At 39.3% G+C, this 144179-nt stretch overlaps 1 protein-coding gene and 1 non-coding gene across 2 annotated transcripts; one reads left to right on the top strand and one right to left on the bottom strand.

Annotated features, from left to right (window-relative positions):
* Positions 1-27680: 27680 nt before the first annotated feature.
* Positions 27681-80578, bottom strand: FGF9 (fibroblast growth factor 9). Its single transcript, XM_049778322.1, has 3 exons — positions 79665-80578; positions 70803-70906; positions 27681-28857 (listed from the first exon to the last, which is right to left on the bottom strand). The coding sequence occupies exons 1-3, from the start codon at positions 79939-79941 to the stop codon at positions 28612-28614; spliced, it is 627 nt and encodes a 208-aa protein (XP_049634279.1). The 5' UTR covers positions 79942-80578; the 3' UTR covers positions 27681-28611.
* Positions 80579-124041: 43463 nt separating this feature from the next.
* Positions 124042-124148, top strand: LOC126017085 (U6 spliceosomal RNA). Its single transcript, XR_007498759.1, has one exon. It is a non-coding gene; the product is annotated as a U6 spliceosomal RNA (small nuclear RNA).
* The last annotated feature ends 20031 nt before the right edge of the window (positions 124149-144179 follow it).

Below are 144179 nucleotides of genomic sequence, written 5' to 3'. Positions count from 1 at the left end.
TATCAAACAAAAAAATCCAATGAGCACTGTGGCAATAAAGAAAAGCCCTACATGATAACCACGGTCTTGAAATAAAAACAAAACAGAGCACAAAAACAAAACAAAAAAGGGAAGCTACAACTACAATATCAATACCAAAAATAAATAAATAAATATTAATAATAAAAACAAATAGATAAATAAAATATTATTTTGTGTAGTTTCTTTTTTCCTACATAGGCACAGTAAATATTGGGGACATTAGAAAGGGAATTCCCTTGGCCTAAGAGATACAGGGTTTTTCTACCCTTGAAGTATACTCTCATGGGAATCACTACAGACAACTTGCCTTTTCGTTTACTCTACATGGGGAGTTTCTTAATTACTGTTTCAATTTCCTCAGATATGATTGGCCTATGTAGGCTTTCTATGTCCTCCTTATATAGTCTCAGAAGATGATATTTAAAAAAAAATCTGTCAATTTCCTCTGGGTTCACTAACATGAGTATAGTTGTTCATAATAAGTTCTTATGATGTCTTGAATTTTGGGGGGTTCTGATGTAATCTTTCCCCTTTCATTTGTAATTCTACTTTTTTGGGTGTTTTTTTCTTTTTTTCTTTAATCTGGTGAGTCTTCCCAGTGGTTTTTCTATCTTGTTATTCTTTCGAAAAACCAATTCCTAGTCTCACTGACTTTTTGTATTGTTTTCTTAGTTTCTCTGTTATTCGTTTATGCTCTGCTTTTTATTATTTCTTGTCTTCTGGTTGTGTTTAGGTTACGTTGTTGCTGTTTTTCTAGATCCTTAAGGTGTCCCTTTAAACTGTTGATTTTGTCATTTTTTCTCTTTCCTGACATACACCTGTATTGGTATGAGTTATCCCCCTCATTACTGCTTTTGCTATGTCCCACATATTTTGACAGTTTGTCTCCTCATTATCATTCATCTCAAGGAATCTTTTTATTTTTTCCTTGATTTCCTCTTTGATACAGTGGTTGTTGACTAGAATGTTGTTTAATCTCCATGTGTTGGATTTTCTCCACAGCTTCTTTTTTTATTAATTTTTTATTTTTAATTATGAGAACAAAGATGCAAAGAAAGAGGACAAGGTAAAGTTACAGTGGAAGGACAATCACCCATAAACAGAATCCTCAGTCGTCCCCTTGCTGATATCTGAACTTTGAACTTTCAGCCAAAAAACATTAAGAAGAATAAAACAGAACCCATGTACAATTACTTTGTCCCTCAAGTACCCAGATTGTAGTGCATAGTATTTCTTAGAAGCACACAAAGCAATCTAAAGACATAAAACTTATGTAACTCCTTAAACATTGAAGGCAAAGTACTTTTTTACATTTCTATGCACATGCATATTAGTTTAAGTTAACCTCAAAAGTTTAAGTGGGTTGATTTTCTTAAGGATTAGAGTCAAAGGAGCACAGTAAAAAAAGGTGTTAGAGTGGCAATTATTGTTTGCACAGGCCTACCAAAATATGAGGGACATGGAAAGGAAAAGTCTTGGCCTAAATACAATGAGACCCTACCCCTGAAGTTTCCTGGCATAAGACCAACTCTAGGTTCCAGGCAAACTAGTTTGTCCAATCCAGCTCATTGTCTGTAGTGCCATTACACTTTTATTTTTCACACAGTCTCTGTTGTTGGTATCACGTTTCTGTATTAAAGATCCTGGTATCTGCATATCCTATATTGCAGTCAGGATGGTGCAGAGCGTCCTCTCATTTCACCTCACAATTAAAGGGCAATGAAAAGAGCCCTGTCCTGTAAGCAGGTCATTGATGTTGTCAAGTCTTCTTAGTGTTAAGGGAAGTCTCTTTTGAGCAGGTCGATATCAGAGCAGTGGTAGGGTCTTCCCTAGTAGAGGATTGCTTCCAGGTGTTGTTATAAAGAACCTTGGATGTTTCTTAGATAGCTTCCCTGGTTCAGGGGTGAATGGAGGATGCCCATTCATCTGAGGCCTGTGCCAGCTCATTATATCAATGTTCAGGGTGTAAGGTCCCATTGCACTATGAGATTTGTGTGTTCCAATCTCTATTAGATAAGAACTTACTTGTATGTATAGTATTTTCCCATTTTAATGTGCCTATGCAAACAAGGAACAATGCCACATGGCGTTATCGGCACATATGGGGGCCATAAGAACAAGTCCAACAATCCCCATGACATGGTTCAATCATAAGCATTAAACTGAGGGATTCTTCCAACAAAATTCCTTATTAAACAGCTCAAAAGAGAAGACAAGATAAAAAGTGGGTAGAATCATCATGGTAAAAGAATATTTAGAGTTATAGTTGTTAAAGAAAATACACATAAAATATTCAAAAGACATATGTGTCCATTTTATGTCTTGAAACAGTTGGGGGTTGTTAAATCCAATGCATGACTTTGGTGTGCGATTAGAACTGTGTAGTACTAAAGTTAAAATGGGTAAATGTGGGGTACTGAAGGTTGGGGGTGAGAGAGTTAAGGAGTAATAATGAGCTTGTAGGGGTGTGCAAAATGGCAGAATCTGTTGGGGCAAGAGGTCGTCTTGGTGCCTAACAAGTTAAGAACTGAGGGTAAAGAGGGTTAATTAAGGAGAAGATAATGAATCCAGATTGGGAGATGAGGGAGTAGAAGGGGCTCTGGTGTGGAGGAGGGGAAATATATCAGAGGGGCTATATACATTGTATAGATGAATTGTTTATGGATTAGGCTTGGCAGTCAGAGAGGACCACTGTATAGGAAGTCACGTCTACATATACACTGATTTTAGAGACCTATTTTAATATTATCCTTCAAATCTAGAGAATTCAATTTTTCTAGAAACAGTCGAGAATTAAGAATATTTTTGGCCCGCCCTGCTGTGCCTTTGTTCACTCTGAGGATTTCAAAGGAAACTTCTCTTGCCTGTGCCTGTCTGCCTGTGCTTCTGAATCCCTGAAGGTCTCCTCAGAGGCCTAGGGAGTGCACTCAAAAAAAACTGCATTTTGAAGCTGCCCAGTGAGTACATTCTGGCTGTGGGGGTCGCCATCCAATAAGCTGAACTCTTTGGCCTGTCATTCCACCATCATCTTACTTGAATCGTTTCAAAAGGGTTTGATTCTAATGTTCCTACCTTTGTACTTGAGGTCTTTTTTGTCCCTAATTGCTTTAAAGAATTCATCTTTACCTTTGTTTTTAGCCATTTGGATTACTATATGTATTGGTGTTGGTCTATTAGGGTCTATTTTATTGGGAACTTTTTTTGCTCTTTGGATTTCTACAGGTGTCTCTTTCGAGAGGGTTGGAAATTTTTCTGCTATTATTTTCCTCACTACTTGTTCTTCCCCTATCCCTTTTTCCTCCCCTTCTGATATTCCTACAATTCCTGTTATTTCTTTTGTCATTGTTCATTAAGTACTTTATCTTACAATGTTTGTCTCTCATTTCTTTTTCTTTGTTGTTACTGGCTTATAATTTGTCTTCACGTTCATCCATGAGATTCTCTATATGTGTAAGCCTGCTATTGTGGCTCACTAGTATGTATTTTAGTTCCCTCAGTTTCGTTTGTATGGACTCTCTCATTTTCTGATAGAGGTCTTCTTTGATTTGGATGAATTGTTTGTCTATGCATTTCATAATTTTTTTAGTTAATGATTCTTTGAATTCCATTGCTAGAACATTAAGTACTGATTTTATGTCCTCATCTATAAAGTTCGTACATTTTGGAGGACTTGGGAATCTATTACGATTTCACTATCTTATTATTGGTGTCTAAAAAAAGAATTAATTTTTCTATAGAGTTCTTACATCCTACAGCCTAGCTAAATCTATTGTTTTTCTATAACTAGTCTCATTTTTTTTCATAGAATGATTATGCCATCTGGAATACAAGTAGAAAGTGGCTCTTCTTAATGTTCAATCCATATGTCTTTTTTTTTTTTTTTTTGCATTGCTGCACTGACAAGACTTTCCAGCATACTATTGAATAGAAATGGTAAGGATGGGCAACCTTGTCACATTCCTGAATATAGCAGTAATCTTCAGAGGTATGTTGTTTGTTATCTTTGTAAACACTTTCCATTGAGCTAAGGTGTTCTTTTCTATATCTAATTTTCTGAAAGATTCACTAAAATATATGGATTTCTTAAAATGCTTTCTGTGTTTATTGAGATAATTGTTGTCTTATGTATTTTATATTATCTCATTATCAGATGGGTGTTTGGTGAATAGTTTTTCCAATTCAGTGGGTTATCTTTGACTCCTGGGCATTATTGTCCTTGAGGTTTACAAGCTTCTTGGTTTAATATAGTTACATTTGTATATATTTGCTTTATTTTTAATAATATCTTTATTTAAACACCATAATTACAAACATGATTATAGTTGGGTTTCAGTCATAAATAAACACCCCCCTTTCTCAGTGCAACAGATCCATCACCAATGCTCCTCATCTTCCTCTTCCCCCACTGCCTGTATTTGAGGCAGGCTTTTTACTTCCTTCACACATTAACATTGTTATGATAGTTCTCAATGTAGTTATTTCTCTAAGTGCACTCTTTGTGGTGAGTTTCATATCATGAGCTGGTCCTTCCAGCCCTTATCTCTGGGAATTATTTCAATAATGTCTTTTATTTTTCTTAAAACCCTTGGATGAGTGAGAATATTCTGTGTATCTCTTTCTCCCTATGACTCATTTTACTAAGTATAATAGATTCCATGTACATCCATGCATAGGAGAATTTCATAACTTCATTTCTCCTGGTCGCTGCATAATATTCCATTGTGTATATGTAAGACAGTTTCCTTAGCCATTCATCTACTGAAGGACATCTTGGTTGTTTTCAGAGTCTGGCTATTGTAAATAGTGCTGCAACGAATATAGGTGAGAGGCAGGGATTTTTGTATTGCGTTTTTGTGTTTCTAGGGTATATCCCTAGGAGTGGTATAGCTGGGTCACAAAAGAGCTCAATTTCCAGTTTTTTGAGGACTCTCCGTATTGTTTTTCCATAAGGGCTGGACTAGATGGCATTCCCACTAGCAGTGAATGAGGGTTTTATTCTCCCCACATCCCCGCTAGCACTAATTGTTCTTATTCTTTGTGATGTGTGCCAGTCTCTGTGGCATGAGATAGTACCTCGTTGTTTTGGTTTGCATCTCCCTGATTATTAGAGATGTGGAGCATTTTTTCAAGTGTCTGTTGGTCATTTGTATTTTTTCTTTGAGAAATTGTTCATTTCTTCTTCCCATTTTTTGATGGGGTTTGATTTTTTCTTGTAAAGTTCTGTCAGTACCTTATATATCTTAGATATAAGCCCCTTATCTCATGTGTTTTTGGGTAAATAGTTTGCTCATTTTATGGGTGACTTTTGTATCCTAGCCATTATTTCTTTTGAGGTGCAAAAGGTTCTCAGTTTAATATAATCCCATATGTTTATCTCCGCTTTGAATTGTTTAGAGAATGTTGTTTTCTTCTTGAAGATGCCTTTAGTCTCAATGTCTTGTAGTGTTTTACCTATCTGTACTTCTATATACCTTATGGTTTCGGGTTTAATATCAAGGTCTTTAATCTATTTGCATTTGACCTTTGTGCATGGTGTTAGATAGAGATCTAATCTGAGTTCATTTATTGCACATGGCTGACCAGTTTTCTCAAGACCACTTATTGAAGAGGCTTTCCTTGATCCATTTTGCATTCATTGCCCCTTTATCAAAGATTAATATATTGTATGTCTGGGGGACATTCTCTGAATATCTAATTCCACTGCTCTGAGGGTCTGTCTTTATTCCAATACCATGCAGTTTTAGTGACTATAGCTTTGTAATACAGCTTAAAGTTGGGAAAAGTGATGCCTCCCATATTTCATTTCCCAGGAGTTTCTCTAGCTATTCATGGGTGTTTATTGTTCAGATGAATTTCAGGAAAGTTTTAGCCTCTTCTTTAAAGAATGTCATGAATATCCTCAGAGGGATTGCATTAAATCTGTACAATGCTTTTTAGGGGTATTTCCTTTTTAATTATGGTAATCCTACCAATCTTCACATGTCTTCATTTCCTCATGTTCTCTTGTATTTCTTGAAGCAAAATGTCGTAGTTTTCTTTGTATAAGAACCTTCACATCTTTATTAAATTGACTTCAAGACATTTGAGTTTGTGTGACACCAATGTAAATAGGATTGTTTTTAATATCCATTTCTTCTCTATCATTACTGGTGTATAAGAAGGCCATTAATTTTTAATTTAATTTTGTAGCCTGCCACTTTTCTATATGATTCTATTGTTTCTAGAACATTTTAATAGTCTTTAGAGTTTTCTAAATATAGTATCATGGTATCTGCAAACAGTGAGAGCTTGGCTTCTTCCTTTCTTATCTGGCTGTCCTTGACATCTTTTTTTTTTGCCTAATTGCTATGGCAAGTACTTCCAATATTATATTGTATATTAGTGATGAAAGTTGACAAACTTTATTGTGCCAGATATTAGAGAAAGGATTGTTTTCCCCCATTGAGTATAATTATTGCAATGAATTTATGGTATGTGGCTTTGATAATATTGATGAAAATCCTTCAATTTTCATATTGAGTTTTTATTATGAATGGGTGTGGATTTTTCCAAATGCTTTTTCTGCATCTATTGTCATGATCATATAATTTTTATTATTTCTTTCATTAATATGGTTTGTTATGTTGTTTATCTGTGTATGTTAAACCATCCTTGCATTTCTGGAATGATTCTTTATGGTTATACTATATAAGCTTCTGATGAATTATTAAATTCTCTATTTCCTAGTATTTTGTTGATGATCTTTGCCTCTGTGTTTATCTAGAATATTAGCCTGTAACTTATTTTGCTCCAATAACATGCTGTTTTGATTACTATGGCTTTGAAGTACAGCTTTAAGTTAGGTAATGAGATACCTCCCAGTTTCTTGTTTTTCAGTATAGTTTTGCTTACCTGGCCTCATTTAAGGTTCAATACAAACATTGTAATTGGTTGTTCTAAGAATGTTCTGAAAGAAAGTTGTCTGTATTTGGATACAAATTGCATTAAATCTATACAGTAGTTTAATGGTCATTTTAGTAACACTGATTCTTCTGATATGAGCTTGTAATGTTTTTTTCATTTGTTTAGGTATTCAATTTATTTATTGTTTTTGATGTTTTCTTCATATAGGTCTCTCGTCACTTTTGTTAGGTTGATTAATAGGTACTTGGTGGGTTTTTGACACTTTTTAAATGGGATATACTCTTTGATCTCTTTCTCCTTTGAGCCATTATTTATATAAAGGAATGAAACTGTCTTTTTTGTAATGACTCTGTAGCTGGCCACTTTGCGGTACTGGTATATTGTTTCCAAGAGCTTTGTTTGTGGACTTGTTAGGGTCTTAAATGTATATTATCAGGTCATTTGCAAATAGAGATAGTTTAATTTCTTCTTTTCCAAAATTAGATTTTTTATTTTCTTCTCTTTCCTGATAGCTATTGAACAAAAGTGGAGACAATCGACATCCTTGCCTTGTACCTGACCTCAGGAATGCTTTCTGTTTTCACCATAAAGAATAATGTTGGCTATGTGCTTTTTATAGATAGGTGTTACAATCATGAGGAAGGTTCCTTTCACATATATTTTGCTAAGTGTTTTAACCATAAATGGGTTTTGGATCTTGTAAATGTTTTCTCTGCATTGATAAAATGATTTTTTCTTTTTACTTATGTGTGTATTATGTTGGTTGATTTGCATATATTTAATCATCCTTGCATTTTCAGAATGAAACCCACTTGGTCATGGTGTACGATATTTTAATTTGCTGTTGTATTCTGTTTGCTAAGATTTTGTTGAGGAGTTTTGCATCAATGTTCATCAGTGAGATTGATCTGTAGTTTTCTTTCTTGGTAGTATCCCTGTCAGCTTTTTGATTCAGTGAAATGTTAGCTTCATAGTAAGCATTCAGGAACATTCCCAACTCTTTCATATTTTGGAAGAGTTTTAGGATCAGTGTTAATTATTAATCTCTGAATGTTTGATGAAAATCACATGTAAACCCATCTGGTCCTGGATTTTTATTCTTGGTGAAATTTTTATTTACTGTTTCAATTTCCTTGCTTGTAATTGACCTCTTTAGGCTTTCTACTTTCTCCTCATTCAATTTTTGGAAATCATATGTTTCTAGAAATATGTCCATTTCTTCTAGGTTTTCTAGCCTAGTAGAGTATGATTGTTCATAATAAGCTATCATGATGCCTTGAATTTCTGGGGGTTGTGTTATAATTTCTTTCCTTTCATTTTTGATCCAGTTTATTTGAGCAATTTCTCTTTTTTCTTTGTGAGTTTTTAACTGGTTTGTCTATCTCATTTATTCTTTCAAAACAAAAAACAACTCCTGATTTCATTGATTCTTTGTATTATTTTTTGTTTGTTTCTAAACCATTGATTCATTAATTTCTGCTCTGGTTTTTATTATTTCTTTTCTTCTTGTGTTTTGAGATCCTTTGTTGTTGGTTTTCTAGATATCTAAGGTGTGCCTTTAGATTGTTGATCTTATCTTTTTCTTCTTTCCTTAAGTAGACCCATGTCACTATGAGTTTCCCCCTAATTACTGCTTTTGTTCAGTCCCATTGATTTTTGTAACTTGTTTATTATCATTAGTATCAAGAAAATATTTATTTTTTCTTTGATTTCCTCTTTGAGCCAGTTGTTATTGAACAGAATTTTGTTCAGTATCCAGGTGTTAGAGTTTCTTCATATGTTATTTACAATCAGTTTCTATCTTGGTGGCATTGTGATCTGACAGAATACTTGATGTTATTTATATGTTTCTGAAATTTTGTAAGTTAGACTTATGTCCTAGAATGTGATCTATCCTAGGGAATGTTCTATGAGCACCAGAGAAAAATGTATATTCAGATTTTTGAGGGTAGAAGGCCTGTATAAATCCATCTTTAACTCTTATGTCCTTACTGATGTTCTACCTATGGATCTATTGAATGGTGAGAGTGTCAAGTTAAAAACTCCCATTACTTTCACTTTTCTAGCCATGTGTTTCTCTAGATTTATAAGAAACTTTACTGACCCAACATTTGTTGAGTATATGTTGATTAGAATTAGTACTTCTTGTTCTCCTGATCAATAGGTAGTGTCAATCCTTGTCTTTAATTTCTTTCATGAGGTTGAATATATTTTGGTCTAAGATAAGTATGGTTGTCCCAGCTTGTTTTTGTTTTCCAATAGCTTGTATAATTATATAATTATGTCCATTCTGAAATTTTCTGTGTGTTTCCTATTAGCAGAAAATGGATGGGTTTTGTTTCTTGATCCAACCCTCTATTCTGTGCCTTTAGATGGAAAAGTTTAGTCCATGATATTCAAGAAAACTATTGACAGAAAGAGCTGTTGTGTCATTATATTGTTTGTGTATGGCTGCTGCTGTTACAATGGTTATTTTGTTTATATAATTAACCTTTGTGTTAATGCTTTATCCTCTTTCCCATATAAATGAGATGTTTGATGGGTATTAGACACTACGTTGAAATTTTCTTTCATTCAGTAACTTGAATATGTCATTTTATTCTTGTCTTGCCTGAATCGTTTCATATGGGTGACCTGGTGTGTCATTCTTATGTTCTTTCCTTTATATTAAAGGTTTTAAGGTTTTTCTTTTTCTTTCTCCTTTATTCTTTAATAAGTCTCTCTCTGCCATTTTTGATTAATATACATCTTGGTGTTGTTCTGTTAATGTCTATTTTATCTGACACTCTTTGGGATTCTTGATTTGTGTAACTATCTCTTTCCAGACGATGGGAACATTATCTGCTAATATCTCTTCAACACTTGTTTTACACCTTTTCCTTTTTTTTTATCCCTTTCTGGTATTATTATAATTTGGATATTACTTTTATTGTCCTTATTCATTAAGTGCCTTACATTTTCTTCTATATTTTTGTCTCTCTTTTCCTTTTGACTTCTTTATCAATGCTGGCTTGTAATTTGTCTTCAAGTTCTCCACCTGTGCAATTTTGCTACTATGGCTGGCTAACATGTTCTTTTTAATTCCTTCAATTCCATTTATACAGATTCTCTCATCTTCTGAAAGAGTTCTTTTGAGTTGGTTGAATTATTCTTCTATTGATTGCTTAATTGTGCTTAACTTAATGCCTCGTTCATTTACATTGCTAAAGTAGTAAGTGTTGATTTTAGGTTCTCATTGTATATTTCCCTATCCACAACTGCAGTTGACTTCCATAGTTTCCTTATTGTTCTTTGCATTTTGTGGTTTAAGAATTTGACCTCTTGGGGCCAAAGTGATACCACAATGGGTAGAGCATTCGTCTTACACATGGCCCACCCAGGTTTGATCTGGGCATTCTATATAGTCCCTTGAGCCTGGCAGAAGTGATTTTTGAGTGCAGAGCCAGGAGTAACCCCTGTGTGCCAGAAATAAATTTTTAAAAATCCTAAAAAATAATAATATGCCAAAGATGCCTATTAATACATCTGCATTTCAGGTCATATTCCAAACTATGTGGAGTTATTTGAGTATACTAAAAAGAAAAGAGTTACTCGTTTTGATTGGATGAGTTGTGAGACGGTACACTATAAGAGAAAGAAGTGCAAGGGCCCTAATTGGAAATAGAAGTTAAAATTAAATCTTCCCGCATATACACCCACCTGGGACAAAAGGGCAGAGGGATGTCAGGATGAGTGAGTGGCAGGCTTCCAGCCTTGGATGAGGAGTGGAGCATGGTGGCTTAGGGAGTCTGGAGAATAGACATTCTATAGTCTATAGTCAGGTCTTGTCCCTAGAATGACAGCACCTCTGATGAGAAGGCAAAGAGACCTCAGGACCAGCAAATGAAAGCCAATATCCTTGAATGGAGAGTGGCTGAGCTGGTGGCTTGAGGAGTCTGAGCTAGTAATACTTTACAAGGGATTTATCCATTAAATCTAAAAAACTTAATTTATTCAACATAAAATACTTGTAACAATTGTTTTGAATATACCATTATTTTATTTTAACATCTATACAGTAATAATTTTACTGATTTTTAATATTTATAACATGTCTTCTATTTATTAATATCAATTTAAATATAAGTTTTTCCTTGATTTTGTCAAGGAAATATTTTTGGGCTTCATAATTTCTTCTATAGCTTATATTTTTATTTAAATAATTTTTATTTTGATTATAGCTTATATTTCTTTAGGTTTGTTTATTTCTGCTCTAGTCTTCATATTTCCTTTATTTTGCTAACCTTATTTTTGTTTATCATGCTTTTCTATTTTTAACATGTAATCTTTAAACCATTAATCTGAGAACTTTCTTCTTTTCTAGCACAGGTATATTTTTTATGAATCACATCTATTATTCTTTATTGAATTTTTCTTTGAAAGTCATCCTGTTTTATTAAAAATAAATCTATTTACTTTTAAATTAATTATATAGATTAATTACCAACATAGTTATAAACATATTCATGTTTAATATAGCTAATTTTCTTTTTTAATATATGTGTATTTTATTTAAACACCTTGATTACAAACATAATTGTGGTTGGGTTTCAGTCATGTAAATAACCAGTGCAACATTCCCATCACCAGTGTCCCAAAACTCCCTCCTCCCCACCCCACACCACCCCTGCCTGTACTCTAGATAGGCTTTCTATTTTCCTCTTACATTCTCATTGTTACTCATCACTCTTTGTGGTGAGCTTCATGAGGTGAGCTGGACCTTCCAGCCCTCTTCTTTTATGTCTCTGGGAATTACTGCAAAAATGTCTTTTTTTTTTTCAAACACATAGATGAGTGAGACTATTCTGAGTTTTTCTCTCTCCCTCTGGCTTATTTCACTCAGCATAATAGATTACATATACACAATGGAATATTATGCAGCCTTCAGGAGAGATTAAGTCATGAAATTTTCCTATACATGGGTGTACATGGAATCTATTATGCTGAGTGAAATAACTCATTTTCTTAATTGTCTTTTTTTAGAAAAATATAGTAACTCAGCACCTCCTCATAAAATACTTTCTTTAAACAAACAGCAGATACCTACTATATGTATCCCACTCACTAGCACCTCTTGAATTATTCCAGTGCCCTCCTGGGAAAGCAGTAGTACTCATTTTGGAAAATAGTTATAAAATAATAATTACAAAAAATTATGTATAATCATTATTAAATATAATGTAACTGCAATGTAGTGATTTAAATAATTTATAACTCTATATTAGTTAACAATAATATATTATACCCCCTATTTAAGTTGGAAGTCTTCATTAATTTACATGGTAAAAACATATAATTCTGAGTGAATGAATACAACCCAATTACCTGATTAATTCAATCTTTTATTCTCTTATTCTTCATCCATTTACTCATTTATCTGCTAATCAAATATAGAAATCAATGACTCAAGAGAAACGTTCACTGGTAATGGTTTCCTGAGTTGTATTCTTAAATACAAAATTAGGTTTTCTTGTATCTTACTTTCCAAACAGCAAACTGCAGGGTAAGTACAGGGGTTCATACTATCAGGTTCTAAGTTTCTTCTATCTGATTGTTTTGCTGTCAGCAGTGTGTTGAGCCATCATTACATAGTCCACAACATTCCCTTTCACATCCTCATACCAAATAGAAGGAAAAGCAGCGATTCTAGAGTCTTGAGAATAATCAGATGTGTTCAGCTTGAAAGGCAATATCATTTTGTTTTGTTTTGTTTTGTTTTGGGGCCACACCTAGTGACTCTCAGGGCATACTTCTGACTATGCACACAGAAATCACTCCTGGCTTGGGTGACCATATGGGATACCAGGGATTGAACAAAGGTCCATCTTGGGTCAGCCACGTGCAAGGCAAATGTCCTACCACTGTGCTATAGCTCAGGTCCCGGCAATGTCATTTTTGTTTGTTTTGGGGACACACCTGGGAATACTCAAGGGTTACTCCTGGTTTCTGTGCTCAGAAGTTGCTCCTGGCAGGCTGGGGGCACCATATGGGATGCCAGGTATTGAACCCAAGTCAGCCACATTCAAAGCCACACCTTACTCATTGTGTGATGGCTCCAACTCAGGCACTGCACTTTTAAGCACACATGTCACTGGTCACAGATTTATTTTATGAACATAACTAATGGAAAGATGTGTGAGTAATGGCAACTCTTTTTTAATAATATTTTATTTAAACACTTTAATTACAAACATGATTGTGGTTGGGTTTCTGTCATGTAAAGAACACCACCTCCATCACCAATGCAACATTCCCATCACCAAAGTCCCAATTCTCCCTCCTCCCCATCCCACCCCTGCCTGTACTCTAGACATGCTTTCTATTTCCCTCATACATTCTCATTGTTAGGATAGTTCTCCATATAGTTATTTCTCTAACTAAGCTCATTTGTGGTGAGCTTCATGAGGTGAGCTGAAACTTCCAGCCCTCCTCTCTTTTGTTTCTAAAAATTATTGCAAAAAATGTCTTTCATTTTTCTTAAAACTCATAGATAAGTGAGACCATTCTGCGCTGCTTCAGGGGTGGGTCGAGACATGCACACAATGATTCCTGCTGGTTTTTGCAGGGAGTCAGAAGGGCACAGAAGCCATCTTAGGCCATGCGGTTTCCAGCTGCCTGAGACTGGATTTCATCAGTGTTCCTGCCGGTGATCCTGCCTGCTTCAGAGGTGGGTCTGGACGTACACAACTGATTCCTGCTGCTTTCTGCTGGATGTCAGAAGGGCACAAAAGCCATCTTGGGCCGTGGTGTTTCCAGCCGCCTGAGACTGAATTTCATCAAAATTCCTGCCTGCAATCCTCCCTGCTACAGAGAGTTCTTGGCTGGCTCCATCCTCCTGCTGTGCCTTAGATGACCCTGAGGACTTGAAGGGAACTCTTTTCTTTGCTTGTCTGTCTTTCCTGAATACTTGAAGCTCTCCTCAGAGGACTAGGAAGTGCACTCCCAAAAAAACTGTCATATAGAGGCCACAGAAGAGCATGGCTGCTCCTCTTCACAGCCAAGCACTCTTTCAAACCAATGAACCCCACCACAACATGCAGAAAAAATCACACTATGAGTGTGACAATGGGGAAACCTCGCAGGCAAACACCATGCACAGAGGATGAAGATGATAGCTTGGAGGACCCAAAAAATTCCAACCATCTGATTAACCTCTTGGATAAGGAGTTTAGAATAGAAATATGGAAGACGTTTGTAGAACTCAAAGAAATCATAGATCGATATGAACAGAACACAAAGACAGAAATCAGAAAACTCCAAACTGAAATAACAAATCTGAAAAACACAGTAGCTGAACTGAAAAGTTCATTGGATGGCCTCACCAGCAGGGTAATAGCAGCTGAGGACAGAATCAATGTACTGGAAGATGAGATGCAAAACACTCAACACAAGAGAAGAAATTGGAAAAGAACCTTAAGATAAACAATCAGGCAATGAAAAAAGTACTCAAGGAATCTGAACAGATGAAAACAGAAATCTTTGATAAACTCAACAGAAACAACAAAAGAATCATTGGAGTCCCAGAAACCCAGGTATGAGATCCACAGGATGAATCAACTGTCAAAGACATCATTAAAGAGATACTCCCAGAGTTAAAGACTACATGCCCGAAGATTACCAGCTAAAAGAGACCCAAAGAAAAATACCCTGAGACACATCCTCGTTACAATGACAATTCCCACAGATAGAGATAGAATACTGAAAGCAGCAAGATCAAAAAGGGAAATTACATTCAAAGGAGTATCCTTAAGACTTACAGCAGACATGTCACAAGAAACTCTCAAGGCCAGAAGACAGTGGTGGAATATTGTGACAAGACTGAATGAAATGAATGCCTCACCGAGAATACTGCACCCAGCCCGACTCATGTTCAGGTTTGAAGGAAGGACACATAGCTTCATGGATAAACAACAGCTCAAAAACTTCACAGATGAAAAACCAGCCTTGAAGGAAAAACCAAAAGGTCTAGTTTAAGACAATAGAGACCAACAAACACAGCAAACTTATCTACAAAGATGACATTTAAATCCTACGACAATCATCTCCCTCAATGTCAATGGACTAAATTCAACAATTAAAAGACACAGAGTGGCAAAATGGGTCAAAAAGATGAAACCAATCTTCTGCTGCCTACAAGAAACACACCTGAATAATCAGAACAAACATAGACTCAAAATCAAAGACTGGAGGAAAATCATCCAAGCAAGCAACAACCTTAAAAAAGCTGGGGTGACCATATTAATATCTGATGACACCCACTTTATACTCAGACAAAGATAGACACTTTGTACTTATCAAGGGATATGTCAACAGGAAGAAATCAGACTGATTAAACATATATGCAGCCAATGAGAAACCAGAAAATTATCTACTATAATTATTGACAAATCTCAAAGAAGACATCAATAATAACACAATAATTGTGGGAGACCTCAACAAGGCCCTGTCAACACTTGATAGGTCAACCAGACTGAAACCCAACAAAAACAGACTAGCCCTGAAAAGAGAAATGGAAGACACCATTCTGCATCTTTCTCTTTCTCTCTGAAAAATTTTATGACTTTAACTCTCCTGACAGCTGAATAATATTCCATTGTGTATATATGTACCATAGTTTCTTTAGCCATTCATCTGTTGAGGAGCATCTTGCTTGTTTCCAGAGTCTTGCTATAGTAAATAGGGCTGCAATGAATATAGGTGTAAGGAAGGGATTTTTGTATTGTATTTTTGTGTTCCTAGGGTATATTCCTAGGAGTGGTATAGCTGGATCGTATAGGAGATTAATTTCCAGTTTTCGGAGGAATCTCCATATTGCTTTCCGTAAAGGTTGGACTAGATGGCATTCCCACCAGCAGTGAATAAGTTTCTTTCTCTCCGCATCACCGCCAACACTGCTTGTTCTCATTCTTTATGATGTGTGCCAATCTCTGTGTTGTGAAATTGTACATCATAGTTGTTTTAATTTGCATCTCCCTGATTATTAGTGATGTAGAGCATTTTTTCATGTGCCTTTTAGCCATTTGTAATTCTTCTTTATCAAATTGTCTGTCCATTTCTTCTCCCCATTTTTTGATGGAATTAGATGGGTTTTTCTTGTAAAGTTCTTCAGTGCCTTGTATATTTTGGATATTAGCCCTTTATATAATGGGTATTGGGTGAATAGTTTCTCCCACTCAGTGGGTGGCTCTTGTACCCTGGGTACTATGTCCTTTGAGGTGAAGAAGCTTTTCAGCTTAATATATTCCCATATGTTAATCTCTGCTTTCACTTGTTTGGAGAGTGTCATTTCCTCCTTGAAGATGCCGTTAGTCTCGATGTCATGGAGTGTTTTACCTACGTGTTGTTCTATATACCTTATGGTATCAGGTATGATATCAAGGTCTTTAATCCATTTGGATTTTACCTTCATACATGATGTTAGCTGTGGGTCTAATTTCAATTTTGCAAGTGGCTAGCCAGTTGTAGTACAGGTATTTAATGCTACAAAATTCTCCCTAAATATTAATTTAACAGTAATCCACAGTTTTTGTCATGTGTTATTTTAATTTTTATTCAGCTCAAACTGCTTTATAATTCCACTTTTAGTTATTATACAAATATATTTTAAAGTATGCTATTTAGATTTTAGTATTTAAAAGTATCCACAGACTTTCCATTGGTTAAAACTTTCCTACACTCAAAAATCAAATTTTGTATGATTGAATGTTTTAAATTTATTGAGCTTAGTTTTATTACTCAGATTAGTTTAGTAAGTGTTCTTTGTATACTTAAAGGGATGATTTTCAAGGATATTTTTGAGAGAACTCGGTCAAATGATGGAGTACATGTTTTGCACACATGACCTTCCATGTTCCCCTACCATGGCCAGGAGTGACTCCAAGCAATGAGCCAGGAGAAGCCTCTGAATACTGTTTAGGAAAATCAAAAAGAACTCAAACAATAATGTTTTTTTGCAATCCTTAGGAGGATTGCTGTTTAAGTGCCAACTATATCAACTAGTGGATAATATGTATTGTTTAAATATTCTGTGTTCTTGGGGCAGGAGCGATAGCACAACAGGTAGGCATTTGCCTTGTATGCGGCCAACATGGATTACCTGAGCCTGCCAGGAGTGATTTCTGAACACAAAGCCAGGAGAAACCCTTCAGCACTGCCAGGTTTGGCCTAACCCCCACCCAAATTTCTATGTTCTTAATGATTTTCTAATTTTTATTATTTTAAAATAGTACTATTTGGCTGTTTGTCCTTGTATATTTATCCCATTTACCTTTATGTATATTAAAGATTTATTTATATATATTTATATTTATTTATGGTACACATTTTTTTTCATTTTTAATGATTTTTAAAGCCACATCTGGCAATGCTTAGGACTCCCTCCTGGGTCTGTACTCAGGCATCACTCCTGTAGCTTGGGGGACCATATGTGATGCCAGGGATTAAACCTGTGTTTGCTGCATGTTTAAGGCAAATGCCCTACCAGCTGTATTATCAGTCTGGTCCCCTGTTTTAAACTTTATTTGTATGTTGTTATAATAATTGATCAATGTATTTTTCTGCTCATTCTAATATCTTTGGTTGTTCATGTTCAAGTGAAATTAGATTATTTTTCTTGCTCATTTTGTGTTTTTATTTTTTTATTGTTGTTGTTTGGTTTGGTTTGGGGTTTTTTAGTGGATTTTGAATGAATAGTAGATATTTTATATTTTGTCCTTCAGGATACAGAATATTTTTATTCTCATGAATATTATTCCAGGAATAATATTGTTCTATGAATAAATTAAATGATTTGAGAATAATGTGGTCACTTTTGGAATTTCTAGCCAGACTCTGGAAACAACCAAGATGCCTTTCAACAGATGAATGGCTAAAGAAACTGTGGTACATATACACAATGGAATATTATGCAGCTGTCAGGAGAGATGAAGTCATGAAATTTTTCTATACATGGTTGTACATGGAATCTATTATGCTGAGTAAAATAAGTCAGAGGGAGAGAGATAGATGCAGAATAGTCTCACTCATCTATGGGTTTTAAGAAAAATAAGACATTTTTGCAATAATTCTCAGACAAAAGAGGAGGGCTGGAAGGTCCAGCTCACAACATGAAGCTCACCACAAAGAATGATGAGTGCAGTTAGAGAAATAACTACATTGAGAACTCTCATAACAATGTGAATGAATGAGGGAAGTAGAAAGCCTGTCTAGAGTACAGGCGGGGGTGGGGTGGGGAGGAAGGAGATTTGGGACATTGGTGATGGGAAAGTTACACTGGTGAAGGAGGATGCTCTTTACATGATTGAAAACCAACTACAATCATATTTGTAATATGTTTAAATAAATTTGTGTTTAAATAAAGATATTAAAAATATTTTATAGAAAGAGTAAAAAATGCTAAGCAAAATAGTGTTTAGCATAAAATGTATTATTTTTCATAACAAATTATTCTCACATAGTAGGCAATATCCTATTATGTAGTCTGCATAATGCTCTAGGCTTTTCATCTCCTCGAGGTTTTTCATTTTGCTAGTAGGAAGAAATACTATTCCTGGACCCATGTATGTAGCAAATACTGTAATCTTTTATTGTTTTAAATGAGTTCATCCATGTTTTTTCTTTTTTTCCCCTCCTTTCTTTTTTGCTTAGGACTTATTCCTGGCTCTTGCACTCAGGGATCACTTCTGGTGAGGGTTGGGGGACTATATGGGATGTCAGGGATTGAACTTGGGTTTGGCTAATTGCAAAGCAAGCTATACTATCTATCATCCCACCTCTCATATTTTTCATATACTCAAATGCTAATCAAAATACAGTGCTTTTCTAGCATTAAGTACCTAAAACTGTTTTTATAATTTTTTAAACATTTGTCACATGCTCTTTAATTTCTTTTTTTTGTTGTTGTTGTTTTTTTGTTTTGTTTTGGTTTTGGTTTTTGGGCCACACCCGGCTGTGCTCAGGGGTTACTCCTGGCTGTCTGCTCAGAAATAGCTCCTGGCAGGCACGGGGACCACATGGGACACCGGGATTCGAACCAACAACCTTTGGTCCTTGATCGGCTGCTTGCAAGGCAAACGCTGCTGTGCTATCTCTTCGGGCCTGCTCTTTAATTTCTTTAGTGTACTCAGAGCCACTAGGGATGATTCTCAAATAAAATAGCATTGTGACAAGTCATTATAAGTTTCTGAAATAAAAAGTCACATAGAAATTTTGAAGCATAATTACTACTGTGAATTAAAAATATAATTATTAAAAAATTTGCAGAGGGTGTGCTAAATTATATCATATTGACTTTATGAATGCTTGGTTGTTGGTTTTAAAAACACCCTTCAATTCAAAGTCAAATCAAGAAGGAATTCCTCTGGGAAGAATTGAAAGTAGTTGAATGGGAACAGAAAGAAGATCTCTGAATGGCAGAAGTCCATTATTTAAAGTACCTGCTTTTAATAATGGTGATGTTTTAAACTCCATCCCTAGTTTCTCCAGAACTAAATTATATTTCATGTAATGGAAACAAAAATAAAATCTATGACAATTTTTCTTGACATATTCACAGGAAGTAGGCATAAGTTACATGAATTGGCATTACATATGAAAACAAATGTTAACAATTTTTTTCTATTTAATGACACTTGACATGCTGATACTTGCTTGCTGAATAAGTTAATAAGTCTCAATAAAATGTTTTCTTCACTTTGAATTTGGATTGGATCTAAGCCATTATTTGGTTATTATAGCCATATTATAAAACCATGGCTTAATCTAAGAATAAAGCTCAATTATTATCTGACGTTTACTATTTTTTTAGGTTTACTATTTTTAAGGCACCAGCTATGACCCATAATACAGAAACTAACTTTTGTATATTAAAACTACAATATTATTTCTGTTTTGTTTTTGGTTTTTTTTGGTGTTTTTTTTTTTTTTTTTTTTTAGTTTTTGGGTCACACCCAGCGGTGCTCATGGGTTACTCCTGGCTGGCTGCTCAGAAATAGCTCCTGGCAGGCACGGGGGACCATATGGGACACCGGGATTCGAACCAACCACCTTTGGTCCTGGAACGGCTGCTTGCAAGGCAAATGCCACTGTGCTATCTCTCCGGGCCCTATTAATGAGTGCTCCCATAGTTTGATCTGCTGCTATTTGAATAAGTTATACAACCCAACTTTTTGTTTGTTTGTTTGTTTGTTTGGGCCACACCCGTTTGATGCTCAGGTCTCAGAATTGCCCCTGGCTTGGGGGGAATCATATGGGACGCTGGGGGATCGAACCGCGGTCCTTCCTTGGCTAGCGCTTGCAAGGCAGACAACTTACCTTTAGAGCCACCTTGCCAGCCTCAACCCAACTTTTTGTAGAAATTGTTTAACTAGAATAATTTTTTTAAATCTCATTTAATATACATTTTGGTCATTTCAATGCATTGTATTTGGGAATATATTTAAAACAAAGAAACATAGAATGAGGCAATGGCTCCTGAATATATGCTAAATGACAACAGATGATTTTCAGGCAGATTAGTCAATGTACTTCAATCGGAAGTACTGCTAACACAATATAACTCTTTTTTTTTTATTTAAATTTTTTATTTAAACAACTTTATTACATACATGATTGTGTTTGGGTTCCAGTCATGTAAAGAATACCACCCATCACCAGTGCAACATTATAACTCTTAAAAGACATTCTTGCAATAATTTTCAGAGACAAAAGAAAGGAGGGCTGGAAGTCCCAGCTCACAACATGAAGCTCACCACAAAGAGTGATGAGTGCAGTTAGAGAAATAACTACATTGAGAACTCTCATATCAATGTGAATGAATGAGGGAAGTAGAAAGCCTGTCTAGAGTACAGGCGGGGGTGGGGTGGGGAAGGGGGAGATTTGAGACATTGGTGATGGGAATGTTGCACTGATGAAGGGGGGTGTTCTTTACATGATTGAAACCCAACTACAATTATGTTTGTAATCAAGATATTTAAATAAATATATTAATTAAAATATATATTAAAATATATATATCTTCCACTTAACCTATAATATATATTTTCTAGCTGGAACCAAATAAAATTGATGAGAATAGAATTCATTCATTTTCATGAGAAATATTCTGGGAGGAAAAGCAGGAAGCATACATATAGGCATATTAGAATCATCACAACATTTAAAGTTGCTTTTTTAAGTAAACCATCAGAATAATAGTTTGAGGACTAGGCATTCACCTTTGTGATAGAGCATTTGCCTTGCATGTATGAGGTCCTGAGTTCAATCCCCAGTACTGCAAGTTTCTCTAGCACCACAAGATTTTTTTCCACCCACTCCCCAAATAAAAATCTGATTTTTTGTCTGTACCTATTTACCAAGGAGTTTCTCATGGTTATCTTTCTCTAGATCACACTTCAGATCTGGGGTAAATGATAGCATCATGAAAAGCTCTGTTCTTAGATTTGGTCCAAACTGGACAGTTATGATGTATCTCCTGAAGGATGGAGATTTTCTTTTCTTGTCCATATGCCCTACTTTGAGTCCTTCTCTAATTTCATTTTCCCATGCCAAATTTAAGATCAGAAAACACTCTTGTGATTCGAAAGGCCATCTGTCACATTTTGTCAGTTCTACTTATTTTCTAATGTGCACCTAAACATTTTTATTCTTTAGATGTAGGTAAGGAGAGGAAGAGCCCAGAGAATAGGAAAGTATGGTATTCCTATAATTCGAAAAGGAATCAAAGCAACCTACAGGAAGCCAGAGCTGATGAACTACAGATTTGTGATTCTGGTAAAGACAAAGCTTATCCCTCAAATCAAGGAGTATCATTTCATTTCTCTTATATTAAAAGTATAGTTATATACCATTTAGATTTCAGTACAGTAGATATTTTAGGAGATATAGTATTATCCAAATCTTTTTTAGACCTTTTTAACTTTGCTGTATTTTGGCACCTTTAAAAGACACCACAAATGTCCAACTGAACAACTTTTGGAATGGCATTACTTTTCCTTTTTCCTTTTCCAAAGAATTGGGGAGCAACTTCCATACTATTTATTTCAAAGATAGCTCATCCATTGCCCAGGAGCTCACCTGTTGAAAGATACTATCTAATTAATTTTGAGGACCCATTTTTTTAGTAGCCCAGATAAGGAAGAATTTTTATCTTTGTAACTCCAGTGCCTGTTTATAATAAAATTCTCTAGAATTGAGAGTCAGGGCAAAATAGGAAGGAAAGATAGAGTGGTAATTCAAGTGGGGTCAATGATCCAAGTAGAATTATTCTTTCCTGGCAGGAGGCTGACACACTGTTCAAGCTATCTGGAGGTAGACAATCTCCTCCATGGGTAATGTAAGTGCCACTGAGTGCAGCACCCAGGGTCATGTTTTGGGCCACAAAATAGGAGCATTGGAGAAGTCATGGCATAAATCCAGACCCACCTTTAAATTTTCATCTTACTGGGACCAGATAGAGAGTACAATAAAGCATTTGTCTTGCAACTCATCTGACTTAGCTTCAAAACATAACACCCCATAACTGCAACAGCTATATCCACAATACTTACATCCACAACACTCCACAATACCATGAACCCTGCCAGAAATGATCCCTGAGCATAGAGCCAGGAGTACCAAACCCTAAATAATAATTATAATAATAAAATAAAATTCCATTTTAAACAACATAATGGGGTTTAAATAAGGTTTCATTTGAGTTCTTAATATATTAATATAAATTGAGTGAATACTTAAGGACAGAAAATTCATGAAAAATTAACATTGCCATCCTAACATTGGCATTCCAATCCAAAGGTAACTTAAGCAGATACTGCATATTTATTTAATCATTAATCTAAACTCAGTCAGATACTTATATAACAAGATGAGAATGTTGCCTTATTTTCTCCTGTACTACATCCTCAGCACTATTCCATGTTATATCGCTGTTTCACAATATATCTTTAGAATAAAGCATATATTTGAAGAATATGATATATTTTCTAGTCCTATAACTTGAGTTTAATTGCTAGCATGTTTTACATTTTTCTCTATGAGGTAAATTAAGGAAAGTTAAAGTGAATAGCTGTCCAAAACCAAGAGTCATCTTAACTCTGGACAGAAACCAAGAGTGACCAAAAAGCATTCTGATACTACCTCAGTAGATACAAATTAACATATAGACTAGCTTTTTCCTTTATCATAATTACTATTGCCACTCCAGAAGATATGATTCAACCCTTGAGACCCAAATCAGACATTTAAGCAACTCCTCTGTCATCCTCAGCCTCAGATATTAGAAAAGTTTTCCAAGTGTGATATATATTCTTGACACATTTAGAATTGCAGCAAATGGGCTCTTTTTTAGTTCCTCCTACTCTTCCTTTGCATTTTTCCTTAGACATCACAATCACAGGCCCTCAAGTCTGAGTTGGGTACCTTATGTCTCTCAGCCTCCAGTCTCCTCATTGTCACAGTATTATTACTATATGCCAGGTTGCTGGCTTGTTGAACTGCAGGTATAACATGAGGTACCGAACCTGTTTCTACTGCTGATGCCAGCTCCACTCAATGAAACAAAGGAATAGAGTAGAAAGGAAATGGTATTTGGTTAATCCCAGAGTAGAGGTGTTTTGGATGACCGCTTCTTTCTGGAAGAGCAGATATTGGAATCAGAGTACTCTCACAACCTAGGAAAAGTTCCCTTTTGTAATAGTTTCATACATAAATCATGCAAAGCTTTCATTTACCAATCCTGTATGTTTGGGTACAGTAGAAGACAAGGCAGCAGCTAAGTTGAGCTCACAGAATGTTTTGCAAAACAGTAGGGGAAAGACTGCAAGAATATTTTTAAATATAATTTTTTCCAAGCTAAGCCATGAATATTGTATTTACACTGCTGTTGCATTCAGGAGGCCAATCTTCAGCCCAATGTCCTCAAATGCTTTCTTTAAAAAAATTTTTTTTGGTTTTTTTTTGGGGGGGGCCACACCCGGCGATGCTCAGGGGTTACTCCTGGCTATCTGCTCAGAAATAGCTCCTGGCAGGCACAGGGGACCATATGGGACACCAGGATTCGAACCAACCACCCTTGGTCCTGGATCAGCTGCTTGCAAGGCAAACACCGCTGTGCTATCTCTCCGGGCCCATTCTTTAAAATTTTTATGTGTATTTTTGAGTTACCCTTTTGGGGGATCATACCCAGCACACTCAAGGGTTACTCCTAGCTCTGCACACACACTAGGGGGACCAAATGAGATGCTAGGGACTGAACTCTGGTCAGCAGTGAGCAAATGCCCTGCCCACTGTACTGTCACTCCAGCCCCCTCATGATGCTTTTTAACTAATTTCCTAATAGCAATAAAAATCTAACCCACACAAGAAACATAATTAGAGGGATCCTCCAAATGGGACAAGGTAGAAAAAGCAAGCACAGCTTGCCAAAGGCTCATGAGATAATTAGTATGCCTACACATTTTCTTTAATTAAATATATTTGGATGTGGTGGAAAATTCACAGGAATTCTAACAATTTTTTATTAACCAAAGTACCAAAAAGGTGTCATCACAGTAACCATTCAACCTTCCAGCCACATATATATACAACCAAAGACTGAAGGAATAGAAGCAAAAGAAAGCAAGCATATTCAAATATTTGCTTTCACTTTTTCCCCTGAGGAAAATTATACAAGAGATGATAGCTTGTTTTTACATAAGCCACCTTAGTTAAGAAAAGATAACATCAAAAAGTCTTTTAAGAAAAACAGGGTGAAGAAGAGGGTGGAGGAAAAGGAAGTCCAGACACTCACATTGCAAATAAAAGGAAGAAATCAGACACTAAACCAGTGGTTTTTAACATTCTTACACCAGTGGACTTGCAGCAGGCCAGGGCCATTGGCTTAAATTAGTTTTACTTTTAGCAATAATTTTTTATTGACCAATAGGAAATTTCTGCAAACTGGCACTAGTCCACAAACCAGCAAGTGAAAAACCACGGTTCATTGATCACACCTTTGCAACCAATCCTACTGTGTCCCAGGTTCCCTTTACAACCCTGAATACCATAATTTGGTGTTATAGATGAAAGGAAATATATGCCACTTCCAATATAGCAATGATATAGCAATTCTAAACATTATAGCAATTCTGAAATGTGAAATATCTCTGGATCTAAATGGGCATTATATAGCATGTAAAATATAACAACCATACACTTGTGATGGATCTGATGTATAAGACAGCTTTTATCTGTTATTTTACCCTGTCCTCAACATTTCATTAGTGATTTTTTCCTATGCAAGTGACCAAAAACTGGGATCTAATGTTAACATATTTCAAGATCAAATTATACAGCAAACAGAATTTAACCTCAAACAATATGCCTTTATGCATTCACTCAATCAAGTAAATTTACACAAACAAGGTTTCATTTGCTACAAATTCATAAATCTTTATCCTGGAAGATAAGTAGCTTCTTCATCTAATGCCTACAGAAAAGACAAAGACATCTGGATGTGCTTGTTTCTTCCCTTCTATTCCCTCCCCCAACCCTTCAACACACAAGCAACAGCTGTAGAGTAAGGGAGCATATTTTTAAAATCCCATTTGTTCATGTAGGCACATAATATGAAGCAGCTCCAAAATGGACATCAAGTAAAAATACCAGTTTTCAAAATTCTATAATTGCATATTTACACAAATTATATAATCCCGTATGTATTTACATACAATTACATATTAGCAAATAAATAGCACAATGTTCTAGTGTTAATGAGATGAAATTGAATGGAAACACCATAAACTGAAGCCATTTGTTTATCTACAAAATAGGTGCTGGCAGGGGCAGGTTCCCCAACACTGACCTGGCATGTTCTTCAACACTGCCTGGAAACATTCACATAAAAGACTAGAGGGTAGTTCAGTCCATGCATGTGAAATCTTTGACCACGGTGCAAGAGTTGGCACCACCAATAAGAGTGGTTTGGCTATTTGAAGGTCTGTTTGTAAGAACTGGACCCATCCATTCCACAGTGGTTTACGGCTGCCATCCAATGGATTTTGGGTCTCAGGACAAGAACTAGATGCAAACTCAAGTGCCGAAGATGATTTGTTTTATTGCCCAACAGGACAATATGCATATAGAAACCCTGAGCTGCCTACTCTTCCGGAACACTTACTTACATCAGTTGCATGAGTCAAGTTTTATTTATTTACAAACCATTACAGTTTATTGTATCAATTGCCAAAAGCATATAACATTTGTTTTTTAATACCCCCCCAACAAAATATCTTCAAAAGTATACATTAAAGTAGCATTTTCTAGGAATGCATGGAGAAATAGTTTCACAAATTGATTTCTTCCTTTTATGGACTGATTTTCAAAGTATCACATGCTACTTTAAGATTACTTTTAGATATCTCCAAAATGTCCTAGAAAATGGGTTCTTTCCTGTGGTCAGATGCATAATATTTTTCTGCAAAAAAATATTGAAAACCTTTTAGAAAAACAGAAGCCTGAATATGTGCACATTTTAGCAGCAGCAAAGGATTAAATAATAAATAAGAATACATCTTAGAATTAAATTCAGTTTCTGTTTAAAAAGTAAAAACTAAAAGAAATGAAATATAAAGCTAGAAAAAAAGTGAAGCCAACATTTTGGCCTTTATCATAAATCAACTATTTTACATTTGCTTCTGTCCCATGCCCCCAAACACATAATATTTCTCAAATTTTGAATGCAAGACTTCATTTTTCCTTAATGCACATCACAGGAGAATTCAGCTGCACACTCCAGTTTAGACTAGAGAAGAGCCACATGTATCCATGGCAGTAAGTCTTGGGCTTCCGCTTCAAAACTACTTTAACTCACCAGTGACATCATTTTATTTTCCAGAGCTTGTGCATTAGAACAAAAACAAAGTTAGAATATTAAATTTTTAATTAGTTACATAAATTCCAACACATTTTTCACTGTCGCTTTCAATTTCCCAACATAACTGGCTAGAAAGTGTTCCATGTGGTATGAGAATTTGTTATAAATTCCTTTTTCTTAAATATTGCTTTAAGAATTTGGCTCTTTTCTCCTTAGTAGATAGTAAGAAATAGTCTGTCTTGCCCTGGGGCAAGTTTCAAAATTATTGCTTTGAAAGAAACATGTATTCTGCTTTTCAGCATAACATATTATAAAAAGCCTTGTAAAAGATATTCTATATAGTAACCTCTCCCTTTAAAAAATTGAGTGCTTGTGTAGACCATTTTAAAAACAAAATACAGTCAACAGATATTATGCTTTCCCCTTATTGTCATTGATGATGAAAATTTATGTTCCATTTGAACGTTTAATTTGATGGGCACTATTAGCAGGTATTATGACAGGTTGCACCAAAAGTAATCTTCTATAAAAGATGTTACAGTGACCCGTAATACTTGTGATTTCATATTTGATAACACAAATAAGAAGTTTACAAGGATAATTCCTTGAATCTGAATCCTGTTCTGTGAAAATAATTGGTTTCTTTTAGCTTCCTCCCCATTCTTTTGAAAATTCTATATCATTTAGAAGTTATTCCTGGGGTTATAGAGGATCTGCTAAAATGAAAGCATAATCATTATTCAACTTTGGTATATTCTGCTGTATATTTAAACAAATAGGACATATACCAACCCTTACACTTTTCAACTGTGAAGTTACAATGATAGAGTAAGTGACTATGAGAGAGGAAATATTAAAGACACGAATAAAAGTTTGAGACCCAGTTTATCTTTAATCCTCTGGGATAAGCTAAGGAACAAGCAGTCTGAAGAGTGAATACTCAGTGTCATGAAAGATGTGCATACGTTTACAATAATATGGGCACAAAAAAAAAAGATTGTCGCCTTTAGTACATTAGGGTCATTAGAGTTTCTCTTATCCATGCACCATTATATTTACTTGCATGAATTTACCACAGATTCATAGTGGACTTTGCCATTTAATGCTTACAGAGCCTAAAGCTTCCAAAATGCCTATCTGGCCTGTACATATTTCATTAAAAATAAACTCTATATAATAAATAAATATATAAAATAAATAAAATGTTGCCTTTGGAATTTCTATAAATAAATTTAACTTTTTTTTTTTTACTAAGAGGTCTTTGCTTTAAATTCACTGGAATGATTCCAGTGAGAATTAACTGAAAAGTCTTTTACATAAGACTGCACCTTCCATGCCTTTGAAAATGCAGCGTACCCTTGCACAGGCCACCAGCTGAAATCCTGATGAGTTGAAGTATGGCAGCTGTGCTGTATAGGATGAAGTACAACTGATCAAAACATGGAAAAGTGTTTCTAGTTCCCAGCATGCATCAGGCCATTTTCCTCTGTTTCTGCTTCTCTTCACTCTTGCCTGTTCCCCATTCATTACTCACACATTCACACAGCTTTCAGTCTCCCTTTCCACCTCTCACAAGAAATCAAACAAGTGAGCCTGGGCAGTCCTCCAGGAGGACAAGCCTTTAAGTGCAGCACAAAATCAGCATGATCCCATTCAGTCCTCCACCATACATTATGCATGCGACAAAGTTTGGCAACAGTGGCTCTGATGTGATGGCACAGCTAATCAATAAGAACCCACCACATGAAACCTTTATAGTGGTTACTTTTTTAAGGGCTCAAGTGAAGAAATTGTCTTTGTCAACTTTGGCTTAGAATATCCTTATAGAGTTCGGGTACTTTGTCAGGGTCCACTGGTCTAGGTAAAAAATGTGTGAATTTCTGATGCCGTTTAGTCCTCGTTCCTTCTCTTGGCGTCCCATCTTTATTCAATGCTACATAATAGCGCCTTCCAGTGTCCACGTGTTTGTATAGATTCGATGAGTATGTATTATACCAGTTTTCTTCAAACTGTTCTCTGAAGACACACTCTTGGGTTAGTTTTTCCTGTTAAAGAGACAAAACAAATAAAGGTAAATATTATGCAAAATTAGTCTCTCGTTCTGCATTTAAGGCAATCCAATAACTGCTGAGAAAAACAAAATGGATTCTAACCCACCGGAACTATTTTGGCAAAATGGTTTGCCTCTATGAATTTAACTATGCTCTACATTTCGATTCATAGCTAGAAAACAAAACATTCTAAGTTTTTTCAATTTAAACTTTTTCACATGCCCATTAGTAAGATGTGTCAAAGAGGCAAAGGATCACACATGTGATCAGCTCTCACTTTTACAACAACAGCTGTCAGCCCATGAGAGAGAGCCACAGCTGAAGCCCAAGATTTGCGTGACCACTTCCTCTTTAATCTATTGTCATAAAATCATTTGCAGAGAGACCAACTGTGGCAATAGCATAAAGGACATCAGACACTTTATACTCTGAAGATAGTGAGATAGATTCATTTTTATGAGTGTTTTACAAACATCAATGAGCAGAATAAGTCTCTAGAATTCTTTTTACTAAATAAAGGTTCCTTATCTTTAAAAAAAAAAAAACCTTTAAAATACAGACCCAGAAAGTCTGAAAATCTGCATTTTCCAGGTTCTTCCAGGAATATCTAGTTCTGGATATTTGTAATGATATTTAATAATGCAAATCATCCTAGAACCATACTTTAGCAGTATAGTCATTCCTATTAAAATTGAATGAGTCTTCTAGAATGCAAAGTTGTAAACAATTCTAACCCTTTAATTCCACTGGACTTAGACACAACTGCTCAACCCAAGCTTTAAAAGTATATATCCATACTGTTTTTTCATAAAAATTTAAACAGAGACAACATTTCACCAGAAGTGGATGAGAGTTCCTTTTTCATCATATCTCCACGAATACATATTTTCCCAGTATTTCTGATATGATCATTCTCACTAATTTGAAATGGTATCTCATTGTCATCTTAATTTGGATTTCCCCAATAACAAATGATGATAATCATTCTTTCATGTGCCCTATATATTCGCTGTTCAGAGAAGTTCCTGTTCATTTCAGCTCCCCACATTTGGATGGGGTTGTTGGATGTTTTGTTGTTGAGATTGATCTTTATATATCTTGTATACAAGTGATGTGTTGAATACAAATATTTTCTCCTGTTCAGTTTTAGCCCATGTTTCTTTGGTCTTGCAGAAACTTTTATTTTATGAAGTTCCATTTGTTTATTTTTAATTATTTTGTCTTAGCTAATGGCATCATATCACTGAAGATAACTTTGATCCCCACATCATGGGACATTCTATGTTTTTTCTAAATATACTTTATGTTTTCTGCTCTGATATCAAGACCCTTTATCCACATTCAACTGACTTTTGTGCAAAGTGTGAGATATAGGTCCAACTTTAATTTTTTATGAGTAATCTCCAGTTTTCACAGACCTATTTGTTCAAGAAGTTATTTTTATTCCATTTTATGCATTCAGCTTCTTTGTCAAAAACCAGATGACTATATATGTGTGTGTGTGTGTGTTATTTTATATTTTATTCTTAACCCTTGACCAGAGAGTTTGATGTTTTGATCACTATTACTTAATAGAAAGGTTCAAGGTAAGTAATGATATGACTCAAAGTTTCTTATTTTTCACTATGTTTTTGCTATCTAGGTCTTTTATGATCCCACACAAAATTTGTAATTTTCTATTCTAAGTCTTTGACAAGTGTTGTCAGCACTTAAATGGAGATTGCAATGAATTTATATAATAGCTTAGGTACAATGGTAATTTTGACAATATTGATTCTTCCAATCCAGGAGTGTAGGATGTTTATCCATTTCCTATGGTCTTCTTAAATTTCACGTTGCATTTCACAATAATCCACCTGTGGAGGAAATCCTCTCAATATCCTTCACAGTGATGTTTCTCTCTCATCTCTTGAAGTAAATGAAATAAAATGTGTATGAAACCATACAAATAATTAAAAATGAAAAACATTAGGCTGAAGCAATACTATTATTTTTCACAAGGCCAACCAGGGTTCAATCCCTGGCATTCCATGTTAAATGCACCTCCCAAGCACCTCCAGGAATAATAACTAGTGCCGAGCATGAGTAAGCCCTAAGCACAGCTGGGTGTGGCCCAAACTTTTCATTCCAAAATTTAAAAATAAAACATGTAAAATATATTAACTATTTGGGGGTTGGAAGATAAAATGATATATCATTTCTACCCTTCTCTTTTTCCTCTCTCTCCTGGGCTCCTTGGGTGGCAGTCCAGGTTGATACATTTTGGTGTCCCTGGGTGTGGGCACTTCACCCCACCCAGCACCAGGTCCCCAGGCCAGTGCAGCCTTGCAGCTTTAGGACATTTGCAGCTGGTGCCCTGAACAGAGGAACACAATTGAACCTTGAATTCTGCAAGGACTTCAAAAGAAAAAGATGGACACCAAAAAAAAAGTGATTGTTGGAAAAAAGAGAGAAATGGAGAAATGAATTAGAGAAAAATGAAGAAACGAATGAAAGATAGAAATTGAACAAAAGAGAAAATGAGGAAAAATGAGCAATAAAAAGAGATTTAGAGAAAAAAAATAAGCAAAGAAATTGATTCAGAATAAAATAAGCAAATGAGATTTAGAGAGAAAATACACAAAAGAGATTCAGAGAGAAAATAAATATGCAAAAGATATTTTTATAAAGAGAAAAAATAAAAACTAAAAAAATAGACAAAATGAGAAAAAGAAAATTTTAAATAGAGAATCTTTGTGCCTTAGATAGATAGAAAATAGAAAGTGAAAAACTCAAATAATCCCACAGTGTCTCTTATCAGTATGAAGCAACTAGAAAGAATCTGTCACCCATTACCCAAAAGGATTGGATTTTTCACTTTCTTAGGCAAGGCATAGGTTTTATAAAAAAAAAGTTACTGTTTGTGTTCCCTAAAATATTATTTCCTTTCACCCTTATAGGTAGTGTCTCGACTTTAGAGCTTTTAAATTAACTCTCAAGGGGGCGGAGAGACAGCACAGCGGTAGGGAGTTTGCTTTGCACGTGACCAACCCCAGACGGACCCGGTTCAATGTCTGACATCCCATAAGGTCCCTTGAGCCTGCAAGGAGCAATTTCAGAGCGCAGAACCAGGAGTAATCCCTGAGCGCCGCTGGTACGGACCCAAAACAAACAAAAATTTTAACTCTCAAGATGAAAGTAGCTGATAGACCACCATGGCTAGAAGTCTTACAGAAGACCAAGACCATCACTTGACAGATCTCCATTGACCGCTAAGGATAACTTTCCATATAATTTAAAAAAATAAAAGGGGGAAATAGATATATGTATTATATACATATATATACATATATTATATATATACATATATAGCCCCTGAACAAGCCCTTGGAAATGGACCCGGACACGCCCCTGGACACGTCCCTTGGACACACCCCTATAATGGACAATGATATTTAAGGATGGCAGGTAATAAGTGACAGGTATTTAAGGAAAAAGTTTGACAGTTGACGGGGCCCAGGAGAAAGTTTGGAGCAGAGCCTGGCAGCCCACCAGGCCCAGATGGACCTGGCCGGGGATAAAGCATCATTGAGATACTGCCAGCTCCCCTCTTTCTCTCTCTCAAACTCAGACCTACAGGCCTTCCCCTGGCCCTCTCTGGACAGTGATAGGTGAATTACCTATCTATCTCTCAGAAACCACCACCCACCCCATCTCTCTCTTTTAGAATCTGCCCACCTTTAGCGGCAGACTTCAGAATAGGAATAAAATGATAAGTTGTTTCTACTTCCCTCTTTCTCCTCTCTCCCACCCAACCTCCATCTGCAGGGTTCCAGCTTGCTACATTTTGGCGTACCTGATATATAAAATGATAAATTGTTTTACCTCCCTCTTTCTCCACTCTCCACCTTCTCACCTCCCATCTGCAGAACAGCTTGCTACATTTTGGTGTACCTGGGTGGGCTCTTCATCCCACCAGGCAATCCCTGGCACATTATATGGTCCCCAGAGCTCTACAAAAAGTGATCCTCAAAGTGAAGAGCCAGGAGTAAGTTTTCAGTACTACCAGGTATGCCCAAAAGTAATAAAGAAAAAAAAAAGACACTTATTATTTAGTTTTTACTTCCATCTTATCATAAACATTCTCCTCCTGGACATGATTACTCCTGGTTTTAATCATGGTTTTGGTTTGCTGCAATTAAATAAATTTCTAAAAAAAAATTGCTCATTTATTTTATATTAATAATTTTTTATTTTTTTCATTTAATATTTTAAAATATTTAATAAAATTGACTCAGAAACAAAAACCCAAACAAGGGGCCGGAGAAATAGCATGAAGGTAAGGCAGTTGCCTTGCATACAGAAGGATGGTGGTTTGAATCCCGGCATCCCATATGATCCCCAGAGCCTGCCAGGAGCGATTTCCGAGTGTAGTGCCAGGAGTAGCCCCTTAGCACTGCCAATTGTGACCCAAAAAGCAAAAAAAAAAAAAAATAGTCAAATTAAGCTTTCTTTTTCTCATCAGGAAATTATATCATTACTGAACAAAAAAACATTATATAAAAGAAAAAATTTCTCTTCTTTTAGTAATTGTAAACTATGCACTGATCCATATTTACTTTGCATAAATGGCACATCTATTCCATAGTGACCTTTCTTGTTAGAAATATTTTGGACAAAACTTCTGCTTTAGGGTATTTGCACAAAGGTAAATATCTGCTTCAAAATCAAATACCACCACAGATCCCTGGCTTCACCCTTCCAACCGCATCTTTAACTTCTCTAAATTTCAGTGTCCTCATATCTAAAAAGAGGTTGGTGGTACCTGGAGATTAGTCTATTACAAATACACAGTCAAGAGACAAATCTCCGTGCAAAGGAAGCCCTCAGTAAACAATAATAATTGTTGACATTTTATTAACAAAATAGTCACTTGACCAAGAACCAACTATTTGTAAGAATAGTTTTAGCATTTTATATATGGGCAGTGAAACCCAGGTGTGAAAAGACTAGTCCAAGTCTATGTCACAGAATTTTATTTTCCCATTAATGAAGCCTCCAGAACATGTAACTGAGAGTCATACAAGGGACAAAGTCACCCAAGATTGGTCCATTCATTCAATGACTGGCTTTGCTTGTTTTCTTACTTTTTATTTTCAAATTCAAATTTAATTTTCATATACTATATTTCTGTGGAGATTGTCTCAGAAAATACATAGTGAGTATAAACTTCTAATACATTCATTTTGTATTTCATACAAATTGTATTTTTTTGTGAGTAAAACAGTTTCAGCTATTACAACAGGATTTTCTGATTCCTATGCTTGAGCCTTCATGACATTTGACCAAAAACAGGGCAATAAAACAATACAGAATGAAACCAAAGAATCTGTGTGTTGGCAGTGTCTCCGTTGATACATATACTAAAAATCACTTTTAACATCCCTTGGGATATACCTGGACCCAATTCTATTCTGTGTAAAAATAAAGTTCCCTGATATTTTTAGTTTTTGTAACCTGCTCATAACTTTGCAGAAGTCAGTTAACCTAGAGATTAATCTTAAGTATCTTTATCCAAATGATATACTCTTATATAGTTCACTTGGCATTACCTGCAGTGTGGTTCTTCCTTTATTTCCCCCAGTAGGCAATACCTCACCAGATGGAGACACTGGAATGATCTAGAGAAATTTTGTAGTCATCAGGGTGGAGAGTGGAGCAAGGGGTGTCTATTTGCCCACTTAAAAGACCAAACTGATGCAAGACTACTAAGTAGTAGGTTAGATACAGAGGGGACCACATATTCTAGACGCCCTGGGGGTGAGGGAAGAGGAAATGGGAGGGAAAACAAAAACGGAGGTGTAGGGAGGACAATTTAGGGATGGTAATCCCCCCTGATTTTATGTAAATATGTACCTAAAATATTATTGTCAACAATATGTAAGCCACTATGATCAAAATAAAAATTATATTAAAAAAATAAAAGTAAATTTCAGAGAAAGTAATGAAAGGAGGTGCTACATGACTTTTTTTCCTGAAAAGTTGGCAGTAGAATCACCATAAGTCTGGGACCTCTGCTCCAGAGCCTCTCAGACATGAGGAGAACTCAGAGAAAACAGCTATAAGTTTTAACTGTTCCCCAAAATTCAGGACAGCAATTCTTTACCTTGTGCATCCTCTCCTCTTACTGCCTAAATGTAATAATTTTCAGAAATAAGATCCATTTTGCCAGAAGTGTGACTTAAGTGTAACTAGAAAACAGCATAAAATTCTTGGACCAGACAGATCAGAGAAATAGTACAGAGGGTAGAGTGTTTGCCTTGCATGTGGCTGACCCAAGTTAAATACTTAACATCAGATAGGGTCTTCTAAACCTCACCAGAAGTGATTCTGAGCACAGAGTCAGGAGTAAGTACTGAGCACATTCAAGTGTGGAAATAAATAATAAGTAAATAGAAAGCTGGAGTGATAATAGAGTAGGTAAGAGATTTCTTTGCATGTCACCAACCGGTTTTAATCCTCGGCATTCCACATTTGTCCCAAGCCTGCCAGGAGTGATTTCTGAGCATAGAACCAGGACTAACCTCTGAGCACCACCAGGTGTGACCCAAAAAACAAACAAACAAATAATGTAACATAACATAACATTCTACAGTGGTAGGCATATAACAAAGAATGTGTTTTGGGTATTTTTTTTAAAAGGTTCTCAATTTACATGCTTTTAAGGCAGATATTTTTGTATCATAAAAAGATTTGTAGAATCAGGGATCAAAGTTGGGGCCTCAAGCATGCAAAGTATGTGCTGTAACTCTATAATCAACACCTACTGAAATATGTAAGGGTTCAATCATCCTCTATATGAAATGGCTGTATAACTTCAATTAAGAAATTAAAGAAGATGAGGCTGATCTTACAGAAAAGAAAAACCTGTACATTTTAGATAGGTCTAATAGTTATTATATATACTTTAAAATTAAAATTATTTACTTTTATATATCATATATATGCACTATGAAATAAACCTTTTTCTCTATGTGGGATTATGTTAATGAAAGACTTTTATCTTGTTATTTTATTTTAGATAAAATAACAAGCTATTCTGTAAATTGCTCTTAACATTTTTTAGCAGGTAATGATAAAATAATTGGCTTAGGTGAATATAAATTTATTATGTATTTGTAATCTGAGTGTTCTGTTATAATTTAAATTAAAAGTCAAATTTAAGAAAAGTAAATTAATGCTAAGTGGGACAATAAAATATATATTATCCTGTGTTCTGATAGATATGCAGAGAAGAGGGAAAAAAGCTTCTGCCTCCACATAAACTATACATTTGAGAATTATAGAACTCAGATGTTTTAAGAAGTTAGCACATGTTTTCAATACAGACAGTTTATAGAGTATTCCACTATAAAGTGATCAATTCCTATTTTATTGTATTTCCATGTTTTAACATTTTTTAGATTATTTAACTATAACTGTTTATAGCATACCTATCTTTGAACTATTGGATTATATCACTAAGTTTGGGTGGAGAATGTGGATTTAATTCAAAAGTCTACTAAAGTCAAGCTTTGGAACAAAATCTGGTGAATGTTAACAACTAACTTTTTTCATTTTATATCATCAAATTTTGAGCAATAAGGAAAACTTCAAAAATTTACTAATGCTATTAAAACTGAAGTATGAGATAATGTTAAAATAATAATATACCTCCAGAGTATATTTAGATATGTTATAAGATATAAATTCACATAGATACTAATGTAAAATGTTAGTCCATAGGAGAATATATAACACACATGGGCACTTTTATATTTATATTTATACCCATTTAATAATTTGAAATCCAGAATTTTACCAACATTCTCCTTGAAAATGTATGGTCACATCATTTTAAAACATAACTTCCATATCTCTCTATAAGTACACACATAAATCTATATTCAAATTAGTGAGTTGTTCAAGTCACTTGTATAAATTGCCACACACAAAGCCAAGGTTGGTGAACAATCAAGAAATGGATTGATCCTAGAGCTCCCAAACATTTTATAAATAATCATCTGATGGAATAATTCATTCTCATATCTCATATCTACCATTTATTCCAGTCCTGGTATACAAACCTCCCTTAATCACAATCACTTGTTTCACTAATAATCAAGCAGTAAAGTCTTGTATTGTTGCAGGATTTCGGGTGATTAAATATAATGACTAAAGAAACATTAAGAAGAAACAAAGTCTTTAAACTTTTCTTTACTGGGAGAAGTCCCCAAATAGAAAGAAATAAACACAGAGGCTAGGCAGAAGGACAGAATACCTTATTTCATTGGGAGCTCCAATTCAGTCCTCAATATGCCTCATCTAAAACCCCATTTTTCAAAGTTTCTTAAAAAGTGCCCTGTTGCAGAGTGGCCTGCTCTTCTATCCATGACCCTAACCACCAAAATGATGTGAAAAACAGAATCAATTAAGTCTGGTCAAAGTGAATCAAAGAAAGCAAGTAGGTTGATAATTTATCAGAATATTCAGAAAGCCAAGACTGCATTCTGCCCAGAGAAAAACAACACCTGAAAATACTTTCTCTCTGAAGCTGCTTACTTAGGTAGCTGAGAATTCAAAGGTAGGGCCCAGTCTAAATCTACAGTCACACACAGACATCCTCTGTACTATGTTCTCACAAGCCATATGGTACTAACAATTCTGCCAAGGACAGAACCTGCCAAATGTACCACAAGACAGACTAGACAATTTAGAGACATAGAGATATGGGCATTTGTTGAACAAATCATAATAGCTAATAAGTTTTAATTAAGATTTCAGAAATGGAGACCCACAGAAAAAGAAAATTTTACTCAAGGAATAACAATCCAAAATTGACAGTTCGTTTATTTTAAGAGATTAGTTTGCTGTGTTCATCTGTGGATAAGGTTTCTACAAAGAAAAATACAAGAAAAAAAATTATGAAATTTATTTTAGGATACTATACTTTCAAGTTATAAAGAAGTCACATGTGAGTTTGTCCTTTTCAACTACAACTTGAAATGCATGTTAAACATAGATTTAAGCTAGACAAATAACTCAAACTAAATTTTACTCTATATACTCTATAAACAAACCAAAACTAGAATGTCCTCAAAGAATTAAGTTGGTGATTAAGAGAAATTTGAAAATTAAAGAGGTTGAAAAGTAAAATTCAGGATCTTAGTATGAAAAAAGGATCCCCACAAAGACTGATTGAATCCTAACCACTATATATTATAATCAGCAGACACACTATAAAGGGTAGAATGAAAAAAGATTCACCAAAGATGTTCTATAATATATTAGGCACATACAGGACTTGGCTTGTAGAAATAAAAGAAACCATAAGGCTGGGGCTAGCCTAGGATGGACTGTGGTTCAATACCCCAGCATCCCCTATGGTCCCCCAAGCCAGGAGCAATTTCTTTTTTTTTTGTTTTGGTTTTTTGTTTTGTTTTGTTTTGTTTTTTTTTGGGCCACACCTGTTTGATGCTCAGGAGTTACTCCTGGCTAAGCACTCAGAAATTGCCCCTGGCTTGGGGGGACCATATGGGACACTGGGGGAATCGAACTGCGGTCCTTCCTTGGCTAGTGCTTGCAAGGCAGACACCTTACTTCTAGCGCCACCTCACCGGCCCAGGAGCAATTTCTGAGCACATAGCCAGGAGTAACCCCTGAGCGTCACAGTGTGTGAACCCAAAAAAAAAAAGAAAAGAAAAGAAAAAAAAAAAAAAGAAAGAAGGAAGGAAGGAAGGAGGGAGGGAGGGAGGGAGGGAGGGAGGGAAGGAGGGAGGGAGGGAGGGAGGGAGGAAGGAAGGAAGGAAGGAAGGAAGGAAGGAAGGAAGGAAGGAAGGAAGGAAGGAAGGAAGGAAGGAGGAAGGAAGAAGAGAAGAAGAAGAAAGAAAGAAAAGAAAGAAGAAAGAAAGAAAGAAAGAAAGAAAGAAAAGAAAGAAAGAAAGAAGAAAGAAAGAAAGAAGAAGAAAGAAAGAAAGAAAGAAAGAAAAGAAAGAAAGAAAGAAAGAAAGAAGAAAGAAAAGGAAGGAAGGAAGGAAGGAAGGAAGAAGGAGGAAGGAAGGAAGGAAGGAAGGAAGGAAGGAAGGAAGGAAGGAAGGAAGGAAGGAAGGAAGGAAGGAAGGAAGGAAGGAAGGAAGAAAGGAAGAAAGAAACCACAAGGTAAGCAAATCTAATAAAAATATAAACCTAAAGACCATTTTTGAAGAACTAAAAGGGTCACAGAAATTCCCCTGGTAAGGGAATGCCAATCTTCCACAAGTGTTTGCACACACAAAATCTGATAACAGTAAGCAGATGATTAACTACCCTGGTCCTTAAATATTCTAATCTTTAAAAAAAAATGGAGATGTCTGGGGTGTCTTTGCTTCTAAGATTCTAAGGATTAAATCTAAAAACTTAAGTCAAGAAGAGAAAAGAACTATGCATACCAGCTCTGTCTGAACACATTGATTAGGGGCTGGAAGTGAAAGAACAGCAGAGCTGGCAAAGAGGGAAGGAAGCCAAAAACGACAGGTTACCTCAGAACCATGGGGCAGGGTCAGCAAACGGGAAATACGGACTCAAGTCAAATGTAGCAGGAAGAGACAAGTTTCACCAATGCACTGTCTTTAAAGACATGGGTAAACACAAAACAAAAATCTTGTCTTCCCAAAATCCTTTCAATTACAGATGATAATGCACCTAGCTGTTTCCTCAGACTTCAACCAAGGGCTGATGAACAAACGCCTTTTGGGAGGGGAGCTCCATCTGCCACTCATATCTCTATGACCACTCTCTGCAGGAAGTAGCCAGATGACCTTGGCACCAACTATGATCTCCTGAGCAGTTGGAGCCCCCTGTTAAAGAGGAGGAAATGACATAGCCATATAAACACAAGAGGAAAATAGTAAGGGCATGATTAGAAAGGATGACCCTAGAGGGAAATTCCTGAAGAATCAGCCCAGGATCTGTAGTCAGGCAGAATATACAGATCTTCCTTTCAAATAATCTGCTCTTCCTCTGCCCCTTTGTCTTCTCTCCTTTATATCTTAAGCCCAATGCAGGGCTTTAAAGAATATAAGTGGTTTTCCTTTCCCAGGCTTTCTATTTTAGGATATTACATTCTCCAGCTTCCTTTCCATTTTTTAAATAAAATTTCAACTGATTTTGGCAAAAGTAAACAGATTTAAAAAAAAAAACTAGTCAAGTGCAGGAGCTATGCAGGGCATGAGGTCACTCTGTTAGAAAGGATAACACTTTGCAGAAAGATCCTAAGAGGATCTTTCTGCATCCTCTCTGCATCTTGCCCTTCCCTTCTAGATGTCTGGACACTTCTAGAGGATGTCTGGCCAGCCACTTCCTTGCTTTTGGAAGAACCTATGCTCTCTTTCAGTGTTAGCCTCACTAAATATGGCCACACCTCACATCCTAGTTTTCTTAATAGTTTGACTCACAAAATTGTATATGGGAGTTGTGAAAAACTTGGCAATGGTAAAAGGTTTCTACAACACAAGTAGAAAGGAATTTAAAATCAACCCTGTAAGGAATCCAAGGTAGTTCTGCCAGCATTTACTTACCTACATTGAATTTCTCGGGGAAAAAGCGCCTGTGGATGGGAAAGGGGCTTAAGAAAGTTTCTTAGGAAACCCTACTCTACACTGAGAACTGTCCTCAGAGAACTTAAGAGCAGAAAACTCAAAGCCTGTGAGAAAAAGAAAGGGTGTGAAGTCACAGCACACTCAATGCTCAAGGAAATGTGAGATTTACTAACCAAATAACGCTCAAAACCCAAAGAAAGAATTCCAGAGCTCCTAAATTTTGCATAGATAACAGTCAAGGCCCAGGACACCTGCACTGCTGTTCTCTCTCATACCCACAGAGAAATCCCAGGAAAACTGCAATAAAAACTAAGCTTCTCTTTGACATCCCCTCTTTCCTTGGAGTCGCCACTCCTGCCCCCAAGCTGAACTCATTTCAGCCTAGAATACTCTAGAACAAAATTCTTTCTTCCAGCCTCAACCTTTTGAGAGGAAAGTGGTTTTGCTCTTGTAGAAAGGGGAGAATCCTAGGTCTGTAACACTATAGTGACAGATGAATTTCCTCAGGATCCCTCTTTTACACATCCCAGACACCCCCCCCCTTCTAGAATAGATCTAACCACACTAATCACACTCTTCCTCCAAGACACCAAATTTGTAGCCTGATTCATGTTTTTTGTAAAGAAAAGAAAAACTCACAGGTCTTGATCCTGAAAAAACATTATGATGGTAAATATTTAATTGCTTATAAGTTCATTTACATGTAAACATTAAAAATCATCAGATATCATGTCACACCACAGAGACAGACTGGCACACACAAAGAAAAAGAACAACCAGCTCTGGCAGAGCTGAAATATGGACAGCTCTGCATTTGCTAGCCGATTGCCAGAGGTCACATAGGAAGTGAGTGACAGAGCTTGATTCCAATGCTTATACTATACCACTTCATTTCTTTTATCTCCACACTCAAACCATTCGGAGTTCTAGTTAGAAGTGTGAACAACCCAATTCACACAAACACACACACAACACATACACACACATCAACATGAAAAATAGAGTAAGAAAAAGAATCAAAAGGAATAAAGGGCATATTAACCTTGTAGGTTTCCTGAAAGGAGCTCTCTGTGTAGAATATTGTATCTTAAGAATTTTCTTTTGTTGTTTCTGGGCCATATATGGTGATGCTCAGGGATTACTCCTGGTTCTGTGCTCAGAAACCATTCCTGCCAGGCTGCCAGGGATCAAACCCAGGTTGGCTGCATGCAAAGCAAATGCCCCACCCACTATGTATCATTCTGGCCCACTTAAAAAACCTTCCTTAAGCCCTTTTCCCACTCACATGTGCTTTTCACCTGAGAAATTCAATATAATTAAGTAAATGCTGGCAGAGAGGATATGAGAACAGAAAGTTAAGGTTAACTGTGATTTTGTGTTGTTGTACAATGCACTAAGCATCAAAGTAGATAAAAATCATTCATTTACATTACAAATAAAATGTAATATATCATATATATAATAAAAATATTCAATAAACCATTATATATGGCAATCACAAAGGAATAATTTTGGCAGGACCTTGGCATATTGGGTCTTGGAAAATTGATCTTTAGCCACTTCAGTCGCAAGACAAAGCAAATTGCAGTACAGAATTCAAGGAAGAATTCAAAGGACAACCACCAGAAAGAGGACTCTAATTAGTCTTATGAAAGTATGCTTCATGGGTGTATCTCTTAGGTCAAGTAAATTTCCTTTCTAATCTCCCCATTGTTTAATATGCCTGTGCAAAAACAAAAACAAAAAAACCTTCCAATACAAAAAAAAAAAACTTGCCACATCTGCTCCCTCTTTTTCCTTTCTTCTTTTAATTTTATTTTTATAAAAAGGCTCCTGTCTTTTTCAGAGAACCTTAGAACTTGAATCATTTTGTTCTGCCTCATATTTATATGTCTTTCTACAAAATTGAAAAAATAAATAAAAAGTGTTGATGGGACCCAGGGGCAGGTGTTTTCAGGAGTATTGAGTGGAAAATAAAAGGATATATCTAAATACCCAAGCCAAAGTCAACAATAATAAAATCAAGAGAACCAAATTCTAACAAGCTAGTCACAAAATGGACCTGTTACATTAGTAGTCCAGGGAGCTAAAGGTAGAGGTCTGGAATGCATGCTGGGAATTCTGGTGGAGAGAGGTCAAAGTAGTGGTGGGAATGGCCCTAATTCATTGTCACTAAATGCCTGAAATACAACTGTGAAAGACTTGTAATTCACAATGGTCTCAATTAAAAAAAATTTTTTTTAGATATCTGATATTTTGTTTTATTTTAAATTTTGGTTTGCCCCTATTTTTTAATTTATTCATTTAAAGAAAATGTATCACATAGTTGACATAACTAATTATATTTGTTTCTAGATGACAGAAAGTGACGTTATTTAAAAAGAGAAAGAAAATAGAAAAACTAAAGAATATGAAAGAAAAGAAGGAAGAAAAATTTCATTAGCAAGTATATTCATGAAAATTATTGTGTCACCAATAAAGTCATTAATACAATAGCAGAAGGCTTAGTAAGCTCCTTTCTTTTTTAAGATAGGAGATACACTAAAAAAAAGATGTGTGTGTGTGTGTGTGTGTGTGTGTGTGTGTGTGTGTGTGTGTGGTAGTTGCTGTTATTGTTTGCATAGGCACAGCAAAATATGGAAAAAATAGAAAGGAAAAACCTTTGGCCTAAAAACAGAGAGACCTTACCCATGAAGTATTCTGGCATAAAACCAACTTCACACTCCAGGCATACTAGGCTGTCTAACCCCTTAGTCATTCTCGATGGTTCCAGTAAGAGCTTTTCACCATCATGGTTGTTGCTGTCAGGTTTCTTCCCTGGCAGTCTCCCAGTCCCTGGTGCCATTGCCGAAACTTTATTCACATGAGGACAGGGAAACCTGTGCCTGGGTAGACAACAGGAGGCTCCAGACCTAACACCCTCAACAGAGCTCACACAGGGCCAAGGGACATCCTTCCCACTCCAACCTCCCCACAGCACCATCTGTAATAGATATAATATCAATTTCATGATATAGACTCCCCAATACAGTGCTCATTACTATATCACTTGGTTTTTCAGACTTGAAAATTATGATTGTTTTTTAAAAATGCTCTATACACAACCTAATCTATGAAGCCTTTCTTCAGTAAGGTTCACCCTCACCAACCATGATTAGCCTAAAAAAGAAACAGAAAACATTTACATCAGATTTGCCAGCTTTACAATTTTTTTCTTTTAAAGTGTTCTGTCCCATATCACCTATCAAATGTAACCTATGGATCAATTCTCTGTGTCTGCTGATGTATTTGCATGAGTGTATATATTCACCATATCAATGTCAGTCTAATTAATTCATCTGTAATAGATACGTTTATGTTGTACAGTGGTCTCTCTCCTATCATAAATAACCATTCCTTCCCCCTTTTTGCTTACCACATTACAAACCCATTTCTAGCCCTCTGTGGTATTTCCCCACATTTAACCTTTTTACCCTCAGTCCTTAACTCCTCATGAAGCTGAACATTCTCCCCACCCCAGCCAGATGCCAACTCACTCCCAAAGTAAAAAGATTCCAGCATGAGAAGAAACTGACACCTGCGGCTATTGATTTTGTTTTCTGATGCCCCTCTTCTTTCACCCCACCCCCACTATGGACTTCTGCTTGCTACAAGATTCAATTGTTGAGAAGTTCCCCATTGGAGGACATTTTCTGATATGTGACTTCTGGGAGCCATTTTCCTTAGACTGCGCAAAACCAAATCACAGGTTGAAGCTGCGCTCCGGCTCTTACCCCTCCCCCGACTATTTCTAAAGACTTAAAGGGTACATATACATCTCCTTTGAATATCCCTATAGATGCATCCCTTTAATAAGCATAAACTTTATTAAATATCTTCTTATGTAGCGATTATTTCTCCCATCCTAAGGAGCTGTTTAGCATGGAATCCTAGTCGATAAGTCTCTGTTTAGAGTTCAAGTAAGGAAAAGGTTATGGGGATTGTTGGTCTTCATACTTCTGCCCGCGCATGCACCAGTAATACCTTGTGGCATTGTTCCTTTTTGCATAGGCATATTAAAATGGGAAGTTTACATATGCAAACAAGTTCTTATCTAATAGAGATAGGAATGCACAAAATTTTACACCCTGAACACTTGGCATAGTGATTTGGCTTAGACTTCAGTAGATCGGACATTGACCATACACCCCTGAACCATGGGTATCATCTACAGAAACAATCATGGTTTCCAACACTATCACCAGGAATAAAAATTCTAGCAAGAAAGGCCCTACACCACCATGGCACCAACTTACTCCAAAGAGGGTTCTTATGACACCCTGATGATTTAGTAACAGCAACAGTCTGCCTTTAGGGCAGGATTCTCTACAATGCTACCTAATGGTGAGACAAAGCCAGAAGATGCTACACATTACCAGGACTTCGATATAGGATCTGTACAGAAACTAGGATATAGATTAGATAGATAGATAGATAGATAGATAGATAGATAGATAGATAGATAGATAGATAGATAGATAGATAGATAGATAGATAGATAGATCATTTTTTTAAAAAAAAGAAGTCTGCTTAAGTTGGGGGTTCTCTACACTAACAGCAAAGAAGGTTACTGTACAGAGCTTTTTCATTTAAGATCATAATCTTTCCCCCTTGGGGATCTCCTGAGACTGGGATGCCAGAGGTACAGACAGCTTCTCAGCTACCAACCTCTCAAATAGCCACTAAGGAATCAGTTTGCTGCAGTGGCAGATAACAAGGTGTTTGCACACACACAACAGCCCTAAGGGAGGAAGAAAGGGATGACCAGGCTCTAGAGCAGTGACACTCCACTTGGGGAAAGTGTAGATCTTCCCAGAGTAGGTGGTTTTGCTCTCTGAGATGATACAATTGGGTGGGGTGGCAGGAAGGAACCTCTGCAGCAATGGAGGAGAAGAAGGTACTTTGTGTTCCTTTGCTTTAGAAGGTACATTTACAGGGGGAAAGGCAATGAATTTTTTTAATTTTTAACAAAATTTCTTATTGAGTCACTGTGATACAAAGTTTCATTGATACAGTTTCAGTCAAACAATGTCCTACACACATCCTTTAACCGGTTGCACATTTCCCACCCATGTCCCATTTTCCTCCTGCCTTCCTCCACCTTCCCCCTGCCTACCTCCATGGCAGAAGTTATCCTTCTCTCTCTCCCTCTCCTCTCTCTCCCTCTTATCTCTCATCTCTCTGTCTCTCTTTCACTCTCTCTTTCATTCTCCCTACTTTTCTTTTTTAGACACTGTGGCTTGCAATACTATTTCTGAAGGAGCATCATGCATATCACTTTACTTCCTTTCAGCCCCAGTTCTTGTTCAGAGTAATCATTTCCAACTATGAATGATTTGTTTTCCTGCAAAGGAGGCAGTAGGCAGATGCATGTGGGACCCTCTGGGCCAGTAAAACAAGCTTTCTCTCTGAGGCTCAGACCAACCAACAGCATAACAGCAGCACTGCTAGTGTGCTGAGCAGGAAGTGCCACCAAATGTCAACACAGCAACAAAAAAAAAAAAATAGGGACCCCCCCCTGGACAAAAAGGAAGTAATCTTCAGTAAGATGCTAAAGCCTACATGCAGCCTACTTATGTTCTCCCAAGCCTTTGTATTTATTGAGCTTTTTTCTATCTCTCCTCAGAGTAATTCTCAACTTCTCTCCTACCTTGAAAACTCAGCTACCTTTTCTAAACCAATCTGAATTCTACTTATAACAATTATCACATAAATTACAATTTTAGACACCAACAAAGCTTGGAGTTATTTTGGTTCATTTCTAAAATCTCCCAGAATAGGGAACAATGCTTGCATTTGGATGGAAAATCTCTCCCTCCAGAGGATTCATAGTAGTTCTATAAAGTCAACAGGAAATTGGAATTAGGAAATACCTAACTTTTACACCTCAAGAAAACACACAGAGAGAAGTTCCCTCTGAGCTTCTAGTTAGCAGATTTTATCAGACAGTCAATAAATAACTTCATTTTGTGTCTGTTTCCGTTCAAATAATACTGTTGACTCACTGATAATAAATTTGAAGCCTATAGCCCCATGACTCATTCCTGAGTAAAGCTCATCTAACACATGAACCTTCTGCATAAGGTACGTTGCACATTTCTTGCATTTAAGGACCAACTTCAACCATCTGCCAGAGAAAGCATTTTAAGTGTCATAAATCATCCATAGAAAGGAAGAATGTGAAAAGTATGACATAAATAGATCTTCCAAAGGTTCTTTTTGTTTGTTTTATTTTTTATTTTTAATGATATCTTTATTTAAACACCATGATTACAAATATGTTTGTAGTTGGGTTTAAGTCATAAAAAGAGCATTTCCCCCTTTACCAGTGCAACATTCCCACCATCAATGTCCCCCATCTTCCTTCTACCCCATCACCTGCCTATATTTGAGACAGGCATTCTATTTCTCTCACTCACTACAATTGTCAGGATAGTTGTTAGTATAATTATTTCTCTACTACTTTAAGAAATTCTATGCTGGGGCCGGAGAGATAGCACAGCGGTGTCTGCCTTACAAGGAGCCAGTCCAGGACCTAAGGTGGTTGGTTCAAATCCCTGCATCCCATATGGTCCCCCGTGCCTACCAGGAGCTATTTCTGAGCAGATAGCCAGGAGTAACCCCTGAGCACTGCCGGATGTGGCCCCAAAACAAACAAACAAACAAAAACAAAAAACAAAAAAGAAATTCTATGCCACAAAACAAGAGAACCTGGAAGAAATGAATAAATTCTTGGACTCTTATTTATAATCTTCCGTGGTTGTACCAGGATGACCTAGCATATCTAAACAGACACATCACTATTGAGGAAATTAAAATGGTAATCAAAAGTTTTCCAAAAAACAAAAGCCCAGGCCCAGATAAATTCACTAACGAATTCTTTCAAACCTTTCAAGAGGACCTACTACCAATACTTTTCAGGCTCTTCCAGGAAATTGAACAAACAGAAGCACTCCCAAATAGTTTTTATGAAACTAACATCACCCTAATACCAAAATATGAGAGATGCTGCCAAAAAATAAAACTACATACCAGTATTCCTGATAAACATAGAAACAAAGGTTCTTTATTTACAGTGAGCTATGTGTGGCAAAGAAAGTGAGGGTCTCAGCTGAGGCCATGATTTTTTTCTTCTCTAATGCATGTTTACAAATAACCATAATCATGAGTAATGATTGGGATCTGTTAATAAATATAATAAGTATATAAATTTATAAGTTTGGTATTTAAAAATCATAGGGCCTGGAGAGATAGCACAGCGGTGTTTGCCTTGCAAGCAGCCGATCCAGGACCAAAGGTAATTGGTTCAAATCCCGGTGTCCCATATGGTCCCCGTGCCTGCCAGGAGCTATTTCTGAGCAGACAGCCAGGAGTAACCCCTGAGCAATGCCGGGTATGGCCCAAAAACCAAAAAAAAAAAATCATAAAGACCATATGTATTTCCAGTGCCAAATACAGCCTGAAATGTGTTGGTCATGAGCAAAATCAGTCATGTTTGATTACTTTGTGAAAGCAAGAAAAAGTATGTGAGTGAGTGAATGGAAGAGTAAATCTGAGCACCTGGGGGAAAGGAGTTTAAAAATGTAGTTTCATGAGTGGAAGATTGGTGAGTGTGTGAGCTAGAGAATATAATATTTTGCATGAGTGTGTAAATGAGTGAACATGAACACTGTATATGGACCAATGAGTGTACAAACAAGTTGAGTGTGAACAGTGAGTATATGAGATTTTGTTTGTTTGTTTTGGTGACATACCCAGAAATACTAGGTTATTCCTGGCTTTGTACTCAGAAATTATTCCTGACAGTACTCAGGAGATCATATGGGATACCAGGGATCAAACCCAGGTCAACCACGTGCAAGGTAAATGCCCTACCTGGTATACTATCGCTCCAGCCCTTGAACAGTATTTGAACAGTGAATGATGGGAAGTGAATGAATAAGATTTATTTATACCTGGTGTGTGACTGGCAAACCAGAATGCACCTCCAACACATAAACTGAAACTGCAGTACCTTAGGCAATTTTGGGAGACTGAGATGAGAAAGAACATAAAGTTCTTCAATTCCCAAAGCAGTCTAGAGAACAGACTTCAGTGTGACTGACAATCTACTTGGGTAAAAGAAAGGTAACACTGGAAAGGGGAGATGAAAGGTCCTTTGTGCAGTGCTAAAAAGGGATCCCAGGATTCTGGGGGTTCACCAAGGAGGGAAAGAGGAACTGGAAGATGCAAGAATTTGGAGTGGGAGCATTGATGCTTTTGCTGGCCCTATGTCATTGTAAGTTGCCTGTCCACAAACTAACCAAATGTGGTGGTACAGCCAGGCTCAGAACCACAACACTAGGCATTAAGACAGTTCAGACAAAAGAACCCTATCACAGATTGTGCCTTTTAAACAAATACATGAAAATAGATGAAAATTAACCTTAGACTATCACAAAAGTAGTTTTCTGTTTGCTTTATTCTTTCTTTCCTTTCATTTTTTTTTAATCTTAGGGTCACAGCAGGCCTTCTGCAGGCAAAGCATGTGTTCCAACCCATGGAGCTATTCTCTCTGGCCCCATTAACTATTCTTCTATCAAAAGACACAAGTATAATGGCAATGATATATTACCTAATACATTTTTCATCAAAAGGAAAACTATAAATTTCAAAGCAACCAAAAGCCACTCTGTTCTATAGATCAACCATTGTCATATCAAATATCTACTGATAGGGGGCTGGAGCGGTAGTGCAGGGCAAAAAGTGTCTGCCTTGTGTGCGCTAGCCTAGAACAAAACCCAGTTCGATCCCCCGGTGTCCCATATGGTCCCCCAAGCCAGGAGCAATTTCTGAGTGCATAGCCAGGAGTAATCCCTGAGTGACACTAGGTGTGGCTGAAAAAAAAATCTCCTTATAAACAAAGTGATGCATGCTATTCAAAAAAATCAAGTGCCCTAGTCTCTCACTAATAATATAGACAATAATTCATCACCTATGTCATAAACCTTAAGTGCCTTAGGCACATAAGACAGTTTTGAACACCAGCAAAACTCCTGGAAGCAAAAGTAAACAAGTAAACCTTTTCAAAGTTGACACTTAAAAAATGAAATTCTGGGGAAAAGCGCTTCTTTGCCTTGAATGCAGTTGATCCTGGTTTAAGCCCAGTACCTATAGTATACTGAGCCACTATGGGTGTGGCCTGAACATCTTCATTTAATTCATTTCATGGTTTGCATTAAATAAATTCTGGGCCAGAGAGATAGCACAGGGGTTAGGCACATGACTTGTATCAGCCAACTTTGGTTCAGTCCCCTTCACCTGGTGTGACCCTGGAAGCTCCTGAGATAACCCAGGCAATCTTCTAGACCTCACCTATAGGCCCTCCCAAAATGATTTTCTCAGATTTTTGTCAAAACTTCTCAGGCAGTTGTGTGAACAGGGTATATGGTATAACTCAAAGAAGAATTACCTGTAAAAGTTGTGTAATATGCCTAAATTTGAAAAGCCTTTTCTGAGCCTTTTACCTTGAGCCTAAAACCATCTTCTTCTCATCTTCCATCCAAATGGAAATGTGTGAGAAATTGACTATGAAATTAAATCCTTCCTAAATCTAAAGATTCTAAAATCTTCAGACTTGTGTTCTTGGATCTTGGCTAATACTTAGGCTGTTTTAAACATGCCCCAAATAATCATAACTGTAGCTAACTTGCTAAATAACATAAACAACTAAAATTAATATATATGATTTTTAAAAGATTTACCACTAATAAAGAGAAAAATACATATGCTAAATACCCCCAAATAAACTACTAACAACTGAACTATTAGAAAGTAATATTGTTCTAAAATTTTATCTATAAAATTACTAAAATCCAATATACATATGTATATACATATATACTCATATACTATTTTAAGAAAACTGGAGGACTACACATAAATATACATGCAATGATTAACCTATTTTCAGATTGTGATTTGTTACCACCAATTTGCCTGTGAGAAGAGAATCACTCAAATCTCACTGTTATATTTAAAACAAGAGCTGTGCATAAAATAAAATAATACAATGTTCTTTGCAAATCTGTCATCCAAGAATTACACTCCATCCTTGAAAACTGGTGATGCAAAGAAATGATATAATATTCTATATTCCAAACATATATATAAAACCACCCATTTCAAGAACATGCCTACATGCATATAACAATATGCATTGTCACACAATGGTACCATGCATTACCTTATATACATCACATTCTTTGGAGTCTCTGCAAGCAAGACATGTCTGAACATCTACCACCATAATAATCTGCACTGACACACCACATTGACAAATTTCTCTTTTATTAGCCTTTTTAAATTTCTTTATTTAAACACCCTGGGTACAAGGTTGTTCACAATAGAGTTGTTCTTTTTCTTTCCACAGATAAAAGTTATTCGGTCAAACTATGTGCAACCATCCTTCATCAGTGCACAATTGCAGTCACCTTCCTGCCCTCCTTCCTCTCTGCCTCTGGGGCAGACATTTCTCTTTGTCTATCTGTCTCTGTCTTTCTCTTTTTCTCTCTATCTTGCTCTTTCTCTTCTACCCTTTTAGACACTATGTTGTGTAATATTGTTACTGAGGGGTATCATGCCTATCACTTTATCGCCTTTCAAGCATCCAATTTTGACAATGACAAATTTCTAATTAAGTAGTGGTATCTGATTCCTTCAGCACACAAGCCCAGTCAACTTGCTCAAAAGTGGTTCTTAATTGCTGCTTCAGAATGAATGCCCAGTGAAGACAAGGTGGCTACCAACACACTGCAGGCTCAGTTGCCTCCCCAGCATACCCCTGCCCACTTTCCTTGTTAGAACTTTGCATCTAGTGTAATGGTCTTAAAACTGGCACCTCGGGGCCAGGAAGGTGGCGCTAGAGGTAAGGTAACGCCTTGCAAGCGTTAGCGTAGGACGGACCGCGGTTCGATCCCCTGGTGTCCCATATGGTCCCCCCAAGCCAGGGGCGATTTCTGAGTGCATAGCCAGGAGTAACCCCTGAGCGTCAAATGGGTGTGGCCCAAAAACCAAAAAAAAAAAAATGGCACCTCACCTATGGATTCCTGGAAGATAAAGGACCTAATCTGGTGTTGTGTATGTAAACATTTTATGGGATTATTATATTACTGACCCTACCCTGATCAGTGATTGTGCCTTACCCTAGGGTGTGACCTGGCATTCTGCCCCCACCCTAGGGTGGTACCTGATTCTGCTTCCACCCTTGGGTGGTATCTGATTCCACCATTGGGTGGTACCTGATTCTGTGGGATATAAACAAGGGTCTGTGGAAGGCAAGGGGCTTTTGGCTGGAACTGATGCTGAGGCTTTGTCCACCAAATAAAGCTAATATTTCCACAAGCCTGACTGTCTGTGAGCTGTTTACCCACCGCTTCACCTCAGAACCGCTGGCTGAACAGGGTGGCAGACGCGTGCTCCGAGCTGGAGGGGAAAGACCTCATCCTCCATCCCTCCATCAGTCAACGTCTTCAGGGGCTGACTTGCAACATCTGGGAACTCCACATTTTCTTCAGGAATACTGTTACTTTGGTTTTGTATTTCATGAAAATGTAAAAGGTTATTTCTAGCACTCCAGATATACGCCTATAATGTTGCACTACCACCCAAGAAAGTATTTATGTATAAAATTACTTTCTAATTTTATAGAATTGTGCCACTCCCAGGGCTAATCAATAAAACAACATTAGAAAATGAGTGAAGACTGGATGATATAATGTGGTTTGGATTTGGGGAAGAGGTGCTGGTGGGAAAGAATGGTCCTTTCAAGGTACTCTCAGTAAGGGCTGCAACAAGCTCTGAGTCAAGCCATCACTGCAGTATACAGAAAGTAAAACAGACCTGAAGCCTTAATCATCTCATCAAATCAATTGTGGCAATTAGATATTACAATGTTTTAATTGTTAGGTTTGAATTTTTTAAGTTGAATGTCTTGAAGTGTAGCTTCTAACAAAGTAGAAGCAGCTTATATTTGTAGATAACAATAAAACTTAAGTTAACATGGGGCTCTAAGTATGTAAGAAACTTTTTTTTCTCAAGAGGCTGATCTATTTCAATATAGTACAGACAAATCTATAGGGCATGCCAACCTGCTCTCACTCTGAAACATGAAATACCCAATCTACCCTAATACTCCCACCCACCCTCATTATGAAACAGCAGGAGAGAAGGGGCTTTGGTTTATAAATCTCTCCTCATTGGAGGCAACTGACCCAACTAATGTGGTCTGTGTTCAAAGGCATCAACAAAAATCCATATTCTATTTAGTTATTGATTACATGGATTCATATAAACCAAGCCCAAACTGTATCCCTATAAACATTACCACTATACAAACTAATTTACAAGAATCTCTCTCAAGGGCTGGAGTGGTGGCACAGAGGTAGGGCATTTTCCTTGCACATGGCTGACCTAGGACAGACCGCAGTTTGATCCCCCAGCATCCTATCTGGTCCCCCAAGCCAGGAGCGGTTTCTGAGTGCATAGCCAGGAGTAACACCTAAGTGTCACTAGGTGTGACCCAAAAAAAGAAAAGAAGAAAGAAGAGGAAGAAGAAGAAGAAAGAAGAAAAAGGGAAGACGAAAAGAAGGAAGAAGATGAGAAGAAGAGAAGACAAAGATGAAGAAGAAGAAGAAGAAGAAGAAGAAGAAGAAGAAGAAGAAGAAAAGAAGAAGAAGAAAAAAAAAAAAAAAAAAAGAAGAAAAGAAGAAGAAGAAAAAAGAAGAAAAGAAGAAGAAGAAGAAGAAGAAAAAAGAAGAAGAAGAAGAAAAGAAAAGAAGAAGAAGAAGAAAGAAGAAGAAGAAGAAGAAGAAGAAGAAGAAGAATCTCTCAAGACAGTTCCAAATTACTAGTGATATAAGAAGAGCAATGAGTTCTTACTCTGCTGTCCAAGGTCTAGGTCTTTGAACAAGTTACTTAATCATTCTCATTTTCTAGTTACAAATTAGAAGGAAGAAACTGATGGTTCTAGACTAGGGGATGCATTAATTAAATATAGGATGCTGCTGCCATATGATTAGCAATCCTACTTTTGGGTGTCTAGCCCCAGGCCTTAAAAATCATTCACTCAAAAGGACATGTGCACACCATTATTTATTGTTGCACTTAGTACAATAGCTAAGATATGAAATCAAACTAGGTGTCCAAACATAATGAATGGATTGTGAAGATGTGGTACATCTTCACAGTGGAATATAGCGTATACACTTTGCAGCTACAAGAAACAATTAAGCCATGCAATTTGCTGCAACCTGGTTGGAACTGGAATATATGTTGAGTACAGTAAGCCAGAAGAAAAAGACAAACATTTGATGATCTCACTTATCTGTGGTCTATAGTATAATTGGATGGAAAAAAATGTAATAAAGTAAAGCAGAGATGCCTAGATCATCCTTGACCTCAGAGCTTAAGGAGAAGGAAAGAGAAGGAAAGAAACCAAGGCAGGAAGGTAGAAGATGAGAGAGAAGTAATGGAGAACAGAGGTTGGGGCTTCCATTACATTGGTAATGTGGGAAGTGCTAGTTCTATAAACCCAACACAGACTCAACAATACTGAAAACATAGTAATAGCTAAGCCACAACCATCAAAGTATGCAAGGTGTATGTCAAAGTGGCAGGAAAGGTGGGTTGGGGTACAAAAGGGTGAGGGATAGAGGATGATGGTGAAGGGAGTTGACACTGGTAGTGAAATTGGTGTTGAAGTGTTATGTGACTAAAGCCCAACTATAATAATATTGTGAATCATAGTTCTTTTACTAAGTAAGAAATTAATAAATACATTTTTCAAAATAAGCACAGGATGCTCAAATAGAGCATGCTGGTCATCACTGACTAAATGACAAGGTCAACAGAAACCACAATCAATTGTGCTGCTGGACTTTTGAAAAACAGAAGTATTATATGTCCCTAGATTGCAGAGCTAAAATGCCAAGTAAAGATCTGAGAGGTCTGTGGGCACAGAGAGGATTTGCTGGGAGCAAAGGCATAAACTAGAAATAAGATAAGGCCTCTGTTGGAGGTCCTAGTAGCTTTGCTGAGGACAAAAGGGGAGGGAAATGGGGGTACTGGTGGTGGGAATGTTGCACTGGTCAAGGGGGGTGTTCTTTTTGTGACTGAAATCCAACTATAGTCATGTTTGTAATCAAGGTGTTTAAATAAAGATATGATTAAGAAACAAAAGCCATAAATGTTAATACTATTGTAAGTATATGACCCAAACTGCAATAATTAAATTTTAAAATGACAATTTTATGAAGGGTCAAGTTGGGACAGAATCTTTGTGGAGAACTAGGGGTAGGTAGATTTAAAACATTGTTAACCTGAGTAGAGAGCCAGGGGTAAGCCCTGAGAACCATCAGAACTGAAATCCCCACCCTTCCCCCCAAAAGAAAAGAAGGGTTTAGTTCAAGAAATGCTAATCAGAACTACTAGAGATTGAGTTGGAGATTATGGTGCATATTTTACAGAAGAACCAACATTTTCATAGTGTCTTAAAGCATAAATGCAGCTTCATCAGAGAGTTGGGGGAGAGAAAATCATGGCAGATGGAAGGACTAACTTGACCACAGAAACAAATGATGTGTCATGTTTATAGAACATCAAACAGACAAACTAAAATGCCACAGGGCAGGAGGACAAGAGATAATATTGGCAACATAGATTCAGACAAAGGAACATCTGCTAAAAGACACAGAACTAACTTTCTAAGACAAAACTAACTTTTCAAGCTGAGCTGACAAGTGACACCCATTTCTGAATTTGAAAGGTAATTTTCCTATCCATATGGAGAACAGATTAGAAATGGGAGAGATAGGAAGCAATGCAGAGAAGATTCATGAGGCAATTTGCAGGGCTAAAGTGATAGTATAATGGGTAGGGCACTTCCCTTGCATGTGGTATAACACGATTCAATCTACAACATCCTATACATTTCCCTAAGATCCATCTGGAGTGATCCCTGAATTCAGAGTCACTTAAACCCTAAGTAATTCTGGATGTGGTCCAAAAACAAACAAAAAGCCATTTCCAACAAAAGAGAAATCACAACATGAAAATTCATTTTTCATCCTTTCTAAGCAGTCCCCAAGTGTTAAGGACACTGCTAGAAAAAAGCAGAGAAGGAAGAGAAGCTCCCTATCCTTTCTTTTCTTAGATTTTTTTTCCCCTTTCCCTGACCAGAGTTCTATGATTGGGATTGTCAGCTAGCTATCTCGCTATGTGGCTAAGGCCATGGCTATGGCACCAGAGTCACATCTAACCATACACACCATGTGTTCAAAGAGCTTTACACAAGGCAGATGCCAGTCACAGAAAATGTCACAAGACAGATTGGATCCCAGAAAACATGCCAAGATAGGATTTTCCAACTTTCTGACAAGATTTCAGGCAATCCTGTCACTAGCAGTCATTGGGTCTATGGCAGGGGCCTCCTGAACCCTGCCTTGTGCTACTCCCAGACTGTGTTATAGACAGGCATGAAAGGACATGAGAAAGAAGAAGCCATGCAAAAATCCAGATGAAGAGTCAAAGTACAGCTGGAATATAAATATAATGGCCACTTTGCTGAATGCCAAGTGCTAGCGATCACCTTTTCATCTAATATACTACAACAACTACCATGGCAGTGAATTTCTCTAGAGTGCTAGACATCTCTCTATAAGAGAAGACACCCAAGAGGCATGTGTCAGGAGGTCCAGGTAATAGGCCCTACTTGTCAGGAACTAACACGGATTCTACTTGTGTTGGCATATTCACCAAATTTCAAACATTTCACTTCCAGGATCCTTGTAGATATAATTCAAACCACTGGGATACATGTCTAGCCTTCAAGAGTCCCAGATTTAATTTCTGATACAGAAAGGTTCTCTGAACATTATCTTGAGCAGAACAGTACTGCAATGTCTAAGCTGCACCAGGCCAAGTAAAAGCCAGGAACAGATCTGCCTCCATTGAGAATTACCTGGGAGAGCCAAATAAAAACTATGTTTAAACAAATTTAATGACTTCATTTTTCCTAACAACTGCATTGATGTATTGATGAATCACAGTTTATTTACATATATATTATTGGGGGGGGTTAGATCACAACCAGCAGCGCTCAAGGGTTAGTACTGGTTCTGTGCTTAGAAATCACTTCTGGCAGGCATGGGGTACCCATAAGGGATGCTGGGATTCAATCCACCATTTGTCCTGGATTGGCTGCGTGCAAGGAAAATGACCTACAACTGTGCTACCTCTCTGGCCTCTATATTTTAATTTTTTATTTTAATACCATGGTTACAAGATTATTTATACTACAGTATTTTGTCACAGATACAGTTGCTCATGATTGAGTTACAATTGTACAATGATTAACAACCTTCACCAGTATGCATTTCCCACATTTTCTGCCACCGATGTCAACTGTTTCCCTCTCAATTTCCCTGATGCTCTCTTTCCTTCCACCTAACATTTGCTACCTGCCTCTGGGGCAGGCATTTTACTTCACTCTTCCTTTTCTCTTTTGACACAGTTTCTTTATGCACTATTCTCAGGCAATTGGGTTATTTCCAAATTCTGGCTATTATGAATAGTGCTGCAATGAACATAGGAGTTCAGATGACTTTTCTGCACTGTGTTTTTAGGCTCCTAGGGTGTATTCCCAGGTGTGGCATTGCCCAATTATATAAAAGCTCAATTTCTAGTTTTTGGAGTAATCTCCATGTTGTTTCCCAAAAAAACAAAAAAGAATGAAAAGGATGAACCAATTGACATTCCCACAATGAGAGTCTCTTTCTCTGCATACCCATGCCAGCAGGGGTTGCTCTTGGTCTTTGTGATCTGTGCCAGTCTCTGTGGTATGAGATATCTTATTGTTATAATTTGAATCTATCTGATTATTAATGATATGGAAATTTTTTCATGTACCTGTGGAAAGTATTATGCTGAGTAAAATGAGTCAGAGGAAGAGAGATAGACATAGAAAGGGGGATGAGGAAAGATACTATGGTAATGATACCAAGTGACAAAAGTGAAGAGAGCCAGGAGGACTGATTCATGATACAACACTGTCACAAAGAATAAGAGAATACAGTTAGGGCAGAGACGAGACCACTATGTCAATGATAGTTGGCAATGATCACTCTGGACAAGAAATGGGTGTTGAAAGTAATTAAAGTGATATGCATGATGCCCCTTCAATAAAAATATTGCAAACAACAGTGTCTAAGAGGAAAATTTGTAAGAGTGAGAGAGAAATAAAGAGAGATAAAAATGTCATAGAAGTAGGGAAGGGAGTACAGGAGGAAGGGAGGGATAAAAACTGGGGACATTGCTTGCAGGAAATGTGCACTGGTGAAGGATGTTGGACTATTGTATAACTTAAACTCAATATGAACAACTTTTTAACTTTTTATTTCACAGTGAATTGATTAGGGTATTTATTTTTAAAAATAAAATAATGCAAAATTTTTACTGAATAAAAATAAAAACATATTGAAAAGTTTCATTCTATATATATTCATATGTTATATGTTTATATGCTATATGTTTATACATATTTATTCAAGAACACAAACTATTTTTGAGAGAATGTTTAACTTGTTTATTTGCATTGTTGAGATCCATTCTAAAAATTTTGGGGGGTTATGACATTTTTGTAATCCAGAAAAGGCCTGGAAACCATTGTCAAAACCATAACACCTAATTATCTGATACACATTTTGTTACATCTTTAAATAACATTACAGATCTATTAATCAATGAACTCTAGCACAACACATAGAAAAAAAAACACACTAAAAAGCATGGCAAATGGGGAAATAATGCAGGACAACAACATGCATAGATAATTAAGATGGCAGCTCTGTTGACCCAAAAACTGCCAACCACCTAATTAACTTCTCAGTTAAGGAGTTTAGAGAAGAAATATGGAGGATGTTCACAGAAATCAAAGAAAGCAGGCTGAACAAACCAAAAATAAAAATTAAGATAATATGAATAGAAATCAGAAAACTCCAAACTCAAATAAAAGGAAAGAAAAACACAGTCGATGAAATGAAAACCTCACTGGAAAGCCTCTCCAACAGAGGAACAGCAACTAAGGAAGGAATCAGTCAGCTGGAAGATGAGATAAATAATAACTCTATACAACAGAAGAGATTGGAAATGAGCCTTAATGCAAACAATCACAAAATGGATAATATCCTTAAAGAATGTGAATAGACAAAAATAGAAGTCTTTGATAAACTCAACAGGAACAACATAAGAATCATTGGAGTACCAGAAACCCAGGGGGGAAAATCCTCAGGAAGTATCAACAGTCAAATATATCATTGCAGAAAAACTCCCAGAGCTAAAGACTGCATTAAACCAAATCCTGCATGCTCAAAGAGTAATAGTTCAAAAAGAAAGACCCAAAGAAAAGCATCCCGGGGCCGGAGTGATAGCATGGAGGTAAGGCATTTGCCTTGCATGGAGAAAGATGGTGGTTCAAATCCCAGCATCCCATATGGTCCCTGAGCTGCCAGGAGCAATTTCTGAGCATAGAGCCAGGAGTAACCCCTGAGCACTGCTGGATGTGACCCAAAAACCGGAAGGAATAAAAAGGCATCCCAAGACACTTCCTAGTCACAATGATGAATCCTACACATAGGGATAGAATACTGAAAGCAGCAAGATCAAAAAGGGAAATTATATTCAAAGGAGCATCCTTAAGATTTATAGCAGATTTGTCACAAAAAAGCCTCAAGGCTTTTTTTGAAAGCAGTGGTAGTATATAGTGAAAAATCTCAATGAAATGAATGGTTTGCCTAAAATACTGCACCCAGGCAGACTCATGTTCATGTTTAAAGGAAATATACATAGCTTCACAGATAAATAACAAATCAAAAACTTTATAGACTCAAAACCAGCTTTAAAAGAAAGAACGAAAGGTCTACCTTAAGAGAAGACGAACAGGGGCCCAGAGAGATAGCACAGCGGTGTTTGCCTTGCAAGCAGCCGATCCAGGACCTAAGGTGTTTGGTTCGAATCCTGGTGTCCCATATGGTCCCCCATGCCTGCCAGGAGCTATTTCTGAGCAGACAGCCAGGAGTAACCCCTGAGCACCACCTGGTGTGGCCCAAAAACAAAAACAAAAACAAAAATAAAAAGAGAAGACAAATAGGCACACCAAACTCCTAAAAAAAAAGATGACATTAAATCTTATGACAATTATCTTTCTCAATATCAATGGACTAAATGCACCTTCTAAGAGACATAGAGTGACAAAATGGATCAAAAATCTGAATCCAACATTCTGCTGCCTACAAGAAACACACCTGAATAGTCAGAATCAAAATAAAAATAAAAAAAAATCATAGACTCAAAATCAAAAGAGGAAAATCATCCAAGCAAACACTCCCCTAAAATTGCTAGAGTTGGGGCCGGGAAGGTGGCACTATAGGTTAGGTGTCTGCCTTGCAAGCAGATGGACCGCGGTTCGATCCCCCAGTGTCCCATATGGTCCCCCCAAGCCAGGGGCGATTTCTGAGTGCATAGCCAGGAGTAATCCCTGAGCGTCAAATGGGTGTGGCCCAAAAACAAAAAAAAATTGCTGGAGTGGCCATATTAATATGAGATGACACAAACTTTAAACTTAAAAAATACATAAGGGACAAAGATGGACATTTTGTAATAATCAAGGGATTTTTACAACAGAAAGAAATCTCACTCCGAAACATATACATACCCAATGAGGGACCAGAAAAATACTTATACATTGTGGACAAAACTAAAATACATTAATAGCAACACAATAATAGTGGGAGGCCTCAACATTGCCCTGTCACCCCTTGACAGGTCAACCAGGCTGAAACCCAATAAGAACATACTATCTCTGAAGGGAGAAATGGAAGAAACTGGCATAGTAGATATATAGAGGGAACTCCATTCTAAGAAAACTAGATATGCATTCTTCTCCAATACACATAGGTCATTCTCCAGGATAGACTACAAGCTGACCCATAAAACATATCTCCAATAAATCATAAGGACAGAAAGTTTACAGACTACCTTCTCAGATTAGAATTTACTAAAATTAGAAGTGAATTACAAAGGAAGAAGAAGAAGGTGAAGAAGAAGAAGAAGAAGAAGAAGAAGAAGAAGAAGAAGAAGAAGAAGAAGAAGAAGAAGAAGAAGAAGAAGAAGAAGAAGGAGGAGGAGGAGGAGGAGGAGGAGGAGGAGGAGGAGGAGAAGGAGGAAGAGAAGAAGGAGGAGGAAGAGAAGAAGGAGGAGGAGGAGAAGAGGAGGAAGAGAAGAGGAAGAAGAAGACGAAGAAGAAGAAGAAGAAGAAGAAGAAGAAGAAGAAGAAGAAGAAGAAGAAGAAGAAAACAAATGGCCAAAAGGCACATAAAAAATGTTCCACATCACTAATCATCAGGGAAATGCAAATCAAAACAACAATGAAGTACCATCTCACAACACAGAGACTGGCACTGGCATACATAACAAAGAATAAGAACAATCAGTGCTGATGGGGATGTGGAGAGAAAGGAACTCTCATTCACTGCTGATGGGAATGCTGTCTAGTACAGCCTTTATGGGTAACAATGTGGAGATTCCTCAAAAAAACTGGAAATTCACAAAAAATGAGAATAAACAGTGTTGGCGGGGATGTGGAGAGAAAGGAACTCTTATCCACTTCTGGTGGGATTGCGGTCTAGTTCAACCTTTATGGAAAGCGATATGGAGATTCCTCCAAAAACTGGAAATCGAGCTCCCATACGATCCAGCTATACCACTCCTAGGAATATACCCTAGGAACACAAAAATACAATACAAAAACCCCTTCCTTACACCTATATTCATTGCAACACTATTTACCATAGCAAGACTCTGGAAACAACCAAGATGCCCTTCAACAGACGAATGGCTAAAGAAACTGTGGTACATACACACAATGGAATATTATGCAGCTGTCAGGAGAGATGAAGTCATGAAATTTTTCTATACATGGATGTACACAGAATTTATTATGCTGAGTGAAATAAGTCAGAGAGAGAGAGAAAAAAACGCAGAATGGTCTCACTTATCTATGGGTTTTAAGAATAATGAAAGACAATTTTGCAATAAAATTTTCAGACACAAAAAAGAAAAGAGCTGGAAGTTCCAGCTCACCTCAGGAAGCTCACCACAAAGAGTGATGAGTTTAGTTAGAGAAATAACTACATTTTGAACTGTCCTAATAATGAGAATGTATGAGGGAAATGGAAAGCCTGTCTAGAGTACAGGGGTCGGGTGGGGAGGAGGAGATTTGGGACATTGGTGATGGGAATGTTGCACTGGTGATGGGTGGTGTTCTTTACATGACTGAAACCCAAACACAATCATGTATGTAATCAAGGTGTTTAAATAAAATATATAAAACATGTATTTATATAAAAAAAAACTGGAAATTGAGCTCCCATATGCTCCAGCTATCCAATTCCCAGGAATATACCCTAGGGATACAAAAACACAATACAAAGCAGAGAATTTTCTCACCCTCTGGAAAGAAACTTCAGGGCAAATTCAGGAAGTGAAGAGAGTCCCTAATAAAATAGACCCTAATAAACCAACACCAAGACATATAGTAATCCAAATGGCAAAAAAAAAAAAAAAAAAAAAAACAAAGAGAAAGATGAACTCCTTAAAGCAATAAGGGAGAAAAAAGCCCTCAAGTACAAAGTAAGGGACATAAGAATCAAGCCAAATCTCCCATTTGAAATAATTCAAGCAAGAAGACAGTGGAACAACATATTTAAATGATTGAATGAAAGAAATTTCCAACCTAGGGTCCAATACCCAGCAAAACTATCACTCATATGGAAGGGCAGTCTAAAAACATTCACAAACAAGAATGAACTTGAACTATTTGTGCAAACAAAGCTGATCCTAAACGACCTACTCAGAGATGAATTACACAATCCAAATCCCCAAATGTAACAGCAACCACTCCACACAACACAACTGCACAACAGTCCTCTCTCTCAATAATCTCCCTAAATGTTAACGGACTAAACTCTCCAATTAAAAGACACATAGTAGAGAACTGTATTAGGAAAAATAAACTGGACTTCTGCTGTCTGCAAGAAACACACCTACAACTGCAGGATAAACAAAGGCTTAGAATATAAGGATGGAAAGTAATTATTCAGGCCAATGGAAAACAAAAAAGAGCAGGGACAGCCATTCTTACTTATATCAGACCAAATTGCATTCAACCTCAAGAAAGTAATCAGAGACAAAGAGGGTCAATACTTACTGATCAGGGGAACATTAGATCAAGAAGTACTAACCCTGGTCAATATCAATGAAACTAATGTAGAGCCAGCAAAATATGTGAGGCAACTGCTCACAAAACTGGAGAAACACATGAAGGGAAATGTGATAATAGAAGGGGACCTCAATACTCCACTATTAACACTGGACAGATCCACCAAACAGAAAAATAGCAAAGAAATAAGAATTTTAAATGAAAAATTAGAAGATCTAGAGCTAATAGACTTATATAGAACCCCCCCCATCCCCAGAAAGCAAAATACACATTCTTCTCAAGCCCACATGGAACCTTCTCCAGAATAGACCATGTCTTAGGATACAAAGCCAACCTATATAAGACCACAAATGTAAGGATCATTAGAAGTACCCTATCATATCACTATGCAACAGAGGTCAAAATTGACTTCAAGAAGAAGCAATGGAGAAAAACTAATACCTGGAGATTAAACAACATGCTGCTCAACAACAGCTGGATCAAAGAACAACTCAAGGAAGAAATAAAAAGATTCCTTGAGACAAATGATAATGAAGAGACAACTTGCCAAAATTTGTGGGACACAGCAAAAGCAGTAATTAAGGGGAAACTCAGCAATACCTAGCCTATGTCAATACATAGCCTATGTCAAGAAACAGGAAAATGACAAAATCAACAGTTTAAACAATCACCTCAAGGTATTGGAACAACGGCAGCAGAGAAATCCAACCACAAACAGAAGGCAAGAAATAATAAAAACCAGAGTAGAAATAAACAACATAGAAACTAAGAAAACAATACAAAAAATCAATGAGACCAGGAGTTGGTTTTTTGAAAAAATAAACAAGATAGACAAACCACTGGCAAAACTCACCAAAAAAGAGAGAAAACACCCAAATCAGTAGGATCACAAATGAAACGGGAGCTATTACAACAGAACCCCAAGAAATACAACATATCATGAGATCATACTATGAACAACTATACTCAGCTAGGCAAGAGAACCCAGTAGAAATCGACAGATTCTTGGAAAAATACCATCTTCCGAGACTAGAAAAAGAAGAACTAGAAAGCCTAAACAGACCAATCACTTCAGAGGAAATTGAAGATATAATTAAGAAATTCCCTAAGAACAAAAGTTCAGGCCAAGATGGATTTACAGGTGAATTCTACCAAACATTCCGAGAAGACCTACTACCACTTTTCCATAGGCTCTTCCAAACCATAGAAAAAAACAGGAATCCTCCCCAACTTTTTTATGAGACTAATATCACACTCATTCCCAAAGATGGCAAAGACACCACAAAGAAAGAAAACTACAGACCAATCTCACTAATGAACATAGATGCAAAGATACTCAACAAAATCTTACCAAACTGAATCCAGCACTTCATCAAAAAGATCATACATCATGACAAAGTGGGTTTTATACCAGGAATGCAAGGTTGGTTCAACATATGCAAATCAATCAACATCATACATCACATCAACAACAAGAAAGACAAAAACCACATGATCATATCAATCGATGCAGAGAAAGCATTTGACAAATTCCAACACACTTTCATGTTAAAGACCCTCAGCAAAATAGGATTAGAAGGAACCTTCCTCAAGATAGTTACAGCTATATATGAAAAGCCTACAGCCAACATTATAATTAATGGCAAGAATCTAGAAGCTAAGGTCAGGAAGTAGGCAAGGCTGTCCACTCTCTCCACTCTTATTCAATATAATCTTAGAAGTCCTAGCAATAGCAATCCGACAAGAGAAGGGAATCAAAGGAATCCAAATTGGGAAAGAGGAACACAAACTATCTCTATTTGCAGACAAAGTGATGATATATATTGAAAAGCCTAAAGAGTCCACAATAAAACTCCTAGAAAAAAATGAACAAATACAGAAAAGTGGCTGGATACAAAGTCGGTACACAAGACAGTAGTGTTTCTATACACAAACAACAAAGTCGAGGAGAGAGAGATTAAAAATACAATTCTATTTAAAATAGTATCAAAAATATCAGGTACCTAGGAATCAACCTTACAAGGGAAGTGAAAGACCTATACCAGGGAAACTTCAAAACACTTCAGAAAGAAATTAAAGAGGTTCTAAAGAAATGGAAGTACATCCCATTCTCATGGATTGGTAGAATTAACATAGTCAAAATGACTATCCTACCCAAACTACTATATAGATTTAATGCAATCCCTATCCAAATTCAGACATTATTTAAAGAATTAGAACAATCAATCACAAAATTCTTCTGGAACCACAAAAGACCCAGGATAGCCAAACACATACTGAAAGACAAGAAGCTGGGGGGCATTTCCTTACCTAACTTGAAACTATACTATAAAGCCATAGTGATCAAAACAGCATGGTACTGGAATAGAGACAGGACCACAGACCAGTGGGTCAGAACAGAATTCTCAGACATAAACCCCCAACTAATATTTGATAAAAGAGGCAAGAACTTGAAATGGAACACAGTCTATTCAACAAATGGTGTTGATACAACTGGAAAACCACATGTACAAAAGTGAAATTGACCCATACCTCACTCCTTATACAAAAGTCAACTTAAAATAGATCAAAGACCTTGAAATCAGACCCAAACCTATAAAGATTATTGAAAATAAAATAGGCAGAACACTTGAAGACCTATGTATAAAAAAGGTCTTCGAGGATGGAGCACCAATGGCAAGAACTTTAACGTCAAACATAAACAAATGAGACTACATCAAACTAAAAAGCTTCTGCATGGCAAAAGAAACCCTACTTAACACAAGAAGACAGTTAACAGAATGGGAAAAATCTTTTCACTTGACATATCAGATAAAGGGCTGATATCTAGAACATACAAAGCACTCAGAGAGCTGAGCCCCCAAAACCAAACAAAGCCATAAAAAAATGGAAAGATGAAATGAATAGACACTTCTCTGAGGAAGACAGAAGGATGGCCAACAAACACATGAAAACATGCTCACCTTCACTCATCATCAGGGAGATCCAAATCAAGACAACAATGAGATACCACCTTACACCAGTAAGGATGGCCCACATCAAAAATAATGGGAACAACCTCTGTTGGCGGGGATGCAGTATGAAAGGCACTCTCATCCACTGCTGGTGGGAATGCCCCCTAGTCCAACACCTATGGAGAACAGTCTGGAGAGTGCTCAAAGAACTCAGAATTGAGCTGCCATTTGACCCAGCAATTGCTCTTCTAGGTATATACCCCCAAGTTGGAAGGACATTCATTCCAAAATACGTGTGCACCCCACTATTTATCGCAGCACTCAGTATAAAAGCCAAGTCTTGGAACCAACCTAGATGTCCAACAACAGATGAATGAATCATTAAGATGTGGTATTTATACACAATAAAATACTACATGGCAGTCAGAAATGATACAATCACAGACTTTGCAGCAACATGGATGGACCTAGAAAATATTGTGTTAAACGAAGTAAGTCAGAAAACAAAAGATAAAAACAGAATGATAGAATTATTCTGAAGCACCTAGAACATACACTTTATATACAACTAATACTCAACAATCAAATAACAGGGTATAACCGAGTAGAAACTCCAAACACGGTAATACTCAACGTATACTCGGGAACAGTACCCAAAATACATGATAAAGGAACAACACAAACTCTTGAATACACATTATACCACAAAGAAACCAGCAACAGTAGAAACAACTATATAGAGCATAGAGAGAACAGGTAAGTAATCAGCCTTCTACTACAAAGGCCCATAATAATCCCTTAGGGATCTTATACACAGGATCACAGGTAAAGTATACCACGGGAAATCACTGACTCCAAAGGAAACATCCCATAACACTATGTTTTAATGCCTTAATCTTACTATATTTAAAATAACCTCTCAGCTTTTCCGTCCACAGGTGTTCTTGGATACAAAGGGTGGACAAACTAAGATGGCATCTCGAGGCTCAGTCACATGAGATAACATACCCAGCTTGCACTATGAGAATGTCCTGAGAAAACTCTTTAACATACACTTTATCTCTAGGTTATACCTTATTTTAGGATTTGAAGCATGTGACCAGTCAGACCACCAAAGCAGCAACTGTGATGTACAGACTTATACTACTACTTACACTCATTGAACACATTCAAGCAAACTAGCATTCCCTTGCTATTTTCTCCTCTCTTCTCACTACTTTCTTTTTTCTTTTTCTTTTCTTTTCTTCTCTTTTCTTTTTTTCTTTTCTCTTCTCCCTTTCTTTCTAATATATTTTCTCTTTTCTTCTTTCCTACCACTTCCATATACTTTCCCCCCTTTGGAAATCCAACTATCCCTTCACCCCTTAATCCCATCCAGACCTCCCACCATATTAAAACTCTTCACCGTTAGTTCTTAATCCATTAGGCATCAAGTCTGACCTCCTACCCCAATGAACCAGTACCCAGCACCCAAGTGAAGGGACACCCAGTCAAACCCACACCTCGGCCTCCGCAAGAAAAGGCACCAACTCCCCTGCAGACTCATGCTGCATGGCCCTCCCTACCAAATCCCCCTAACGTGGACTGTTACTTGAAACCGGACTTAGCTCTAAAAGTATCCCTAATGCAAGAACTCTTACAAGACCTCCCTGCTGCAAATCCTTTGCCAATCTCAAGAAGGTCAGGGGGAGTGATGGAAAGGTGCCTGGGAACCCACACACCACAAGAAAATCCCAAAAGACAATGGGGAAACCTATACTTCCAACATAAGTATAAGACCGGTATTGCACCACCTCTTTACCAGCTTTTCCCCAAAAGTAAGGTAGTCTCAAGCATCACTTGGTTCCTTTAATTATTTTGTTAATTCATTTTTTAAATGTTTGTTCTACATACATATGTGAGCACATATACTTTTATTCCTATTTTTATCTTGTTTGGATGTGGGACCTGTTTCTGTTTTCTTCTCTGTCCACCCCCAAATGCACCGACAATATAAAGTAGCACCATTTCTCCCTGCAAAGGCACACTAAAAAAAGGGGAAATCTTACATATAAAAAAGAGCTCTTATCTACTAGAGATACGAACTCATACTTGTTTACAATACAAGGATATCTCCCACCTTGAAAATATGTCACATGAACCCAACTTAGACCTCAGTTGATTAGACACCATCCGTCCAGCCTTGAACCCTGGATCCCAGACATAGAATCGATACAGTTCTTCACAACAGCTACAGGAAACAAATCCCATCCGGGACATCCTTAAGACCGCTGTTTCACCAATAAGTGCCAGCTCTAATATGATATCCTGACAACAAAGAAAATGGGAACAACTTGACCTAAGAACAGGTTATCCTACCTCACCAGCTAACAATAAGACAAAATCAGAAGACTTGTCACCCTTTGGTAGGTCCAAAAGCCAAGATCGCGATGTACAGATGACAGTCTGCTAGAACCATGACTGGACTGAGTATCTTGAGACCAATAAAAAAGCTCTAGTCTAGGTTTTGAACTACGACCCGCACAACAACCATGATCCCCAGTTCCAAAGGTCCGGCAGAGACCATTGCAACGGAATGGGGCTTCTGGGAACACAATGAAAGAAGCTATCCTAGGTTCCATCCTAGGATCAGTGCAAAGACCAAGACCACCAACCACAGAAGATGAATTTAAATTACAATGAGGGAACAGAACTTCTAGAACCACAGAGAAAGTCTTCATCATAAGTCCCACTCCTGGACCTGTGCAGATACTGAGATCTCTAGATACAGAGGTCTTATTTCATCACCCAGGACGGAGCAGAAGTTTTCCAAACACCAGGAATCCACCACCGGTAGAGTCAATGAACCTGAACGGAGTCTATAGTTAATCCCGTGACAATATGCCCCAAGGGTGGAGAAACCCCATAGCGCTTAGGCCAAGTGAATTCCTTTTCGAATGACCCCAATATTTACTGTGCCAGTGCAGGAGGGGAAAAAAAGGCAAAAAGCACAAAACATTTTTTATTTTTATTTATTATATTTTTTCTTCATTTATTATTATTACTATTTTTATTTTTATTTACCTATTTACTTTTTGTCGATTTCTTTGTTTTGGTGTGGTTATTGAAGTTGTTGTCCCCATTTATAGTTATATTGGTTTTTTTTTTCTTCTTTTCTTTCTCTAGGTGCTCTGCCATATTTTTTAACTCAAGACCATGGCTTTTTTTTGTGGTGCCTATCATTATCACTGGAGTGCTCACTGGATATCTGACACTTCTTTGTGTACTGTTGGGGTGTTTCACCTTCTTTTTCTCCTTCATCTCTCAAACCAACGATGAGAGCCTCTAGAAGGATTCCGCCCATTTTTGGCATATTAGACTTTTACCCCAGTTTATTACTTTTCTCTTCTTCAAATAAAACCACATAACTTGAACTATGTAGTCCTTCCTCCCAGTTAGAGGGGGAAATAAGGGAGGCACCAAGACAAGGACTACTAAGTAGTAAGCTAGGTACAGAGGGGACCACATATTCTTGCAGCCCCGGGGGTGAGGGAGGAGGATATGGGAGGTAGGACAAACATGGAGGTGTAGGGAGGACAAATCGGTGATGGGAACCCCCCTGATTTTATGTAAATATGTACCTATAATATTATTGTCAACAATATGTAAGCCACTATGATCAAAATAAAAATTATATTTAGAAAAACATGGTACAAAAATGCCTTCTGTATGCATATATTCATTGCAGTGCTATTACAATAGCCAGAATCTTGAAACAACCAAGATGCCCTTCAACAGATGAATGGCTAAAGAAACTGTGGTACATATACACTTGCAGTCGTCAGGAGAGATGTAGTCATGAATTTTCCTATACATGATGATATGAAAACTACTATGTTGAGTGAAATAAGTCATGGGGAGAGAGATAGACACAGAGTATTTTCACTCATCTATGAGTTTTAAGAAAAATAAAAGACATTATTGTAATAATACTCAGAGACAATAGAGATGAGTTCTGAAAGGACCGGCTCATGTTATGAAGCTCACCACAAAGAGTGGTGAGTGCAGTTAGAGACATAACTATACTAACAAGCATATGACTATGTTAATGTTTGAGAGAAGTAGAAACCCTGTCTGGAATACAGGTGGCGGGGAGAGGCGGGAGATGGGGGTCATTGGTGCTGAGAATGTTGCACTGGTGAAGGAGAGTGTTCTTTATTTGACTGAAACCTAACTACAAACATTTTTGTGATCATGGTGCTTAAATAAAGATATTATTTTTAAAAAGTTACAACCCTAAGAACTGCAACACAAAACTGAATAAATGACAAAAGAATATCACTTTGTGTTTTTAGAATGAAAATGCTTAAGAGCTTTTCCTTTATACTTAAAATTGTGGATGAAACAAAACCTTTGTCACCTTCACTGCTGTTTCAAATCCTCTAGAACAGAACCTAGCACCTAGTAAGAACAACAAATACTTCTTCACTTTTCCCCATGTACCTCACAATCCTAATGGGGAGAGGTTATGAGATGAACATCATAAAGAAACTCTGAACATTTACCAATAATTGAAATTTTTTATATTCTTATTCACATACAAGAATAATGAACCATAATTTTCATATCTCCCTACATAATGAAATTTTTAAGTAGCTCAAAAAATGGGCTATCTATCCTCTGCATGGTCTATTTCTAGTTTTAATTATACCACTTATAAAGTTTGGAAGATTATTTCATTCATTTCAAAAATAACACCCACTCAGTACAAGAGCTTGGGTTTTTTTTTTTTTTTTGAATGCGTATGACTCTTCTATTTGCTTGATAATGAAAATGGGTTGGCATATAAATAAAGCATATCCTCAGACTCTCTGGGCTTGGAAGGATTCCGGACAGATATCTACTAATACAAAGAAAATGACATTTTTCAAAAAGTAGAAGCTTCCACTTTCTTCTAACCCCACTTAGCTTTGTAACTGTTATTTACAATAGATAGAATAGGTAGAAAATACAGCTGGAATCAGCACTCTGACAGCAATGGTGGAACATCAAGATACTTACTGATCCATACAGCTCCCCTTTCTCATTCATTCCAAGGTAGAGGCCACTGTCCACTCCTCGAATGCTGACCAGGCCCACTGCTATGCTGATAAACTCCAGAATCCCTGTAAGACAAAGGGGTCAAGTGCCAAGAGGTCAGATTATGGAGCTTGTTCTTAGAGCCTTAGCAGCTGGGGAACTTTGCTGTTTTTGGGGAAGATGCTGTTTTATTCCCAATTCACAAAATTATACACTTATCAGAGCAAGGTCTTTTCTTTTAAAAACTATTGCCTAAAACAAATTCAATAATATAACCATGTTAAAAACACTGATCATCACAACAAAACATTATGGATATGCAAAAGAATAAATGACAGATAAGCATTGTGTATTTTTATTGTCATTGTTTTTAGGCCACAGGCACCTCTGCTTACTCCTGGCTCTGTGCTCAGAGAATAATTCTGGGGCTCAGGGGGATTATATGAGATGCTGAGGCCAAATCTGGGTGGGCAGCATTTAAGGTAAGCACCCTTCCCTCTTGAAGTATCACTCCAGCTCATGATATTTTCTTATTCACCCAAAAGCATAAAAAATATATAAAAACAACTATTTTCAAGGTGTAAAATTAATAATTCCTGCATGAACAGATCAGGAAAAGCAAATTCCACTCCTAAAATGGTCTAATGTCACTCAAAATAAGCCTATCAAATGCATGCTGGGTCTGTTGATGGAAGGAGGTTGACACAAGTGGCGGGAAGGGCCTTGACTTATTGTATATCTGAAATTCATCTATGAAGGATTCTGTAGGTCACAATTGTTTCAATAAAATAAATTTTAAAATAAATAAGCCTATGGAGTGCTAACCAAAATCTTGATTGATATATATAAAAATTATTCAGCTCTCTTGTATAACTTTACTGAGCATCATCAAAAGAACTTAAAAGAACCTATATATCTTCCAGATATTTTTGCTTAAATAAAATATTAGTTTTGTTGAATTTAACTAAGTCTCAATGAAATAATTAAGTATAGATTAGGAGGGATGACATAGAAGTGGAAAGAAAGCAGGGTTGGAATGTTACCTCTGGAAAAGCACTAAACACAGAACACTAGATCCCCAAATAAAATAAACATTATGATCTTTTATTTCTTTTCTTTCCTCTTGCTTACCTCATAAAAAAGCAACACCTAAAGTAGACACAAATTTAGGATTCCATGACAGTATTAACTTTAATTTCTCTTTATTATGTTTTCAGATGATCTAATATCTTAAAATAATGACAAACATACTTCCACTGAACAGTTTAGAAAACAAAGAGGAATTCTGTTGTATAGTCATTTTCTGTAACAACTCAACACCTACCTGGACTTTTAAACTCTGCAATCCTCACAAAATAGACTTCAATGCAATCAACAGATGGCAGGATCTGTGTAAGCCTCATAAATTGAAGGGCTTCTCTCAAAGAACTATATTGCTAATTCAAAGCATCTTTACAGAACATAGAGAACATATCATGCTGGTAAAGCTAATAAATAGAATGTGAGGTGATGTGCACAGTAAACAGAATGTATCTAGACATTTTGGATCTGATTTCATAATAGAAGATAAATAACCCAGGTAGCAATTGAGTGGGGTAATAGCTATTAAGTGGGGTAGCTATTTCCCACTTTAGAAGGCCACTGGAGAGACAAATAATGAAAATTCTGCATGAGAATCATTTCACAAACATGCATATTAATTTTATTGCACTGTACTATCTTTTAACTCTGACAGTGAAATATAATCAGCACTGTAGCAGTTTTGTGGTTACTAGGGCTCTCTAATACTGGGAAACATCCCCCAATATTGGTCACAGTATTCTTAAAATTAGTGAAAGGAATTTACTCATGTCCCATTTTTTACTAGAAAATGAAAGGCAGGAAACATTGTAGGCCACTAAAAGTCTGACCAATCTCACTTTGCATAAATGTTTCATTGTAAAACTAAAAAATGCTTGCATTCTAAGAGTCCACTGAATGAACTTTCTGTTTTTCCTAAATTTGAGAAAGGTCTGAGAACTAGTAAAGACTATCCACCAACATGATCCATCAAGCCCAACCATAAAACAAGGTGACCATCATTTTAGAAAGAACATCTGACCATTCTATAAAACAACCAGAACCAGGATTATGACAAGGAGAATCAGAAGAATTAGAACACTTGACTCTTTCACCTATGCCAAATGAAAGGCCTTCTTCCCTGAAATTCTCAGAACACTCTATGTGACAATATGTTGATCTCTTGTTTAAAAATGGGGAAATTGAGGTTTGGGGGTATTAAATAACTAACCCCATGCAACCATACTATGGAGTCTAGATCTCTTAATTATTAGATACACCTTACTTCTGGTTTTACCTGTTTTTCATCTATCTGTGATTTCTATGTGCCATATACATATAACCATCCCTTCTAGAAACCACAAGAACTTGCCTAAATCAAATGCCACAGACTCCAATTGGTCAATAGTAGAAGTAGCAAAAGCTCTGATTGCCAAGTGACCTCTCATTAATCAGAACTAGAGAAGGGGATCATTTTTACAACATGGAGATTATGTATCCAAACAGTTTATAAAAGTGCATATATACAGAACATAGCTTTTTATTTTGAAGGACATTCATTCTGAAATTATTATTGTATATTCCATAAATATAAATATACTGTTTAATTTCTGGCATCAGAGAGTAACTTTAATTCGTAGCTTTCATAATTTACTAACTCAATGACTACATTGGGTCACTATTAGAAGCCAAATATTATGCCATGTGCTAGACAGTCTAAGTCCCATACATTCAAAGAGCTAAAGGGGAAAAAGAGAAACAAAATGATACTGTGGCAAGTGCCAGAGAGAGAGAGAGGAGAAAGAGAGAGAGAGAGAGAGAGAGAGAGAGAGAGAGAGAATGTGTGAGAGAGAAGGGAGAGAGTGAGAGAGAGATTCCAGTCATGATCAGTGTTCAATGATGGTATTCACTCAAGCGTGGCAAGATGAATCAGAGCAAGCTGCCCTCCTGAAAGCTCTCCATGTGAAAGGCAATGAATTAGCTACTCACTACAGATGGTCAAGATTTTTATCACCTCATGCTATCCGTATATCTGAAGCTCCTTGAAAATCAAAAGAACAGCCCAGTTTTATGGCCCAGTGCACAGTGGAGCAAGGAGCTAATCCTGGCTTCGATTGGGGTCATTCCTGGGAAACATATTCAGTGCTGGAGATCAAATGAGGACAAGCTGCATTCAAGGCAAGCACCCTACCCACTATACCCAACTCAGCTTTTTAGGTGAGGGGGGAAGTATCGGAGTCAGAGGGCTACACTAAGAAATGCTCAGGAATCACTCCTGGTGGGGTTCAAGGGACCACATAAGGTGCCAGTGACAGATCCCGTATTGGCCATGTGCAGGACAAGATCCTTCTACACCCTGTGTTTTCTCCCGAGACCACAGCATAGCTCATTTGGGGCGGGGGGGGGGGGTTCACCAGCGGCTTCATCAGAGTCAAGCTGGACCAATTGGTGGTGGTCACAGCTCTGCACTTGAGTGTTATTACTCCTGGTGATACTCAAGAGACTATATGGAATGCCAGGAATCAAAGCCAGATTCTAAGAATGCAAGGCAAATGCCCTACCATACAGCACAGTTCTTTAAATCACCTCAGTGATACAAGATAATGTGTAAGTCATAGTCATCCATTCACCTGCCAATGCTGCAAGGTCAGAAAAATGTGGCAACTTGCCAAGAGGATGCCATGTAGTTCAGGCTAAAATCCTCACATTCCTGATAGAATATTATTCACCAAAAAAACTCTCATCTCCACCTGGCCCACTAACTTGGACCTGAGTTAGAGTCATGCCAGTACTTCAGATTCTTCTCACTTGAGTAGGGCTCACTATCCATGTTTTCTATGCCCCAGGGCTACTCAGCTCTGAGAACGGTTGGCTCAAACCATGAACACCCAGAAGTTCATGCAGGAACACTTCCATGTTTAATGATCAAGGAGAGAAGACGGAAAAAGATGGAAAGAGCAATGAAGAGAATCAAGAAAGAGGTGGAGGAAGTAAAAAAGTGAGGGGGGAATAATATGATTGTGCCTACAATTAAAACTGTGACAAGGGACCATGAACACATTGCACTGTGATATCTCTCTCTCTCTCTCTCTTTCTCTCTCTCTCTCCACTTGAGTAATGACATCCTCCTTCCAGAAAGGAGGTCTGGAAGAATGGGGGAACACAGGAAGCACAGGGCTTCTGAGAACTCTCAGTCATGTCCTTTCACTGTAAAACCCAGTTCCTGATGAGGACAAACACACTGGGTTCTCAGGGGTTTGGAACAGTTCAAGGTCATCCTGGTTCCAGAGTCGGGGCACTTCAGGAAAACAGTCCACACTCCACTGAGTCCCAGTGCTGGGTCAAGTGCAGACTAAATCAACTAAACCAGATCACTTTCAGAGGTCATAACAAGGTTAGGCCCAGGAAGGGGAAGAGGAAAAATAGGGGTGGTGAGAAAAGGCAGGCAAGGCTGCCCTAGCCCAGGCCTTGTTCTAACCTAAAAGCCCCAACAGTGCAGATGTGCATTCTATAGAAGACAAGAATGCACAGAGCCATGCTGAGGCAGGACAGGCAGAGATAGATTAACCTTCCCTCTGAAGCCCTGAAAATCCCAGACCAGAGCTGTGCAATCATCTCAGAGGCTTCATCAGAGTCAGACTGGAGCAACTGACACAGGTCACAGCACTCCCTTGCAATTTTTTCAAGGGTTTAAACTAAAGTGATCCTGAACACAGAATCTTATATAGCCTGTCTTTTGTACAGTAAGATAATGAAGAGTCACGTGCACTGAGCAAAAGTTCTGCACATGTAAAACCCTACAACCAAGATGTTTTTCCATGTCCTTCAAGAAGGGAAGTGGTCTTTACCTCTTTTTTACATCTTTACCACACCTCAGCTCACTTTGAGTCTGGGTGTACCCAAGGTCCCTGATGAAGATGAGGCAGATCTGCTTTTCCAGGTCAGGCCTCTGGCCCAAGACCTAGACAGCTCAGAAGCAGCCATCTCTCTAACGTGAAAGAGTGGGGTCAGGCCCAGTACTCTCTTTTTTATTGTTGGTGTGGTGGTTATTAGTATTTTCTACATTCTTATGTCAGCAATTTTCTACATACTCTTTTCTGCCTACCAAAGGTTCCAAAGATAAGTACACTTGGAAAGTTTTCCTCCTCTCCTCTGATTACCCAGAAACAACCCAGTTCCTTTTTTTTCATCTTCAACTTTATCCTTAAGCTCATCACCTATAAAGAGGAACCAAAACTCTCCCTTCAGGCCCCATTGGGGTTGTCACTGCAGCAGCTCCCGCTGGGACTGGGAAAGGAGTTCCCCCTCCCTACCTCGTCCCTCCCCATGCTAAGCACTGCCTCTGCTGTGTCACCCACACACACCCCAGCAGCTGCAGTCACCTGCGGCAGCAAGTTATGTGTCAGTGAAAGCCTGGGAGCAGCTCTTTTCCTTCTACAGTAGTCTTTTAGACGGAAAACGCATCGTCCATTCAAGGTGTAAACCTAGTGCCCCATCCCCTGGAGCCCACCACTTGTCCCTTAGAAGAAGTGGCAAGAGAAGTTAGAGGTGAAAGGGTTTCCTCCAGTGTTTCGGGGGATTGGGGAAGGGAGGGGAGGTTAGGAAGGTTGGGGAGCAGGAGGCCACCGAGCAAGCTAAAGGGCGGCAGGAGGAGGCGCGCCAGGTGCCAGTCCCTAAGACCTGCAGCCCCAGCCCCGAGCCTGCGAGCTCTTCCGTCCACCCGGGCCGCGCGCCGTGGGGTCCTAGCGCCGAGGCCTCTCGCTTTCCCGCGGGGCCGCGGAGGCTGGGACCGGAGGCTCCCGGCACGCGCACGCTCTGCAGAGGTTGCTAATATTGGGACCTGCCGCAGCGGTAGCAGCGGGAGACCGCGGCGCTGCTGTCACCCCGGGGGCCCGCGCCTCACTGCAGCCGGATGAAAGACTTAAATAACCCTCCAGCCGCACCCTGCCTCCCCACCCCCAATGCGCACAGCCACCCACTCGGCTTCAGCCCGAGCTCGACGAGGAGCGTCGAGAGCCAGGCAGCGAGCGCCCTTCCCAGCCGCTCCTCCCCGGCCGCTCCTCCGGCTTCCGACCGGGCGCTCCCGGCTCCCTACCTTAACCCGGGCCCGCCCACCCTGTCCTCCGAGCCCAGCAATGTCATTCCCCGCCCACTCCCCTCATCGCCCTGGGTGTTGGGGAGTGCGGGGAGGAGGGTGGGGCAGGCTGGTGACTCCGGACGCCCTTCGGCCAGGTGGACCCTCAAAGCGGCCTGTCGGGCGCGGGATCCCGCACCGTGCCCTCCTTGCGTCCTCTCCCCCTGGTGGCAGAGTTGCTGGATTTCTGGACTCGGTTGCAATGCGTGTGGTGGCAAGTGTCCTATTCTAAGGTGACTGGATTTTTTTTTTTAAGTCTGAGGCGGAGTGGGGTGAGATTGGGGAGGAGAGGGTCCGGGCCTGAACACCCCCAAGTCTCCCCGTGGCCCAGCCGGCTGCACCCAGGCAAACCAGAGTCTTTTCGAAAGACCGGGAACGAATGATACACACAATGAAAACCGCTCTGCAGCGCTGCGGGCTACCCCCCGACCTCCCTCCTGTCAGGGTTGGGGTGCCAATCCTGGGTCGGAAAAGCGGGAGGGCGGGCAACCAGCTGGGCTCGAGGAAAGCGGCTAACAATAGCACGCCCCCCTCCGCCCGCCTCTGCAGTCCTTTGTGTCCCCCCCCTCCACACACACACACACCGCTCACACGCACACTGCCGAGGCATGGACCTCGCCCGGCCCGCACCCCTACCCACCTCCCAGCCACAACGGAGTGCGGGAACTCTCCGAACCCGGGCAGGGTGCTGCGGGAAAATAAAAGCGAGAGGAGGATGCGGGGAGAGGCATGGAAGAGAAGACCAGCAGGGCAGGGGTCCAACATTCAGCCCGGCTTCTGGCCCCGCGACCAACTCGCCCTCCACGGCGCGCGCCTCCAGTAGTTTCCCACACTGCCCAAGACAGCGCAGTCCCGGGCGGGGGCTATCAGCCCCATCCAGGCCCGGACTCGCACACAAAGGGAAGGCGAAGGGACTCAACTGCGCCCGCACCTACGGGAAGATTCCCTTCGCGCGGCCCACACTGTGTCATCCCCCCCGTCCGCCACCGGTGCACCAGCAGCCCTCGCCGCCTCCAACGGCGCACTGCTTAGGAGCTCAAAGGAAGCCCCAGGCGAGGCCGTTTAGGACCGCGCGGAGCCGGCGGCGGGCGGCCGCCCAGTGCGCCGCCGGGCCGGGGCTGCCCAGCCCGCACCTGCCGGCTGGCGCGCGGGAGCTCGGCGTTGCGGCCGCCGGGACATCCCCGACAACCCGCCCAGATCGCCCGCTCGCCCTCTCGGGGCGCGCTAGGCCAGAAGGCGCGGCGGGTGGCCTCGCAGGGCCGAACCCCGCACCCTCCCACCCTCGGCCCCCGCCAACCGAGATTCCCGAGCCAGGCGATCGAGTGGCCCTTAAAGCGACCGACAGTCCCGCACTTTTGGTAAAAGTTTCTTCCCGGTTCGGGCTGCGTTCCCTTCGGGAGAGAATAAAAGGGGGAGGAATTGCAAGAGTCGCCGCAACGCTGCCAGCAGAATGCCGGAGCTCCGCGTAGCAGCAGAGGAGAAAGACCGCCCACGGCATGCTCACTTGGGCCTCGTGTCTGCAGAGATGCCCCATCTCCACCCGAGGTCTGAGTATGCCTTACCCCCTGGCATCAGCCACTTCCCCAACAACAGCACGACCGACATCAAGCTTCACATCTGGCATTCAAGTATGAGGAAGAAAAATCCCCCAGGACTGTGTATTTTACGACCTAGTTTAAGTGTTGTCAGGTGGGTTCACTCAGAAGTTAACTCCTTCCAACAGCCTGGCTGCCCACACAGGCATTTTTGGTGGAGTGAAGACTTGGGGTGCTTTTGGTTTAGGTAAGGCGACCTGGGAAGGGTGCTAGAGAGCCCCCTTCTCCCCACACACCCACCCAGCACGATAGGGGTGTGCTCACTGACTGGGTACAGCTGGGCTAATATTGGTCCCGCAAAGCATTCATTCTGTTATGTAGCCCTCACTGCTGACTCACAAAAACCCTCCCCCGGGAAAGGAGACCCTGAAATGTCCTTTAAAATGAACTCTCAGTCACGGGCACCAGGAACCCCGCACCGGGTTCGTGCGACAAAAATCACCTCGTACAGGTGAACGTGTCCCCGGGAAGCGTCCAGACCAGGAGAGGAGTCTCAGACTCCGCAGATCCCACCCCAGTGCCCAAGGAGCCCGCACCACAGCGGAACAATCATCGAGGACCTTTGCCCACGCGACTCTGCCCCGTTTACAGTTCAAAAGGAGAATCGGGTGGAAAAACGACTTCACTGCACCAGCAGAGATGCGGGGCTCGGGGAAAATGCATTTTAAGTTCTGGGTAGTTAATGATTAAAGTGTTAAACTCGTGGCATCCATCTAATTCAAAAGAAACTTCCCAAACCTCGCCCTCCAGGGGGATCCAAAGCCCAAGAGCTAGGGACAGGGACTCGGATTATATTTTTATATAACCCCTTTCAACATGGGTGGGGGGGGGATATTTCTATGTGGACTCCCATCAGTGCCTGAGGCACGGGAGCTTTTTCAGGTTTTTTCTTCTCTTTTTTGTAAAATCTGCCCGGCACCAAAGTAAGACAGAGAAGACTCCGAGAACGTCGCCCCATCCCGCGTCCCACTCTCTCTGCCTGGCGACCGCCTTCAGGGCCTGTAAGACCCGGGAGTGCGGTCGGCTCGGGCGCTGAAGGGTTAACGGCATACCTACCGAATCTGCTGTGGTCTTTCCTGGTTCCCTGGATCGTGCCGTTGGGGAAGATCTCTAAGTGGAATCCAGTCCTGCAGTAGAGCTGCCTTCGCCTAAGAATTCCCTTTAAATGATCCAGGTCCGTGACTGCGGGTCCCCTGGGGAGTCCCCCGGCTTCGGACTGACCCAGGTGGTCGCTTAGCAAAACCGGGCTCTCCACCGGCAGCACGGGCACATTCCCAAATGCAACCGCATCCTGCACGCCGAAATAGTTCCCAACTTCACCTAGGGGAGCCATCAAGAGGACTCGGCTTTCGGAGCGCAGGAATAAACAATAATGACGGTGTCAGCCCAGGAGATATTAGGCGAGGTATATCCAACTCCCCTCCCCGGCTGCCGTTGCAGAGAGAGAAGGAGGAGGGGTTCTTTTCTTCAATCCATGAAATGCATAAATAAAAGTAAGCTGCTGTTTCTCTGGCACGGGTTCAAGGTCAAATCATGAATAGCCTAAGAAACCACTTTATACTCACACACTGGCATATTGATCAACATATCTATGTATCTACAGATAGATCCCCGGGTCTCAGCAGGCAGGAAGGTCTTCATCCCATCCGGCCTTCATAAGAGACAAAATCCGTAGTTGCTCCATTTGGCTCGCTATCGGTGCATAGCGACATAAACGCCTGGGCGTTATTATAGGGATTTTGGAGATGCACGGGCTACGTCAGAATTTACGGATCCCGACTCCAGGAAGGCATGCGCTGTTTTTACTCTAACAGACTCTGCAGACATCAGCACGAATCCTTCAAGGGGAAAGAAAAAATCGCACGTTGGAGGCGGCGGCGGCGGCTCTCCCCTCCCGGCCGCGCCTCCCCTCCAAAAATCAGAATAGTGGCAATTAAAATAATCATCAAGCAAAAAAAGAAAAAAAGAAGAAGAAGAGGAGGAGGAAGAAAGAAAACTTTAGGCGTCCGAGGCTAGTCTCCAGAATGCTCCCGAGAACCGGCGGCCGTCCGTGGGCTTGGAGCGGGGTGGCGAGCGGCGAGAGCTGAAGGAGCGGCGAGTCCCGGAGCTCGCGTGCTGCCGGGGCTGCCGCGAACAGGTGTTGCCGCGCCGGCTCGCAGTGCGTTGTAGCCCGGCGGAGCGCTCCTCCTGCGCAGCCCCCGCCGGCGCGCAGAGTGGCGCAGGCGGCGGCATTGGGCTGGGTTTAAGGTAGCGCCGCGGGCTCCGAGCTTCCCCCGCGGTCCTAGCGTCCGCCCGTACTCACCGCACCGCTCTGCGGCAGGCCTGGTGCGGCGTGCCAGAGCTCGGGACCTTTGGGGCGAGCGCCGCCGCCTTGGAACTGCCGCTTACAAAGGAAGACGCGCGGAGAGATTGGTCACCGCTCCCTTGAGTCATCCCAGGTACTGAGGCCAGTCTGACAGCTACGCTCTGAGTAGAGGTTCGGACTGAAAGCGGGAAACGAGTTTTCGCACTGGGCTCTGTCATGTTGTTTCACATTAAAACAAGAAAAGCCTAGGTTGAGTCGGGGTTTGGGATGGAATAAACGAGAACGGGCCAAGTCGTTTCTCTGGCATGATTCTACCCAACACAGACATGCAACCTGCCTTGTGACGGGACGGGAGAGTGTGAGGGTGTGAATGCCAACCTGCCTCGTCCACCGTTTCGGTTCTTTCTGGGTTTACCGAAGTGCAGCTTTGGGTTGGATGGAAGCTTTGAGCACATCCCGCCCCGCCGCGGAGTCAGACGCTTTCGGCGACGCTGGCGGCTTGGGGGGGTGGGGGGCGCCAGAGCACCACCAGGATCTTCGCAGTTCCACTAGCGCGCGCGTCTTCCAAGAGTCCGTGTGAAGGACGGCGCTCCGGTGAACTTCCTTCCCACCCGCCCGCCCGCCCCAAATACCAGTCAGAGCCGATCGGTGCCACGCTTCTCTTTCTGCACGGCAAAGCGCGAGGGTCTCTGCCCTGCACGGACCGCCACCCGCCACAGCCCGAGAGCCCCCGGGAAAGGTGCTGGGAGTCGGAGGTGGGAGTGTCCCAAGGCTACAAGGCCAGTTCCTTCTCCGCCCTTTGGGGCCGTGCGTGGAAGCCCGAGCTCCTCGCCTCTGCTCCGGGATTCTGCAGGAGGCTGGAGGCCTTCTCGCGGAACCAGAGGTCCGGACAAAGAAACCCGCTACCCCGGGCCTCGAGGAGCCCTGCCTGGCCGTGTCCGCCCCCGATCAGCTGGTGGCTAACGCTGCGCCCGCAGAGCCAGCCTAAGGGGCTCCGGGCACCCCGCGCCTGCCGGCATCGAACGGAGGCGAAGAGTACGCGCGCGCACACGCACGCGCGCGCGCACATAAACACACACACACACACACACACACACAAACACGCGCGCACACACGCATTTGCTCTCTTACATCTCCTTCCTCCTCCTCCTCGTCCTCCTCCTCCATTTCTTCCTCCTCCTCTTCCTTCACCTCCTCCTCCTCCTCCTCCCCTTCTCCCTCCCTGGCCTCGCGGGCCCCTCGCTCCCCGGTTTCTCTTTGTTCACATTGTCTTAGAAAAGGTCCGAGTCGCGGGGTCAGCGTGGGGAAAGTTACCGAGACTTGAGCACCGGCCGCACCGCCAGACGAGCGGGCGAGCTGTAGGGGGAGAGTAAGCGGAGCCCCGCCACGGAGACGGGAGCCGGAGGTTTTGATCCGTTTTTTGTTTGTTTGTTTGTTTGTTTGCACAGAGAACCTGTCCCAATTGAGTCGTCCGCTAAAACGCAGAGGTGCACATCGGTGGCGGTGGGCGGTTTCTCCGCAAGATGATGATGATGAATTTGCAGATTTCTAGGGCGCGGGCCGGCCGGGAATGACCTGCCCTAGCCCGGCGCCCCGGGACTAAGAGGTTCACCCAGGCCGCAGGCTGCAGAAGGGAGAGGGGTGCGGCGACCGTGCCCTCGCCCTTTCCACGCCCCTTTGCCGCAGTCCCGGGCATCAGTGAAGAGCTGCCCCCGTGCGTCTCGCTAGCGCGTCGGTGCTCTGGTGTAGAGCCAGCTGGTCCCTCCCTGGCAGCAACCCGAGCGCCACCGTCGCAACTGCTCTGGGGCAGAGACAAGACGCTGGAAAGGAAGAGTCAGTGGTCGCTACCCTTTGAGGAGCTTCCGTTAATTAAGCCGACATCCTGCAGCTCTGCGTCTTCGCCTAGGGGCACCCCGGGACTTATTGGGTGCAAACATCCGGGTTGATGGATTTTTCCATAAAACCTAAGGAAGCACGGGTGGCGGAAGGGGGTCTGGAGAAGCGATGCGACGAGCGTGTGACACGTGTCTGTTTCCACTGAAGAAAGCCCTGGGACTATGCCCACCCGCGGCATCCCACCTCCTGCTTTGGGTTTGAATTGACTATCAACCGGGAGCTAAGACCGTTTTCGCTGCCAAATAGCGCAGCCTCCCAACTTGTTTCTAAAAGCCCTGCAGCAAGGGGGACAAGGACTGAGAAGTCGCTGATGGAGCACTTTCCCAGTTCCAGGCAGCCTCTTTAGGGCATCTCTTTCCGGGGCAGCTGGTTTTGCCTGCAAAGCTCTGCAGCCCTAACTCTACTGCAGGCAGTTTTTGCTATTCCCTAGACACTTTCACTTGCACCTTAGGTTTCTCTATTTCTCTTGGTTATTTTCCTATTATAGTAATAGGGACAATAGACTCCATTACACTGATCTTAGTTCTCAGGGATTCAACCCCACTGGTTTCCTCCAGAGACCCTCCAGCCCAGTCATAGCTATGAATTCCTGTAGCCAAGCAGATACATACATTGAACAGGTATTCTCAGTTTGTCCTTGTTTCGCGTCAAGAGGACTATGAAATATTCAGCAAATTCTATTACTAGTTTCATTCCCAAACCTCTCCTACATAATATAGTCTCTCCTCCAATAGCTTTACATATGTGAGTCTTACCTGTAGCCTCTCCTCCTCCTCGTACAGCTTTAATCCCTTTTGCTGCTTCTTCTGGTTTGCTGTCTTTCTTTAATGCTGAACAACAATTTAGAGCCAGATGGAGAATAAATGACAAGGTAAGTAAATGGTAGGGGGGAAGAAAAGAGCTTCGTGGGACTCTGGGGAGATAGCTCAACAGGAAACCTGAGTTAAATCGCTGGCACTTACATGGTCCTCTAGTGCGGAAGGAAGGAAGGAAGGAAGGAAGGAAGGAAGGAAGGAAGGAAGGAGGAAGGAAGGGAAGGAAGGAAGGAAGGAAGGAAGGAAGGAAGGAAGGAAGGAAGGAAGGAAGGAAGGAAGGAAGGAAGGACGGAAGGATAGGGAGGGAGGGAGGGAGGGGAAGCTAGAACAACTAGAATGGGGATTAACAGACTGTTTATAAATTTTCCACTACTTCCTGTGATTGTACATTTCTTAGATCAGAAAATACAACCATGGGTTTATGGTACATGTCTGTGAAAAATGGACTGTTAAAGTTCCTACAAACTTTACAAAACTTAAAGTGCCCCATTTGTAAAGGGGCTCTCTTCACCTTCCCCACTTTGCCAAGCACCACAGGATTCTTATCCCTTTCCTATAATAAAGGTTATACTGGGTTCCTATTGTCCCATGCCCCTTTCCCCAATAATTCTCCTATCAGTCTTCAATATTTCTATCCATAGTCTTTTGTTTGTACTAAAAGTGGCTAAAGAAAGGAAGTGATTTGGGAAGGTTGAAGTCTGTTCCCAGTCTTACCCCATGGACTAGATTTGTGGCCTGAGATTACAGGACAGAACTCTGTGGCCTACATTATGGACTGGTTACTAGGCCTCACACATTCTACTACATGCTTTTATACTTTATTTTTTTAATCATCAAAACTACTTACTTTGATTTGTTGAGAATCTAGGTCTCTTGAATGCCAAGAATGGTGTTTTACCATTGAGCTCCTCATGGCCCTCAAAATTAATAAGATTTATTAGTAGTATCCTATTTTACATCAGAGAAAATCCACCTACATATATAAGAAAACATACTTGTTACCACACTCAAGCCACTTTCTCAGATACTAGAGCTTCAGTGAGCAACACTGTCTTGTGTGATGATAGATATTAGCATATTACTTTATATTTTAAGGTATATGGTATTTTTTCCAATGTATTTTTCTTTACTTAAACATCTTGATTACAAATATGATCGTGATTAGGTTTCAGTCATGTAAAGAACATCCCCCTTCACCAGTGCAACATTCCCACCACCAATATCCCAAATCTCCCTCCATTCCACACCACCCCACTTGAACTCTAGACAGTCTTTCCAGTTTCCTCATTCATTCACATGATTATGGTAGTTCTCAGTGTAGTTATTTCTATAACTGCAGTCACCACTCTTTGTAGTGAGCTTCATGAAGTGAGCTGGAAGTTCCAGCCCTCTTCTCATTGTCTCTAAGGATTGTTGCAAAAATGACTTTTATTTTTCTTAAAATTCATAGATGAATGAGACTATTTTGCGTCTCTCTCCCTCTCCCTCTGACTTATTTCACTCAGCATGATAGACACCGTGTACATCCATGTATAGAAAAATTTCATGACTTCATCTCTCCTGAAGGCTGCATAATATTCCATTGTGTATATGTATCACAGTTTCTTTAGCCATTCATCTATTGAAGGGCATCTTGATTGTTTCCAGAGTCTGGCTCTTGTTAATAGTGCTGCAATAAATATAGGTGTGAGGAAGGGGTTTTTGTAATGTATTCTTGTGTTCCTAGGGTATATCCCAAGGAGTGGAATAAATGGGTCAAATGGGAGCTCAATTTCCAGTTTTTGGAGGAATCTTCATATCACTTTCCATAGAGGTTGGACTGGGCGGAATTCCCACCAGCAGTGGATAAGAGTTCCTTTCTCTCCACATCCCTGCCAGCACTTATTGTTCTCATTCTTTGTGATGTGTGCCAATCTCTGTGGTGTGAGATGGTATATCATTGTTGTTTTGATTTGCATCTCCCTGATGATCAGTGATGAGGAGCATTTTTTCATGTGCCTTTTGGCCAATTGTATTTCTTTTTTTTATCAAAGTGTCTGTTCCTTTCTTCTCCTCCCCATTTTTGATGGGAATAGATGCTTTTTTCTTGTAAAGTTCTGTCAGTGCCCTGTATATTTTGGATATTAGACCCTTATCTGATGGGTATTGGGTGAATAGTTTCTCCCACATGGTGGGTGGCTCTTGTATCCTGGACACTATTTCTTTTGAGGTGTAGAAGCTTCTCAGCTTAATGTATTCCCATCTCTTTATCAATGCTTCCACTTGTTTGGAAAGTGCAGTTTCCTCCTTGAAGATGCCTTTAGTCTCAATGACATGGAGTGTTTTGCCTATGTGTTGTTCTATATACCTATGGTATCAGGTCTGATATCTAGGTCTTTAATCCATTTGGATTTTAACTTCGTACATGATGTTAACTGGGGGGCTATGTTCACTTTTGTGCAATTGACTAAGCAGTTCTGCCAGCACCACTTGTTAAAGAGATTTTCCCTGCTCCACTTAGGATTTCTTGCTCCTTAGTCAAATATTAGGTGATTGTATGTCTGGGGAACATTGTCTAAGAACTCATGGCTATTGCACTGATCTGAGGTCTGTCTTTATTCCAATACCATGCTGCTTTGATAACTATTGCTTTGTAGTACAGTTTAAAGTTGGGGAAAGTAATGCCTCCCATTTTCCTATTCCCTAGGAGTGCTTTCCCTATTCAAGTGTGTTTATTGTTCCAGATGAACTTCATAAGTGTTTGATCCACTTCTTTGAAGAATGTCATGGGTATCTTTAGAGGGATCACGTTACATCTGTACAGTGCTTTGGGGAATATTGTCATTTTAATTATGTTAATCCTGCCAATCCATGAGCAGGGTATGTGTTTCAATTTTCATGTATACTCTATTATTTTTGTAGCAGGGCTTTATAGTTTTATTTGTATAGGTCCTTCATGTCTTTGGTCAAGTTGACTCCAAGATATTTGAGTTTGTGTGGCACTAATGTGAATGGGATTGCCTTCTTGACATCCATCTCTTCCCTATCATTATTGGTGTATAAAAAGGCCATTGATTTCTGTGTGTTAAGTTTGTAGCCTGCCACCTTGCTATATGAGTCTATTGTTTCTAGAAGCTTTTTGGTAGAGTCTTTAGGGTTTTCTAAGTAGAGTATCATGTCATCTGCAAACAGTGAGTGCTTGAGCTCTTCCTTTTTTATCTGGATTCCCTTAATATCTTTTTCTTGCCTGATCACTATAGCAAGCACTTCCAGTACTATGTGAAGAGGAGTGGTGAGAGAGGACAGCCTTGTCTTGTAGCAGAAATTAGTAGAAAGGCTTTTAGTTTTTCTCCATTGAGGATAATATTTGCCATTGGCTTATGGTAGATGGCTTTAACTAGATTGAGAAAGGTTCCTTTCATTCCATCTTGCTGAGAGTTTTTATCAAGAATGGGTGTTGGACCTTATCAAATGCTTTCCCTACATCTATTGATATTATCATGTGATTTTTATTTTTTTTGTTGTGTATGATGTTGATAGATTTACAGATGTTAAACCATCCTTGCATTCCTGAGATAAAACCTACTTGGTCGTAGTGTATGATCTTCTTGATGATGCATTGGATCCTATTTGCCAGGATTTTGTTGAGGATCTTTGCATCTGTGTTCATCAGGGATATTGGTCTGTAATTTTCTTTTTTGGCAGCATCTCTGTCTGGTTTTGGTATCAAGGCAATGTTGGTTTCATAAAAGCTATTTGGGAGTGTTCCCATTTTTTTAATTTCATGGAAGAACCTGGCTAGGATTGGTAGTAGCTCCTCTTGAAAGGTTTGAAAGAATTCATTAGAAAATCTATCTGGGCCTGGGCTTTTCTTTTGGGGCAGATGTTTGATTACAGTTTCAATTTTCTCAATAGTAAAGGGGGTGTTTACATATGCTACATCCTCCTGAGTGTCCAAGAATTTATCCATTTCTTCTAGGCTCTCATGTTTAGTAGCATAAAGTTTCTCAAAGTAGGCTCTGATTACCCTTTGGATCTCTGCAACATCTGTCGTGATCTCCTCCTTTTCATTTCTAATAAGGGTTATCAGGTTTCTCTCTCTTTCTTTGTGAGTTTTGCCAATGGTCTATCAATCTTGTTGATTTTTTCCAAGAACCAACTTCTGCTTTCATTGATCTTTTGGATTGTTTTTTGGGTTTTCACTTCGTTGATTTCTGCTCTCAGCTTTGTTACTTCCTGCTGTCTCCCTATCTTTGGGTCCTTTTGTTGAGCACTTTCTAATTCTATGAGCTGCGTCATTAAGCTATTCAGGTAGGCCCCTTCTTTCTTCCTGATGTGTGCTTACAAAGCTATAAATTTTCCTCTCACTGCTTTTGCTGTGTCCCATAGATTCTGGTAGTTTGTGTCTTCATTATCATTTCTTTCCAGGAAAATTTTGATTTCCTCTTTGATTTCATCTCGGACCCACTGGCTGTTCAGTAGCCGGCTGTTTAATTTCCAGTTGTTAAAGTTTTTCTTCTGTGTGCCTTTATAGTTCACATCTAATTTCAGAGCCTTGTGGTCAGCAAAGGTAGCCTGCAAGATTTCTATCGTCTTGATTTTATGAAGGTATGTTTTATGTGTCAGAATCTAGTCTATCCTGGAGAATGACCCATGTACATTGGAGAAGAATGTGTATCCAGGTTTTTGGGGGTGGAGTGTCCTATATATATCTACTAGTCCTCTTTCTTCCATTACTCTTTTCACGGCTAGTATGTTTTTGTTGGGTTTCAGTCTGGTTGACCTATCAAGTGTTGACAGGGCCATGTTGAGGTCTCCCACAATTATTGTGTTATTAGTGATATCTTCTTTCAGATTTGTCAGTAATTTTATTAGATAATTTGCTTGTCTCTCATTGGGTGCATATATGTTTAATAATCTGATTTCTTCCTGTTGCAAATATCCCTTGATTAGTACATACTGTCCATCTTTCTCCCGTACAAATTTTCTGAGTATAAAGTTGGTGTCATCAGATATTATGGTCACTCCAGCTTTTTAAGGGTGTTGTTTGATTGGATGATTTTTCTCTAGCCTTTGATTTTGAGTCTATGTTTGTTCTGACTATTCAGGTGTGTTTCTTGTAGGCAGCAGAAGGTTGGATTTATCTTTTTGACCCATTTTGCCACTCTTTGTTTTAGTTGGTGAATTTATCTTTTGACATTGAGGGAGATGATTGTCATAGGATTTACTGTCATCTTTGTAGATAAGTTTGCTGTGTTTGTTGGTCTCTCTTGTCTTAAAGTAGACCTTTCAGTTTTTCCTGTAAGGCTGGTTTTTCATCTGTGAAGTTTCTGAGCTGTTGTTTATTCATGAAACTATGTATCTTTCCTTCAAATCTGAACATGAGTCGAGCTGGGTGCAGTATTCTTGGTGAGGCACCCTTTTCATTCAGTCTTTTCACAATATCCCATCACCATCTTCTAGCCTTGAGAGTTTCTTGTGACATGTCTGCAGTAAGTCTTAGGGATGCTCCTTTGAATGCAATTTCCTTTTTTGATCTGGCTGCTTTCAGTATTCTATCTCTATCTGTGGGATTTGTCATCATAATGAGGATGTGTCTTGGGGTGTTTTTCTTTGGGTCTCTTTTAGCTGGTACTCTTCGGGCATGCAGGATTTGATTGCATGTAGTCTTTAACTCTGGGAGTATCTCTTTGATGATGTCTTTGACAGTTGATTCTTCCTGTAGATCTCCTACCTGGATCTCTGGGACTCCAATGATTCTTATGTTGTTTCTGTTGAGTTTATCAAAGACTTCTATTTTCATCTGTTCACAGTCCTTGAGGACTTTTTCCATTGCCTGATCGTTTTTCTTAAGGTTCTTTTCCAATTTCTTCTGCTGTGTTGAGTTTTTCTGCATCATATCTTCCAGCACATCGATTCTGTCCTCAGCTGCTGTTACCCTGCTGGTGAGGCCATCCACTGAGGTTTTCAGTTGAGCTACCATGTTTTTCAGATCTGTTATTTCAGTTTTGCATTTTCTGATTGCTGTCTTTGTGTTCTGTTCAGATCGATCTCTGCTTTCTTTGAGTTCTACAAACATCTCCCTTATTTCTATTCTGTACTCCTTATTCGAGAGGTTAATCAGATGGTTGGAATTTTTTAGGTCATCCACACTATCATCTTCATTCTCTGTGCATGGTGTTTGCCTGTGAGGTTTCCCCATTGTCATGCTTGTAGTGTGTTTTATCTGCGTGTTGTGGTGGGGTTCATTGGTTAGAAAGAGTGCGCATCCCCAAAGTGAAGTGGAGCAGCCATGCTCTTCTGGATCCTCCAGGAGAGCCCACTCCCAAGAGGTTTAGGAGGCAGGACAGTGGGAAAACACGCACAGCAATACTTACAGTTTCTCACAGTTGGGAACCACTGGGCGGGCATAGATATTCGCAGCCTGACGTCACAAACAGGGGACTTTCCTTTCTGCAGAATACTGCGAATAGCCGGTTTTCATCGTTGGGCACAGTTCCTTGGTGTTCCGGCTCTTGGATGAGCCTCTGGGAGAGCTATTTTTCTGGGCCCTTTTTGGCCCACTCCCAAGAGGTTCAGGAGACAGGACAGTGAAAAAACACTCATAGGCAACACTTACAGTTTCTCACAGTCAGGAACCACTGGGCAGTATATGATATTTTAAGGTATCTTGCAAGTAGTAGGACCTAAAGTCTATACCCATATCTAAGTACTCACTAGATATGACCCCAAGGATATATAGATAAATAGATTTTTCATAGACTAAATATATAGCAATGATCTACCTGCATATATATATATATATATATATATATATATATATAATTATTCAATGGTAGCAGAAGGGGCCAGAAATAGTATAAAAGCAAGGTTTATGCTTTTCATTTACCCACCCTGGTCAGCTCCACATGGTCCCTTAAGTAGTGCTAGGTGCAGTCCTAGAGGCTCCTAGCACTTTTAGGGTGGCCTAGATGATTCCCTGGGCCTAAAGGACCCCAGAAGTACTCTGTTCTGGTTCCTCACATGTTCTGGTTCCTCACATTCCTCACCACCTGAGGACCACACCGAAAAAGAAAATTCAGAATGAAGAAAAAAATCCCAGTTACAACTTGGAATTAAAGAAAAAAGATTCCAAGGGACAAACTGGCAAAATTATGCAAACCATTTGAAAGAATAGGCAACACTCAAGCAGTATTTAGGGTGTTCAGGAGCACCCTCATGTTCCCATCAACTAGTGAGGGAAGGGATAGGGACTTAGGGTTTAGTGCTCAATGCTCAGGTCCAGCAGAATCTACCTTAAGACCTCCTTGTGCAGGACATGCACTCCAGCCCTTTGCTTCTCCCTAGTCCTCAGGAATGATTTTTAAGTCTTCCAAGAATAAATTATTTGAGGCTGGAGTAGTGGCACAGCAGTAGAGCATTTGTCTTGCACGCGAACAGACCACAGTTCACTTCCCTCGGCATCCCATATGGTCCCCCAAGCCAGGAACGATTTCTGAGCACATAGCCAGGAATAACCCCTGAGCATCACCAAGTGTGCTCCCCCAAAAAAGAATAAATTATTTTGAAATGTACAAATGGAAAGGTATGTGATAAGAGAGTAATTCAATTTGTATATTTGCCATCACTCAGCAATCTGAAAACATGATCACATAAAATATCAAATCTTTTTTATTAGAAACACTAATACTAATACTAAAGACAATGTAGAAATTGGGGAAAGGGTGCCAAAGAGACAGCAGGATTTAAAGTGTTTTTTTATATACAATCTACTCTGGTTTGATCACCGGCATCATATATGGTTCAACAAGCACTGCCAGGAGTCACCCGTGAGCATATGTATGGCTCCCAAAACAAAAGAAATATAAACATAATTAGCTTTTTATGAAAAAAATTATGGGGGTCTCGTAATAAATACTCAAGGATTCCAGGTCACTGGTCATAATACTCAGTCAATTAGGCTGGAGATATGCTAAGGGTCATCTTGCCCTCTTTGGGGTGTTCCAGAGCCACCTGTGCTGCACCCAACAGTATTCGAGGGCTGTGGTGTTGGTGATTGATTAAAAGCGTAGACCATGTACTTACACTCACCCCTAACCCTTGTGCTCAATAGCTCAGGAAATTTTTAATTGGTTCCCAAAGTTGGAAATTGAAATAAAAATATAAAGGTGACAAGTTATATACTATGTTTAAGTATAAGGTAAATTAAAACAATGTTTGAGTGTGTAAATAAAGATAATAAGTAATAATACAGAATATAAATAGACCAAATTCATGTTGGGCTTAATACATAGTAATAAATTCTGAGGAAAAATTAACATAAGAGCTGGAGACATAAGGGCATTTGCCTAGGACATGACAGACCCAGGATTGATCCCTATCATCTCACATGGTCCCCTAAGCCCACCAGCAGAAATTCTTGAGTGCAGAGCCAGGAAAAACCTCTGAATACCTCCAGGTATAAAGCAAAAACAAAGCAAAACAAAACAAAATGAACATAAGTACAATTGAAACAAAGGAATTGAAAACTAGGAAAAAAGGTGGTATGTTTTGACAGGAAAGTTAAACCTAAATAAAGTACATATCTGCATATATAAAGGGAAACCATAAAAGTATTAGAAATCTGGTATCTGAAAGTCAAGAGTGGGCCAAGTACCTACCCTGCCAAAGCCATGCCTACTGTACTCAAACCAACAATCATAGTTTTGTAAGGGACAGCTTCACCACTCTACAGCTCTATGCAAAGGCACCAGTCTGACTAGAACTCCAGATATGCTGATATTTGGGCTTACATCACCAGAACTTTTTTTGAATGAAAGTGTGGTACTTTACCCCTGCCTTCTCATACTTCAAGAAGCCCTTGCAATTAAAACACACCTCACAAAAGCCATAGTATCAGCAATAACAGTTGGAATTCCTGGACCATGCAACCACATTTGCATCTGTGCCAGAACTTCATTTTTGTTTAATACTGGCATCCCGATAGGAGCACACCAATTTAGAAGCCAATGTGTATCTGAAGCCACCTAATGTTTAGAAACAAAAAAGTAACAGAATCACTAACTAGCAACAAGTGCTTACTAAACCTTCTGATAATGACTTAATGACTCAACTGCAAGATACAATAATTTTCACAAATTATCTTTTTGCTGTACTCTTCTTTCTTTTTCTTTCTTGTTTCTTTTTTCTTTCTTTCTTTCTTTCTTCCTTCCTTCCTTCCTTTCTTTTCTCTTTTTTTTCTTTTGTGTGTATGTAATGGAATCCTCTATGTCTTCTATGTCTGCCTAACCTGTATTGTACATAATCCCTGTCTATATTGTACATAGTCTGTATTATATATCATCTCTCCTCCTCCCCCTTCTACCACCTTACAAATTCTCTTCTATTCTATCACCCTCTCAACCCTAGTTTGTTATCTCTCCCTATTTAACCTTTTTACCCTCAGTTTTTAACTCCTTGGGAACCAGAACCATCCCCCTGCCACAGCAAGCTGTCATGGGGCTCCCAAAGCAAAAGGTCACCTTCCAGTCTATCATGTCTCCCACCAGGAAGAAGTTGCAGCCACTGCTTCTGCTAACTCACTTTATGGGGCCCTTTTTTTCCCATCTCCCCTCACTGTGAACTGTTACTTGCTTTCGGATTCAGCTCCAGAGACTCTCAACTTGAGAATCCCTGACTGCTGCAAACCATTCCCAAGATTTACTGCCCCTATGCAAAAAACAAAAACAAAAAACCTGCCACACACACCCCCACACTTTTTTTGGTCCCTTGAGCCCCACCAGGAGTAATTTCTGAACACAGAGTAAAGACACCTGAGCACTGCCAGCTGTGGCCCAATAAAATAAAACTCTGAAGGGGACAATCTTAAGGATTATATATTTTTTTCTAAAAGATACTTCCAAAGAGCTCCTTCATTTCATCATTGAGAGAAACTCAAAAGAATTCCCTTCTACATCCATGAGAGGAGAGAAAAGAATCTCTCCTGAAATGTACCAAAAACTCTGCTCTCGATCTCTTTCTCCTCTGAGTCATTATTTGTATAAAGGAATTCAATTGTCTTTTGTGTAGTGACTTTGTAACCAGCCACTTTGCCATGTTGGTTTATTGTTTCTAGGAGCTTTTTGTGAACTCTTTAGGGTCTTTGATATATATCATCATGTCATCTGCAAATAGAGACAATTTGACTTCCTCTTTTTTCCATTTGGATTCCTTTGATTTTCTTTTCTTGCCTGATTGCTATTGCTATGGCTTCTAATACTATGTTGAATAAGAATGGAGACAATGAACATCCTTGCCTTGTGCCTGAACCCCAACTGTGAAGGACTTTGTTAATCTCAATGGTTTTAATAAAATAAAATAAAATAAACTCTTTTCTCTTTAACTAAACCTGCCATCAAGGTATATACTATTTTAGCAGCATTCAGTCAATTTAGGAGAAAGGAAATCTCCAACTCTGACCCTCTTTAGCATTAATTCCAAAAGAAGGGAAATAACCAACTTGGGCCTACTAAAGACAGATGTCACCTAAGAACAACAAAAATATCAAAGATAATACAGAGCTTAGTACACCAGAATGTCCTCTGATCACCACAAGGAACAATCCCTTTGCACGGAGCCAGGAGTATGCCTTGGGTCCCACAGGTGTGCCCTTTCAAAATAAACACAAATAAACCAAATGAAAACAAAACTCTGCAATAAAATATTTACCCTGTCTTTAGACCTCAGCACTGCTTCCATAAGACTCATGTGTACTAAAAAAGATTATAGCTACAATAACTTCAAGACTCAGACCCTATTTAAGGAGTCTCTAGGGTAACCCAAACAGGAGACACAAAAACAAGAACACCAGAGGAAATTTTAGTTTCTGACACCACAGCAACAGAAAACACATTCTATCTTCTAGCCAAATAAATATAAAACCTTACACTAAAGGTCTAAATCATTCACTTTTACTCACTACATCATGTCCAGCTTTCAACAAATTTCAAGTCATACCAAAAAATTTAATCTAATAACAAAACACCAAATAAAGAGAACAAAAAGGAGGGGCCAGAGAGAGTACAGTGGGTAAAGTGCTTGCCTTGAACATGAGAGACCCAAGTTCTAACATGTGATCCTGATCCCTATCAAGAATATTCTCTGAGAACAGAACCAGGAATAAACCCTGTGCACTGCCAGGTATGCTCCTCCTAAAAAGTTATTAAATGAACAACTAAAAGATAAACAAACATTGAAACTAAACTTAGGACTAGAAATTATATCATCATTACTCCTTAATACCCATATGGGCCCCTGATCCCACCAGAAGTGATCCTTTACACAGAATTAACATTAAGCTTTGACCTTGGTGTTGCCCAACCTAGACTCAGATATTGTTGAGAATTTGCAGTGCTCAGGGTTTACTCCTGACTCTGTGTTCAGGGATTAATTCTGTCAGTGCTTAGTATACCAGAATGCCTTTGATGCATTTGGGCATATGTCAATAAAAACTTCTTTAAAAAATTTAAAGATTTAAATAAAATTAAAAGGGGAAAAGCATAGATTATCAAAAAAAAAACTAGGATAATTACATAAGAAATAATATGGAACCAGAAAGATAGTACAGTGGATAGAATACTTGCCTTGCATAAACCCTTCTGAGTTCAATCCCCAGCATCACATATGGTTCCTCAAGCCCCACCAGGAATAATCACAGAGCCAGAAGTAAACCCTGTATACTGTCAATTGTGGTAATACATGCATGCACACACATTGCACATGTGTGTACAAATAAGAGAAGTATAATATCCACATAAATTACTAAAGAAGATAAATGTAAAAGGGAATATTTTAATTAATAAACAATTTTTTCAAAGTAAGTGATGGACACAAAGTCACAAATATAAGAAGTTTAGGGAATACTAAACCAGAGAAATATCAACAATCCACACTGCCTATTATTTTCAAGACTATATTCCATGACTACAATGTAGAAAAATCAAAGGGAAAGACAAAACGTTGAAACAAGCAGGAAGAAAATATAAGCTTTAGAGAAAAAAAAATAGTAAGAATTTGGGGGCTGGAAAGATAATACAGAGAGTAGGGTGCTTTCTTTGAACGTAAATTACCTGGTTTAGATCCTTGGCATGCCATATGAGGCTGTCAGGAGTGATACCTAAGCGCATGAACAGGAGTAATTCCAGAGAACATTTAGGTACAGCAAAAATGCAATTATACTGGTCTTTTTTTATTTTATTTTATTGAAACAATTGTGATCTACAGAGTCCTTCATAGTTGAATTTCAGATACACGATAAGTTCGGGCCCTTTTCACCACCAGTGTCAACCTCCCTCTATCAATGGACCAATGGAGAGTGGTCTTCTCTTCAGAAATCATACAAACGAGCAGTATGAAATAATATATTGATAAAAAATAAAATAACAACAATATAAGTAAATTTACAGAAAATAAAATACCAATAGTTCTTAAGCATTCATGTATATGTTCACCTCCATTCACAGTAAAAGAAAAGCAAAATAACACTACCACATATCACCTTTTTCATTTGCTTTCTTGATTTCTGGTTAGTGGGTTTATTATTGGTTTTGTTTGTTTCCAGGGTCACAGCAGAAGCTATTCCCAGCTGGGCATGGTATAAGATGCCACAGATTTAAAATCAAGGTTTCAAATGCCACAGACAGCTACAGCAAGTAAGTACCCTGCTTTCTGCACTATATCTCTGGTCCTGGTGTGCTATTTTTTAATCTGTAAATTTGATAAATATTTTTTTTTTGTTTTTGGGCCACACCCTGCGTTGCTCAGGGGTTACTCCTGGCTGTCTGCTCAGAAATAGCTCCTGGCCGGCACGGGGGACCATATGGGACACCAGGATTCGAACCAACCACCTTTGGTCCTGGATGGGATGCTTGCAAGGCAAACGCCGCTGTGCTATCTCTCCGGGCCCAAATTTGATAAATATTTTAAAAGTAGTAATAGGAAACACTGTGGAAGGCTTTGAGACTTTAAAGAACTTAGGCATTCGAATACATAATGGAATGACTTGAGTAATATCATCCATAATAGAAACACAGATCCATTGGCTCTGTAATATCACTTCTAGGGATTTATCTGAATAACTGCACACACTTGCAAAAATCCTCAGTGCATATGGTTATTCTAGCACTCTGTAGTGGCAAAAGATTGAAAATAGCTCATCAAAAATGACTAAACTATATTGGTTTAATGATTGATGGCAGGCCATAAAAAAGCATCTTAAGCAACTTGTTAGGAGATTAAAAATACAGAAACGTCTTGCATACAATATGGACTAATCTAAACAAGTATATTATTGGGAAAAATATCATCTGAAGAGTGCACCAAAGCCTGGATTCCCAACAACTGTAAGAAAATTTTGACAGTATTCCTACTCTGCTCCAAGAATGATTAGAAACAAAGAGAAATTTTCTTGGTGCATTTCATTCTGAGGTTAATTATTCCTTCCTTTTACTTTATAGCATTCTCCACTTTGGGTGTTATCCTCATTTCAATCTGAATGTGTACTTGAGGCTTTCCCTATGTGAAGATGCCTGTTTTCCCTTAAATATCTCTCTCTCTCTCTCTCTCTCTCTCTCTCTCTCTCTCATATTTCTCAAAATAAAACTATTCAGTCTGATGTAATAATATAAGTATGACTGTCTCAGCTTTTTGTCCTTTGTTTTTTTGTTTGTTTGTTTGTTTGTTTTGGCAGTACTCAGGGATTACTCCTAGATCTGCACTCAGTGCTCAAGGAACAATATAGGATGCCATGGATCAGACATGGGTTAGCAGCATGTGAGGTAAGTGCTCTCCCTGCTGTATTATCACTTTTGCCCCCAGGTTTTTATTGTATGATTGTTTTCCCTCTTTTCACTCTAAAGTTGAGTTTATCCTTTAAGTTTAGGTGTGTTTCCAATAGGTGGGAGATGAATGGTTATTCTTTCCTGATTCATTCAGCTATTCTGTGCCTTTTAATAGGAGAGAGTTTAGTCCATTGTCATTAAGAAAGATTAATGATATATTGCCATTTGTGTGTGTGTGTGTGTGGAATCTTGATGTTTTTTTTAAAAGTATGCTTTTATATGTAATGTTTCACTAATTCTTGGAGGATTGGTTTCATTGTTGTAAATGCTTCCAATTCCTATTTGTCTAAAAATGTTCTTATCCTTCCCTCAAGATTAAATTATAGCTTTGCAGCTTAGTGAACTCTAGGCTAGAAGTTCTTTTCACTCAATACTATGAAGTTGTCAGTCCAGTCTGTTGGGGCTTATAAAATATCATATACAAAGTCTGTTGTTATTCATAGGTTGTTTTGTTTCGTTTTGATTTTTCCTCTCTTTAAGTAGTCTGACTTTGTCTTTTAATTTTATGATCTTGATTACTATGCATCTTGGTGTTGCTTTCAGTTTATTTTGTTTGGTACTATTTGGGCCTCTTGAATCTGTGCGGGAACCTCTTTTCAGAGATTAGGAAAGTTCTTCCGCCAACCATTTCCCCCTACTCCTTTTGCTCTCCTTCTGGTATTCATATGATTCGAGGATTGTTCCTCTTGCTATTATCTTTCTCAACTGTTACATTCTCTGCCATTCATTTTCACTCTTTTCTTTTGTCACTTCATTCTTGGTGATGGCCATTTTTTTGTCGCAATATCAGTGGTAAGGTCCTCTGTATGTTGAATTTTGTTGTTGTGGCTTGCTATTGTACTTTATAAAGTTATTTGATTCCATTTATATGGACTCTTTGATTCTCTGGACCAGTTCATATTTCAATTGATTGAATTGTTCTTCTAGTGACTGTCTAATTTCTGTGGACATTGCATTAGTTCTTCATCCATGAGGATTGAGGAACTGTTTGAATTTGATTTTATATAACTAGTGTCCTGTCTACCAGAACATGTGAATTCCCTTGTTTATTCATTTTTTAAAAAAAATATTTGTGGGTGCTGTGATCTGAACTCCAGATTCCCAACTATCTGAGATCTGAATTATTTCCTTGTAGTTCAGCACACGGCTATTTTCTTTTTTCTTTTTTTTAATTTTTATTTTGACCATATTGGCTTACATCTCTTTCACAGTAGTATTTTAGGTACATATTAACATTGAATCAGGGGAATACCCACCACCAAATTTATCCTCCCCCTACCCCCGTTCCCTTCCTGCAACCCATATCCCCCACCATCACCCCCCGGGCTGCTAGAGTAAGTGGACCCCTCTCTGTCTAGCTTACTATTAGTGATCATATATCTGTTTGGTCCTGGTACCCTCCCTTGTTTCCCCCTCTATTTGAGAGGCAGAGCTATATAGTTCGAGTTATGTGGTTTTGTTTGAAGGAAAGAAAAGCAATAGAATGAGATAAAAAAAATCAAAAAAGCTAAAAATGGGCAAAGTCCTTCTAGATGCTTTCAACCTCAGTTTGAGAGAGGACAGGAAAAAGGTAATTGAAACACTGCAACAATACAGAAAGAAATATCAAATAAAATATCCAGTGAGCACTACAACAATAAAAACAAGCACCACACAATAGTCTTGGTCCTGAAATCAAACCATGCCAGAGTTCAAAAAGAAAGAGAAAGATAAAACAAAATAAAATTGGAGACATCAACTTTAATATCTACACCAAAATAAAGAAGTCAAAAAAATCAATCAATCAATAAATATATATGTGTATAAAAGGATTATTTTGTGCTTTTTTTGTCTTTTTTCCCCCTGCATAGGCACAGTAACTATTGGGGACATTATAGAGGGAATTCCCTTGGCCTAGGAGAACAGGGTTTCTCGACCCCTGAAATATACTGTCATGGGATTAACTATAGACTCCTTGCAAGATCATTTACTCTCCCCTTGGTGCTTTTTGGTATATGGAAGATTTCTGCTTCATCATGGATGGTAAAATCCAACCTCTGTATCTAGAGATCTTGGTGTCTGTACAGATCAAGGAATGGAGCTTATATAGTCTTTCTTTGTGGTTCTAGCAGTTCTGCTTCTTCAGTGTCGTTTTAATCCATCTTCTGTAGTTGGTGGTTTTGTGCTGCTCCTAGGACGGAGCCTGAGATAGAGTCTTTTGTTCAGTTATGAAGACCGTTCAATTGCGATTGTTTCAGTCAGACCTCTGGAAGTGGAAATCTTGTTTGTTGAACAGATCGTAGAGCAAAAGGTAGGCTAGAACTTTTTGTTGTTGTTATTGTTGGTCCCGGGGTGCGTACTGTCCAGTTCTGGTTGTAACAACCAGTCATCTGTAGATAGCGATCTTGGCTTTTGCACAGATCAAAGGGTGACATGTCTTTTGATTTTGTCTTATCATTGGCTGGTGAGGAAGGACAACATGCTCTTAGATCAAGTTGTTCCCATTTCCTCGTTGTCAGGTTATCAATTTGGAACTGGCACATGTTGGTGTCAGAGCAGCATTTTGGATGCCCCAGAGAGGATTTGGTTCCTGGAGCTGTTGTGGAGAACTCTGTCGTTTCTATGTCTGGGATCCAGGAGTCAAGGCTGGACAGTCAGTGCCTAATTCCCTGGGGTCTAAATTGGTTCCACATGACATACGTTCAAGGTGGGAGATGCCCCTGTGTTGTAAAAAAGTATGAGTTTTTATCTCTAGTAGATAAGAGCTAGTTTTTACATGTAAAATTTCCCTGTTTTTAATATGCCTTTGCAGGAAGTGGTGCTACATTATATTACTGATGGATTTGGGGGTGGAGAGAGAAGAAAACAAGCACATGACAAAAACTAAAAATATATATGCTCACACATATCTAAAGAAAAAAGTTTCTTTTTTAAAAAAAATTAAATAAAAGACGTAATTAAAGGAATAAAGTGGGTCCAGAGAGATAGCATGGAGGCAAGGCGTTTGTCCTTTCTGCAGAAGGATGGCGGCTCAAATCCCAGCATCCCACATGGTCCTCCGTGCCCGCCAAGGGCAACCTCCGAGCATAGAGCTAGGAGCACCCTCCGAGCACCACCAGGTGTGACCCAAAAGAAGCAAAAACAAATCAAATCTAAAAACAAAAACTAAAACAAAACTAATAAAAAACAAGACAAACAAGAAAATAAAAACAAAGTAAAAGGGAGAAAGTGATACAGGAGATTACATTTGGGAAAAAAACAAGATAAGAGGTAGTGTTATATAGGTCTTATACTTATGATGCAAGTATACGCTTCCCCATTGTCTTTTGAGATTTCCTTGTGGGGTGTGGGCTCTAAGCAGGGAGGTCTTGGGTAGAGTTCTTGCAGTGGGGGTCCTTTTGGAGCTAGGTCCAGTATCAAGCCACAGTCCACATTAGGGAGAGGTGATTAGGAGGGCCACACTGCATGAGTCAGTTGGGGTGTTGGTTATATTTTCTTTCCGGGAATGAAGTATGAGTTTGAGTGGGTGTCTCTTCACTTGGATACTGGGCACTGGTTCATTGGGGTAGGAAGTTGGTCTTGGTGCCTAATGGATTAAGAACTGAGGGTGAAGAGTTTTAATATGGTGGGGATATCAGGGATGGGATTGAGGGGTGAAGGGATATTCGAATTTCTGAAGGGAGAGGGAAATAGTACGTGGGAGTGATTATATAGGGTATAGGTATGGGTTGTTTGTGATTTAGGTTTGTCTCTTAAGGAGGATTACTATCTCTGTGTGTTCCTGCCCACATGTAAACATACAATTTAGCTTAGGTATATATTAATGAAGAGAGGTGGGGAGGGGAAGAGATGCACTGAATACAGAAAGATAGGTAAGTATAGTACTTGTAAGAAAAAGAAACAGATCAACTTTTGGATATGTACAGGTTTCGTGTCTCAAGTACTAATCATTGTGTTAGTGAGGTCTATCTATATACCGTATTGTCCGCAGCACCCTATATATCAGATTTCCTTTCCTATAGAGGAGGTAACTGTGTAGTTTTTATTTGACATGGATTGAATTGATGATAATAAGGAGGAGAAGGTAGAAGAAGAGGGAGACAAGAAGAGAGAAAAATAAAAAACAATCAAACAACAACAACAACAAAAATATGAACTTATAGGAAGAGAGGGTAAAAGAGCAAAGACATGTTAGTTTGCTTGAACATGTTCGATACTTAGGCCCTGTAGTATAAATCTGTAGGTCACAGTTGTTTCGGTGGTCTGGCTGGTCATGTGCTTTAGGTCCTACAAGAAGGCATAATATAGAGATAAAGGGTATGTTAAAGAGTTTTATCGGCAGACATTTTGGGGCTTCCCCGGGCTTGCATCAACCTGGGAACTTTGATCTTCTCTGGCATTCATCCCCTGATGATTTGCCTCAGCTGAGGTGAGTGTTTGGGGGCCGAAGTTGCAAAAAAAGCTGACTGCTGGGCCCCCTAGGCTCGGCAGACATTTTGGGGCCTCCCCCAGCTTGCATCAACCTGGGAACTTTGATCTTCTCTGGCATTAATTTCTTCAAGGCGTGCCTCGGTTGAGGTGTGTCTTTTTGGCTGGAGTTGTGGATAAGAGACTTTTGCTGGGCCCCTTAAGCTTGGCAGACATTTTGGGGCTTCCCCGGGCTTGCATCAACCTGGGAACTTTGATCTTCTCTGGCATTCATCCCCTGATGGCTTGCCTCGGTTGAGGTGAGTGTTTGGGGGCCGGAGTTGTGGATAAAGCTGACTCTGCTGGCCCTTTTAAGCCCACCTATAAGAGGTAGAAGCAGAGGAGCGCGGCTGCTCCACTTCGCTTTATGACCACGCACTCCACCTAGCCAATGAGTACCACCACAACACGTAGAAAAACCCACAGCATAAGTGTGACAATGGGGAGACTACGCAGACCAACTTCAACCATAGAGAATGAAGATGGAAACTCTGATGACCCAACAATGGCCAACTACCTAAGCAGTCTTTCAGAAATGGAGTTTAGAGAAGAAATATGGAGGTTGCTCACAGAAATCAAAGAAAGTATAAATCAGAACACTAATAAAAATCAAGAGAATATGAAGATAGAAACCAGAAAACTCCAAACTGAAATATGAGGTCAGATAACAGGTCTGAAAAACTCAGTAGACAAATTAAAGAACATAATGGATGAGATTTCCAACAGGTTAAAAGCAGCTGAGGATAGAATTAGCGCTTTAGAAGATGAGATGCATAACAACTTTACACAGCAGAAGAGATTGGAAAAAAGCCTTAAATCAAATGATCATACAATGGAAAAGTTACTCAAAGTATATGAGCAGATGAAAATAGAAGTCTTTGATAAGCTCAACAGAAACAACTTTAGAATCATTGGAGTCACAGAGACCCAAGAAGAAAATCTTCAGGAAGAATCAATGGTCAAGAACATCATCACAGAGAAACTACCAGAGCTAAAGAAAACATGTGACCAAATCCTGCATGCCCGAAGAATACCAGCTAAAAAAGACCCCAGGAGAAACACCCCAAGACACATATTAGTCACCATGATGAAACCCACAGATAGAGATAGAATACTGCAAGCAGCAAGATCGAAAAGGGAAATTACATTAAAGGGAGCATCCTTGAAATTTACAGCAGACCTGTCACCAGAAACACTCAAGGCCAGAAGGCAGTGGTGGGATATAGTGGCAAAACTCAATGAAATAAATGCTTTGCCAATAATACTGCATCCAGCAAAACTCACTTTCAAGTTTCAAGGATGTATACATGGCTTCACAGATAAACAACAGCTCAAAAACTTTGCAGACTCAAAATCAGCCTTAAAAGAAATACTGAAAGATCTATTCTAAAGACAATACAGAACAAAAAAACACACCAAACTTCTACACAAAGATGGCAATAAATCCCATGACAATTATTTATCTCAATGTCAATGGACGAAATGCACCAGTTAAGAGGCAAGCGAAATGGATCAAAAAACTGAAGCCAACCTTCTGCTGTCTACAAGAAACACACCTGAATAGTCAGAATAAACATAGACTCAAAATCAAAGGCTGGAGGAAAATCATTCCAGCAAACAACACCCTGAAAAAAGCGGGGGTGGCCATACTAATATCAGATGACACAAACTTTATACTCAGAAAAGTTGTAAGGGACAAAGATGGATATTATGTACTAATCAAGGGATTTGTACAGCAAGAAGAAATCACTCTCCTAAACATATACGCACCGAATGAGGGACCAGCAAATTATTTAATACAATTGTTGACAAATCTGAAGAAGGATATCAATAATAACACAATAATTGTGGGAGACCTCAACATAGGCTTGTCAACACTTGATAGGTCAACCAAATGGAAACCCAACAAAAATATACTAGACCTGAAAAGAGAAATGGAAGAAAGAGGCCTAGTAGATATATATATAGGGCACTCCATCCTCAGAAACCTGGATACACATTCTTTTCCAATATACATGGGTCATTCTCCAGGATAGATCACGTGCTGGCACATAAAACATACCTCCATAAAATAAAAAAGATAGACATTTTGCAGGCTACCTTTGCTGACCACAAGGCTCTGAAGTTAGATATGAACTGCAAAGGGACACAAAAGAAAAAATTTAACACCTGGAAGTTAAACAGCCTCATAGTGTATAACCAGTGGGTCTGAGATGAAATCAAGGAGGAAATCAAAAGGTTCCTGGAAACAAATGACAATAAAGACACAAACTATCAGAACTTATGGGACACAGCAAAAGCAGTACTGAGAGGAAAATTTATAGCTCTGCAAGCACACATCAGGAAGGAGGAAGGAGCTTACCTGATAGCTTAATGACACAGCTAATAGAACTAGAAAGTGCTCAACAAAAGGACCCAAAAATAGGGAGACAGAAGGAAATAACAAAGATGAGAGCAGAAATCAACGAAGTGGAAACCCAAAAAACAATCCGAAAGATCAACGAAAGCAGAAGTTGGTTCTTTGAAAAAATAAACAAGATTGACAGACCATTGGCAAAACTCACAAAGCAAAAGAGAGAGAGAAATTTTATAACGCGTATTAGAAATGAAAAGTGGGAGATCACTACAGATACTGCAGAGATTCAAAGGTTATTCAGAGAATACTTTGAGAAACTCTATGCCACTAAATATGGAAGAAATGGATACATTTCTGAACTCATATAACCTTCCACGGTTGAATAAAGAAGATGTAGCATATCTAAACACCCCCATCACTATTGAGGGAATTAAAACTGTAATCAAAAAATTGCCCAAAAACAAAAGTCCAGGCCCTGATGGATTCACGAATGAATTCTTTCAAACCTTTCAAGAGGGACTACTACCAATCCTGGCCAGGCTCTTTTATGAAATCAAAAAAACAGGAACACTTCCAAATATGAAGCCAACATCACCTTACTACCAAAACCTGATAGAGATGCTGCCAAAAAAGAAAATTACAGACCAATATCCCTGATGAACACAGATGCAAAGATCCTCAACAAAATCCTGGCGAACAGGATCCAATGCCTCATCAAGAAGATCATTCACTTTGATCAAGTAGGTTTCATCCCAGGAATGCAAGGATGGTTTAACATCCGTAACTCTGTCAATATAATACACAACATAAACAACAAAAAAAGTAAAAATCACATGGTCATATCCATAGATGCATAAAAAGCATTTGATATGCTTTTATGATATGCTTTTATGATATTTATGACATGATACGGTTTAACACCCATTCTTGATGAAAACTCTCAGCAAGATAGGAATAAAAGGAACCTTTCTCAATATAGTCAAAGCCATCTACCAGAAGCCAGTGGCAAATATTATCCTCAATGGAGATAAAGTAAAATCCTTCCCTCTAAATTATGGTACAAGACAAGGCTGTCCTCTCTCACCACTCCTATTCAACATAGTACTGGAAGTACTTGCTATAGCAATTGGCAAGAAAAAGATATCAAGGGAATCCAGATAGAAAAGGAAGAAGTCGAGTTAGTCCACATCCCCCGGAGACCCCAGACGCCGGCCCGGGAGGCCTGGGCGCCCTTGGATACAAAGGGCGGACAAACTAAGATGGCAACTCGGGATACCACACGAGATACCATACATAGCATGCACTACGAGAGGGCCACGAGAAAACTCTCTAACATATACTTTATCTCTAGGTTATTCCTTCTTTTAGGAATTGAAGCAAGTGACCAGTCAGACCACCGAAGCAGTGCCTGTGATGTACAGACTTAAACTACAGGCTCTATTCTTCGAACACATTCAACCTAACCAGCATTCCCTTGCTATTCTCCCCTCTCTTCTCACTACTTTTTTTTTTTTTAATTCTATTCCTCTCTTTACTTTTTCCCCTTTCTCTTCTCCTTTTCTTTCTAAGGTATTTTCTCTTTCCTCTCACTGCATACCCCTCCCATATACCTTCCCCTGTCTCCCCTCTGGAAATCCAACTATCCCTTCACCCCTCAATTCCATCCAGATCTCCCACCATATTAAAACTCTTCACCCTCAATCCTTAATCTATTAGGCATCAAGGCCGACCTCCTACCCAACGAAACAGTACCCAGCACCCAGGCGAGGGGACACCCAGTCAAACCCACACCTCGTCTCCTGCAAGAAAAGACAGCCAACTCCCTGCGGACTCATGCTGTGCGGCCTTCCCTACCAACTCCCCCTAACGTGGACTGTTTCTTGAAACCGGATCTAGGTCCAAAAGTATCCCCAACGCAAGAATTTTTACCAATCTGAAGAAGGTCAGGGGGTGGGATAGGAAGATGCCTGGGAACCCACACACCACAGGAAACACCCAAAAGACAATGGGAAAAACTGTACCTCCAACATAGGCATAAGACTGGTAACACACCACCTCTTTACCTACTCTCCCCCAAATGTAAGGTAGTCTTTTGCACCACTTTGGTCCCTTAAAAAACCTCACTAACTCACCTTAAATTTTTTTTTAATTTTTTTATTTTTTTTAATTAATTAATTTATTTTTTAAATGTTTGTCCTACATATACATTTGTGAGCGCATACATTTTTATTTCCTTTTTTTTTTCTTTTCCTCACTTTTGGGTATGTGACCTGTTTCTGTTATCCCCTCTGTCCACCCACAAATACACAGACATTATAATGTAGCACCACTTCCCCCTGCAAAGGCACACCAAATAAAGGGGAAATCTTACATATAAAAAAAAAGAGCTCTTGTCTACTAGAGATGGGAACTCATAGTTGTTTACAAAACAGGGATATCTCCTACCTTGAAAATATGTCATGTGGAATCAACTTAGACCTCAGGTGATCAGATACCATTCATCCAGCCTTGAACCCTGGATCCCAGACATAGAAACGGCACAGTTCCTCACAACAGTGGCAAGAAACAAATCCCAGCCGGGACTGCCTTAATACTGCGGGGTCAACAACAAGGGCCAACTCTAACATGATTTCCTGACAATGAGGAAAATCTGAACATCCTGACCTCAGAGCAGATTAACCTACCTTACCAGCTAACGACAAGACACAACCAGAAGTCTCGGCACCCTTTGGTAGGTCCAAAAGCCAAGATCGTGATTTATAGTTGACTGGCTGCTAGAACTACGACCAGACGGTATACATCTTGGGACCAAAAAAAAAAAAAAAAAAAGCCCTAGTTTAGGGTTTGAACTATGACCTGCACAATAACCAGGATCCCCAGTCCCAAAGGTCCGGCAGAGAAAATTGTAACGGAACAGGGCTTTTGGAAGCACAAAGAAAGATGCTATCCTAGGTGCCACCCTAGGATCAGGGCAAAGACCAAGATCACCAACCACAGAAGATGGTTTAAAATGATACGGAGGTAACAGAACCTCTAGAACCACAAAGACTGACTTCATCATAAGTCCCACCTCAGGAGCTGTGCAGATACTGAGACCTCTAAACACAGAACAGAAGTCTTCCACACACCAAAAAAAAAAAAAAAAAAAACCACCACCGGGAGAGTAAAGGCTCCTGAGCAAAGTCTAGTGTTGATCCCATGACAGTATGCTCCAAGGACGGAGAAACCCCATATCTCTTAGGCCAAGTGAATTCCTTTTCGAATGACCCCAATATTTACTGTGCCAGGGCAGGAGGGAAAAAATAAAAATACAAAAAGCACAAAACCTTGGTTATTATCTATATATTTTTTACCTCCATTTATTATTGTTGTTATTATTTTTATTCACCTATCTATTTTGGTCGATTTCTCTGTTTGGGAGTGATTATTGAAACTGTCCCCAACCATACTTATATTTTCTCTTCCTTTCTTTTCTTTCGTTATGTGCTATGCCATGTTTCTCATTTCAAGACCATGGTGTGTTTTTTTTGTTTGTTTGTTTTTGCTTGTTTTGCTTTTTGTTGTTTGTTTGTTTGCCTGTTTTTTTTTTTTTGTGGTGCTTATCGATACAGCTCAAGCCCTCACTAGATATTTGACACTTCTTTTGGTACTGGTGGAGTGTTTCACCTTCTTTTTCTCCATCTCTCAAAACGATGATGAGAGCCTCTAGAAGGATTCCGCCCAGTTTCGGGGTATTAGATCCTTACCCCAGTTTATTACTTTTCTCTTTTTCAAACAAAACCACGCAACTTGAACTAGCTAGTCCTGCCTCCAGTTAGAGGGGGAACTAAGGGAGGCATCAAGACCAAACAGGTGCAAGACTACTAAGTTGTGGGTTAGATAAAGAGGGGACCACATATTCAAGCCGACCTGGGATGAGGGAAGAGGAAATGGGAGGTAGGACAGAAATGGAGGTGTAGGGAGGACAATTTGGTGATGGGAATCCCCCCTGATTTTATGTAAATATGTACCTAAAATATTATTGTCAACACTATGTAAACCATTATGATCAAAATAAAAATTTAAAAAAAAAAAAAAGAAAAGGAAGAAGTCAAGCTCTCACTGTTTGCAGATGACATGATACTCTACTTATAAAACCCTAAAGACTCTACCAAAAAGCTTCTAGAAATAATAGATTCATATAGCAAAGTGGCAGGCTACAAAATTAACACACAAAAATCAATGGCCTTTTTTTTTAATTTTTTTTATTTTGATCGTAGGGGCTTACATATTGTTGACAATGATATTTTAGGTACATATTTACATAAAATCAGGGGGGATTCCCGTCACCAAATTGTCCTCCCTACACCTCTGTTTTTGTCCTACCACCCATATCCTCTTCCCTCACCCCCAGGGTAGCTAGGATATGTGGTCTCCTCTGTATCTAGCCTACTGCATAGTAGTCTTGCGCCTGTTTGGTCCTGGTGTCTCCCTTGTTTCGCCCTCTAATTGGAGGGACAGGACTAGCTAGTTCAAGTTACGTGGTTTTGTTTGAAGGAGAGAAAAGTAATAAATTGGGGTAAAAGTCTAATACGCCGAAAATAAGCGGAATTCTTCCAGAGGCTCTCAACATTGGTTTGAGAAATGGAGGAGAGAAAAAAGGTGAAACATTCCACCAGTACAAAAAGAAGTGTCAAATATCCCGTGAGAACTCCAACAATAAACACAAGCACCAAAAAAAAAAAACCCCACAAAAACAAACACAAAACAAAGCAAGCAAACAAACAAACAAAAAAATGCCATGGTCTTGATATAGGAAACATGGCATAGCATACAAAGGAAGAACAGAAAGGAAGAGAAAGAATAAGTATAACTGGGGACAACTTCAATTATCACACCCAAACAGAGAAATTGACCAAAAAATAGATAGGTAAATAAAAATAGTAATAATAAATGAAAATAAAATAATATATATATAAAAAAATAATGTTTTGTGCTTTTTGTTTTTTTTCCCTCCTGCCCAGGCACAGTAAATATTGGGGTCATTCGAAAAGGAATTCACTTGGCCTAAGAGATATGGGGTTTCTCCGCCCTTGGAGTGTATTGTCATGGGATCAACTATAGACTCTGTTCAGGATCATTTACTCTCCCGGTGGTGCTTTTGTGGTGTTTGTAAGACCTCTGCTCTGTCCTGGCCTCTGTGTCTAGGGATCTCAGTATCTGCACAGATCCTGCGGTGGGAGTTATGATGAAGTCAGTCTTTGTGGTTCTAGAAGTTCTGTTCCATCAGTGTCATTTTAATTCATCTTCTGTGGTTGGTGATCTTGGTCTTTGCACTGAAGCTAGGATGGCACCTAGGACAGTGTCTTTCTTTGTGCTTCCAGAAGCCCCATTCCGTTACAATGGTCTCTGCCAGACCTTTGAAACTGGGGATCATGTTCATTGTGCAGATCGTAGTTAAAACCCTAGGTTAGGGCTTTTTTATTGGTCCCCGGCTGTATACAGTCTGGTCATGGTTCTAGCAGCAGTCATCTGTAACTCGAAATCTTGGCTTTTGGGCCTTCCAAAGGGTGACAAGTCTTCTGCTTTTGTCTTGTCATTAGCTAGAAAGGTAGGATAACCTTCACTTAGGTCAAGTTGTTCCCATTTTCTTCGTTGTCAGGATGTCATATTAGAGCTGGCATTTGTTGGTGACCTCGCAGTATTGCAGCTGTCCCGGATGGGATTTGTTTCCTGTAGCAGTTGTGAAGAACTGTGCCGTTCCTGTGTCTGGGATCCAGGGCTCAAGGCTGGATTGATGGTATCTAAACACCTGAGGTCCAAGTTAATTCCACATGACATATTTTCAAGGTAGGAGATATCCCTCTATTGTAAACAACTATGAGTTCCTATCTCTAATAGATAAGAGCTCTCTCTTTTTTTAATGTATATATATATATATATGTAAGAATTCCCCTTTATTTTAGTGTGCCTTTGCAGGGGGAAATGGTGCTACCTTATATTGTTGGTGCATTTGGGGGTGGTCAAAAGGGGAAAACAGAAACAGGTTACATACCCAAAAAAAGATGAAAAAATAATAAATAGAAAAAAAATAGGTAACAAAAATGTATGTGCTTACATATGTATATGTAGGCCAGATTTTTTTTTAAATGAGGTAGCAAAGTATTTAAAGGGCCAAAGTGATGCATATGACTATCTTACATTTGGGGAAAAGCAGGTAAAGAGGTGGTGTGATACAGTTCTTATGCTTATGTTGGAAATACAGGATTTCCCATTGTCTTTTGGGTTTTTCTTGTGGTGTGTGGGTCCCCAGGCATCTTTCCATCCCATCCCCAGATCTTCTTCAGAGTGGCAAAAGATTTGTGGCAGGGAGGTCCTGGAAGGGTTCTTGCATTGAGGGTACTTTTAGACCTAAGTCCGGTTTCAGGTAACAGTCCACGTTAGGGGGAGTTGGTGAGGAGGGCTGCGCAGCATGGATCCGTAGGGGAGTTGGCTGCCTTTTCTTGCAGGAGACGAGGTGTGGGTTTGACTGGGTGTCCTCTCGACTGGGTGCTGGGTAGTGGTTCGTTGGGGTAGGAGGTCAATCTTGATGCCTAATAGATTAAGGACTGAGGGTGGAGAGTTTTAATATGGCGGGAGGTCTGTATGGGATTGAGGGGTGAAGGGATAGTTGGATTTCCAAAGGGGGAAAAGGGGAAGGTATATGGAAGGGGTAGGGAGGGAGAAAAGAGAAAATACTTTAGAAAGAAAGGGAGAAGAGAAAAGGAAAAAAGTAAAGAGAAGAGTAGAAAAGAGAGAGAAAAAGAAAGAAAAAAGAAGAGAAAAAAAGAAGATAAAAAATAAAAAAGAAAGTAGTGAGAAGAGAGGAGAGAATAGCACGGGAATGCTAGTTTGCTTGAATGTGTTCACAGAATAGAGCATGTAGTTTAAGTCTCTACATCTCAGTTACTGCTTCGGTGGTCTGACTGGTCACGTGCTTCAGTTCCTAAAAGAAGGTGTAACCTAGAGATAAAGTGTATGTTAAAGAGTTTTCTCGGGGCCATCTCATAGTGCGAGCTAGGTATGGTATCTCGTGTGGTATCCCTCGCTGCCATCTTAGTTTATCCGCCATTTGTATTCAAGGATGCCTGTGGATATAAAAGCTGAGAGGTTATTTTAAATATTATAAGATAAAGACATTAAAATGTAGTGTTATGGGATGATTCCATTGCAGACAGTGATTTCCCGTGGTGTTCTTTACCTGTGCTCCTGAATACTATCTCTAAGTGATTGTTGTGGGCCTTTGTCGTGGAAGGTTGATTACATACCTGTTCTCTCTATGTTGCAGTTTCTGGAGTTGCTGCTTTCTTTGTGGAATAATGTGTAGTCAAGAGTTTGCGTTGTTCCTTTTTCAAGTACTTTGGGGACTGCTCCTGAGTATATGTTGACTATTGCAGTGTTTAGAGTTTCTACCCTGTTAAACCATGTTATTTGATTGTTGAGTATCAGTTGTGTATAAGATGTGTGTTCTGGGTGCTTCAGAATAGTGCTACCATTCTGTGTTTCTCTTTTGTCTTCTGACTTACTTTGTTTAATATAATATGATCTAGGTCCATCCATGTTGCTGCAAAGTCTGTGATTGTATCATTTCTGACTGCCATGTAATATTCCATTGTGTATATATACCACATCTTAATGATCCATTCATCTGTTGTTGGACATCGAGGTTGGTTCCAAGACTTGGCTATTACACTGAGTGCTGCGATAAATAGTGGGGTGCACATATATTTTGGAATGAATGTCCTTCCCACTTGGGGGTATATACCTAGGAGAGCAATTGCTGGGTCAAATGGCAGCTCAATTCTGAGTTCTTTGAGTACTCTCCAGACTGTTCTCCATAGGTGTTGGACAAGGGGGCATTCCCACCAGCAGTGTATGAGAGTTCCTTTCATACCGCATCCCCGCCAACAGAGATTGTTCCCATTATTTTTAATGTGAGCCATCCTCACTGGTGTCAGGTGGTATCTCATTGTTGTCTTGATTTGGATCTCTCTGATGATGAGTGAAGGTGAGCATGTTTTCATGTGTTTGTTGGCCATCCTTTTGTCTTCCTCAGAGAAGTGTCTATTCATTTCATCTCCCCATTTTTTTATGGCTTTATTTGGTTTTGGGGGGCTCAGCTTTCTGAGTGCTTTGTATGTTCTAGATATCAGCCCTTTATCTGATATGTCGAGTGAAAAGATTTTTTCCCATTCTGTTAACTGTCTTCTTGCGTTAAGTAGGGTTTCTTTCGCCATGCAGAAGCTTTTTAGTTTGATGTAGTCCCATTTGTTTATGTTTGTTGCTAAAGTTCTTGCCAATGGTGCTCCATTCTCGAAGACCTTTTTGATATATAGGTCTTCGAGTGTTCTGCCTATTTTATTCTCAATAAACTTTATAGATTCGGGTCTGATTTCAAGGTCTTTGATCCATTTTGAGTTGACTTTTGTATAAGGGGTGAGGTATGGGTTGATTTTCACTTTTGTACATGTGGTTTTCCAGTTGTATCAACACCATTTGTTGAATAGACTTTCTTTGTTCCATTTCAGGTTCTTGCCTCTTTTATCAAATATTAGTTGGCTGTATATCTGGGGGTTTATGTCAGGGAATTCTGTTCTGACCCACTGGTCTGAGGTCCTGTCTCTGTTCCAGTACCATGCTGTTTTGATTACTATGGCTTTATAGTATAGTTTCAAGTTAGGTAAGGAGATGCCACCCAGCTTCTTGTTTTTCAGTATTTGTTTGGCTATCCTGGGTCTTTTGTGGTTCCAGATGAATTTTGTGATTGATTGTTCTATTTCTTTAAAGAATGGTGTCTGGATTTGGATAGGGATTGCATTAAATCTATATAGAAGTTTGGGTAGGATAGTCATTTTGACTATGTTAATTCTACCTATCCATGAGCATGGGATGTTCTTCCATTTCTTTAGATCTTCTTCAATTTCTTTCTGAAGTGTTTTGAAGTTTTCCTGGTATAGGTCTTTCACTTCCCTTGTAAGGTTGATTCCTAGGTACCTGATATTTTTTGATACTATTTTAAATGGAATTGTACTTTTAATCTCTCTCTCCTCGACTTCGTGATTTGTATATAGAAACGCTACTGTCTTTTGTGTGTTGACTTTGTATCCAGCCACTTTGCTGTATTGGTTAATTGTTTCTAGGAGTTTTACTGTGGACTGTTTAGGGTTTTCAATGTAAATCATCATATCATCTGCAAATAGAGATAGTTTGTGTTCCTCTTTCCCAATTTGGATTCCTTTGATTCCCTTCTCTTGTCGGATTGCTATTGCTAGGACTTCTAAGGTTATATTGAATAAGAGTGGAGAGAGTGGACAGCCTTGCCTAGTTCCTGACCTTAGTGGGAATGCTTCTAGTTTCTCACCATTAAGAATAATGTTCCTAGGAGGGACCGCGGTTCGATCCCCCGGTGTCCCATATGGTCCCCCAAGAAGCCAGGAGCAACTTCTGAGCGCATAGCCAGGAGTAACCCCTGAGCGTCACAGGGTGTGGCCCAAAAAAAAAAAAAAAAAAAAAAAAGAATAATGTTGGCTGTCGGTTTTTCATAGATAGCTGTAACTATCTTGAGGAAAGTTCCTTCTAACCCTATTTTGCTGAGTGTCTTTAACATGAAAGGATGTTGGATTTTGTCAAACGCCTTCTCTGCATCGATTGATATGATCATGTGGTTTTTGTCTTTCATGTTGTTGATGTGATGTATCAAATTGATTGATTTGCGTATGTTGAACCAACCTTGCATTCTTGGTATGAATCCCACTTGGTCGTGATGTATGATCTTTTTGATGAAGTGTTGGATTCGGTTTGCTAAGATTTTGTTAAGTATCTTTGCATCTATGTTCATTAGTGAGATTGGTCTGTAGTTTTCTTTTTTGGTGGTGTCTTTGCCTTCTTTGGGAATGAGTGTGATATTAGCCTCATAAAAGGAGTTGGGGAGGATTCCTGTTTTTTCTATGGTTTGGAAAAGCCTATGGAAAAGTGGTAGTAAGTCTTCTTGAAATGTTTGATAGAATTCACCTGTAAATCCATCTGGGCCTGGGCTTTTGTTCTTAGGGAGTTTTTTAATTACATCTTCAATTTCCTCTGAGGTGATTGGTCTGTTTAGGCTTTCTAGATCTTCCTTTTCCAGTCTTGGAAGAGGGTGTTTGTCTAAGAATCTGTCGATTTCTACTGGGTTATCTAGCCTAGTTGAGTATAGTTGTTCATAGTATGATCTCATGATATGTTGTATTTCTTGGGGTTCTGTTGTAATCTCTCCCCTTTCATTAGTGATCCTATTGATTTGGGTGTTTTCCCTCTTTTTTTTTGGTGAGTTTTGCCAATGGTTTGTCTATCTTGTTTATTTTTTCGAAAAACCAACTCCTGGTCTCATTGATTTTTTGTATTGTTTTCTTAGTTTCGATGTTGTTTATTTCTGCTCTGGTTTTTATTATTTCTTGCCTTCTGGTTGTGGTTGGATTTCTCTGTTGCTGTTGTTCCAATTCTTTGAGGTGATCTTTTAAACTGTTGGTTTTGTTATTTTCCTGTTTCTTGACATAGGCCTGTATTGCTATGAGTTTCCCCCTAATTACTGCTTTTGCTGTGTCCCACAAATTTTGACATGTTGTCTCTTCATTGTCATTTGTCTCAAGGAATCTTTTTATTTCTTCCTTGAGTTGTTCTTTGATCCAGCAGTTATTGAGCAGCATTTTGTTTAATCTCCAGGTATTAGTTTTTCTCCATTGTTTCTTCTTGACATTAATTTTGACCTCTGTTGCATAGTGATCTGAAAGGGTACTTCTAATGATCCTTACCTTTGTGATCTTATGTAGGTTGGCTTTGAATCCTAAGACATGGTCTATTCTGGAGAAGGTTCCATGTGGGTTTGAGAAGAATGTGTATTCTGCTTTCTGGGGATGGAGGGCTCTATATAAGTCTATTAGCCCCAATTCTTCTAGTTTTTCATTTAGGGCTCTTATTTCTTTGCTATTTTTCTGTTTGGTGGATCTGTCCAGTGGTGATAGTGGAGTATTTAGGTCCCCTACTATTATCACATTTCCCTTCATGTGTTTCTCCAGATTGGCCAGTAGTTGTCTCACAGGGCAGAAGCAGGGCGGCCGTCAGCGCGGTCGGCGGAGTCTTCCAACCCTCCCAGGGGCAAGGGGAGCCCGGCAGAAGCAGGGCGGCCGTCCACGCGGTCGGCGGAGTCTCCTTACCCTCCCAGGGGCAAGGGGAGCCTGGCAGGAGCAGGGCAGCCGTTCACACAGTCGGCGTAGGTTTCCTACCTTCCCAGAGGCAAGGGGAGCCCTGCAGAAGCAGGGCAGCCGTCCACGCGGTCGGCGGAGTCTCCCGACCCTCCCAGGGGCAAGTGGAGCCCAGTAGGAGCAGGGCAGCCGTTCACGCAGTCGGTCGGAGGTTCCCTGCCTTCCGGGAGGCAAGGGGAGCCCGGCAGAAGCAGGGCGGCCCTCCACGTGGTCGGCGGAGTCTCCCGACCCTCCCAGAGGCAAGGGGAGCCCGGCAGAAGCAGGGCGGCCCTCCACGTGGTCGGCGGAGTCTCCCGACCCTCCCAGAGGCAAGGGGAGCCCGGCAGAAGCAGGGCGGCCGTCCACGCGGTCGGCGGAGTCTCCCGACCCTCCCAGGGGCAAGTGGAGCCCAGTAGGAGCAGGGCAGCCATTCACGCAGTCGGCGGAGGTTCCCTACCTTCCCGGAGGCAAGGGGAGCCCAGCAGAAGCAGGGCGGCCATCCACGCGGTCGGCGGAGTCTCTCAATGGCCTTTTTATACACTAATAATGATAGGGAAGAAATGGACATTAAGAGAACAATCCCATTCACATTAGTGCCACACAAACTCAAATACCTTGGAGTCAACCTGACTAAAGATGTGAAGGATCTATACAAAGAAAACTACAAAACACTGCTCCAAGAAATAAGAGAGGACATGCGAAAATGGAAACACATACCTTGCTCATGGATTGGCAGGATCAACATTATTAAAATGGCAATACTTCCAAAAGCATTGTACAGATTTAACGCAATTCCTCTGAAGATACCCATAATATTCTTCAAAGAAGTGGATCAAATACTTCTGAAATTCATCTGGAACAACAAACAACCTCTAATAGCTAAAGCACTCCTTGGGAAAAGGAATATGGGAGGCATTACTTTCCCCAATTTTAAGCTGTATTACAAAGCAATATTTATAAAAAAACAGCATGGTATTGGAATAAAGACAGACCCTCAGATCAGTGGAATACGCTTGAGTACTCAGAGAAGGTTCCTCAGACATATAACCACCTAGTTTTTGATAAAGGAGCAAGAAATCCTAAATGGAGCAAGGAAAGCCTATTCAACAAGTGGTGTTGGCACAACTGGTTAGCCACTTGCAAAAAAGTGAACTCAGACCCCCAGCTAACACCATATACAAAGGTAAAATCCAAATGGATTAAAGACCTTGATATCAGAACTGAAACTATAAGGTATATAGAACAACATGTAGGTGAAACACTCCAGGACATTGAGACTAAAGGCATCTTTAAGGAGGAGACAGCACTTTCCAAACAAGTGGAAGCAGAGATAAACAGATGGGACTATATTAAGCTGAGAAGCTTCTGCATTTCAAAGGAAATAGTGCCCAGAATACAAAAGCCACCCACTGAGTGGGAGAAATTATTCACCCAAAACTCATTAGATAAAGGGCTAATATCCAAAATTTACAAATTTACTGACAGAACTATACAAGAAAAAAACAACTAACCCCAACAAAAAATGGGGAGAAGAAATGAACAGACACTTTGAAAAAGAAGAAAGGCAAATGGCCAAAAGGCACATGAAAAGATGGTCAACATCACTAATCGTCAGGGAGATGCAAATTAAAACTAATATGAGGTACCACTTCACACCACTGAGATTGGCACACATCACAAAAAAGGAAAACAAACAGTGCTGGCGGAGATGTGGAGAGAAAGGAACTCTTTTTCACTGCTGGTGAGAATGCCGTCTAGTACAACCTTTATGGAAAGCGATATGGAGATTCCTTCACAAACTGGAAATTGAGCTTCCATACAATCCAGCTATACCACTCCTAGGAATATACCCAAGAAACACAAAAATACAATACAAAAGTCCCTTCCTTACTCCTATATTCATTGCAGCGCTATTTACAATAGCCAGACTCTGGAAACAACCAAGATGCCCTTCAACAGATGAGTGGCTGAAGAAACTGTGGTACATATACACAATGGAATACTATCTTGTTATTGATGTTGTGTATTATGTTGATAGATTTACGGATGTTAAACCATCCTTGCATTCCTGGGATGAAACCTACTTGGTCATAGTGGATGATCTTCTTAATGAAGCATTGAATCCTATTTGCCAGGATTTTGTTGAGGATCTTTGCATCTGCATTCATCAGTGATATTGGTCTGTAATTTTCTCTTTTGGTAGCGTCTCTGTCTGGTTTAGGTATCAAGGTGATGTTGGCTTCATAAAAGCTATTTGGAAGTGTTTCCATTTGTTCAATTTCATGAAAGAGTCTTGCCAGGATTGGTAGTAGTTCCTCTTGGAAAGTTTGAAAGAATTCATTAGTGAATCCATCTGGGCCTGGGCTTTTGTTTTTCGGCAGACATTTGATTACCGTTTTAATATCATCAATGGTGATGGGGGTGTTTAGATATGCTACATCCTCTTCCTTCAACCGTGGAAGATTATAAGAGTCCAAGAATTTATCCATTTCTTCCAGGTTCCCATTTTTAGTGGCATAGAGTTTCTCAAAGTAGTTTCTGATTACTCTTTGAATCTTTGTCATATCAGTAGTGATCTCTCCTTTTTCATTCCTAATATGAGTTATAAAGTTTCTCTCTCTCTTTCTTTGTTAGGTTTGCCAGTGGTCTATCACTCTTGTTTATTTTTTCAAAGAACCAACTTCTGCTTTCGTTGATCTTTCGGATTGTTTTTTGGGTTTCCACTTCATTGACTTCTGCTCTCAGCTTTGTTATTTCCTTCTGTCTCCCTATTTTTGGGTCCTTTTGTTGAGCACTTTCTAGTTCTATTAGCTGTGTCATTAAGCTATCAGGTAAGCTCCTTCTTCCTTCCTGATGTGTGCTTGCAAAGCTATATATTTTCCTCTCAGTACTGCTTTTGCTGTGTCCCATAAGTTCTGATAATTTGTGTCTTTATTGTCATTTGTTTCCAGGAACCTTTTGATTTCCTTCTTGATTTTATCTCGGACCCACTGGTTATTGAGTATGAGGCTGTTTAACTTCCAGGTGTTAAAGTTTTTCTTCTGAGTCCCTTTGGAATTCACAAATAATTTCAGAGCCTTGTGGTCAGCAAAGGTAGTCTGCAAAATTTCTATCCTCTTGATATTATGGAGGTATGTTTTATGTGCCAGCATGTAGTCTAACCTGGAGAATGTCCCATGTACATTGGAGAAGAATGTGTATCCAGGTTTCTGGGGATGGAGTGTCCTATATATATCCACTAGGCCTCATTCTTCCACTTCTCTCCTAAGGTCTAGTATATTCTTGTTGGGTTTCAGTCTGGTTGACCTATCCAGTGTTGACAAAGCCGTGTTGAGGTCCCCCACAATTATTGTGTTGTTATTGATATTTTTCAGATTTTTCAACAGTTGTATTAAATATTTTGCTGGCCCCTCATTCGGTGCATATATGTTTAGGAGAGTTATTTCTTCCTGCTGTACATATCCCTTGATTAATAGAAAATGTCCATCTTTGTCCCTTACAACCTTCCTGAGTATAAAGTTTGCATTATCTGATATTAGTATGGCCACTCCAGCTTTTTTATGGTGTTGTTTGCTTGGATAATTTTTCTCCAGCCCTTTATTTTAAGTCTATGTTTGTTCTGATTATTCAGGTTCATTTCTTGTAGGCAGCAGAAGGTTGAATTGAGTTTTTTGATCCATTTAGTCACTCTGTGTCTCTTAACTGGTGCATTTAGTCCATTGACGTTGAGAGAAAGAATTGTCCTGGGATTTGATGCCATCTTTATATCGAAATTTGATGTGTTTTTTGGTTAGTCTTGTCTTAAATTAGGTCTTTAAGTTTTTCTCTTAAGACTGGTTTTGTATCTGTAAAGTTTCTGAGCTGTTTTTTGTCTGTGAAACCATGTATTCTTCCGTCAAACTGGAAAGTGAGTTTTGCTGGGTACAGTATTCTAGGTGAGGCATTCATTTTATTCAGTCTTGTCACAATATCCCACCACTGCTTTCTGGCATTGAGTGTTTCTGGTGACAGTTCTGCTGTAAATATCAAGGATGCTTGCTTGAATGTAATTTCCCCTTTTGATCTTGCTGTTTTCAGAATTCTGTCTCTATATGTGGGATTTGTCATTGTTACTAGGATGTGTCTTGGGGTGGTTTTTCTGGGGTCTCTTTTGGTTGGTACTCTTCGAGCATGCAGGATTTGATCACATATATTCTTTAGTTTCTCTTTAATGATGTCCTTGACCATTGATTCTTCCTGGAAATTTTCTTTCTGGGTCTCTGGGACTCCAATGATTCTTAAGTTGTTTCTGTTGAGCTTATCATAGACTTCTATTTTTATCTGTTCCCATTCTTTGACTAATTTTTCCATTGGCTGTTCATTTGCTTTAAGGTTTTTTCCAATCTCTCCTGCTGTATGGAATTGTTATGTATCTCATCTTCCACAGCACCAAGTCTATTCTCAGCTTCTGATACCCTGTCCCAGAGCTTATCCATTTTGTCATTCACTTCGTTTACTGACTTTTTCAGGCCTGTTAGTTGACATGTTATTTCAGTTTGGAGTTTTGTGATTTCTGTCTTCATATTTTCTTGGTTCTTATTAGTGTTCTGTTCAACTCGATTCCTGGTTTCTTTGAGTTCTTTGAGCATCTTCTATATTGCTTGTCTACATTCCTTATCTGTGAGGTTGATTAGTTGGTTGGTCATTATCTGGTCATCAGAATTGTCATCTTCACTCTCTATGTCTGATGCTGGCCTGCGTTTTTCCCCCATTGTCACTCTTGTACTGTGGGTTTTTCTACGTGTTGTGGTGGTATTCATTGGCTAAATGATGTAGGCAGCACACTCCTCTGGCTCTGCCCTTTTCGGATGGGCTGACTTGCCTCTAAGGGAGGGGAGTCCTCCGTGGATGAAGCCTCACACAGGATCAAATCTTAGGCCCGAGCACGCAGCAGAGAAGACAGTCCAGAGAGAAATGCTTGCTTCTGTGATCCAGCACAGTTCTTAGTGTGATTTTTTCTTCTTGTTGCGATGGTGTTCTTTTCTCAGAAAGAGCGCACAGCAACATAGTGAAGTGGAGCTTAGTACTCTGCTGGAGCCTCTTTTCTGCCCACTCCCAAGAGGTTCATGCAACAGGATAGTAGACAGACACACAGGCAGCACTCACAGTTTTTCACAGTCAGGCCCCACTTGGCAGGCGTAGTTTCGTGGATTTTACCAGCCTGACATCACAAACAGGGGACCCGGCTTCTGCAAAGCCTAGCCGGTTTTCATGTTATGGAGTCCCGCCCTGGATTTGGCCTCTGAGAGAGCGAGTTTTCTCAAGCCTCTTTTTGGCCCACTCCCAAGAGGTACACGCAACAGGATAGTAGACAGACACACACAGGCAGCACTCACAGATTTTTACAGCCCTGTATACTCTTGTTTTAAAGAAAGAAGGCACAGTATGGCTTTGGTGAGGCCAAGAAGCAAAATGGGGTGCAGGTCCCCCAAATCCCTGTCTGTCAGCCTTTTTCCCAGGAACCTTCCATTTCTTCTCTTTCCACCAAGTCCGAGAGAACTTGGACGGGAGAAAGAGAAGACAGTAGCTTCCCTCAGGAGCTTGCTGGATGACCTTTCTTCATCATAATCTCCCAAAACCCGCCAAACATACGTGTAGCGCCCCCAGCCCCTCAGCCCCTCAGCCTCAATTGCCTTCTTATACACTAATATGCTTTGATCTGAGGGTCTGCCTTTATTCCAATACCATGCTGTTTTAATTACTATAGCTTTGTAATACAAATTAAAGTTGGGAAAAGTAATGCATCTCATAGTCCTTTTCCCAAGGTTTGTTCTAGCTATTTGTGGGTGTTTATTGTTCCAAATAAATTTTAGGAGTGTTTTATCCACTTCTTTGAAGAATGTAATGAGTATCCTTAGAGGGATTTGCATTAAATCTGTACAATGCTTAGGGGAGCATAGACATTTTAATTATATAAATCCTGCCAATACATGAGCAGGGTATGTGTCTCCATTTCCTTGTATCCTCTTTTATTTCTTAAAGCATGGTTTTTTTTGTATAGGTCCTTCGTGTCTTTAGTTAAGTTGACTGCAAGATATTTGACTTTGTGTAACACTAATCTGAATGGGGTTGTTTTTTATTGCCCATTTCTTCACTATCATTATTGGTGTATAAGAAGGCGATTGATTTTTGCATGTTAATTTTGTAGTCTGCCACTTTACTATATGAATCTATTGTTTCTAGAAGCTTTTTAGAAAAGTTTTAAGTGATTTCTAAATATAGTATCATGTCATCTGTAAACAGTGAGAGCTTGACTTCTTCCTTTCCTATATGGATGCCCTTGATATCTCTTTCTTGCCTTATCGGTAGGGCACGTACTTCCAGTACTATTTACTTGTTGATGGACATGTTTTTATTCCTCTCTTCCTTTTCTTTTTGTAATCTTTCAATTTTTTAAAATAATTTGCACTCCCTCATCTGCAGATAAATTTATTATGGTCAACTATGCCTAACTGTGATACATTATCTTTAAATCATTATTTTTAATGTTTTTGATGGTCATACTAATATCAATATCATATACTTTAGCCTTAAATGGTTATAAGTGACTGTGAAGATCATTTCCTAATAATCACAGAATTTTTACATCAGGAAGAAATCACACTCCTAAACATATTTGAACTTAATGAGGGGCCATAAAAATACTTAAAATAACTGCTAATAGTCTTGAACAAAGAAATCAATAGAAACAGAATAGTAGTTGGATATTTCAACAACACTCTGCCATGTTGTGATAGATAAACCAAGCTAAAACTCAGCAAGATATACTAAAAAAATGGTGGTAGGATTATCCCTGAAACATTCTATGTCTGAAAACAACTATTAAGAACTTTATAAATCGGGGCCGGAGCTGTGGCACAGCAGTAAAGCATCTCCCTTGTAAGTGCTAGCCTAGGACGAACTGCGGTTCGATCTCTGGCGTCCATATGGTCCCCCAAGCCAGGAGCTATTTCTGAGTGCAGGAGTAATCCCTGAGCGTCATGGGTGTGGCACCGAAAGCAAAAACAAAAACAAAGCCCCAAAAAAAGAACTTTGTAAATCACAATGGTTTTTAAAAAAAATAATTAAATACAGATTTATTGACTGAATGTTCTTGTCATATTGTCCATATTTCAGGTCTGATTTCATCTGATAAACTGGCTATTTGCCTAAAAATTAATTTACTTCTCGAAATCATGACTATACTAGTATTCAAGATGCAAGATTACACTTTTGAAGTAGTCTGCTGAATACAGGGGGAAACATTTTCACATTCTATAAAATAATTATTAAGGCTACTTTCCAAAACTTTTCCTTGGACTCTCAGAGCATATTAGATGCATTAAACTTTTGCTACAATTTAAGCAATGATTTAAACAATAGCCTAGTGATTTGTGCTCAGACCTTGTTTTGCTGATATTAACAAGTAAGCAAACACACTGGTGTAATAAGTCAATGAGTGTTGACCCTTCCATCAGAAAAATGGTTTTTGAACAAAAGATTAGTATTTCCTTTGTGAATGCTTCTCTTCTGTTCAAATTGTGTTACAAAGCACAGCGATTTCTAAATGAATGTCTTGGGAATGTGTTGGCTTGGGAAAGGAAGGGTAGATTGCCCCTTAGAATATATAAACCCTGCCACCCTCACTTTTTTTTATTCTATGGAAAGGTTTGTTCTTACTGAGATTATGCTGAGAGAGAAGAGAAAAATCCTTAAAAAGGAATCTGAACAATTATAAAGGTTCCACTAGACTTTGGCAGAGGCCCAAAGAGACCACCAAGCTTGCTCATAAATGCATAGTATCTAATAAAAATGTGGTGATTATTACTATTATACATTTATTGAGCAGCAAAAATGCACTGTGTTGTTAATGTATGCACTCAATTTTACATATTTGTGTTGGATACATAAAAAATGCTGTTCATTTTGTTTTCCCTATAGTTGGCATATTATTTTCTTGCTTGATTACTGCCAGCATTCAGCATTCTGCTCACATACTTAAGATTTTCTGTGGCCCAAAGACTACTTAACCCAATCATCCTGGTTCCATTCTCCAAACTGAGTCATTGTGGGGCAAGGGTATTTACGGGGTCCACCAGATTTTTTTTCTATTTTTCCAATGGCAGACATTTGTTTGAGCTTTCAAATTGAGGAGTTTGCTTCTTAACCCAAATATCACAGAAAAAGTGACTTTGTATTGTAAATAAATCTATTCCTGACTTGGAAATCACAGCCATCGTAGGAAAACATCATTCTACTTGAAAAACAACAAAAGCTTAATTTCTTGGGGAATTTTAGTATTCCCCTCAACCATCTATTTATTTTCAAGCACTTTATTATCAGATATCAGGAAAGGTTTCTTTCAAAACGATGAAAACATTTAGCATATGAGAAGCCACATATGGTATATATCAAATCAGAAATAGGTGTTTTGCAAACTTCTTGCTTTCAAGAAAGGATTTTGCAAAGAAAAGAGTGAATCCAGTTAATTAAAAAATTGTAAAATTGTGCTCACTTCGGCAGCACATATACTAGAATTGGAATGATACAGAAAAGTTTATCATGGCCCCTGCGCAAGTATGACATGCAAATTCGTGAAGCGTTTCATATTTAAAAACAAATAAAAAGAAAAAATTTTTAAAAATTGTAAAATTATTGAAGTCTGCTATTTTTCTTAATAACTACTGTCCTTTTTTCAAATTCTATTGCATTAATTTTAATAGTATATACAGTGTACAGCCAACACTGCAGGGAGAGTGAAGGTATTGGCAGTGCAGAAGCCAATCCTAGTGAGATTTTTGATGGTTCACTGCTCATTCCTGGAGATCTTGGGAGCCATCACAGTATCTAAAAGGTGCTCTGCAAAACCCAGAGATGCTGGACTGCCAGGGCTGTACTATTCTAGGTATCAAATCCACAGCAAATACTAGTAAGACAAGTTCTTGATTCCTTTTAACTATATCTCTAGTCCTTATATATTTGCAAACACTAAATCCAAAGTCAATGACAACAGAATCTATACCCAATCTACAACAAGCTATACACAGAGGGGAGCAGTTACACTAGCAGTCTGGGGGGCAAATAAGGGAGATATAGGGCGCATGCTGGAAACAGGGGTAGAGAGAGAACAACACTGGTGATGGAAATGGCCCTGATTCATTGTCACTATGTACCTAAATATTACTGTGAAAGATTTGTAATTCACTTTGGTCACAATAAAAATTGTTTAAAAAATAACAAGCTAGTCTATCTCTATGCCCTAGTTTTAACCTGAGCTCATATACCAAGCAAAACTTTTCTACTACAATTTTCTACTAAGCAAAATGAAAATAAAGGGGGGAAGCTACCTCTATATATAGAAATAAACACTAAAAATAAACACTATTAAAAAGATGCATCTACAGGAACATACAAAGGAAATATAGATATCTCCTTTAAGTCTTTTTTTTTTTTTTTTTGTGGTTTTTGGGTCACACCCGGCAGTGCTCAGAGATTATTCCTGGCTCCAGGCTCAGAAATTGTTCCTGGCAGGCACGGGGGACCATATGGGACGCCGGGATTCGAACCGATGACCTCCTGCATGAAAGGCAAACGCCTTACCTCCATGCTATCTCTCCGGCCCCAGATATCTCCTTTAAGTCTTTTAAGATAGTCTGAAGGGGATAAGATTCAGAGTACATTTTCATCTGACACTGTGATCTTGTGGAGTGTGAGAAATGGTTCAAGTAGTCAGGGATCAAGTGGTGTCCCTGAGCTGAAGTTCCCTCTGAAGAGGAGGTGGGAGGAAAAGAGCCTCATTGAGTGAGTAGCAGCAGAGGTGGCTGCAGCTTCTTCCTGAAGTGAAAGAGAGGGGCTGAGACGCTATTCCTTCACTTTAGGAGCTGTTGCAGCTTGCTGGGGAAGGGAGGAAAGTTCTAGTTCCTGATGAGTTAACAACTGGGGGTAAAGAGGGCTAAATAGGGAGATATAACAGATCAGAGTCTTGATAATTTGTAGAACTCATAGTAAACCATCTGAATCTATATTGTTTTTATTTGAGAGACACTTATTTTAGCCATTTTTATTTAGGTACCTCTCTTTACTATAGTTGTTTGTACTTTTCTTTTTGTTTTGTTTTGTTTTGTTTTGTTTTTTGGGTCACACCCGGCAGTGCTCAGGGGTTACTCCTGGCTCTATGCTCAGAAATTGCCCCTGGCAGGCACAGGGGACCATATGGGATGCCGGGATTTGAACCACCATCCTTCTGCGTGAAAGGCAAATGCCTTACCTCCATGCTATCTCTCTGGCTCCTGTTTGTACTTTTCATTCTTGCATCTATCATTGATACAACACACTCATACCAGAGAATATTCTTCTAATCAATAGTATCTCATGCACCTCTCCCAAGTTGCATACTCTGTATGCTCACATTCACATACAAAATCTTTAGTTCTGATTATTTTCATGACTTACTGTTCCCTTATTATGTTTCTTTCTTATCCCACATATGTGAAATATTTTTAAATTTTATTCTGGAAATAGTACATTTACACACATATATAGATGCATACATTGAGTTTGGTTCATCAGCTACTTGCCTTCCTCTACAATCTCAACCTGGCTAACTCCCTAGGGCAAGAGAAACACAGTTTGGGCCTCCCAGAAATGCATGACCACTGATGAAATACATCATCCTTCATAACACAGTGAACTCAATTGAAATTTGTCGAAAATGTACAGACCTAAAATAGACATGTATGCTGTAACTCTTAGGGATGTAATTTTCCTTTTTGATCTTGCTGCTTTCAGTATTCTATCTCTATCTGTGGGATTTGTCATTGTAATGAGGATGTGTCTGGGGTGTTTTTCTTTGGGTCTCTTTTAGCTGGTACTCTTCGGGCATGCAGGATTTGATTGCATGTAGTCTTTAACTCTGGAGTATCTCTTTGATAATGTCTTTGACAGTGGATTCTTCCTGGAGATCTACCTGGGTCTCTGGGACTTCAATGATTCTTATGTTGTTCCTGTTGAGTTTATCAAAAACTTCTATTTTCATCTGTTCACATTCCTTGAGTACATTTTTTATTGCCTGTTCATTTGTCTTAAGGTTCTTTTCCAATTTTTTTTTTTGTGTTGAGTTTTTCTGCATCACATCTTCCAGTACTCCTATTCTCTCCTCAGCTGCTGTTACTCTGCTGGCAAGGCCCTCCATTGAGCTTTTCAGTTGAGCTATCGTGTTTTTCAGATCTGTTATTTCAGTTAGGAATTCTGATTTCTGTCTTTGTGTTCTGTTCAGATCGATCTATGCTTTCTTTGAGTTCTTCAAACATCTTCCATATTTTTTTTGTTTTTTGGGCCACACCTGGCGTTGCTCAGGGATTACTCCTGGCTGTCTGCTCAGAAATAGTTCCTGGCAGGCACGGGACACCATATGGGACACCGGGATTTGAAACAACCACCTTTGGTCCTGGATCGGCTGCTTGCAAGGCAAATGCCACTGTGCTATCTCTCCGGGCCCAAACATCTTCCATATTGCTATTTTAAGTTCCTTATCCAAGAGGTTAATCAGGTGGTTGAAATTTATTAGGTCATCTGAGCTTCCGTCTTCATTCTCAGTGCATGGTGTTTGACTGCGAGGTTTCCCCATTGTCATGCTTGTAGTGTGGTTTTTCCTGCATGTTGTGGTGGGGTTCATTGGTTAGAAAGAGTGCGCGGCTGCGAAGCTGCTCTTCTGTTGCCTCTAGTTGACAGTTTTTGGGGGGTGCGCTCCCTAGGCCTCTGACGAAACCTTCAGGGATTCAGAAACACAGGCAGCCAGGCGCAGGAGAAGTTTCCCTTAAAGTCCTCAGAGTGAACAAAGGCACAGCAGGGCGGAGCCTCTGCAGGCCAGAAAGCTCAGCTTATTGGAAGGCGACCCCCACAGCCAGAATTTACTCACTGGGCAGCTTCAAAATGCAGTTTTTTGGGGGTGTGCTCCCTAGGCCTCTGAGGAAACCTTCAGGGATTCAGAAACACAGGGAGACAGGTGCAGAAGTTTCCCTTGAAGTCCTGAATTTTTAACCAATAATTTCAGTTATATAAACTCTCAGATAAATAGAGATGAAATGTGGAGAATGTTTGTTATTGTTTTGTTTTGTTTTTTGTTTTGTTTTGTTTTTGTTTGTTTTTTGGGTCACACCCAGCCGTGCTCAGGGGTTACTCATGGCTCTAAACTCAGAAATCACTCCTGGCAGGTGCGGGGTACCATATGGGATGCCAGGTTTTGAACCACCATCTTTCTGCATGCACGGCAAATGCCTTACCTTCATACTATCTCTTCGGCCCCTAGAGAATGTTTAATAAACCCAACCATGTTTAGTAAATGAAAATGGTAGTTCTGAAGATATAGGGTATTACAAAGGTCACAATGGGAAGACAACACAGAACCCTACCACCCCTAGTGAATGAAATGATAGTTCTGAAAATCCAAGTAACATTAGCCACCTATAACACTGCTCTAATAAGGCTTTTAGAGAAAAAATGTGAAGGATTTTCAAACAACTCAAATAAATCATGGAATGGATAGCCAATAATACTAAAGAGGATATAATAGAAATGATCAAAAAAACTGAAATTACAGGACTGAATAATTTGATAGGCTAAAAGAAATACACTAGAAAGTCTCACAAGATGAACAGCTGCTGAGTACAAAAACAGTGAGCTGGAAGATGAGAAAAATCCTTCAGACAACAAAAGTTTAAAGAGAGCCTTAAAATAAACAATTACTGTGAAAGATATGTAAGCCACTTTGGTCAAAATAAAAATTATAAAGAAATAAAATAAAAAAACAAGCAGAAGATGGAAAAAGCCCTCAAAATAAGTGAACAAATGACAATATATCTTTGGGATAAATTCAACAGAATCAACTAAGAATTATTGTGTCTCTGAGGGTCAGGAAAAAAATTTCTATGAAAAGGCAACAGGAAAGGATGTGATTGCTGAGAAGTTCCCAAAGCTGCAGAGTGCAGGCACCCAAATCCAGGATGCCCAACAAGTACCAGTTAAAAGAGACACAAATAAGAGCAACCTGAGGCACATCTTAGTCATATGATGAGAACTATACATAGAGATGAATACTAAAAGCAGTAAAAAAAAAAAAGTATACAAAGGACCATCCTTAAGATTTATAGCATTTATCAAATGTGACCCTTTAGGGCAGAACATTGTGATAGGATATAGTTGGGGGGGGGGGAATCTCAATTAAATAAAGCCTTTACTGAGCAAGAAGTTCATTCAGGTTTGAAAAAAGTTATATTACTTCATAGATTAACAAAATTTCAAAAATTTTACAGACTCAAACAAACCTTAAAAAACAACAACTAAGGGGTCTATTCTAAGCCAAGACAAAATGCAAAAGCATACCAAACATGTACAAAATGTTGGCACAGAGCCCCATGACAGTAATCTTTCTCAACATCAATGGAATAAATTCAACAATTAAAGAGAAACAAAATGGCGAAATAAGTCAGAAATTTGACTCAAATATTTTCTGCCTTCAAGAATATTTTTTGAATAATCAGAGTAAAAACAAAGCAAAGTTGGAAGAAAACCTTTCAAGCAAACAAATTTATTTAAAAAGCTGGTATAGCCATACTAATATCAGATAACATAGAATTATGCATAAAAAGATGGGGGCAGAGAGGTGGCGCTAGAGGTAAGGTGTCTGCCTTGCAAGCGCTAGCCAAGGAAGGACTGTGGTTTGATCCCCGGCTTCTCAGATGGTCCCCCCCAAGCCAGGAGCGATTTCAGAGCTCATAGCCAGGAGTAACCCCTGAGCGTCAAACTGGTGTGGCTCCAAAAAAAAAAGTTTATGAGACAGAGTGTGTCACTTTCTAATAATCAAGAGATATGTACATCAAAAAGAAATTAAACACCTAAATATATGTTCAAATACTTAAAACAGAATTTAAGAGAGACATAACATCAAAATCAGTAGTAGTTGGTGACTTCTACACAGCTATATCACCTTAGATAGATCAACCAGGCTAAAACTCAACAAAAATATATCTCTTTGAAGGAAGAAATGGAAGATAGGGGCTTAATAAATATATAGTACATATATAAATTTTTATCTCCATAAAAGCTGAATACTCATTTTTCTATAATGCGCAAGAAATATTCTTCAAGAGAGAACACTATCTCTATAAAATAAAAAGAATAGAAATTGTATCAAGTGTCTTCCGTGATGCACCAAAAATAGAAATGAATTACAAACAGAAACAGAGATATAGGCTCAGGCACAGCACTTCAGAGGTCTTGGCTGCCAAACTACAAGTGAAGGTGGAGGGCTGGAGACATTTATATAGTCATTGTCATCACCACATTTAGGAGCGGAAAAGCACAGGAGGTCACTGGCCATCATAGACCTCTTTTTAAAAATCCTGAAATTCTAGCATCCCAACCCACCCTATGCACAATGGGGAATAGGGAAACTAAGGAAGACTTCAACAGCTGGGGATATGGAGAGAAATTCTAAGAGCTTTCCAAGTTCACCAAAACGCACGAATTTCAGAGACAAGTACCTAAAATCAGTATTAAATGTCTTAGCAATAGAATTCAAAGAAATTAAGAAATCCTTAGACAAGCAGTTCATACAACTCAAAGAAGAGCTCTATCAGAAGATGAAAGTCCATAAAAACAGAACAAAGGGAACAAAAAACATGCTAGCAAGCCACAGCAGCAGAATTACACTAATAGCCCATTCCCAAGAGGTTTGGGAGACAGGACAGGAAACAAACACACACAGGTTCTCACAGTCAGGCCCCACTGGGCCGGTGCAGATTTTCGTAGCCTGACGTCACAAAGAGGAGACCTGCCTTCTGTGAAGTACTGCTTATAGCCGGTTTTCACTTTCAGTCCCTCGTGTTCTGGCACCTTGAATGAGCCTCTGGGAGTGCAAATTTTCTGGGCCTTTTTGGCCCACTACCAAGAGGTTTAAAAGACAGGACAGAAGACAAACACACACAGTCAGCACTCATAGTTTCTCACAGTCGGGCCCCACTGGGCTGGTGTAGATTTTTCTTATTCTTTATTTTTTATTTAAACAACTTTATTACATACATGATTGTGTTTGGGTTTCAGTCATGTAAAGAACACCACCCATCACCAGTGCAACATTCCCATCACCAATGTCCCAAATCTCCCTCCCCCCAACCCAACCCCCACCTGTACTCTAGACAGGCTTTCTATTTCTATCATACATTTTCATTATTAGGATAGTTCAAAACTTAGTTATTTCTCTAACTAAACTCATCCCTGTTTGTGGTGAGCTTCATGAGGTGAGATGTAACTTCCACTCTTTTCTCTTTTGTGTCTGAAAGTTATTATTGCAAGAATGTCTTTCATTTTTCTTAAAACCCATAAATGAGTGAGACCATTCTGTGTCTTTCTCTCTCCCACTCTGACTTATTTCACTCAGCATAATAGATTCCATGTAAATCCATGTATAGGAAAATTTCATGACATCATCTCTCCTGATGACTGCATAATATTCCATTGTGTACATGTACCACAGTTTCTTTAGTCATTCTTCTGTTGAAGGGTATCTTAGCTGATTCCAGAGTCTTGCTATGGTAAATAGTGCTGCAATGAATATAGGGGTAAGGAAGGGATTTTTGTATTGTATTTTTGTGTTCCTAGGGTATATTCCTAGGAGTGGTATAGCTGGGTCGTATGGGAACTCGATTTCCAGTTTTTGGAGGAATCTCCATATTACTTTCCATAAAGGTTGAACTAGATGGCATTCCCACCAGCAGTAGATAAGAGTTCCTTTCTCTCCACATTCCCGCCAATACTGCTTGTTCTCATTCTTTGTGATGTGTGCCAATCTCTGGGGTATGAGCTGGTACCTCATAGTTGTTTTGATTTGCATCTCCCTGATGATTAGTGATGTGGAGCATTTTTTCATGTGTCTTTTGGCCATTTGTATTTCTTCTTTGTCAAAGTGTCTGTCCATTTCTTCTCCCCATTTATTGATGGGGTTAGATGTTTTTTCTTGTAAATTTCTGTCAGTGTCTTATATATTTCGAAGAATAGCCCCTTGTCTGGTGGGTATTGGATGAATAATTTCTCCCACTCAGTGGGGGGCTCTTGTATCCTGGGTGCTATTTCTTTTGAGGTGCAGAAGCTTCTCAGTTTAATATATTCCCATCTGTTAATCTGTGCTTTCACTTGCTTAGAGAGTGCAGTTTCAACTTTGAAGATGCCTTTAGTCTCAATGTCCTGGAGTGTTTTACCTACGTGTTGTTGTACATATCTTACAGTTTTGGGTCTGATATCGAGGTCTTTCATCCAGTTGAATTTTACCTTCATACATGATGTTAGCTGGGGGTCTAAGTTCAACTTTTTGCAAGTGGCTAGCCAGTTGTGCCAACACCACTTGTTGAAGAGGGTTTCTTTGCTCCATTTAGGATTTCTTTATCAAAAATTAGGTAATTGTATGTCTGGGGAACATTCTCTGTGTATTCAAGCCTATTCCACTGATCTGAGTGCCTGTCTTTTTTCCAATACCATGCTGTTTTGATAACTATTGCTTTGTAGTACAGTTAAAAGTTGGAGAAAGTAATTCCTCCCATATTCTTTTTCCCAATGATTACTTTAGCTATTCTAGGTTGTTTATTGTTCCAAATAAATTTTAAAAGTGCCTGATCCACTTCTTTGAAGAATGTCATGGGTATCTTTAGAGGGATCGCATTACATCTATACAATGCTTTGGGGAGTATTGCCATTTTGATTATGTTAATCCTGCCAATCCATGAGCAGGGTATGTGCTTTCATTTCCACATGTCCTCTCTTATTTCTTGGAGCAGAGTTTTATAGTTTTCTTTGTATACATCCTTCACATTTTTAGTCAAGTTGATTCCAAGATATTTGCGTTTGTGTGGCACTGTTGTGAATGGGGTTGTTTTCCTTTTTTTTTAAACACTAGTCTTTCTTTTTTTTATTTAAACACCGTGATTGCAAACATGATTATAGTTGTATGATTAATGTCATTTAAAGAACACCCCCTTTCACCAGTGCAACATTCCCACCACCAATTTCCCAGATATCCCCCCTCCCCACCCCCCCACATCTGTACTCGAGATAGGCTTTCAGGGGTTGTTTTCTTAATATCCGTTTTTTCCTTATTACTAATGGTGTGTATAAAGGCCATTGATTTTTGTGTGTTAATTTTGTAGCCTACCACCTTGCTATATGAGTCTATTGTTTCGAGAAGCTTTTTTGTAGAGACTTTGGGGTTTTCTAGGTAGAGTATGATGTCATCTGCAAACAGCGAGAGCTTGACTTCTTTCTTTTCTATCTGGACTCACTTGATACCTTTTTCTTGCATAATCGCTATAGCAAGTACTTCCAGAGCTATATTGAATAGGAGTGGTGAGAGAGGACAGCCTTGTCTTATGCCCGAATTTAGAGGAAAGGCTTTCAGTTTTTCTCCATTGAGGACAATGAGGCTTGTGGTAGATGGCCTTAACTATATTGAGAAAGGTTCCTTCCGTTCCCGTCTTCCTGAGAGTTTTGATCAAGAATGGGTGTTGGACCTTATCAAATGCTTTCTCTGCATCTATTGATATGATCATATGATTTTTATTTTTCTTGTTGTTGATGTTGTGTATTATGTTGATAGATACACGGATATTAAACCATCCTTGCATTCCTGGGATGAAACCTACTTGATCGTAGTGGATAATCTTCTTAATGAGGCACTGAATCCTATTTGCCAGGATTTTGTTGAGGATCTTTGCATCTCCATTCATCAGCGATATTGATCTGTAATTTTCTTTTTTCATAGCATCTCTGTCTGGTTTAGGTGTCAAGGTAATATTGGCTTCATAAAAGCTATTTGGAAGTGTTTTTGTTAGTTCAATTTCATGAAAGAGTCTTTCCAGGATTGGTAGTTTTTCCTCTTGGAAAGTTTGAAAGAATTCATTAGTGAATCCATCTGGGCCTGGGCTTTTGTTTTTGGGCAGATATTTGATTACCATTTTAATTTCATCAATAGTGATGGCGGTGTTTAGATATGCTACATCCTCTTCCTTCAACCGTGGAAGATTATAAGAGTCCAAGAATTTATCCATTTCTTCCAGGTTCTCATTTTTAATGGCGTAGAGTTTCTCAAAGTAGTTTCTGATTACCCTTTGTATCTCTGCCATATCAGTAGTGATCTCTCTTTTTTCATTCCTAATACGAGTTATCAAGTTTCTCTCTCTCTCTCTTTGTTAGTTTTGCCAGTGGTCTATCAATCTTGTTTATTTTTTCAAAGAACCAACTTCTGCTTTCGTTGATCTTTCGGATTGTTTCTTGGGTTTCCACTTTGTTGATTTCTGCTCTCAGCTTTATTATTTCCTTCTGTCTCCCTATTTTTGGGTCCTTCTGTTGAGCACTTTCTAGTTCTTTGAGCTGCATCATTAAGCTACTCAGGTAAGCCCCATTTTTCCCTTCTGATGTGTGCTTGCAAAGCTATAAATTTTCCTCTCAGTACTGCTTTTGCTGTGTCCCATAAGTTCTGATAGTTTGTGTCTTTATTATCATTTGTTTCCATAAACCTTTTTATTTCCTCCTTGATTTTATCTCGGACCCAATGGTTATTGAGTATGAGGCTGTTTAACTTCCAAGTGTTAGTTTTTCTTCTGTGTCCCTTTGGAATTCACAAATAATTTCAGAGCCTTGTGGTCAGCGAAGGTAGCCTGCAAAAATTTTACCCTCTTGATATTATGGAGGTATGTTTTATGTGCCAGATGTAGTCTATCCTGGAAAATGTCCCATGTACTTTGGAGAAGAATGTGTATCCTGGTTTTTTGGGGATGGAGTGTCCTATATATATCCACTAGGCCTCTTTCTTCCATTTCTCAGGTCTAGTATATTCTTGTTGGGTTTCAGTCTGGTTGACCTATCAAGTGTTGACAGAGCCGTATTGAGGTTCCCAACAATTATTGTGTTGTTATTGATATTATGTTTCAGATTTGTCAACAATTGTATTAAATATTTTGCTGGACCCTCATTCGGTGCATATATGTTTAGGAGAGTAATTTTTTCCTGCTCTACATACACCTTGATTAATATAAAATGTCCATCTCTGTCCCTTACAGCCTTCCTGAGCATAAAGTTTGCATTATCTGATATTAGTATGGCCACTCCAGCTTTTTTATGGGTGTTGTTTGTTTGGATAATTTTTCTCCAGCCTTTGATTTTGAGTCTGTGTTTGTTCTGACTATTCAGGTGCATTTCTTGTAGGCAGCAGAAGGTTGGATTGCATTTTTTGATCCATTTTGCCACTCTGTGTCTCTTAAATGGTGCATTTAATACATTGACGTTGAGAGAAGGAATTGTCCTGGGATTTATTGCCACCTTTATATCAAAATTTGGTGTGTCTTTTGGTTAGTCTTGTCTTAAATTAGGTCTTTCAGTTTTCCTCTTAAGACTAGTTTTGAGTCTGTAAAGTTTCTGAGCTGTATTTTGTCATGTATTCTTCCATCAAACCGGAAAGAAAGTTTTGATGGGTACAGTATTCTAGGTGAAGCATTCATTTAATTCAGTCCTGTCACAACATCCCACCACTGCTTTCTGGCCTTGAGTGTTTCTGGTGACAGGTCTGCTATAAATCTCAAGGATGCTCACTTGAATGTAATTTCCCTTTTTGATCTTGCTGTTTTCAGAATTCTGTCTCTATCTGTGAGATTCATCATTGTGATTAGGATGTGTCTTGGGGTAGTTTTTCTGGGGTCTCTTTTGGTTGGTACTCTTCGAGCATGCAGGATTTGATCACATATAGTTTTTAGTTCTGGAAGTTTCTCTTTAATGATGTTCTTGACCATTGATTCTTCCTGGAAAATTTCTTCCTGGGTCTCTGGGACTCCAATGATTCTTAAGTTGTTTCTGTTGAGCTTATCATAGACCTCTAATTTCATCTATTCCCATTTTTTGACTAATTTTTCTATTGTCTGTTCATTTGATTTATTTTTTTTTCAATTTCTCCCACTGTATGGAATTGTTATTTATCTCATCTTCCACAGCACCAATTCTATTCTCAGCTTCTGTTACCCTGTCCCAGAACTTATCCATTTTGTCATTCACTTCGTTTACTGAGTTTTTCAGGCCTGTTAGTTGACATGTTATTTCAGTTTGGAGTTTCGTGATTTCTGTCTTCATATTTTCTTGTTTCTTCTAAGTGTTCTGTTCAACTCGATCCATGGTTTCTTTGAGTGCTTTGAGAATCTTCCATATTGCTTGTCTAAAGTCCTTATCTGAGAGGTTGATTAGTTGGTTGGTCATTATCTGGTCATCAGAGTTGTCATCTTCATTTTCTATGTCTGATGCTGGCCTGCATTGTTTCCCATTGTCACACTTATATTGTGGGTTTTTCTACGTGTTGTGGTGGTATTCATTGGCTAAATGATGTATGCAGCCACACTCCTCTGGCTCCACCCTTTCTGGGTGGGTCAACTTGCCTCCAAGGGAGGGGAGTCCTCCGTGGATGAAGCCTCTCACAGGATCAAATCTTAGGCCTGAGCATGCAGCATAGATTGTTTGGAGAGAAATGCTGGGCTTCAGTGATCCAGCACAGTTCTTAGTGTGATTTTTTTCTTATTCCGATGGTGTTCTTTCCTTAGAAAGAGCGCACGGCTGCTCTGCTTTGCTATGTGGCCTTGCTCTTCTGGAGCCTCTTTTTGGCCCACTCCCAAGAGTTTCACATGACAGGACAGGAGACAGACACACTTAGGCAGCACTTACAATTTTTCACAGTCGGGCCCCACTGGGCAGGTGTAGTTTCATAGATTTTCCCAAGCTGACATCATAACCAGGGGACCTGGTTTCTGCAAAGTACTACTTATAGCCAGTTTTCACATTAGGAAGCAGTTCCTTGTTGTTCCCGCCCTAGAATGAGCTTCTGGAAGAACAAGTTCTCTGGAGCCTCTTTTTAGCCCACTCCCAAGTATTTCACGCGACAGGACAGGAGACAGACACGCACAGGCAGCACTCACAATTTTTCACAGTCGGACCCCACTGGGCAGGTGTAGTTTCATAGATTTTCCCAGCCTGACATCACAAACAGGGGACCTGGCTTCTGCAAAGTACTGCTTATAGCCGGTTTTCACGTTATGAAGAAGTTCCTTGGCGTTCCTGCCCTAGAAGCTTCTGGGAGAGCAAGTTTTCTGGAGCTTCTTTTCAGCCTACTCCCAAGAGTTTCACGCAACAGGACAGGAGACAGACACACACAGCAGCACTCACAATTTTTCACAGTCGGGCCCCACTGGCTGGTGTAGATTTTTCAAGCCTGACATCACAAACAGGGGCTTCTTACACTTTTTTTGTGGCTCTTCTGTGTTCCAGGCGGCCACTCCAGGAGTCAGGACTCTGCTCCTAATTTCTGTTAATGCACGCCCTGTGTGGCTCTCAAAATAAATTTCCATTGTGGTTTTGGTGAGATTTGGCTCAGTAGAAAAAAAGGTTGGAGATTAGATTGCATCAGCATTCCTGTTGGCAGTCTTGCCTGCTTCAGAGATTGGTCGGGCTGTACACAGACTGATTACTGCTAGTTTCTACGGGGAGTCAGAGGTGTGCAGAAGCCATCTTGGGCCATGCTGTTCCCAGACGCCTGAGATTGGATTGCATCAGTGTTCCTGCCTAAGGCCTTGCCTGCTTCAGAGGTAGATCGGGCCATACACAGACTGATTCCTCCCGGTTTCCACTGGGTGTCAGAGGTGCTCGAGAGTCATCTTGAGCCTTGCTGTCCCAGAAGCCTGAAAATGGATTTCTTCAGCATTCTTACTAATGGACCTGCCAATGAAAACCACCACAACACGTAGAAAAACCCACAATACAACTTTAAAAATGGGGAAACAACACAGGACAACACCAGGCAATGAAAATGAAGATGGCAATTCTGAAGACCCAAAAACGGCCAAACACTTAGTCTCTCAGATATGCAGTTTAGAGAAGAAATATGAAGGATGTTCACAGTACTCAAAGTATAGAAGAGAACACTAATAAGAATCAAGAAAATATGAAGATAGAAATCAAAAAACTACAAACTGAAATATCAGGTGAAATAACATGTCAGAAAAACTCAGTAGACAAATTGAATGAAAAAATGGATGAGGTCTTCAGCAGGGTAATAGCAGCTGAGGATAAAATTAGTGTGCTGGAAGATGAGATGTATAACTCCATACAGCAGAAGATATTGGGAAAAGCCTTAAAGCAAGTGATCAGACAATGGAAAAATTACTCAAAGAATGTGAAAAATGAAAATAGAAGTCTTTGATAAGCTCCACTGAAATAACTTAAGAATTGTTGGAGTCCCAGAGACCCAGAAAGAAAATCTCCAGGAAGAATAAATGGTCAAAAACATCATTAAAGAGAAACTACCAGAGCTAAAGAATAAATGTGACCAACTTCTGCATGCCCAAAGATTACCAACTAAAAGAGACCCCAGGAAAAACACCCCAAGACAAATCCTAGTCACAATGACAAATCCCACAGATAAAGACAGAATTCTGAAAGCAGCAAGATCAAAAAGGTAAATTACATTCAATTACTTGAGATTTACAGCAGTCCTGTCACCAGAAACACTCAAGGCCAGAAGGCAGTGGTGGGACATAATGACAAAACTCAATGAAATAAATGCTTCGCCTAGAATACTGCACCCAGCCAAACTCACTTTCAGGTTCGAAGGAAGTATACATGACTTCACAGATAAAGAACAGCTCAGAAACTTTACAGACTCAAAGCCAGCTTAAAAGAAAAACTGGAAGATCTACACTAAGACAAGATTGACAAACAGACACACCTAACTTCAATAGAAAGATGGCACTAAATCCCATGACAATTCTTTCTCTCAATATCAATGGACTAAATGCACCAGTTAAGAGACACAGAGTGGCTAAATGGATAAAAAAAAAAAACCTCAATACAACCTTCTGCTACCAATAAGAAACACACCTGAATAGTCAGAACAAACATAGACTCAAAATAAAAGGCTGGAGGAAAATCATCCAAGCAAAGAATACCCATAAAAAAGCTGGAGTGGCCATATTAATATCACATGATGCAATACAATTGTTGACAAATCTGAAAAGAATATTAATAACAACACATTAATTGTGGGAGACCTCAATATGGCTTTGTCAACACTTAATAGGTCAACCAGACTGAAACCCAACAAGTATATACTAGACCAGATAAGAAAAATGGAAGAAAGAGGCCTAGTAGATATTCATAAGGATGCTCCACCCCCAGAAACTTGATACACATTCTTCTCCAATGTACATGGGTCATTCTCCAAGATAGACCATGTGCTGCTACAAAAAACATACCGCCATAATATCAAGAGGATAGAAATTTTGCAGGCTACCTTCGCTGACCACAAGGCTCTGAAGTTATATCTGAACTACAAAGAGACACAGATAAAAAAAAACTTTAACACCTGGAAATTAAACAGTCTAGTACTGAACAACCAGTGGGTCCCAGATGAAATCAAAGAGGAAATCAAAACTTTATGGGAAACAAATGACAAAAAAGACACAAACTATCAGAACATATGGGACACAGCAAAAGCGGTCCTGGAAGGAAAATTTCTAGCTTTGCAAGCACACATAAGGAAGACGGGGCATACCTGAATAGCTTAATGAAACAGCTCATAGATTTAGAAAGTGCTCAACAAAAGAAACCAAAGATAGGGGGACAGAAGGAAATAACAAATCTGAGAGCAGAAATCAACAAAGTGGAAACCCAAAAGCAATCCAAAAGATCAACAAAAGCAGAAGTTGGTTCTTCAAAAAAATAAAAAAAGATTGATAGACAATTGGCAAAACTAACAAAGAAAGAGAGAGAAACTTGATAACTCATATTAGAAATGAAAAAGGGCAGATCACTACTGATAATGCAGAAATTCAAAGGGTAATCAAAAACTACTTAGAGAAACTTTATGCCACTAAATTAGAACCTGGGGGCCTGCATGCCTGTCCCCAGAGTGAGTGCAGTGCCCTGAGACCACTCCACCTGGGCACGCAGGGACCCCTGCGTCCGCAACCCCCCACGCCAGTGCCCAGGATGAGTGAATTCCCCTGAGGCCACTCTACATGGGTGCACGGAGACCTCTGTACCCGCCAGCCTGCATACCTGTCCCCAGAGTGAGTGCAGTGCCCTGAAGCCGCTCCACCTGGGCACGCAGGACCCCTGCATCTGTGACCCACCACGCCAGTACCCAGGGTGTGCATATTCCCCTGGGGCCGCTCCACATGGGTGCACAGAGACCCCCTTACCCATTGCCTCACTCTCCTGTCCCCAGAGATCACCCTACCTGACCTGAGCTTAGACAGGGGAGTGAAGTTCCCTGGCACGTAGCCGGTCAGGCTACTCTCTGCACCACTGGGACAGGCTGGGACCAATAGACTGGGTGAGCTTGGGCCTGCCACCTGGACCTTTGGGTAACCTAGAGCAGCCTACCCCCCTGAGCCCCGAAGTGGACCTGAGACTCCCCAAGGGCTGAGGGCAGCTACCGGGTAGGTTTGGCTGGGGGAATTACTTCTGCTGAAGCTCGGAGGGGGCGGAGCTTTATTGACTCCCAGATAGGGGAGAGAACAGATAGCTAGGCTCAACAGCGCCTGCAACCATTGTTGCCAGGGACAGAACTACACCAGCTGACAGGAATAAAGAGAAGGAAATTGACCAGACCCACTGAAGGAAAGCTGACATCCAGGTAGCAGAGCGGGGGGAGAAAAAGCTAGACTCAAAAGTGCCCTCCACCATTGTGGCCAGAAGAGGACTAGCACTAGCTGGCAACAAAAGGGCAAAGCCACGGATCAGGCCACAAAAAGAGCACAGGAGGAGACAAACTTCAGCGAGCTCGCCCAACAGTCCCTCTAGAACCACCCTCAGAGAGGGGACCCATCCCACGCCATAGGGGATCAAAACAGGCTGAATTTAGAAGGTACAGCACTCCAAAGCACACCAATAAATGCAAAGAAATATGAGTAAATCAAGGAGAACCCTAACATCTACAGATACGAAGACAAACCCTAGCAAGTTTCCAAGTCCACCAAAATGCACAGATCCATGGGAAGGTGACCTAAAAGCAGCCATGAGGAAGAAAATGCAAGAATTGATAAAAGAAATAAAAGAAACACTAGCTACAGAGTATAAGAAATCTATGGATGAACAAAGCCAAATTAAAGAATAAATGTTAAAGAACATGAGAGATTCCATACAAAAAGAATTGAAGGAATTAAAACACAAAGTAACAAGCCTTACAAGCAGAAACACAGAGTTGGAGAAGCACATTGAAGAACTCAAAGGAAAACTGCAAACAAAAAATTATCAAGAAACCAACAAAGAAATAAAAGGCAAAGCACTGGAAGGAAAAGTCCAGTATCTAATTAACAAGGACAAAAAAAAACAATCTAAGAATTGTGGGTATACCAGAAGGGGAGGAAGTAGGGAAAAAGGAAGAAAAGGTAGTCAGGGAGATAATAGCAGAAAACTTCCCCATCCTCTAGAAAGCAACTTCAGTGCTAATCCAGGAAGTGAAGAGAGTCCCTAATAAAATAGACCCAAATAAACCAACACCAAGACATATAGTAATCCAAATGGCAAAAAAAAAAAAAAAGAGAAAGATGAACTCCATAAAGCAATAAGGGAGAAAAAACCTCAAGTACAAAGGAAGGGACATAATAATCAAACCAGATCTCCCATTTGAAATAATACAAGCAAGAAGACAGTGGAATGACATATTTAAACAACTGAATGAAAGAAATTTCCAACCCAGGGTCCAATACAGATGACTGGCTGCTAGAACTATGACCAGACTGAATATATCTTGGGACCAATAAAAAAAACCTAGTCTAGGGTTTGAACTACGACCTGCACAATAACCATGATCCCCAGTTCCAAAGGTCTGGCAGAGACAATTGCAACGGAATGGGGCTTTTGGAAACACAAAGAAAGACGCTATCCTAGGTGCCATCCTAGGTTCAGTGAAAAGACCAAGACCACCAACCACAGAAGATGGATTAAAATGACACTGAGGGAACCGAACTTCTAGAACCACAAAGAAAGACTTCATCATAAGTCCCACTACTGGACCTGTGTAGATACTGAGATCGCTATATACAGAGGTTTGATTTTATCACCCAGGACAGAGCAAAAGTCTTCCAAACACCATTAAAGCACCACCGGGAGAGTAAATGATCCTGAACACAGTCTATAGTTAATCCCATGACAATATACTCCAAGGTTGGAGAAACCCCATATCTCTTAGGCTAACTGAATTCCTTTTTGAATGACCCCAATATTTACTGTGCCAGGGCAGGAGGGAAAAAACAAAAAGCACAAAACATTGCTTATTTTTATATATTATTTTTTATCTTCATTTATTATTATTATTTTTATTTACCTATCTATTTTTGGTCAATTTCTTTGTTTTGGTGTGGTTATTGAAGTTGTTGCCCCCATTTATACTTATTTTTTTCTCTTCTTTTCTTTTCTTTCTTTATGTGCTCTGCCATGTTTCTTATCTCAAGACCATGGCTTTCTCTGTGTGTGTGTGTGTGTGTGTGTGTGTGTGTGTGTGTGTGTGTGTGTGTGGTGCTTATCGGTATTGTTGGAGTTCTCACTGGATATTTGACACTTTGGCGTATTTTTGGCGTATTAGACTTTTAGCCCAGTTTATTACTTTTCACTTCTTCAAATAAAACCACATAACTTGAACTATGTAGTCCTTCCTCCCAGTTAGAAGGGGAAATAAGGGAGGTACATATACACAATGGAATATTGTGCAGCTGTCAGGAGAGATGAAGTCATGAAATGTTCCCATACATGGATGTACATGGAATCTATTATACTCAGTGAAATAAGTCAGAGAGAGAGAAAGACACAGAAGAGTATCACTCATTTATGGGTTTTAAGAAAAATGAAAGACATTTTTGCCGTAAGTTTTAGAGACAAAAGAAAGGAGGGCTAGAAGTTCCAGCTCACCTCATGAAGCTCACCACAAAGAGTGATGAGCTTAGTTAGAGAAATAACTATATGGAGAACTATCCTAAAAATGATAATGTCTTAGGGAAATAGAAAGCCTGTGTAGAGTACAGGCAGGGGTGGGGTAGGGACGAGGGATATTTGGAACATTGGTGATGGGAATGCTGCACTGGTGATGGGGGGGTTCTCTTTACATGACAGAAGCCCAACCACAATCATGTTTGTAATCAGGGTGTTTAAATAAAATAGTATAACCCCCCCAAATCAGGTTGCCCACCGCTGGCCTAGAATCCAGAGTTTCTACACCCTTGAAGCATACTGTTATGGGATAAACTACAGACTTCATACACGCCTATTATCAAACCCCAAGGTCTTTTTATGGTTCCAGAAAACTTTCTTCTCAGTTGTGGTTGACAAAATTAGTCCTCTGTAGCTAAAGACCTTTCTATTTCAATGGGTCATAGGACAAAGTCTAGGATAGAGTCTTTTGTTATGGTTCTAGGAAATCTGTAATGTCACGTTTGTTGTAGTCAGCCTTCTGTAGTTAGTGACCTTGGTTTTTGCACAGATCCTGGGTGGAAGTTTAGGAGTCTTTGCTTATGGTACCAGAAGTTCTTCTCAGTCACTGTTGTCAAAGTCAGAACTCTGGGATTAGCGATCTTGGTTTTTCTACCAATACTAGGTCAAGGCATAGACTGGGATCTTTCTTATTGGTTCCAGAAAAAACTTCTACACAGTTGTGGTCGTCATAATCTGTCTTCTGTAATTAGTGATCTTGGTTTTTGCACAGATAAAAGGACAGCATGTCTTCTTATTTCATCTTACCATTAGGTGATGAGATAGGGCAATCTTTTTTGTATCAAGTTTTTGCTCTTTCCTCATTATCAGGTTGTTGAGTCAACCTGTCGCAAGTTGGTGCCAGAGCTGTATTAGGGATATCTCAGGGGTAGTTTGATTCCTGTTGCTGTTGTATAGAGCTGTGTCTGTTTTTTGTTTGTTTGTTTGTTTGTTTTTTTGGGTCACACCCTGTGGCGCTCAGGGATTACTCCTGGCTCTATGCTCAGAAATCACTCCTGGCAGGCTCAGGGTACCATATGGTATGCCGGGATTTGAATCACCGACCTTCTGCATGAGAGGCAAACACCTTACCTCCATGCTATCTCTCTGGCCCCGCTGTGTCTGATCTTTGGGATATGGGGTTCAGGATTGGATGGCCACTGTTTGATCATATGGAGTCGGGTCCTCATGACATTTGTTCAGAGTGGGAAGTATTATAAAATATATTATAAAATGTAAGGGCTCGGGGGGGGGGGAATGTAAGGGCTCTCCCTTCAAGAGATGAATAACTAAAGAAACTGTGGTACATATACACAATGGAATATGATGCAGCCATCAGGAGAGATGAAGTCATGAAATTTTCCTATACATGGATGTACATGGAATCTGTTATACTGAGTGAAATAAGTCAGAGAGAATGGTCTCACTCATCTAATTTTAAGAAAAATAAAAGACATTCTCTTCCAATAATTTTTGGAGACAAAAGAGATGAGGGCTGGAAGTTCCAGCTCACCTCATGAAGCTCACCACAAAGAGTGATGAGTTTAGTTAGAGAAATAACTCCATTGAGAATGAGGGAAATAGAAATCCTGTCTTGAATACA

The sequence above is a fragment of the Suncus etruscus genome, chromosome 8, assembly GCF_024139225.1.
Source record: "Suncus etruscus isolate mSunEtr1 chromosome 8, mSunEtr1.pri.cur, whole genome shotgun sequence".
In the NCBI taxonomy this organism is placed as follows: domain Eukaryota; kingdom Metazoa; phylum Chordata; class Mammalia; order Eulipotyphla; family Soricidae; genus Suncus; species Suncus etruscus.
Note: the sequence above shows the minus strand (reverse complement) of the source record. Positions and strands in the feature narration are given on the sequence as shown.

Bases quoted from the DNA above. Each gene is read 5' to 3' on its own strand.
- FGF9 (XM_049778322.1), bottom strand. From the start codon at position 79,941: ATGGCTCCCCTAGGTGAAGTTGGGAACTATTTCGGCGTGCAGGATGCG. The intron at 70,907-79,664 runs GTAGGTATGCCG...TTTGTCTTACAG, and splicing joins GAAAGACCACAGCAGATTCG to GGATTCTGGAGTTTATCAGC. The intron at 28,858-70,802 runs GTAAGTATCTTG...TCTCTTTAACAG, and splicing joins AAGGGGAGCTGTATGGATCA to GAAAAACTAACCCAAGAGTG.